The following is a 136,826-nucleotide window of genomic DNA, read 5'->3' on the forward strand; positions in this document are numbered from 1 at the left end:
CATCATGAGGGATCTGGACCCAGGACCACCCAGCTGGGCCACTCCCGGGTTCCGGACCCTTAGAATCTCTGAGATGATAAGTGTTTATTGATCTAAACTGCTGTGCTTCGGGGTAGTTTGTTACAGAGCAAACTACCCTAGGGCCTGGTGAAATCCACTCAGTGCACACGTGTTATAACTAACATAGGGCCTGGTGAAATCCACTCGGTGCACACGTGTTATAACTAACATAGGGCCTGGTGAAATCCTCTCAGTGCACACGTGTTATAAAATGCCAGGTGACAGTTAAAGAGCATGCGGTAGATCCCTGTGTCCAAAGATGGAAAGATATCCAAGATATGCTGCAAAGGAGGAAACGGCACAGAACAATATGCACCGTGTGATGACTTTTGTATAAAAATATGTTGTCATTGCAGAGCAAAAAAAATTTGAAAGAATCCATCCAAACTATAATCCCGGTTATCTCTCGTTGCAGAAGCTGGCAGGGAGCAGGGGGACCTTCACTCACTTCTGTGATGCTTGAACTTTTTACAGATGTCTCTGTCTTAGTTTGACAAACTGGTGGAAAAATACAAGAATTTCTCAAAGACTTGCCCAAGATGAGCCTGATAGAAAAAAACTTAATAAATTGGCTTCAAAACCTGATAACCCTTAAAACCTCAGTGCTTAACTGATTAGGTGTTAATTTCTTGGTCTTGTAAAGTTTGATGAGCAGCAGGGAGGACCGGTGGCGAGGGCTGTGCTCCATGGGGTGGTGGGCATCTGGCTGGCTGAGGCTCTGCTGCTGTCACATGTGGCATCCCAGTGGCCCTGGGCATAGACATGCAGCTGGCAGGTGGGGGAAGAGAGAGGGTTAGGATGAAGTGAGATTTTTCATGGGTCAGGTTGAAATGGTGCTGTCACTTCTGCCCATAGTCCATTTGGCCAGAACTCGGTGACCCTCTGGCCGTGACTCCTACTCGATGACCTCAGGGCTGTCTACCCCTCGGCCCCGAGGTTGGCTGTCCACTTTCATTGCGCTCTCCCATCCGAAAGTCTCAGCCACAGGAATATCAGGACAGGGCCCTCCTGCTGTCCCCAGATGCTGCCACCACCCAGAGGAAGGGAGTGATGATGCAGCACTTTCTAGAAGTGTTAAGTCTCCGCTGAAGAGGCCCAGCCTATCTGGTGTGGCGGTCAGTCAGGAACACAGCTTTCCCACCTGGTGGCCCCTCATGCCTTCCCCTCCCAGGGGCAGGGCCCGTCGCATTGGGTGGGCTGTTTGAGGATGAACCAGGGGTCACAGAGCCCCAGGAATTGTTTGCAAACTGTCATGTGCATCCGCATGTATCTGCAAGCCAGCAGCGCCAAGGTCAACAAGCGTGGGGCCTGCTGTTCCTGGTGCCCAGCACGTACACCAGGCACTGCGCTGAGGGCCTGCCCTGCGGGAGTGTGGGACCCTCCCAGCCACTCTCTGAGGAGGCTCCTAATAGGGAAACTGAGGCTCAGAGAGGTGACATCACTCACCTATGACTTTCATGGTATCTATTCGTTCAGCGTTGGTCCTGAGACCCAGCCCACCCTCACGGGGCAGGAATCACACCGAGGCATGAATGCCAGGAGGTGGGACCACGGGGGGCCAGATATCTCCACGGCCGCTTGCCACAGGGACTTAAACCAGATGGGCATTTGCGAAGGTGAGGACTGCAGCTCCCGTGCATGGGCAGGGGCAGGGGGTTGGCAGGGGCACGACAGCAATGAGGGAGCCCTGTCCTTACTGACACCCGGCGATCGCCAAGACCCTCTGGAGCGGAGCCACGGGTGCGGTGTCAGGCTTTCCTTTTTAGAATGAGAGAAAAACCAGAACATATATTTGTATTTGCATAAATGACCCCTGGAAAGACCCACAAGAAGCTCATAACACTGATTTCTCAGGGAGACGTTTGTGGAAACTGTATATCTATATCTATATTTACCTTCCTATTTATATATAATTTTAAAAATATTTGGAACAATGTGAACATATTATCTGTTCCAAACATTAAATTTAAAAAACTTTTTAAAGGTGCTGTTACGGCAAGCCAAGGACAAAATCTGACGTTTCCCTGTGGTTTGGCAAGAGCAATGTTGTAGGCGGCCAGGGCCTCTAGGGAGCACCAGGCAGAGCTCATGGCAAAGGGCAGCCTCATTCCCTCAAAACATCATCACCTGTCATATTCGGTTTGGGTGGTGTTTAATTTGTAGCTGTGTGGCATAGTGGTCACGAATGCAGGACTCAGGAGCCCGACCCCGTGTGTCTAAAACCTGGCTCTGTCCCTTCCCAGCTGGGTGACCATGGGCAAATGACTCACCTCTCTGAGCCTCAGTTTCTCCTTCTTTAAAAGGGAGACAATCAGAGTCCCTACCTCATAGGTGGTGGCAAGGATTTGGTGAGTTAATACATGTCAGGTGCCCAGAGCAGGGGATCAAGGAGCAAAAGTTAGTACGGTTCAAGTTCATACATATTTAGGGGACAAAATAATTGAAATAATCTATGCCAGCTCAGGGGCCCTGTGAGATTTTCTCCTTTTAAATGGGTGATTGCGTTGTTCGAGCTGCAAGAATGTTAGGCTCCCATGTGCATCTGGCACATGCCCAGCCCTGCGCTACTCGCCGTGGCCTGGCACTGTCTGCCCATTCCCCTTCCTCATCATCTTCCCCACCCCAGACTGGGATGTGAGCTCTGCAGGCAGGGAGGGTCCGTTCACATGGCATCCCTGCTGCCCAGCCTGGTGCCTGGCACAAACAAACTTCCAGGTTTGTGGGTAAATGAATGCAAGCAGGCGTGAACAAACGGAAAATCCGGCAGTGTGTACACGTGACCATGTTGCTGATCCTTCCCTCAGGTGACCATGGAAGGCTTCCAGGAGGAAGTGGGGTGGTGGTTGTGTCAGGGGGGTGTTTTAGGAGGAGGGGACAGCGTGTATTCCAGGCAGTATTCTATTCCTTCGGGGAACTGAAAGCAGGTTAATCTGGGTGGAAGTCAGAGGGTGCAGGCCAAGGTGGTGGGCAGGGGCCCAGACCACTCACCGTCAGGAGGAGGTTGGGCTTTGGCCTGAGCAGGAGGGGAAACAGGGCCTGGGATGGGGCATCCAAGGCTAGATGGGGGCGGAGGAACCCTGGCTGAGCTGGTGCCCCTGGGCTGCATACTACTGTGTTGGCTTTGGGCAAGTTGCTTCTTCTTTCTGGGTCTCAGCTCTTTCATCTGTGAAATGGGCACCAGGTTCTTCTGAGGGGGGACCCCAGGCTGGACCACAGTGAGCACTCCTCTAGTCTGCTGGTTGGCAGGATAGCTTAGCATAACGTATTACGTTCTTAAAATGTTCCCAACCTTCAACTCAACAGTTCCTTTTCCTAGAACTTACCCTGAGATAATAATTTAAGAGTTGTGAAAGGGTTTGGCTGGGAGGATATTCATCGGGCGTGTCCTGCAATGGCAGAGCAGGGGGACAGTCCAAGTGTCCAGCACTAGGGGAGTGAAGCTGCGCAGGTGAGGATTGAAAAATGATAATAAACAAATAAAAAAATAAAAGTTGTGCTGACAAATTTTATCTAATGACATGTGAAGGTTTTCATAGTACATTAAGAAAACGTTTACTGTAAAAATAATACATCTCACTTTAAAAATATTTAGACGCTAGAGAAAAGTGTAAAGTAAAACTGAAAGTTCCCCTTCTACCTATCAATTTTCTTCCTGAAAGTTAACCAGTTAGCAGTTCAGTAAGTCATCTTTCAGACTTACATCAATGCATATAGAAACACAGAAACATGTACACATATGTATGTATATTATGCAACGTGTATGTAACACGATACTTTATTATTAACATGCATCATTTCTTTTTTTTGTTTGTTTTGTTTTTAAGTGCCAAATGTTTTTTTCTTTTCTTCCTTTTTAAAAAAATTTCTACTTATTGATTAGAGAGAGAGGAAGGGGAGGGGGAGAGAGAAACACCGATTTGCTGTCCCACTCACTCATGCGTTCATTGGTTGCTTCTCGTATGTGTTCCGACCAGGATCAAACCGCAACCTTGGCCTGTCGGGATGACGCTCTAACCAACTGGGCTACTGGGCCAAGGTCAAGTGTTTTTCATTTAATGACTTATTTAATGCTCACAACACTTGTGAGGTAGAAGACGTGCATAGTTTCCTAATGCAATATTATCTATGCCCGGCCAGCGTGGCTCAGCGGTTGAGCATCGACCTAGGATCCAGGAGATCACGGTTCAATTCCCGGTCAGGCACATGCCCGGGTTGCAGGCCGGATCCCCTGTCCAGGGCGTGCAGGAGGCAGCCGATCAATGACTCTCTCATCATTGATGTTTCTACATCTCTCTCTTCCTCTCCCTTCCTCTCTCTGAAATCAATAGACATATTTTTTAAAAATATATTATCTAATTACATATATTGTGCTAGATTGTTACTATAAATAGGCACCCAGTGCATCTTGCCTCTCAGTTTGGGGGTGGTTTGTTACTCAGCATTAGGTAATAGAAACATAGATTGTTCTGCAACTTTTAAAAAAGATCCTCCCATGTCAGTTAATATTGATCAATCATTCATTTTAATGACTGCATAGTTTTCCATGAGCCCAATGAAGCATAATTTACTTACCCATCTCCTACTGACGGACATTAGGTAGCCCCCGATGCTTTGCCATGACAAACAGTGCTACCTCCTTGTGTGAATATCATTGCCAATTGACATTGGAGTGTCTTTAGGATAAATTTCCAGAAGGAAAATTGCTGAATCAAAGGGTACACACTCCAAAAGTTCTCACAGATATTGCCAAATCACCCTCTAAAATGGTCTTAACCAATTTGCTCTCCCACCAGTGTCTACGGGGGACAGGCTCCCAACGCTCGTCCACACCTTGTGTGACCCAGTTGGAAAACCACTTAAACAGCAGCATCAGCCAGAGTGAGCATGTGAAAATGTTACGAGTGGACGGGTGGGGTGAGAGCCCGGCTGCAGGGAAGCTTTGCTGCCGCCGCAGGAGCAGGGTCTGGGGCCCCAGGCCAACACCGCCCTCGGTTCCTTCCTCTTCTGCCTGGGCAGCTGTGCTCAGCACACCCTCTTTCAGTGCTGCCCTTGAGGGCGCTTCCCAAGCAGGCCTGCCTCACAGACAGGCCCAAGTTCCTCCAACACTGGCCGCTACTCACAGTGACCCTCTGGCTCAGAGGGGCCCCAGCCCCAGGTCCTGCCTCCAGCGAAGAGAGGAACCTTCCAGGTTCACCTTGCAGCTTTGCACAGACCTCTGATCTTCTCTGAGCCCAAAGCTGCTTTTGAAAGAATGCACATGATGGCAATGTCAACCTTTGGGCTCTGCTGTTAAATCCTTCAGCACACTGTCTATTTATCTATCATCTATCTATCTATCTATCTATCTATCTATCTATCTATCTATCTATCTATCTATCATCTATCTATCTATCTATCTATCATCTATCTATCACCTATCGTCTATCATCCATCTCTTCAGCAAATATCCTGAAGAGGTATTCTGGCTTCTTGGCCCCCATGGTCTAGTGGGAAGCAAGAGATCAATCAGGTAACCACAGAGGTATGTATTTTTATGTTTTTATTTGTGAGGATATGTCATTTGAAATCCAATGTAAGTATACAGGAACCTGATTTAGGTGAAGGGTGGGGCAACTAGATGGTCACCGACTGACACCCAAGTGTGCAGGAGTTATGAGGGCGGAGAGTAGCTGCCTTGCAGGCGAATAGAATGGCTTGTGCAAAGGCCCCGAGGTGGGAGCAGCATGTCACATTCCTTTCTGGGACAGAAAGAAACTGAGTGCAGAGACTGAAAGGGAGAGAGGTCTGAAATGAGGCCTGAGGGATCAGCAGGACCACACCACGCCATTCAGGGCCTTGTGGGCTACAGTGTTGATCTTTAAACTAAGAGCACCGGGGAGCCATTGACAGGATGATGAGATTAAATGAGATAACTTCGCCCTGGCCGGTTTGGCTCAGTGCTTAGAGAGTCGGGCTGCGGACTGAAGGGTCCTGGGTTTAATTCTGGCCAAGGGCACAGACCTCAATTGCAGGCTCGATCCCTGGCCCTCGTTGGGCCCGTGCAAGAGGCAACCAATCAATGTGCCTCTCTCATATCAATGTTTCTCTCTCTCTCTCTCTCTCTCTCTCCCCCATCCTCTTTCTGAAAAGCAATGGAAAACATATCCTCGGGTAAGGATTAAAAAATAATAATAATAATAAATAAATAAATGAGATAATATCATATAAAGTTTTCAACCCACGTTAGTGCCCTTGTGATTACTCAGGGCCACTCAGATAATCCAGGCTCATCCCCCTATTTTAAGGTCTGGTGGTTAGCAACCTTAATTCCATCTGCAGCCTTAATTCTCTCTGCCAGGTAACCGACCGCATTCACACTTCTTCCAGCATTAGAATGTGGGCACCGTGGGCGCGGGGGGGGGGGGGGGGGCATTATCCTGCCAACCACGCCCCTCTCCGGCCCCGGGGCCTGCTCTTCCTTCCCATCCTCACCAGGCAGGATGGGCCATGAGGAAGTGTGTGCCACCCCCTTTCTAGAGAGGAAACAAAGACTCTTCACAACACACCTTTGTGGAATGTGGGCGAGTTGGAAAGGGCTTTCGCATTCTTGGGGGTTAGTGTTATTTGTTCTATCCACGTCTGAGAAACTGTGGCGAGAAAGGTCAAGTGGCCAGCCCAAGGTCACGGGGCAGGAGTGAATGCTGCTGGGCTCACCCCCAGCCCGACCCCCGCTCCTCTCCCTTTCCCCAGCCCTCCCTGACATCTTAATGATTTTCCAAGGTCATTCTGAGGGAGTCTGTGGCCAGCTTGTCCTTACTTCTGGCTTCTGGCCAAAAGTCATGGGGTCAGACTTGAAAGACTTCCTCAAACCCTGCGAGTCAACACTGTTGCTCTCCGCCTGAATTAGAAGCACAGACTGTTCGCAGCACTACCAATGGGGCTTTAATGGGGCAGGTTCTCAGGGGAGTTTCTTGGCAATGTGTTTCAAAAGTCTTAAAAATGTGCATTGTGCCTGGCCGGGCGTGGCTCAGCGGTTGAGCATCGACCTAGGATCCAGGAGATCGAGGTTTGATTCCCGGTCAGGGCACATGCCCGGGTTGCGGGCTCGATCCCCAGTCAGGGGCCTGCAGGAGGCAGCCAAATAATGACAACTCTCTCATCACTGATGTTTCTCTCTCTCTCTCTCCCTCTCCCTGAAGTCAATAAAGATATATTTAAAAAAGAAAAAATGTGCATCGCTTTTTCTCATTGATGCTACATGAAGAAAATAGACAGATATGCAGAAATGCACATACGAGATTGTGTATCACAGCATTATGTAGAAAAGCAAATATCGAAGCCAACCAAGATGTCCATCAATAGGGCCTTGATGAAATGAAAGGATGGGTCTGATGTCTTAGTACTGTACAGTCCTTAAAAATGATGCAGATTGCCTGGCCAGTGTGGCTCAGTGGTTGAGCACCGACTTATGATCCAGGAGATCGCAGTTCGATTCCCAGTCAGGGCACATGCCTGGGTTTCCGGCTCAATCCCCAGCAGGGGTCATGCAGGAGACAGCCGATCAATGACTCTCATCATTGACATTTCTATCTCCTCTCCCTCTCCCTTCCTCTCTCTCTTAAATCAATAAAAACATATTTTAAAAAGAGAGACCGATCATATATCGGCAAAGATGAAGAATCACTGGAAATTGCATATACTGCTTGCTAGTGGGGGGTGTTAAATGGTATAACCATCTAGGAAAGCAGTATGGTAGTTTCTTGAAAAATTAAACATGCACTTGCCATATAATTCAGCCATTCTACTCTGAGGTATTTTCCCAAGAGAAACAATAGTAATTGTACATAAATGTTTATAGCAGTTTTATTTGTAGTAGCCCCAAACTAGAAATGACTCAAATGTCCATCAACAGGTGAGTGGATAAGTGAACTGTGGTATATCCACCCAATGGAATCTACTCAGTAATAGGTTGTGGGTTCAGTCCCTGGTCGGGCACACAGGGGAGGCATCTGATCGATGTTTCTCTCTCACATCGATGTTTCTCTTTGTCTCTGCCTCTCTCCCCCCCTTCCTCTGTCTTTAAAATCAGTAAAGCCCAGCCAGGCATCGCTCAGCTGTTGAGTGTCAGCCTAAGATCCAGGAGATTGGGGTTTGATTCCCATAAGGGCACATACCTGGGTTCCGGGCTGCAGCTGATCAATGACTCATCACTGATGTTTCTATCTCTCTCTCTCCCTCTCCCTTCCTCTCTCAGAAATCAATAAAGATATATTTTAAAAATAAATAAATAAAATAAAATCAATAAAAAAGATATCTTCGGGTGAGGATTTTAAAAAAAAAGCAGGTTCCAAAAATATATACAATCGGATTTTCTTTCTGCGAAAAAAGGTATTTGCATGTGTGTATTTTCTGGGCGGTGGGGTCAAAGGTGAAGTAGACTTTTTTCTTTAAAATTTCCTGCATTTGTGTAGTTTTTTTTTAACAACCACATGTCTGCATTTACATTTATAATAAATAAAGCAATTTCCATTTTGCAAGCGGAAAACCAAACAAGCACCATAAGAGGGCCTAAGCTTCCCTCCTCCCTGCGCATCCCCTGCAGCCGGAGGCGGGAGGTGACCCAGACTCCAGGGCTTCCTGTGAACTGAGCCCCAAGCTCAGCGGCCCCCAGGGCAGTGACGAGAACAGCCCTGCAGATGCTTCCCGGAAGGCCCAGGGAGGGAGGGGGGCGGTCAGCCTGGGCTAGACAAGCAAATCACCCTCGGAAGGGGCCCGAGCATTTCCTCCGAGGAAACGGGCCAGGGGGTAGGGGAAATGTGTGCATGGTTTGGATGAGTCAGGGGCACCCAGTCACGGGGTGGGAAATTTAGAATGCACTCAGCTCCCAAGGGACCAAGTTAGTGCCAATGAAGACTAATTCTGAGCCAGATTCCCTAGCCAGAATCTGACTGGCCCACCTTGGGTCCTGTGGTGCCCAGCCAGCCAGTGGGGTGGGGCCAAATATATTAGGCTGCCTTGTAAGAAGTTCTCAAGGGGTCCTGGTGTGAGCTGACCCTCTCCCTGAAGGCTGGCCACCACACTGCAGAGCAAATCTGACTGCGGGCTTTAGACTGCAGACAGCTTGGTGCCTCCCTATGTGCAGTGGTCCCAAGGGGCCCAAGAATTAGCGAGCCAGCCTGGTCCAAGCCCCCTCCCGTGGAGTGGTGCCACAGCCCATCCCTGGTGACCGCAGCTCAGACACCTGCTCCAGGGCAGCAAAGCCCTGCCCCAGCAAGGATGGCAAGAGCCCTCTGAGGAATCTGAACCAGATTATATGGGGAAGGTCAGCCTTTGTCAATAGGTGCAGGGTGGGAAGATACCCACAGAGCGAGCAGGGGAGTTGGAATAATGGTGATTCCAAGGAGCTTTTCATCACCCTCACCAGAGCTCCAGGCCATGGCTGAAACACTGCACAGTCACCACAAGTCACAATAAAAAGTATGCTTTTTATAATAAAAAGACAGGATAAGCAATTTCCACACGGGAGGCTGCTGAGTAGGCAGACGCCAGTTCCTGCTCCAGATGGAACCTGAAGAACCTTGTCTGACTAGTAGCTTTTAACACTACGTTAGTGCTGATCCAGCACCTTCCACAGGCCAGGCATCCATCCAAGCAGCTCCCTCGTGTAAGTCTCCTAAGAACTCCAACAAGTAGGTACTATCATCTCCATTTTACAGATGGGAAAACGAAGGTCCAGATTGGCTCAGGAACTTGCCCTAATTCACAGAGGCAGGATTCAAATCTGGGCAGCCTGGCTCTGATGTCATGCTGGTAACCGCTGCCTGATAGACACTGGTGTTTGTTTCAGGCACTGGGATGCAGACCAAGACACACGTCCCATAGGCCTCACTGCCCTGAGGGGGTAGACAGCCATAAATAGCAGTAACCGGCGTCATGAACTGTCACTGTGAAGTGCTGCAATCTTGGTGCTCTAAGAAGATTTAGAAAGGGCTCATCCTTGCCTGGAGGGGTCAGGGAAGGCTTCTCTGCAGAAGTGATTCTGGTGCTGAGGCCTAGAGAACGACAAGGAGTGGGCCAGGCAAAGCAGTGAGGACAGAGCTGGAGGGAAGAGGCCCAGGTGAGAGGGAACAGCATGTACAGTGAGCCCCAGATAAGGTAGGTACTTTGCTGAAGGTCACCCCAGGCAAAGGTGACAAGGCATGATAAGGACTCCGTCCTGGCCTCCAGGTGACCGGCGGCTCTGTGCGACTCTGCCCTGACTTCCCACCTGTAATCACAGTTGAATGCCCGCAGCTCTCTGAGGTAGCAGCAGGACAAGCCTGTGGATGCGGGAGACGTTTGCGACCAAGTGACCCAGAAGGACACTAATCACTTTAGTGCCAGCTTTGCAGGAGTCATGATGATTCAGGGAAAAAGCCACTCGCTGGATTCGGGACGGGAATTCAGCTGGCCCAGCTACCCATGTGTGGAGATGCTAATCAGAGGCCGGCCTGGGCACTGCTCACCTTGAAAACAGGGCCTGGTGGTTTACGCGGACCAGCCCTGGCCTGCCTCCAAGGCCATATTTGGACACTGAGTTAAAAAGCAAACGCTGGGGTTTTGAGAAGTGCTTTGGCCTCAGCTGTCTGATGGATATTCTCAACAAGAATGGTCAGTTTCTGGAGCCCAATGGCAGCAGCAGGACTGTCACAAGAGGCTGGGTTACTCTCGAGGGTCAGGCACGACTGAGCAGGGCAAGACAACTGTGGGGGCTCATACCGGCCAGCTGGGCCCAAACTGCAACAAGGGCCATGAGGATGGGGGAACTGATCCTCTCCCACTCTCCAGGCAAAGCTGGTTTTGCCTTTCTAGAGGGAACCTTAAAAATGTTTTTGACCTGTAGCCCAGAGGTTCTATTTCTGGGCTACAGACACCCCCACAGACTCTCCACAAGTACGCGGGGTGCACTTACAAGGGTGCTCATTGCAAAGTGGCTTGAAATAGTTAAGACCTGCAAACACTCCAGACATAGCCTGATGGAACTGACTAAACCCAGCATGGATGTCTTCACCACAGCCAGCCAACTGTGCAGCCCTGGGAGAGAATAGCCCGGCAAGGAGCAGTCTCCAAGGGTCACTGTGAGCCAAAACAATACAAAACAAAACAAAAGAACGTAAAGTGACCAAATAATGTGCATTTCCACCCCCCACCCCCCCCCTTTTAAAGATACTATTACTGCAAGCTTTGAAAAAACTGTCTGAAGCATCTAAACCCCACTGTTCTATCTGAAGCATCTAAACCCCACTGTTGACAGGTTCTGTCTGGGGAGGGGCATCCCAGGGGGACTTTAATTTTTTAACTTTCACTTTTTATAGTGTAAAATTGTGCAATGTTTGAATTTTTAGATGGTGAGTATGTGTTACTCTTGCTTGGAGATCTGTCTTTTGTGTTTTGTTTTGTTTTCAGAGAGAGGAAGGGAGAAAGAGAAAGAAATATCCATGATGAGAGTCATTGATCGGCTGCCCCCTGCATGCCCCCCGCTGGGGATCACGCCTGCACCCCGGGCGTGTGCCCTGACCGGAACTGAACCTCGATCTCCTAGATCACAGGTTGATGCTCAACCGCTGAGCCGGTCCGGCCAGGCCTGTCTCCTTTTTTAATGTCAGCGTTAACCACTATAAACTTCCTTCTTTGTCCTGCTTCGTTGCATCCCATACATTTTGTGTCTTTGTTTTCATTTGTCCTCCAGATATTTGTTTAGCCCTGGTCGGGTAGCTCAGTTGGTTGGAGCGTTGTCTCTCAAATCAATTTTTAAAAAGTGTGTTGTTTAGTTTCCATATATTTGTGAATTTTCCAGCTTTCCTTCCGCTACTGACTGCAAGTTTCATTCCACTGCGGCGCGTGCTGCGTCTGAAGTCAGAGAACCAGTGATTAAAACAGGAGACTGGCGTGGTGGTTAAGAGCTCTGGCTCGGGACCCAGGCTCGAGATTTGAAGTCAGCTCCATCATCGATCACCCATGTGACTCCCATTCTGTGCCTCAATCTCCTCGCCTGTGAGGAGCAAATTGTGAGGATTGAAAGAGCTCACTCGCAGCCCTAGCCCATTTGCTCAGGGGTTAGAGTGTCGGCCCATGGATTGAAGGGTCCCCGGTTTGATTCCGGTCAAGGGCACATACCTCGGTTGCAGGCTTGATCCCCAGTACGTGCAGGAGGCAACTTATTGGTGTTTCTCTCTCACATCGATGTTTCTCTCTCTCTTTCTCAAAGTCAATTTAAAAAAATATCCTCAGGTGAGGGTTAAAAAAAAATATGGCCATTAAACCCACTTTACAGCTGTCAAAGCTGAGGCTCAGAGACTCTAAGCAGCTGGTTCCAGGTCTCAGAGCTAACAGGTAAGTGGAGGAGGCTGACTCACACCTGGGTCTGATTGCCCTGTCCCCGCTGTTCCCCCTGTCCCGCACTGTGCCCCCGATGCCTCACCATTAAATGGAACCACTGATGATTTTCACGTTTGAAAATAATAGCTGTTGCTGACAGTGACATGACGGACTGTGACTAAGAATTCAGGAAATAAGCAGAGCTCAGCAAGGGCTAAAGGGCTGTGTGTGCCAGTACCTGAGAGGACAGGGAGGCGACCTGGGAACACCTCAGTAAACACGGCCCTGATCACTGGGTGAAAGGTGTCGGACTCCCACCTGGTTATGTAAGCTCCGTGTCCACCTGCTGACCCCTGGCCCACTGGGTGTGTGTGGGCAGGGGAGGGTCTGGGGAGGTCCAGAGGACTGAGTCTAGCTCGGAAGGTCTCCTAGCTCCTAGCTCATGGTCAGGCTGCCTGAGAAAAGCCTCAGCCAACCCTCCCCTCCACCCCAGTCAGGGCTAGTGGGCCACAGGGACACCTCCCAGAAATGGGACGCCCCCTCAGGAAGGTGTCCTTCAGGAAGCCCCCTCCACGGCTTTGATTTGACTTCGCACAGAAGGAACTCAGCTGGGCTCTGTTCCCTGAGTGGCTCTGTGCCACATTCTTTTCTCTCATAATTTTAACTGTGCAAGGTTGTCATTGTCTCCCGTTTATGAGGACACTGAGGGTGAAAGAATAACTAGCTTGAAGCGATAGGGCCAGGGAGTAGCAGGGCTGGGATTTGAACCCAGGTCACTTTAGGCAGAAGGAAGATGCTGAGAACTGTGTGCTGAAAAGGGAAAGTGGAAGTGGGTGAATTCCTGAATCTTACCAAGAGGCAAAGGTCAGGTAGGGAGCTGGCCTGGGATAATCACACCATCTTCTCTTGTACTTTCCATGGCTCCCCATTACCTTTAGGATAAAGCACGAGATCATAACATGGCCTGCAAGGCTCTCCTGTGCGATGGGGCCTGCCTGCCTCTAGCCTTGCCCTTGCCTCTTGCGGACCCCAGGCTCCTACATTCTCTCAGCTGACTTTCTCCACCAACGCCCCTCTCTCCTGGCTGACTTCTACTCATTCATCAGGCTCGGGCTTACATGCCTGTTCCTCAGGCAAGCCCGCCCTGACCATACACACCGGGTCAGGCCCCTCTGTGTTCCCCTGCTCCTCAGATCCCCCCAACCTCCACGTGTGTCACAGCATGTTCACCACCACAGCTCCAGTCCCAGAGCAGATGGCATGGAAAGCATCTGTAAGTGAAAAAGGAATGAATGATGTGAACGAATGAAGTGCTTGGCAGGCCTTGGAAGGCTGGGGTAGGAGGCGGAGACAGGGCAAGGACGGCAAGGCTGCTGGCCTGAGCTGTGGGTCATACTAATGACAGTTCTGCAGGGGTAAGGCCAGCTCGCAGAGCTGGAACAAAGGCTGAAGTTTGGACTTTGTCCTGTCAGCAACTTGGAGTCCTGGGCTGAAGGCATGTGGGAGCCGAAGCCCTGGCTTAAGAGGGTAAAGCCAGCCTCGAAGCCGTAGCGGGAGACAGGCTGCTCTGGAGAAAGCCACCCCTGGGTTTCTGGACACGATGGAAGTGCAGTAAACACACTCTCACTTTTCAACCTGGAATGGTCTGATTTTGCAGAGCATCAGGTCAGGCACTGGGCCTTGGCTTTCACACACTAATGAATCAAATCTGCTCAGCAGCCCCAGGAGGCAGGGATCGCTGTGAGCCCTACTGGACAGATGGGGAAACTGAGGTCACAGAGGCAGACTGATCTGCCCCAAGTCACACAGGGACTCGCCACTTAAATGGAATTCAGAACTCAGTTCCTCAGTCACACTAGCCACATTTTAAGTGCTCAATAGCCACCTGTGGCCAGCGGTGACCACACTGGGCAGTGCAGATGTGGAAAATGTCCATTGCTACAGAAAGTTCTATGAACAGTGCTGGTCTAGACCATGGAGGTGGACAGGTCCTCAGAGACCATTTAATTCAATGCTCTTCTTGAACAGGTAGAGAAAGAGGTCAGGACCTGGTTCAAAGTCACACAGAACAAGAGACAGGGGTGGAGCTCAAAACCTGGGCTCCTGACTCCCAATCCAGTGCTCACTTCACTTCCTATCTCTTAGCTTGGGCTTGGTAAAGGGCTTCTGCGAGGCAAAAAGACACCATAAACAAAGTCCAAAAACAATTAAGTGGAAGAACTACTTTAATATAGGTAACAGAGGTTAATATTCACATGTATGTAATAAGCTACTACAAATAAATAACAAAAAGATGAATACTCCAATTTAAAATATGGACAAAGGCCTGGCCAGTGTGGCTTGGTTGGAGCATGGTCCCATATACTGAAAGGTGATGAATTCAATTCCCAGTTAGGGCACATACCCAGAGAAACATCGATATTTCTCTTTCTCTCTCTCTCCCTTCCTCTCTAAAATCAGTAAAAGCATATCCTTGGGTAAGGATTTAAAAATTTTTTACTTATTTATAAATTTATCTTTATTGTTGAAAGTATTACAGATGTTCCCTTTTTTCCCCATTGATTCCCCTCCACCCCGCATCTGTCCCACCCTCAGGCCTGCCCCATAAAAAAATTTTTTTAAAATAAAATATGGACAAAGGATAGGGCCAGGCAATTTACAGAATAAATTCAAACTGCCAAAAAATATGGAAGGTGCTAGTGAAAAATGCAAGCATAGCAGTATAGCTTTTTTTTTTTTGTCAAACAGATCAGAAAAGATGGAGAAAGTGGGGGAACAGGCACTGTCTTTATACTGTTGGTGGGAGTATAAATGGGTCCAAGCTCTTTGAAAGGCAGTTTGGCAGCGTCTCTTAACAGGAAATATGCAAATACCCTTTGACTCAGTAATCCCTGGGCGGAACCCAGGGCTGCCTGACTGCAGATCCCGTGTTCTGAACCATGACTACCCTCCGTGAGTGATGGTCAGGCTTGGGTTGGAAAGGGCAGAGTTGGCTGGTCAACGAGGAGACTTGTGCACTTGGCCGTGGGAGGTTTAAGCAGGACAGATCACCATGGGCGAGTTCTTTGGGGCCTTTATCTTCTTGCGTGACTGGCTCAGAGATTAGTGAGAAGCCCAGCACAAACCAATACATCCTCGGTCAGCTGCTGGGGTGGCTCGGCTGCCATTCCAGTTCTGCAAATAACTGGAGCCCAGTCACTGGTGAATCAGCACCTACCGCCCTTGGCAAGCAGGGCTGGGAAGGCAGTGTGGCGTGGCACTTTGTGCTGGGTGTCAGGTGACAGAGAAAGCGGGTCAGCTGGGTAGCTGTCCTCAGGATGATTTGGGCAAGTGACATTCTCAACCCCTACCTCAGTTTCCCATTTTTTCTCTGTTTCTTTCCCTTTTCCTTCCTTTCTTTCCTTTTTTCTCCTTCCCTTCTCCTGCCCTCCCTCCTTCTCTTCCAATGAGTGCCAATTATGCACCAGGTATTGTGACAGAAAACAGGCCAGTTGCCCTCGTTTTCTCTGCACACAGATCAATCGTAACTTGGGGCACAGAGGAGGGAGTAAGCATTGTGCCTGATGTAGGGGGAATGGGGTGGAGTAGGTGCTTGAGCTGAAGCAGGACAGTTAGTAGGTGTCACCAGGTAGGCAGGGGGACAAAGCCAGGACATTTTGGCAGGGCTGCAGGGGCCCGGGGGTAGGCAGGCAGGGGAGGCTTTGCTGCTGCTTCCAGAGCTGCCTGAATGCTGAACTAAGAAACTTGGATTTTACCTAGAGGGTGACAGAGAAGCATGGGCTTTTTTATCTTATCACATCTATCTATCTATCTATCTATCTATCTATCATGATACATTATATTATAAAAATAATTCATCATACTACAAAGTCAAACAACACCCAAGAATATTTTTAAAATAGAGTAAAAATTGGCTTCCAACCCTGGTTGGTTTGGCTCAGTGGTTAGAGTGTCAGCCTGTGCACCAAAGGGTCACGGGTTTGATTCCCAGTCAAGGGCACGTACCTGGGTTGCAGGTTCGATCCCTGGTAGGGGAGCATACGAGAAGGCAACTGATCAATGTTACTCTCTCACATCAATGTTTCTCTCCTCTCCCATCCCCTCTCTCTATAATCAATAAGCACGTCCTTGGGTCAGGATTTAAAAAACCCAAGAAGCCCTGGGAATATTCAGAAGTTCTAATTGAACTATTATCTATCATCATCGCACAGCACGTGCTGAGCCTCTCCTCTGAAACATGTCCCCCTTCTCTTCCCATCGCGCTAGCCCCACTCTGGTCTGAGCCACCAGTCTGCCCTTGGGATGCCTGTGATAGCTTCCTCACCTGGCCACCTGCTTTTGTTCGTGTCCCTGACAGTCAATCCATTCTCCACACAACATAAACCTCCTTCTCCACCATAAACCTCCCCTCCCCTCCCCTCCCCTCCCCGAACTTCTATAAAGGAATTTTGGATCTAGTCACTAGCTTGCTTACATCCTCCAATGGTGTCCCTTTGGGCTTAGAATAAATCTAAACTCCTGGGCCCACAGGGCCCATGTGAGCAGGCTCCTGTCAGACCCCATGCCTCTTTCCTCTCTCTACTCCCCTCCAGTCACACTGAATCCCACAAACATGCCAGCTCCTGCCTCTGTCCCCAAAGCTTCCTGTGCTTGGGTCCCCTTTTTTAGTTAGGTCTGTGTTGAGGTAACATTTCACAGAGACCTTCCTTGACCACCCTATCTAAGTCAGGACCCCCAATCCAATTGCCCTAACATTTCCCTGGGGTCCTTTCTCTAGACCACTTGTCTGAATTATCTTGTGAGGCACTGGTCTCCTTGTATATCTGATCAGGCTCTCAGGGAGGTAGGACAGGCTCTTCTTGGGAATTTGGGGGGCCTGGAAAAGTTTGGAAGAGCTGGCCTGTAGTCCCTGCTGACCACTCTTTCAGGTCTAAGCCATTTGCAGGCACAGTCTCTTGAAGCCCTTACAACATTCTGGAAACGCTGGTATTCAGTTCAATAGAGCCAGGATTCTAACCCAGGCTTGTCTCGCCCCAAATGGAGCATCCTAACCTGACATCACATTCTCTCTCTTCCCCAGGCACCATCTGGGAAAAGAAAGAAGGGAAACTTCCTGGGTTCCCAGTTCTGACGTTGCAGAGATGAATACCCACCGAGCTAGAGCTAAGTCTGGCAACCAGGCCTCCACCCTGCTTCCTGTTAGAAAGCCTGGGGTTACTCATGGTCACAGCTGAGGAGTCAGCCAGGTCTTGGGACTTTGTTGGCTGGCTCCCTCCTCTGAAATCCCCTCCTGGGGTCAGGTAGCCACAGGTTCTTGCCCTGTGGAGTAGGCCCAGCCAGGATTAATGAGAACACACCCTACAGTGTGGGAAGCAAGGCAACACACTAGAGCCTATGCTCCAGGGGCAAAACCCTAGTCAAGTGACATAAATTCTCCAGGCCTCAACTTCCTTGGCTGTAAATGGGGATACATAAATGGGAGCTGCTAATATCACATTCTTCTATCTGTCTGTGTTTTCTCACTTATGGGATAAACTGGAGAGATATACAGGGTGGGGCAAAAGTAGGTTTACAGTTGTGAGTATGCAAAACAGAGTTTATTCTTGTATTATTATTTATCAACTACTGTATTGTTTTCTGTACAAACAACTGTAAAGCTACTTTGCCCCACCCTGTACAGGTTGCCATGCATTTTTTGGCTGGGAAGAAGGAAGAAATAAAAAATCTGAGTTCTCATGTTACATGTCTGGACCTAACTCATCCCTAAATCTAGTCCATTCTGTCTCTCAAATGCCGCTCAGACCCATCCTCTCATTTTCTCCCCGTGCTGCGATTCCATTGTCATCATTTCTTGCCTGGACCACAAAAGGCCCTTCACCTGTTTCCCATCTTCTCCCTTCCATTCCTTGCAGCCAGAGCAAGCTTCTTACAACAAAAAGCAAATCTGTCTGGGTCACTCTCCTGCTCAAAATGTATGAGTGGCTCCTTTCCTTACTCTGGTCTACAAGGCTGCAAGACCCAGCTACTACAGCCCTTCCAGCCCTGTCTCTTGCCAAATTGCCCACCCCCAATCCAAAACGCAGCCAGATGGAGGTACTCATAGCTTTCTGTGGGCACTGTTCTCTCTGGCTGCTAGGCCTCTGGAGGGACCCTGTCTAAACCAGGGCATGCATCCTGTGGGTGGCTTGGATTATTTTGTGCCAGAAGCCTTCTGAGTCCCTGTCCCCACCACCCTGCCTCCACTGAGCCCCCCTCCCCCCCCATTACAGTTCTTATCCACCAGATTGGTTGCTGTCTGCTTCACCTGCTCTGGAGCTTGGAGAGCGCAGGCCCACCAGGCTCGCTGCTAGGTCGGAACCTGGCACAGAGCAGGTTGCCCCTAAACATTTGGGAACCGAATGAATGAACTACAATATGTGCAAGGCCTGGTGCAAGGCTCCGGAAGCGGTCTCTGCACCCAGGGCAGTCCATCTAGTCAGGGAGGCCAGAAGCTAAGCGACAACAAAAGGCTCAGATAGCAGCTGGGGATGGAAGCGGCTGGGTCTATCACAGGTTGGTGATGAACTGCTCCAAATCGACCCCGCGCGAAGCATCTGCAGACGCTTCTCAGACCTGAGAACTGGAGACACAGAGGCTTAGGACCTGCTCGGTCTAGGCCTCGCCACCTCTCTGGGCGTGTTTTCTGAAAAAAGAAAGAAAGAAGAAAAAAAAGGCGGGGGGGACTTGCTACCTTCTGGGCCTAAATGGTCAGCTAGCTCAGGCTGCGGGGGACACTGGAGGGCCATTCTAGCCATAGTGTTCATATCGTTCCTTCTCTTCATTGTTCCTTCTTTCCTTCGCTCGCGCCCTCCTCGCTCCTGCAGCCCCGGCTTTCCGCCCCGCGACCTCCCACCGCCTCGCCGCGGCCCCTCGGTCTTTCCCTCCACTCCGCCCCCACGGAGGCGAGGCCGGCCACGCGGCGCACCAATCCATGCGCCCCGATCCGGCTCTGCCTCCACCATCCGCCAATCACGCTCCAGCGGGCCGCCCAATCACCACCAGCGCCCCGCCCCTCCTGCGCTCAGCCGCGGCTCCGCGGGCGGCGGTGTTGGGCCTCGGAGTTCTCGCGGCTGCGCCGTGCAGCCTTAGGCTGGGGTCGCAGCGTCGGGGGCGCAGGCGGCGGCGCTGCTGCTCAGGGAGTGCTGGGCAGAGGCGGCGGGCGAGGCGGCGCCACCGGCCGGCCGGAAGGGCGCCTGAGCTCCGCCGGGGCCCGCGGTGCGGGACCCCGGACGGCGGAGGAGGCGGCGACCTCGCTGCCAGGGGCCGGACCCAGTGCCGGCCCTGAGGGGTCGCGGCCGGACGTTTCCAGCCCGGAGCGTCCTCAGCGCGCCTCCCGGAGAGGCCCCCGCAGAGCTCCCGGCCGCCGCCTGGGGGTGCCCTCAGCCTCCGCCGACTCACCTGCACGAGCCGCCTGGCACCCAGGTGCGGGGGCGTGTGCATCGAGGGCGCCTCCCCCGGCCGCTAGCGGGGCGGGGGCGGGGCCGCCCCTCGCCCTCGGAGTCACCGGTGCGCCCGCCGCCCTCAGTCTCACCGGTCAGCCTGCCACGCTCGGCCGCGCGGCCTGAGCTACTCGGGGACCGCTCGGGTCGGGATGCTGCCGGCCAGCGCGGCCAGTCGCGCGCCGCGCGGCACTCTTGTCCTTGTTCCTTGGGCCATGTCCCGTTGTTTACATGCCGGTGAAGCCCCTGGCCACTCGGAGCCCGCCCGAGCCCCAACCCCCCGAGGGTGAAGCCAGCCGACCCGCGAACCGGACTGGTCGCTCAGACCGGGGCCCTCGGACTCAGATCCCTGCCCGCTCTGCCGCCTCCGCCACCATCTGGGCGGGATCCGGCTCTGGTGTTTTGAGGAGGGGGTGTGGTGTAGGGAAAGGAATCCTGGGGATTTCTGGCTCTCCCCCTTTTTTGGCCTTCGGGGCTTCAGACTCAGGGAACTCACTCATGGCTTTCTTGATGAAGAAGAAGAAATTCAAATTCCAAACCACTTTCACCCTGGAGGAGTTGACGGCGGTCCCCTTCGTGAACGGGGTCCTCTTCTGCAAGGTCCGACTGCTGGATGGCGGGGATTTTGTCAGCTTGTCGTCAAGGTAGGAGCTGGGGCAGTCTCGCCTGCGGGGGAGGGGGTGGTAATCGAGATCTAGCCACTTGGCGAACGTGAAGGCCCCCCGTGGGGCCCAGAAAGTCCTAAGCGTTGTGTGTGTCTGGGACAAGTTTGCACAAGGCAGGGCTGAGCGATCTGGGAGGTCTGGGCCTGAGGAATCTCACTGGGGGCCTGCACCCGCCTGCAGGTAACCTGCCAGATCCCTGGGGGTCTGTTCTTTCAGCCCCCTCTTGGGGCCCTACATGCAGCCTGCTGTAGCTCCATTCTGCAGACTTGCACAGAGCCCAGTGAGTTTGTACCGTGAGGGGCTGAGATGGGCCCTTGCACCCAGGCCACCTTGCACCCAGATGGCCACTCAGGCGGGCATATGATTTAGAGCCCACCGCCAGCCACAGGTTCCCTGGGCACTGCCAGCTCTGGGAAGGCCAGACCCCAGGCACTCCTGGTCTGCCTGGAGGGAGGTGGCTGGGTTTTGGCCTGCCCAACCCCCTCTGAGTGACAGCCCTCTTCTAGCTGGGATTGGGCTGCTTTGCATTGCAAATGCCCTTGTCAAGGAGGTTGCAGCCCGGTCTCAGAGGCTTGATCGACTTTGGTTTTGTGTTCCCCATGCTGCAGGTCCAGCTGCCCAGTTCATTGATGAGGGCGACTGAGTTCCCAAGCTGCACCCACTGACTGGGCCCACCTTGGGTCCCATAGTCCTGGCCCGCCAGGGAGAGTGCCTTGGAGTTTGACAGATGAGGTTGTGAGGCCTAGCTCTGTCATTTTCTGGGTCCAGTAAAGGTCTCTGTGAGAGTTGTGGAGATGTGTCAGATAGAAGGCAGTGCAGGACCTGGCTCAGTGCCTAGGTCCTGCTGGTTCTCTTCCCTGGTCTGTCCCTCTGCTCCTTAGGCCTTCTTGTGGGCTCAGCTGGAGCTGTATCACGGTTCTGAGGTGGGGTGCCTGTTAACAGGGAGAAACTGAGGCCCAGAAAGAGAAAGTAAGTGGTTTGCCAGGGAGGTCCAGGAGGCAGTTGTTAACTGAACTTGGCTTGTTTGGAGACCTGTTGGATGTATCTGGTGGACGAATGTTCTGTTGGGAGGAGGGGAGGAGAGCCATAGAGCCTAACCCAGATTTAGGAATCTCTGGTGTGGACAGGGTGGGGTGCCTTTTTGGTACATTTGGGCCCACTTAGGCCTGGAGATTCTCCAATCTACTGGGAGCTGCTTATCTGAGGAATTTAGACAAGGGCTGCCCTCCGTTGAGGGGTGGGTAGTGGGGATGGCGTGGCATACATACGGTTGCTTAGGAAGCCTGTGATCCTGGGGCCACTCACACAGCAGCCCAAGGTTTCAGGGAAAGGGCTGTGCTCATAGCTAGGGCCTGGGTTGACCACTCACTGGCTGGGTGACTTTGGGCAAGTTACCTAAATTCTGTGATTCCAACAACCAGCAATTATTGGTATTGTGCTCTCCATTTTACTAGCACCGTTCACTTAGCTCTTTGACTATGCCATGGAGGAGGGTGGAGGTTGGGTTGGGGGGGCCTGTAGTATTGTTATCCCCATTTTATTTTATTATTGATTTTAGAGAGAGGAAGGGAGAGAGAAGGGGGAGGACATCGATTGGTTGCTTCCCACACTCCCCCTGACCAGGAATTGAACCCACTACCTTTTGGTGTACAGAATGAGACTCCAACCAACTGAGCCACACTGGCCAGGGTTATTATCCCCATATTATAGAGGTGGAAACCGAGGCTCAGAAAGGGAGTGATTTGCCTGAGTTAATACAGCAGAGCCCAGATTCAAACTCAGGATGTGTTTCTAACCACTATTCTGTTCTGCCTTTGAACCTTAGTTTCCTATTCTGTGAAATGGGAGAGGTCATCCTCACTCCTAGAGTTGGGAGGGGGAATGGATAATGTATATACCATGTATGGCTCAGCAAGTTGTTGCAATAGTTGTGGTTTCTATGGCAGAGGAGCCCCAGCCCTTCGTCCCTCCCAGGTCTTAGGGGGACTAGCTAGAGTCAGTAGGGGACCTACACGTGAGTTGGGGGTGGAGCAAGGGTCTTGGATCCTTGGTGGAGCCCCAGGTCTCTCCTGGCCTCCCAGGCCCTGGGACCACTGTCACCCTACCTGTCAGCCTTTCCATTGCTTTAAACCTGCCCCCTCGTCTGGGAAAGTCTGGAAAGTTCTAGCTCTCAGCCCACAGCTGCTGGATTTCACCTCTGCCTCCCCTTCTTCCCTCCTGGCAAGGGGCCATGGATTCCCTGAACCCGGCCCAGCCCAAACAGCCTTTCCCAGCCTTCATTGTGGATGAAACCTGAGTGGGGCTGAGGAGGGAGGAGCTCACATTGAGCCCCCCCAAAGCAGGCACTTAGTGGATTCCTGGGTTCCTGTTTGCTGCTGTGCAGGTGTGGCTGGAGAGAACAGACATCAATGTTGTGATCTGAGGCTGCTTTAGAGCTTTGGATATTGCTCAGGAGATGGGGTTTCTGAGGTTTTTTGGGGTTTTTTTTTTTTACCCCCTCCACTCCGATCCCACCCACACTGGTCTGCAGCCTGAGAACCCCACCTCACAGCCTACCCCTCCAACAAACAGGCCCCAATGTTTTAGAGTTGGTGTAGGGTTAGAGGTGATGAGACTTGCTTAGGTCCTGGACCTAGACCCAGTAGCATGCTTGCCTCAAATCCAGTGACCCCTGAGATAGCCCAGAGACTGGTGGCAGCAGTGGCATGGGTGGTGTCTGAGAGAAGCAGGCTCCAGGCCCCACCCATGCAGCACCGCCTTCCTAGTTGGAATGTTTTCCTATATGCTGGGTGCCATAGCAACAGCTGGGTACACAGCTCCAGCCTGACCCACTTTGAGCAGGTAGAACAGGTGGTTTGTCACACTGTTCCCAGCGTCATCTTTCTGCCGCCTCTTTATGAACCATAATCCTCACAGCTTCCATGTTCTGTGTGCCCGTGCTATGTGCCCAGTGCTGTGCAGAGAGTTTGCAGATGGTATGTCTGTTAATCCTCTTGGCCATCCAGAGAGGCACCAAGGCCAGAGATGTGAAGCCACATGCCACAGGTCACCTAGCTGGTAATTTAATTGGGAAAATAACCCTTCTATCTTAGGGCTTAAACTGCCTTTGATTGTTCCGTTACCATACTCCAGGCACCTGCTGAGCACCTTGAATGCATGATCCTCGAACCACCCCTTGAGCTAATGAGGAAACTGGGGTCAGGAGACCTAAAGTGATGGGCCCATGTCACTCAGCTAGGGAGTAGCAGAACTGTGATTTCAATTTGGGCCGGTCCAGCTCCAAAGTCCTGCCTTGCTTTGGTGGCAGAGGGCTGGAAGCAGCTCTAGCCCCATGTGATGTTGCCAGACCTTTAAAGAAGGTGCTTTTCAGTGGGTTGGGGGGTACAGGAAACTCCACATATGGATAATTTCAAGGCACTGAGCTAGATACTGTGAGATCTGAGGCTAAGGGGCCCTGGGGACATAGATGTAGGTGGGGCTGAAGTCACTGCCATGGATTTGGGGCCAGGCACGGACTAGCACTGTAGTATAGTGGGCATGTGCCAAGGCTTGTCTGGAGGGAAGCCTTCTAAGCGGGTGCATCCAAATGGCACCTGGAGGCTTTCCCAGGGGTCCCCAGGGGGTGCAAGTGGTCCCAGTCAAGTCTGGTGAGTCAGGAAACAGTGGGCTGGGCTGTGGTCTCCCCACGGTGGGCTGGGAGCAGGTTTCCAGCCTCGAGCCAGTCCTTCAGGCAGGTAGAATCCCAATCTTGAGAGGTCTCTGTGTCCAGCTGGCACTGGTCCTACAGCCTGCCCCATGCACGTGGCTGGCGGTGTCAGGGAAGGGAGTGAGACGGAGGTGTTGATTTACCTTACAGGTCCTCTCTGGAGGAGACAGGGGGAGAGTGCCTCCTCAGCCAATAGATGAGAAAACTGAGGTCTGGGGCAGAGAAGTCACTTGTTCAGGTCACTTCATGGGAGGAGCTAAGGACACAGCTGGGCAGATTCTGGTCTGGCCCTGACCTCTGTCCCCTGTGCCTCAGTACCCCTTTCTGCATAAAGGGGTCAGGCAGGGCCAGAAAGAGAAGGGGGCTTCTTCTGCTCTGGACTTGGGTGCCAGGCTCTCCAAGAAGTAGACTGTGTGACTTGGGAAGACACCTCCTCCTCCACTTCTTCTTTGGCATCTTTGAATCTTCAGTTGTCTCATCAGTGGGATATTTATTTGGGCAACCTGTTGAAAGAGGGCATGCCTGCTCCCAGTACAGGCACTGCTTTCCCTCCATGGACCAGGCCTTGAACCAGCTGGGATGGGAGGCCTCGGAGGGATGTTTGAGATTTTTGGGGCATGAAGAAGGCCTTGGACAGGCCAACTCTGCAGCTGGAGGCCCAGTGCCCAGGCCTGGCCAAGCCAGGTCTTTGCACACACACCGCAGGCTTGGCCGGGTCTCCGCTTCTCAAGGCCCTCCCCCTCCCTCCTTGGAAAAGGCTGCTGAATGCTACTGGGATCTGCTACCCTGAGATGCCTGCTCTCACACACATCTTGGTGTGGAGGGAGGGTGGTGTGAAGATGACACATGGTTTGTCTCTTGGGCCCGAGGGGCCAGAGATGTGGAGGTGCTGTGGGACCCCGAGGTGGGCAGTGCATCCATTTTCTGTCACAGAGCAGGAACACTGGAGACTGAGTGGGGGGAGGGAGGAGGCCACATTTATTGAGCACTCCTTGGTCCTGGGCTCTGAGATGAATGGGACCAGGCAGCCCTGCTTCCATGGAACTCCCCATGGGGTGGGGGCAGTGCACCTGGTGGGCATCACGGAGATGTCAGAGCCGGGCAGATCTGGGACAGATCCTCCCTAGAATTCCATTAGATCCTGGTGGACCAATTGGGGAAGGCATTTCTGTTCAGTCATCTGTCCATTTGTTTGACAGGTGTTGATTAGGCACCCACCCCAGGCTGGACACAGTTCTTGACTTCATGAAGCTCATGATCTCATGATGGGGCACATCATTGCAATGGGGAGGAGGGCTTCCCTGAGGAAGTGGCCTTCAGAGGAGCCCAGAAGGCCAAGGAGAACTAGATTGGAGAGAGGTTGGGAAGAGCCTTTAGGATAGAGACCCTTGGCTGCAAGGCACTTGGTCAGTGGTCTCGGCAAAGGGCTGGCATGGTTGGGGTGCAAAGAGGGTCAGGGTGGGGCTGGAGTGAATGAAGATATGCGGGGGGCTGGGCTGGATGGTTCCTGACCTTGGGGATCTAGCCAAGGGGCAGGGGAGCAGTATGGTTTGCCAATTAGACTGATGGCTCTTGGCTGCTGGTGGAGAAGATGAAAGGGAGGGAGCCTGATGCACCCAGTAAGGGACAGTTAAGTTGGCTGGGCAGTGGCAGACAGAGTGGGCAGGTGGGTTTCTTCATCCTGAAGTGCTTGGCACCACATCTAGTGCTTGGTAGGTGCCGGGAGATGGAAGTTCAGAGGCTGCACAGTAACCAAATGTAGCTGGGGTTTTTTGCCTCATACAGTGCTCTAATAGTTCTTGACAACATAAAAATCCAGACTTTTGGTGTTTTTTAAATGAGAATATCTGGCAACAGTGCCTCATGGCAGCTTTTGGCCCAAGGGGCTTTGCAGCTGCCTCCTCCGTGGACTGCCTGCTCTAGGCTTCTCCTGACCCCACTGACCGCCCTCAGATCCCTGACCATGATCTGCCTCCCTCCGTTTGCTTGGACCAGCCTGGTCCCTGGGGCCCCTGTGGAAGGCCTTCCACATGCAGTCAGGGGGCATGAGGAGGTGGACACCTGAGGAGAGAAGTCTTGCTGGAAAGCCATAGAGGTCACCCCTGGCAGCCAGGTGGTGGCATAGGTCAGCTGATTTCCCTTGGGGTCAGACTGTGCTGCTGGTGCCCTTGGTGAAGCCTGAAGCTACCCAGCCTGTGTCTGTCCTTGGTGTCTGCTTGGACCTGGCCTTTGCAGGTGCCAACGTGGCAGCCCCTGTAATCTGCCCTCCAGCCTGGCACTGGCAAGCCCTGACCTGAGGTGATCTGACTCTGTAGAGGCAAGGATGTTCCCTGAGGCCTCTCCTGGAAGTGACCCTGGCCAGGGCTTCTTGGCAGCAACCACACTGTGTGTCTGTGCGCCCTGCTTGCTTCTGGGTGGCGAGGGGCCCTGAGTGCCTTTAAACTCCACATGTTCAATACCTCGAAGTTCTGACTTGCAATCAGGAAGCTCTGCTTGGGCCTTGTGATTGCTGCTAGTGTGTCTGTTCTTGGGCCTTAGGAGTCTGGGGACTCAGTGTGTGGTGTCTGGTGACTGCCACGTGGTAAAACCTGCAGTCATTTGCCTGTTGCTGGGGACAGGCAGTATAACGCCCATGGTAACCAGTATAGATTTATCCTTATGTCATCCGGACAGCCATAGAAAGGCTTGAGCTGGGAAGAGACATTGGGTTGGCTTAGAAAGAGACCCGGAAGAGGAGTGTCTCTCTTCATTGTCCACCTTGCCTGGCAAGTGCTTTGGGTTGTGGGGACACCAGACCTGTCCCCAGGGTCCTAGATGGGCTCTGTGACTTGAGGTCTGTCACCTCTGGGCCTTCTGGCTCTCCATGAGGTCACACTGTGCTATTGGTGGCCTTGGCGAGTGAGGCCTGAAGCTGCCCAGCCTGCACCTGGCCTGGGTGTCTGCTTGGGCCGTGGTTGCAAACCCTTGGTCTCTGCTCTGAGCTTCTTTTGGCATCCTGGGCTTGGAACAGCTCTCACCTGCAGTCCTAGAGCCACCTCCCCCTCATATCAACTGGTAGTAGCCAGCCGCAGCCTCTCCAGCCAGATTGTTCCAGCACTAGGAGGAAGGAGCTGTGCTGGAGGACTTTTTGCCTATCCGGACAAGCAAAAGTTCCCATCCAGTGTCTGCCTTTTGCTGCCTGTGTGACCTTGGCAAGGGACTCAGTCCCTCAGGGGCCCTCCCTACCCAGCAGGGCTGCTGGTGCCTGCCTTGCAGTGTTCTTGGGAGGACACAGTGAGATAATGCCTGTCAGATGTCCAGCTCCTGGCATGTGGGAGAAGCATGGTACTTGCTGCAGTCGTTCTTGTCCCTGGGCTTAGTCATGGCAGTGGGCTAGGTGGTGCGCCTCGGTTGCCCCTCTGTGATAGCTGGCACTTCCTGTGGGCCACGACTGACTGGGGTGCTGCAGGCAGAGGTACTTCCCAAATGGGGCTCTCTCTCTGCCCTCTGGAGGGGTGGGGGCGGGTGAGGAGCACACCTAATGTCTAGGGACAGGGCCTTACACTGGAGTTCAGGGTCCCCCGTGGGGTCTGTTGGCGTGAACCTGCCCTGCCTTGGAGGGCATGGCTCTGAGCCAGTGAGAGCTGGAGTGCTCCCACTGGGTGGGGCTGGTATGGTCTTGGGGAGGCTTATACTCTTTTTGTTTTGGCTTCTGCAGTTGCCTTGACCTCAAGTTTTCTACCTCTGCTTCTTCATCTAGCTGAGCTGCTCGGCCCAAGGGTTACCTCCTCCAAGACGCCTTCCCTGGCTTCTTTTGGCCTTGCATACCCACTGTGGGCCCTCATCACTAGAGGACATTACAATCCCCTTCCATAACTCTCAGCTCCTTCCCCAGCCTGTGGGCAGGAGTAGCCTCTGTTGCATCTTAGTCCTGGTGCTTCCTGCCACGGGTTGGCACTGGCGTAGGGCTCGGACATTTTTTCCTTGGCACTGAGCCAGTATGGGTGCTAATGGTGCTGGACTGTGTGCTGGCTGCTGCCAGCTGCTGGGCTCCAGCCGCTCCCTACTGGTGCCAGAGGTATCAGTCCGTGTCAGGAGCAGCCCTCGCCTGAGTCCCAGGCAGCTGGGGGCACCACTGGGTTGTATTAGGTGGGCCCTTTGTGGGGTATGGGGAAGAGGAGGGGGCTGGAGCTGCCCCAGGCTCTGCAGTTGGATCTTGGCAGCTGTCGTCAGACTCTGTGACCATGGCCAACTGTCTTGTCCTCTCAGCCTTGACTTCCTCCACCAAATGGGATGTGGGTGCTCATACAGACATGGGAAAGCTACTTGAGATCAGGGCACCCGCTCAGCACAGGACCAGGCACCTGGCAGCTGAAAACAGACTAAACCTGCTGAGAGGTTTAGCTGGGTGCTGGGGAAGGTGCTGGGAGGGTGCTGGGGAGGGTGCAGGGGAGGGCGGAAGTCTGGGTCCTGTTCTCACGCAAGGTGCCCTTATCTCCCGCCACTTCCTGTCTGACAGTGCTGGACTTCTCTGCAGACGGAGGCAGCACACCTGTGGCTCCCCCAGCCCCTAGTCCCTCAGGGGCAATTTCCTGAGCACCTTCTGTGTGGGGGGTCCTATTCTGGTTCCTGAGGACACAGCGCTGCCCCTGCAGGTTCCCTCACCGGGAAGTGATGCTGGGCTTGGTCCCAGGGATGAGTAGGTTAGCAGGTGGTGGGAGAAGAGCAGCCCAGGGCAGACTGAGGCAAAGGCAAGAGTGCTGAGCAGGGAAGAGCCAGCGACCTGGGGGCTTGGAGTCTGGGAATGGACAGGGAAGGGCTGGGACTTTATCTGAGGGCAACCACTGAAGAGTGTGAATCAGTCAGATTTGTATTTTAGAATCAAGGGCAGCCAGGGGGGTGACCACTTGGGGCTCCAGGTGGCAGAAGGGGAGATGACTGTCATCTGAGGGGAGTGACTTCCCACCTCTGTCATCATGAGATGAATAAAAACAAGACTAGAGCCTGCTGTGCACAGTGGGAATGAGCTTCTGCTACTCACAACTGGGCCCCGTGTTGAGGGAAGGAAGCTGGAGATGAGAACGTGCTTTGTGGTGCCGTTTACATAAAGTTCAGAAGCATTCCGATAAAAACCACCCATCCTGATACAAGTCAGGATGATGTCACCTTTGTCAGGGTGGCGGTCATGTCTGGAAGGGGCCCCTAGGGCCTGTAAAGTCCTGCTTTTGGGGGACTGTCGTGAGGATCTGCAAGCTGTGCACTGATGCTGTTTGCACATGTCTGTGTCAGAAACAGCCTTGAGGTGCCCCACACCTGTGCTGGGGCTGGGTGCCAAAGTCCTCTAGACAAAAGTGAGGATCCTTCTTGGGTGCCTGGAGGCCTAGAGGAAGTCCTTGGGTCTTTCCAGGGCCTTTCTGGCAGGGCAGCCTGAGCCATCTCGACCTGTTTATGAGACCATAAGACATCTTGGCAGTTGCCAGTAGTCTTCTTTGGCTGGGGCTTTTCCTTCTGTCTCTTGCAAACTCTGCTGGGGCTGTTGGGCTGTGGGGCTTATCAGTTCAGAGGCAGGGCAGGCTCCTGAGGCTGCCAGACCATGGAATCTCTCTGAGCCTTGCTTTCCTTATCTGTGAAATGGGGTAATAAGCTCCTTCTTGGTCCTTGGGTTAAATGAGTTAACACCCATTATTACTCATAGCCCCTGGCGCAGAGTAAGTACTCAGTAAAGGCTGGCAGTGGTTGGTATTAATCTAGGGCAATTATTGGAGGGGATCCAGGGGTGGGAGCAGAAAGGAAAGTTCCATGTTCCTCCCTCTCTGCCTTTAATTGTTTCTCTTCTCTCTTCCTGTGGTTCACCCATTCAGCAAATATTTGTGATTAGAGCCAGGCAGCTGCCCTGGTCCTGCGCTGGGCACTGGGCCCAGCAATGGCCAGTTCAGCCATGGTCTCTGACTTGGGGCCCATGAGCTGGGGAAACCATCAGACACATCAGCTCTCAGAGAAGTGCTGAGCACAGTGGAGAGGGGAGGCATCAACCTCTTCTGCCTGCTCTGGCCGTGACCCCTCACTTTGGAGATGGACCTTTGACTGGATACTCTCCTTGCATGCCAAGAGAAGGCCTGACCCTGGGTTCCAACACCTCTCAAGGCTTTGCATGTCAGCTAAATAGGAATCAACATGGACCTGGATGAAAATGGCCACACCCATTTTGGATGCAGGCTAGACCAAGGCCCAGGCTTATTCTGGATGTAACCCCAGTGTCCCGCTTAGGTCTGGTTTGTAGTAAGTGCTCTGTGGAGTGAGTGACAGAAGCAGCGATCAGCCCTGGTCGGTCCGTAAGTCTGCAGGAGAGTCAGGTGTCCAGGGAGGCAGTGGAGATTAGTAAGCCAGGACCCCAAGCCCTTGATCCTGTGGCTGGAATCTCAGAAGATGGCTGGAAAAACAGGCCTGAGTCTATGCTGGCACTGTGATGTGTGACTCTGGCTGAGTAGTCCCTGATTATTATTACCTGGTCATCTCAGAAGTCTAGGGAGCCATGGTGAATGCTGTGTAGAACAGTGGGAACACCTGGGGATAGATCCTGCAATAGCAGTGATCCCAGACCCCTCAGACTGCATAGAGCTGGAGGACATGGCCTTATCTCATCTGGGAAGCTTCTTTCCTAGGGGTGGACATATCAGTGCAAGGAGGTTTAAGGCAGCCCTCGTGGAGAGCAGGGCTGTGAAGGTCACTGAGTCATGAGATACTTACTGAGCACCTACTATGTGTTAGGCACCACCCTGAAGTAAGTGAAACAAAGGCCTCTTGGACTTTCGTGCTCTGGGACACAGGAGCCTTGTTCCATTTTCCCCATATCTAAGACCCAGGCCCAGAAGAGGAAACAACTTGTCCAGCCGCAGTAGTTGAAGGGAGGATGCTTTCAGAAAAGGCTATGGGTTTGGGAAGGGGCTCAAGAGGACAGGGACATCCCTGTGACTTGCTTGAGTCTAGCCATTTGAGGAACCAGGCTCTGGGAATATGGATCCCTCCCTTTGGTCTCTTCCGTTCCTGGGGTGATTCAAACAGCACCCAGGTGTGAGTCAGCCAGGAGCAGACCAGGCACGTCTAGGCCACCTGTCAGTCCACTTCCCTGGACGTCCCAGCCAGGTTCAAGGCCTGGGGAGATCCTGGTCCAGGGTCCTGGAGTAGGGAATGGGGGCTCTGTCAGGGCCTTGCATGCCTGGCTTCCTGCTGGACCGTCTGTCTCAGAGTCACTTCTGATGGTGGTGGTCATGTTCCCATTCAGCATGAGTCCCCCCTGGGTATGTGCCTGGCCCTGTTCTTTCATTGGGCCTCTCAGCAACCCCATGAGATAGGGCAGAATAGTGGCTGAGGCCCAGAGAAGTCAAGGGTCCAGTGGGTGGCAGAGACTGGCCTTGAAGCCCGGCCTCTCTGTCTCCCGCACACATGATTTGTGAGGCCTGCTGGGAGTCTCAGGGGCTCAGGAAGGGGAATTCCCTGAGCATAGCCAACTCCAGAGCTCTGTGTTTTCTACAGTTGTGTGTCCTGGGGGAGGGGAAATTGCTGCTACAGCTCAGCTGTGTCTTTTACTTTGCATTTCTAGGACCTGCAACCTGGGCCAACTTTGGCATGGGAGCCCAGTCTGCGATTCTAGGGTCAGACAGGAATGGGTTCAGATTACAGCCCTCTCCCAGCCAGACCTGCAGCAGGTGGCTTTGGTGTTCCTGGCCTTAGTTCCCCATCTTGTGACATGGGGATGATGGTTCCTACCTCCTAGGGTTGGAGTCTGGATTCTGGAAGGTCAGGCAGGGAGAGCTCTCAGGTGCCTCCTAAGTAGAAAGTGCTCAGGAGGCGGGAAGCTGATGTTATGAACTACAGCAGTTTCCCATTTCTCCCTCCTGTCCTGGGTTGACCTGGCTTATCCCTGACACCAGCAGGGACAGATTTGGCCCAGTGCCACAGCCGTGACCATGCACTCGGACCCATGCACCGCCTCTCCTTTAGCGTAAGTCTGGTCTCAAGGCTGCCTCTTCCCTGGTATTGAGACTCATGGCAAAGGGTCAGCCCATAGAGCACAAAAACACTAACACCACATCCCCTGAGAATGGCTCCGATGTGTTGGTGCATTTTCCCAGCTATCCTGCAGGATGGGGTGTAGCTGCACATCACCCCTCGCCTCCTGTGGGACCTGTGGACTCCCTGAGTGTCAGTTTGCTCGTCTATGGAGTGGGCGGTGGTTGTGCAAGCAGTTAATGCTTCAGCAGCACCTGGCTCATGGGAGGGTGCCCGGGAAACAGGAGCCAGGCTGGGCCTCATCAGGTGGTGGGGGCCTTTGCCCGGGTGCTTGGAGGTGGGCCAGCCCTTTGTCAAAGCCAGAGGTTACTTTGGATCCCTTTAAAGGTCTGCTCTGCTCTTGGGCAGTGAGAAAGAGGGGTTACCCGTTGGCATCAAGCGAGAAGAGCATCCATTCATTCTCCTGGGTGGTGGGAAGCAGCCTCACAGCCTGGCTCTCGGTGCGGAAGGCAGAGCAGGAAGGCCCTGTGCCTGTGTCTGTGAAGCAGGAAGCCAGCACCTGCCCACTTTGGGTTTTTTGATCTGTTTCAAGGTTTCTGGGCTGGCGAGTGGCAGGATTCAAACCCATGTCCACATAATTCCAGAATCCTTCCTGCTTCCCCACCAAGCCTGAGAGAACGGCTGACCCCGACCCCTTTTCTGATTGGAGTTTCTGAATCCCCCAGTGTGCTGCCCATTCTGTATTTCCGCGGGTCACTTGCTGCCCCTAGTCTTTACTCCCAGCCTCCCTTCCAATCCCCCGGCCACCCTCAGGGCTCACATTTTTAGCGGGAGAGCAGAGAAGGGTCTTGGGGTACCAGGTGGCTCCTCTGAGTGCTCCAGTCTCAAGCACAGAGTGGTTTGGCTTCTAGGAACTTCTTGCTGCCTCATGGTGTTGCAGGAGGGGGTGCTCGTGTCAGAACTGCAACAAACTGCTTCCCCTGCACACGGCTTTGAATTCCTGGCAGGAGCCAGACACTGCTGGGCTGCCACGCTGGCCACGTCGCCGGGATGAGGCTCCTCTGCCCCGCAGCCCCTGGATGGACTCCTAGGCTGGTCCCCGGGGTGGGCCCCTCCCCAGGCGGCTGTGCTCTCTTCTCTTAGGGGAAGCACAGGCAGATGTTGTCAATTTAAATTGTTTCCTTATTAGACTCTTGCCTTTCCCTGGCTGAGTTTCATTAGCTGAGAACTTTGATTGCATTACCAGGACCCCTCCCTCCTCCAGAAACCTAGCCAAAGACTGGGAGATCACAGAATGGGTGTGGCTGGGGGGGATATTGCGGGCTGGACGCTGTGGCAGCCCCCCAGGGTCCACCAGCCAGGGGGAGGGACTCGTGATGGAGCCTTGCTCAGGTTACCTCTCATTATAGGGGCCAAATGGGAGGAATCTGGGATCAGCTTTCTCAGGAACCCAGGAGCACAGCTGGGGCTGGGAGGTCCCTGGGGTCCCACTCAGTTCTGGTGGATATGCCCTTTCTTAGCTGGGTGCCCAGCTCCTGCCTCAGTCACCTGGAAGCTTGTTTAAAAAGTTTAATCCAAGGCCTGCATCACTGGTTCTCAGCTGGGGGTGATTTGCCCCCCCCCCTTCCCAGGGGAACATTTGCAATATGTGGAGACATTTTTGGTTGTCACAGCTGGAGTTGTACTGCTGGCAGGATGCTGCTGAACATCCTGCAATGCACAGGATACCCCTGAAAAAAACAGAATTATCCGGTTCAAAATGTCACTAGTACACAGGTTGAGAACCCTGCCCTACAGAGGCTGCAGTTCTGGCAAACCAAGGATTTTTCATCTTGGCTTTAGACTGATTAGCCCTGTCCTGCTCTGGCCACAACAGAGCTGCTCCCTACCAGGCCAAGGCTTTGTGCTGGACAAGCATTGGTGACACGGCAGACATGCAGATGAGTAGTTGGAGCTGGGCAGCCTGGTAGGTAGAGTGCTGAGGGTGGCTGTGGGGTCTCCCTGGAGCCCATTCCCTGGGCTGCCCCACTAACGCCCTGGGTTCCCTTCTTCTGATTCTACTCCTGTGACCACTGCTTGCCACCCTGAGCCTTTGCTCCCATGTCAGTTCTGGGGAGGGGCTCTGAGTGATACCTGTCTGTAAGGACCCTGTGGGGGTGTGGTAGCCTGTGGCCAGGAGGTAGCTCCCACTGTGCTGACCCCTCATCACCTGCATGATGGAACTGGCGCCCACAGTGTTTGTGGATGTGGAATAGAGGCCCTGGTCTGGGGCCATGGGAGCTCCAAGGGAGTTCTTGCCTGAGGACACTGGCCTGGTGGGATGCCCTGCTCTATTTCGGGGCAACCCAGAAATAGCTGAATTCTGCCACTGTGATGGCCACAGTGGGCTGTGGTCGCTGGGTGGAGGGCTCTCCCTGCCTCTCTGGGATTTGGCTGTCTAATTGTATATCTTAAAGCTAAAAACAAGACTCCCCTGAAGCTGCCCCAAAAACCCAGGCTCTGTAATTACCTGTCCCTGGCAGGCAGCTTGGAGCTGGAGGCTCAGGCCTGAAGCTCCAGCTAGGGAGGGTCAGGGCTTCTTCATCTCTTCCCAAGAGGGCTCGGCCCTGCCAGCAGGGCGAGGGTGGGCCCAGCCTTGAATCAGGTAGATGGGGATTCAGATTCCTTTTGTTTTTGACCAGCCCTTCTAACCTCACTACCTTTTTCATTTTTAATTTAAATTTCACTTACAGGAAACAATTCTTGGACAGAAATGAAGACAGTGGCCCTGCAGAACGACCCTAACCTAGTCTTGCTCTGCCTCAGTGGGCCTCTGCTCTTCTGGGAGTCGGTGCCCACACTGGCGTTTGTCCTCTGACCTCATTGCAATCAGAGGACTCCCAGAGGAGTTGATTTTCCCCCAGGCATGCTTTAAAAAAAAGGTCTCAGCTGATACTTCCAGTTCAGAAAGAAAGAGAAGGGTCCTGTGCCCCTCCCCCACTGCATCTTTCTCTCTTTTTCCCCACCTACCTGTGCCGGGGCGGGTGCCTGGGATTGTGGCCCCTCCATAGGCCCTTTGTAAGTCGGAGCCAGGGTACCCTCTCCAATCGCACTTCCCACCACTCTCCCCAGTCACTTACTCTGCTCCAGCCACACTGGCCTCCTTGTACTTTTTTAAGCACGGTGGGCACATTCTCACCTCAGGGCCTTTGTACTTTCTGTTCCTCATGCCTGGACTGCTCTTCGCTCAATTATTTGCATAGATTACTCTCACCTCCTTTAGCTCTGTGCTCAGATGCCACCTTCCCGTTAAGGCCTTCCCTTGCCATCTCTTCCTCACTCAGCCCGCACCTGGGCACTGCCAGCCTCCTTCCCGGTTCCTTTCCCTCTGTAGCACTTAACACCATCTGATATATGGTTGCCTCATTTTGTCTGTCTCTTACCCACTGCCAGACGCTAAGCCCTTTGAAGGCAGGAATGCCTGTGTGTTTTGTTCACTGTTTATGTCCCTAGGGCCTTCAGCAGTACCTGGCACTTAGTGTTTAATAAAAGGTTTTTGAATGAATCGAGTCTCTGAGATTTCCTCAAACCTGGCCTGGCCAGCTCGCATCCTGGGCTCATGGCCAACTGCTGGACGTCCTCATGCCTGCCTTTTTTTAAATGAACATCTATCTACCCCGCCTCCCCACCCCTGTCCTGTGTCTGGGACCCTGTGCCACCACACTGGGGGTGCTCAGCTCCCTCTCTCCAGAGGGGCCCTAGAGGCGGTTACAGGGCTAAGTCCTGGCTCTGCCATCTCTGGCTCTGTGACATGGGCTGTGGACACAGATGGTTCTGGGCTCAAGACTGGGCTCTGCACCTCACAGCTCTGTGACTAGGGGCCAGTTACTCAGCTGTTCCAAGCCTCACTTTCCCCATCTGTAAAGTGAGCCACGATAATACCCAACTTTCAGTGAAGAGTTCCAGGTGGCACACAGTAGGTCCTCGGGAAATGGCCACTGTTGGGGGGTGTATTTTACCCTTGCTGTGACCTCTTGGAGTAGGCCAGGGCAAGGCTGTGAGCTTCTTCCCTTGGGAGTGGTGGCATTTAATATTGTGTGTTTAGATCCCTGTGAAAATAAAAGGGAGGCCCAGCACCTGATCCCGTGGAGCCCTGCCAGGGAAGACGGAAGACGCCTGTTACCTGAGCCTGGGAGGGCTCCACGTGCCTTTCTCTGGCCTGGCCTGCCAGGAATCACCAGGGGGCCTCAGGCTTCCTGGCTGGGTGTTCCCATGGCAGACTCACAAAGGGGAAGGGAGAGAGCCACAATTTGGTTTTGGCTTTTGTTCCCAGACACTAATCCTAATTCCTCTGGGTGTTTAAACATGCCCAGCATTGTAGGCCTCCTCCTCAGGTCTCCAGGAACTGCTTCCAATGCCTGGGCTGGGTCCAGCAGAGAGGGAGGGGGAAGATCTGAGGGTCCGCATGGGAGCTGTAGCCCCCAGCTTTCCCCCATTTTAAGCATGGGCCTTTGACTGCTTGGGAAGTGTTTCCACTCTTCGCCCTTCTACCCACCTTGACCAGGGCTGCTCAGTCTTAAGGCCAGACTACACAGTGGCAAGACAGAACCGCTGTCAGAGTAAGATTCAAAGCCCTCACCACGGCCTTGGAGGTCCAGCATGACCTGACCCCTGCTCCCTTGCCAACCACATCCCTCTGTTTTCCTCCCTGGTCCATTCAGCTACTGGCCTCTGTGCTGCTTTTGCATTTGCCAAGCATGCCTCTATCTCAGGGCCTTTGCACTTGAAGTTCACGCTTCTGGACAGCTCTTCCCCAGTCTTTGCTTAGCCCTCAACCTCATTTCACTCTGGGCCTTGGTTGGATGTCACCGCCAAGGGCTTTGCCTGATTCCCTGCCTGAAGCATCAGCCTTCACCTTGCCTCTGCTCAGCACTCCCTGCCCAGCTTCCCTTCCTTGATCTGTTTTCTCTCTTTTCCTCCCTTCATCTGACTTACCATGTGTCTGTTGTGTTTTTTTGTATTAGTTTTTGTTTTTTTAGATGTAATTCATATGCCACACAGTCCACCCATTTAAAGTATACAATTTAGTGGGTTTTAGTATATTCCAAGTTGTGTGACCATCACCACAATCAATATTAGGACATTTCATCGCCCCCAAAAGAAAGTCCGGACCCATTAGCAATCATTCCCATTTCCCCCCATTGCCCCTTCCCCTGGCAATCACCAGTCTACTTTCTGTCTCATGGATTTGCCTATTCTGGACATTTCATAGAAATGGAATCATACAATAGGTAGTTCTTTGGGATTGGCTTTCACTTAGCATGACGTTTTCAAGGTTAATCCACATCATAGTGTGTCTGAGTGCTTTTGGTTACGGAATCAGACTCCATTGTGTGGATATCTGCGTTTTATAGACATACCCATTCATCAGCTGATGAACTTTCGGTTCGCTTTCGCTTTTAGCTGTTATGAGTAATGCTGCTGTGAACCCTCAAGTACCAGTTTTTATGTGGATGTAGATTTTCATTTCTCTTGGATAGATCCCTAGGAGTGGAATTGCTGGATCATATGGTAACTATATTTAACTTTTTGAGGAACTGCCAGACTATTTTCCAAAGTGGCTACACCACTTTACATTCCTACCAACAGTATATGAGGGTTACATTCTTGCTAACAGTTCACTTGCTATTATCTGCCTTGATTATAGTCATCTAGTGGGTGTGAAGTAACTCATTATAGTTGTGACCTGTGTTTCCCTGATGACTAATGATGTTGCGCATCTTCTCATGCTTATTGGCCATTTGTATGTCTTCTTGGAAAAATGTCTATTCCAATCATTTGCCCATTTTTAAATTGGGTTTTTGTCTTTTTATTATTGAGTTGTAAGTGCTCTTTATGTATTCTAGTTACAAGTCCTTTATTACATATGTGATTTACAAAAATTTTCCTTTATACTGTAGGTTGTTTTTTCACTTTCTTGATGGTGGTCTTTGAGTCACAAACATTTTCAAAAATTTATTTTTAAATGTTTTTATTGAGTTTAGAGAGGAAGGGAAAAGGAGAGAGAGATAGAAACATCAATAAAAGAGAAACATCGATCGGCTGCCTTCTGAACATCCGCTGCTGGGGATTGAGCCTGCAACCCGGTCCTGTGCCCTGACTGGGAATCGAACTGCGATCGCCTGAGTCATGGGCCGATGCTCAGCCGCTGAGCCACGCCGGCCAGGCATCACTTGTACTTTTGATGTCCCATATCATGAAGAGTTACTCCTGTGTTTTCTTCTAAGAATTTTATAGTTTCAGCTCTTAAACGCAGGCCTTTGATTCATTTTGAGTTAATTATTTTATAGGGTATGAGAAATGGGGCCTACTTTGTTCTTTTGCATATGTGAAAATCCAGTTGTCCCAGCAACTTCTGTAAAATGACTGCTCTTTCCCCCACTGGCACCCTTGTTGAAAATCCATTGACCATTAGTGTGAAGGGTTATTTTTGGACTTTCTACTCTTTTCCTTTGATCTGTGTGTCTGTCCTTAGGCTACAACCCCACTTTATTGTTGCTTTATAAAAGTTTTGCAGTCACGAAGTGAATTCTTCAATTATGTTCTACTTTTTCTAGATTGTTTTAACTATCCTGGTCCTTTGATGTTCCAAAGTTTAGAATCAACTTGTCAAAATTCTGCAAAGAAACCACCTGAGATTTTGATAATGATTGTATTGAATTTTTAAATCAATTTGGGAGTATTGTCCTCGTAACAATATTAAACCTTTTGATCTATGATTGCAGAATGTCTTTCCATTTATTTAGATCTTCCTTTTTAGTCCCTTTTACCCTTTACTACCCTCCACCCCCTTCCCTCTGGTAACCATTACACTGTTGTCTGTCTGTCTATGAGTTTCAGTTTTATATCCCACATATGAGTGAAATCATATGATTCCTAGCTTTTTCTGACTCACTTATTTCCCTTAGCATAATATTCTCAAGGTCCATCCATGGTGTTGCAAACAGCAGTATTTCATCTTTTCTCCTGGCTGAGGAGTAGTCCATAGTGTGTGTGTGTGTGTGTGTGTGTGTACACCACCTCTCCACCTCTTTTTTATCCAGTCCTCTATCACAGGACACTTTGTTGTCTCTATGTCTTGGCCACCATGAATAACGCTTCAGTGAACATAAGGGTGCATAAATCTTTGCAAATAAATGTTTTTTAGTTTTTCGGGTAGATACCCAGGAGAGGGATTGCTGGTAACTTTATTTTTAGTTTTCTGAGGAACTGCCATACTGTTTTCCATAGTGGTTGTACCAGTTCACATCCCACCAGCAATGAATGAGGGTTCCTTTGTCTCCACAACCTCTCCAACACTTATCTTGTTGATAGCAGCCACTGTAGCAGGTGTGAGATGGTATCTCATTGTAGTTTTGATTTGCATTTCCCTAATGGCTAGTGAAGTTGGACATCTTTTCACATATCTCTGATGGTTGTTTGTATGTCTTCTTGGGAGAGGTGTCTGTTCAGATCCTCTGTCTTTTAATTGGATTGTTTGATTGGTTGTATGAGTTCTTTATATATTTTGGATATGAACCCCTTGTCGGGAGCTGTTGTTTGCAAATATCATCTCCCGTTCGGTTGGTTGCCTTTTTGTTTTGTCAGGTTGTTGTTTTTTGCGTTGCAGAAGTTTTTTAGTTTGGTATAGTTCCATTTATTTATTTTTGTCTTTACTTCCCTTACCTTTGGGGTCATGGTGTCAAATTCATAAAATGCTCTCTACGACCAAGGTCCATAAGTTCAGTACCTATGTTTTCTTCTACGTACTTTATTGCTTCAGATCTTCTATTTAGGTCTTTGATCCATTTTGAATTAATTTTTGTACATGGGGATAAACTGTAATCTAGTTTCATTCTTTTGCATGTGGCTTTGCAGTTCTCCCAGCACCATGTATTAAAGAGACTTTCTTTTCTCCATTGTGTGTTTTTGGCTTCTTTGTCAAAAAATATTTGCCCGTATACCTGTGGTTTTATTTCTGGGCTCTCAGTTCTGTTTTATTGGTCTGTGTGTCTGTTCCGCCAATACCATGCTGTTCTGATTATTGTGACTCTGTAATATAATTTGAAGTCAGGGTGACCCCTCCAGCTTCGTTCTTTTTTTATCAGGGTTGCTTTGGCTGTTTGGGATCTTTTGTGGTTCCATACAAATCTGACAATTTTTGTTCTATTTCTTTAAAAAATGATATTGGGATTTTGATGGGGATGCATTAAAGCTGTATATTGCTTTGGGTAGTATGGCCATTTTCACTATGTTGAGTCTTCAGTCCATGCACATAGAATGTCTTTCCATTTTATTATGTCTTCTTCAGTCTCTCTTGATGCTTTGTAGTGTTCAGTATGTGGGTCCTTCACACCCTTTGTTAGGTTTATTCCTGGGTATCTTATTCTTTTGGTTGCAATTGCAAAAGGAATTTTTTTTTTCATTCTTTTTCTGAAATTTCATTGTTAGTATGTAGGAATGGGTTTTTGGACATTGATTTTTGCATCTTGCTGTGCCTAGTGCCTGATGTGCACTTGCCTCTCAGGGACATGGGTGGGTGCCTCGGGTGCATAATAGCAGGGTGCTGCTGGTCCAGCAACCCCGGTGGGCCCACCTGCCAGGCTTTCCGGGCTCCGTGGCCTGTGAACCAGGCTCATGGCTCTGACTCTGCAGTCAGACAGTACGGGGTTTGAATCCTGCTTTGTCAGCCACTGGGATATGATCCGGGGTGGTCTCCTGTTGCCTCAGCTCCCTCAGCTGCAGAAGGGGGTGGACAGAGCCTGCCTTCCAAGGTTGCAGTGAGAAGCGAACAGGCTGTGTTCAGATGTCCATCCTGTGCTGACCTCCACCCTCCAGTCCCAGTCTGGCAATTAACCCACACTCCTCAGGTCCTGGGGCGTGGAGTGGTCACTTCCTCAGCTGTCCGCTCGGCTGTTCCTGTTCAGTGGGATGAGGCTGGAGATAACGGCTCTCATGTGGGCCCCTCCCTTCCGTGGCCGCCCCTTCCTGAGCACTGGTTCTGCCAGACGGGCTGTGGGGGACGGGGAGCTCACAGGGGTGCAGAGCTCATCTCTTGACATGTGCTGCTGCCACCCCCATCTCCTGCCAGGGCCCCCGCAGCAGCTGGGAGAGACTCAGATGAGCTGCTCTCACCAGCTCCCACTCACTCCCAGGGCACAAAGCACTTCCCTCTTAAAGGGGTTCTGAATCTGGAGTTTGGTCATGCTCCCCAGGCCCAGGAGGAACTTGGGGGGCTGGAAGGACAGCCCCAAGTTAGTGTCAGAGCTGAGGGCCCTGGAGTGGTGAGGGTTAAACGTGTGGCACCTGAAGCCAGGCTGCTTGGGTTCAAGACCCTGGTCTGCTCTGCCATTTGTGGGCCTCAGGCCCAGAGTTCTGGTTTCTTTGAATGTGGGATTGGTTAGTGGTAGTGACTGCCCCATTGGCAAGGTTGTCGTGCCTGTGGACTGCTGACACTTGCAGCAGGCTCCAGGGGCGGCTAGGTTTGTAAAGTGCTTGAGTGGTGCCGGGCACCTGGGCAGCGCAGTGTGAGCATCAGCTGATTCTGTTGGTACTTGTGAAGAAAGGGACTGTGCTGGCTGTCCTGCTGGGTGGTGCCAGGCAGTTTACCCAGCCTTGGTCTTCCCACCTGTAAAATGGACGGGTAGCCCAGCCTGGGAAGGCTGCTGTGAGGGTCACTTGACATGGCCATTGGGAGTCTGGCTGGTGGGAGGTAATGGCAGCGGAAGAAGCCACCCAAGGCCACAGAACAAGGGGGCGGGGGGACAGTGCTGGGAGCGGAGGGAGGGGGCAGCTGCCCTAGCCTGACCTCATCCGCCTTGTGTTTTTCTTTTTTTATTACATATTTTTGTTTTTACAACACTTACACAAGCATATTCTTGTTATGAAAATATAGTCACTTTGTGACACAAAGTGAAAAGTGAGAGCTCCCCTTCCTTCCTCTCCTCCTTCCTGTCATTGCCTTCCTAGAGGTGAGTCTGTCCCTTGTGGCCCCCTGGGCGTTGACCTTCCTGCTTGTGCTCACCTGTCCCGTCTGGCTGCAGGGAAGAGGTGCAGGAGAACTGCGTGCGGTGGCGGAAGCGGTTCACCTTCGTGTGCAAGATGAGCGCCAACCCGGCCACTGGCCTGCTGGACCCCTGCGTCTTCCGGGTGTCAGTGCGCAAGGTGAGGCTGGGCTTCGGGCGGGCTGGGGGCTGTAAGCCCAAGTGGCCGTGGGGCTGCTGCTCTGGTGGCTCTTGGCCCATCTCCGGGCTTGTCCCCCTCAGGGAAAGTGGGGTGAGTCACTTTGCCCCTTTTCTTGTCCCCCTCCACTGGCGGTCATATTTGGGGGGACTGGGGACACATATGAGGGCCTTTGGATTCCCTAGTCACCCTGCTGCTTGTGTTTGTCTCCCTGTGCAGGAGCTGAAAGGTGGGAAGACTTATTCCAAGGTGAGTGGAACTGTTTGGAGGGGTGGATCGGTGGGGTGGGATGGGACAGGCATGGGAGAAACTCCCGGAAGAACTCCCAGCCCCCTCTCTGCCCCAAACAGGAGACACCAGCCCTATAGGAGATACATTATTTTTTTGAAATATCTCTATTGATTGTCTTTGCGCGTCACATAAAGACAGTGTATGTTTGTTGCATCACAAGTGGTGCAGATGTTCATAGAGTAGAAAGGTAGTTTCCTCTCCAGGCCTCCTCCCCAGATCCAAGCATTGGGATTTGTTAGGCTCTTTCCAGACCTTTTAAGAAAATAATATTATGAAATATATCATACACGCAGAGCAGTGAATAAAATATTCACCTGTGGCTTAGAGAAATGTAAAGTGAGCACCTTGTATGAGTCCTCGTGTACGTGCAGACAATGTGATTTTTAAATACACAAAAGGGACTTATCCTAAGTGGATTCTGCAGCTTGCTGCTGTTCTTGCCAATACGTCATAGGCATGTTTTCATGTCATCACAAATTTCCCTTTGCTTTAACAGCAGCAATGTCCCTTTGTATGGCTGGGGGACGGGTGCCTCAGCCAGTCCCCACTGTTGCATGTCTGTGTTGTTGCCGGGCTCTCTCTATACCCACAGCCAGTTCAGCCCTCATATTACAGCCTTTTCTGCTGGGAAAACAGAAGACAATGATTACCTCTGGAAGGGTTACCTCTAGCTTTGAATAAGCCTGCTCTGCCCTTAAACCCCCTTCCCTGTGGGGATTCGAAGCCCACCCTCTGAGGCTCCCCAGGGAGGTTGCACAGTGGCAGGGTGGGGGTAGGGAGCTTAGTTAGCCAGGAGGGGAAATGCCTTTGCCTCACCTCACCCTGTGCGCAGGGCGTTCCATCCTACCAACCAGAGTTCAGGAAGCCCAGGGCTCTGTGCTGTGCGCTGCTCGCTCATGCGCCTCTCCAGGAGCAGAGGGCAGGGTGGCCAGAACTGGCCTGTGGAAGGTGCCATCAGAGTGGAAATTTCTCCTCCCATTGATTCACTTGGTTGAGGACAGCTGCCCAGCCAGGAAACTACTAGCAAACAGCTGGAGCATCCTACCTCCGTCAGGCAAATGTTTGTCATGTGCCTAGCACGTGTCAAACCTGCCAGGCCCTTCCCTTCCCTTCTCCAATCAAATGTCCACACTGGCTCAGCAACCTTGACACAGGAGGAAACTGAGGCCCAAAGCAGTGGCAAGACTTGACTCTGATCAGGCCTACTTCAGGCCTGGTCCTGCTGGCTAAGCTCTCTGAGGCCCCGCACATGTCACTTCCTCTCTTGGAACCTTAGTTTCCATGTCTGTAAAATGGGGGTCACTGAGTTGATGGCAGGGCTGGGATTTGACCTGAGTCCCTGATTCTGGCACCATTGCCCCAAAGTCTGCAGTAGAGACTTGCATGCATTAGGTGCTCAGTAAATGTCCCTGGTTGGTTTGGTTGTCCCCTAAGCCTCTAATCCCAACATCCCCTCACCTTAACCTCTGTTGTCCCTCCAAGTCTGCCAGAATTGGCTTCCATTTCAAAGGCCTTAGCTCAGAGGCCCTGTTCTCGCACTTTCTCCACTTCCTTCCTCATCCTTGCTCCTCTCTCTGTTTCTGAGGAACATCACCACCGACTGCTCAACAGCCCCTCACTCCAGCCTCCATGAGGGGCTCCTGTGCACCCTGCAGAGTGCCCCCCACCCACCATCCAACACCAAGTTCCCACGGGCTTTTCCTCCCCCCCTGCCCGCTGTCCTGGCGGCTCCCACAGCGCAGCCTTGTTTCCCAGGGAACAATGTGTCTGTGTCACAGACAACAATGTCCTTTCATCTCAGGCGCTGCCCCGGTGCACTCTGGGACACAGCACAAAGGGCGCTTTGTGTGGCTCAGGGATGTGAGCTCCTGGCTCTGCCACATTGGAGCCGCCAACCGAAGCCACCAGCCCAGGCCTCCATCCTTGGGTGCAGGTTATGCAACAGTCAGTCTGCACTGGTGTGGCCCAGGGGCTTTGCCTGCCCCTCCCCCTCCACCAGATTAACCCTTGTGCTGCCAGCCTTGCACCCACACTCCCTGCAGCCTCCCACAGTCTCCTCTCTCCCTCCCAGCTGGGCTTTGCCGATTTGAACCTGGCTGAGTTTGCAGGCTCGGGCTCCACCGTGCGCTGCTGCCTGCTGGAGGGATACGACACGAAGAACACCCGCCAGGATAACTCTATCCTTAAGGTACTGGGGACCTGCTGCCTCTTCTGCCCCTTCTCACCATGGGGCGGGGGCACACCTGCTCCTCATCAAATTCCCAGAAGGGTTGTTAAAAATATAGGTCTGCCCCTGGACAAGCAGTGAGGGATACTGGGAGGATGTGGGCCCTAGGTCAGGACACCACCATCAAAGGCCTGCCTCGGCCACTGGCCTCAGTTTCCCCATCTGTAATTGGTGGTTGGACCCCAAGAGTCTCTTTAAGGGTTTGATGAGATCAGCATCACTGAGCACTGCACCTCTTGTCTTATGATACCTGACAGCCCTGTGGGGTGTGGTGTCTATTATTAGTCCCAGTTTTGCACAGGAAGGAGTTGAGGCTTAGGTTAGATCATTTGCCTGGGGTCACAGCAGAGCTGGCACTTGAGACTGCAGTCCAGATCCTTCCCATTGCCCCACATGACATGAGGCAGCCTGAGGTCCCGGTGAAGCACAGTGACCGGAAGAACCTACTGCGCCTCCACCCAGGCAGACGGAGGGCGGCTGCTCGGAGGACCCAGTCATGTGCAGGTTTCCGGTGGCTGGGGCAGCTCCTTCTCCCCCTGAGGCAGCTGCCTCCTTGGCCTCTTAGAACAGAGATATCTGGGCATCTGCCACCTGCACACCTCTCTTCCTTGTCTCCACACCCTTCCAGCTGACTTAGTGGGAGTGTTTTGTGCCCAGGCAGAGCTGGGCTGGAGGTGGTGGGCAGAGGCTCGGGGGTCTCCCAGACCCTTTTCCAAGGGAATCAGAGGCACTGAAAAGGTACAGGCTAATTATGGTGGGAGCTGGGACCTTTCAGCCTCGCCCCAGTGGTCCCATACACCTCAGGCCAGATCAAGGGCACCTGAGGGCAGGTGGCCTGGGCTTCAAGGCCATATCTGTCTACAGGGCTCTGGGTAATCAGTTCTTCTGAGTCTGGGTCTCAGTTCCCTTGTCTACAACCTGGGGCCATCAACTCCTTTGTAGGCTGCTATCATGGCCCCCCAAAAAAAATCCATTAAAAGAAAAAAGCCTGAACCCAGTGGTCTCCTTTTTGTTGGTAGTGGCTGGGATCTGAGCATCTCTTTCACCTGTCATTCAATCTCTGCCCAGATTTGGGGACCCAAACATTGCCTTGTTTGAGCCATTGCCAAAATCTTTGCCCAAATGGATGTTAAATTGTTAAGTTTCTAATGGGCTTTTGCTTTACTCAAGAAACTTTCACTAAGGCCCTGCCCTCTGTGTTGGACTGTGTGAGTGCTCCCCTCCTCCCGTGTTAGGCCTGGTGAACCCCCTCCTCACTGGGCAGGCTTCTCCAGCCTCCTTCCCTCTGCCACATGGGGCTCATGCTCGCACGCCCACTCGGAGCCCTGGGCACTGAGGATGGAGTGCTGCGTGGCCCTCCTGTGAGGGCTCCCAGTCTAGCTGCAGTTTTGAAATAATAGTAGCTTTTGCTGTCAGTCACTCCGAGCCAGGTGCTAAGCCAGGTGAAGCCGCATCTCTCTGTATCTGCTCCACTGTCCCGTGACGCAGGTGTCAGGATCAGTCCTGCCTTCTGCATGAGGAAGCTGGGGCCCAGTGAGGTTTGGTGGCTTCACCAGGGCCAGCAGGGGACAGAGACGGGATCATACTCCAAGCCCTGTCTGAAGCCCAAGCAGGGAGGCCGAGGGAGAGGCTAGGCGCCTGGGCTGAGTGAACGGACATGGTATGGCTGACTTCTCATCTCACAGGTCACCATCGGCATGTCCCTGCTCTCTGGAGACCCCTGCTTCAAGACGTGAGTGTGGGTGCAGGCTGCCTGTGGGATGGGGGCTCCTTTGTGTTTGGCTCACTCCAAGGCTGGAGCACCACAGTCACACCCCTCTATCCTCCTAAGGCCGCCGTCCACTGCCAAGTCCATCTCCATCCCGGGCCAGGATTCCTCCCTGCAGCTGACGTGTAAGGGTGGCGGGACCAGCAGCAGTCGCAGCAGCAGCACCAACTCCCTGACGGGGTCCCGGCCCCCCAAGGCCCGGCCCACCATTCTCAGTTCAGGTACCGCTCCCCATCTGCCCACCCTGCTCTGTTTGCCCTTTACCTCTGAGGTGTCCCAAGGGAGACAGTTGCTGAGAAGAGAGAGGTGGTGGGGGATGGTGTTTGCACCGTCCATGCTTCCATTAAGCAGACATTACCCAACCCCCTGCCACCCCATGTGCCAGGTACTGGACAGAGACTGACCTGGTGTCCCTGTCCTCATGGCCCTCCCCATTTAGCAAGAGAGACAGGCACCCATCAGACAATAAGTAAGTCATATGCATGTCCCCCTGCGGAGTGACAGGAGCTGTGAGAGAGACAAAAGGCGTATCTCAGGGGCTAGGGAAGTCTCCCTGAAGTGGTGACATTTGAGCTGAATCTGGGGGGTGAGGCAGAGGGACATGTGCTCTGAGCTCCTGCTCTCCCACTTGCTACGTGACCTTTACTGGCCATTTTGGCTCTTTGGGCCTCAGTGTAAAATAGGATCAGCAGTAACCACATCCTGGGTTGCTTTGGGGATGAACTTAGCAAACATGTGTGGGCCTTGCTTGTACAGAGTAGGTACTCTATATATATTTCTATTAAATTATCATTATTACCAATGTTTTAAAAATTCAGACAAGCCTGCATTCCCGGAGGAGATGGCATGGCAAGTCGGAGGATGGGGTGCCACCAGGAGAGGAGGCTCTGGCCTGCCCCCCAGCTGATTAGAGAGCAAGGCAGCGTGTGGTGGCCCTATTTGTGTCACAAGAGCAATTAGGGCACAAGGCCAAGTGGCTCAGCAGATGTTTGCTGAGTTTCTGCCCCTAGGGCTGGGAGCAGCGAGAGACCCTCTGATCTCGAGGGCCAGCTTTCTTCCACTCTGTTTTCTCCTGGAGACCCAGCCAGGCGAGTCCCGGAGCGGAGAGCTAGGGTTCTTGCCTGTCTCAGCCTGGGGGCTGCACCTGGGAATGGGAGCTTCCCAGCACTAATACTTTCTCCAGGGTGGGGGTCCCCAGGGGAGAGATCTGGGAACAAGGCCACCCAGCACAGATAATGTTTTTGTGCAAAGTAGCAGAGGCGCCTCTCCCGGGCAGCATGGGGTATGAGCCCCAAATGTCTCTGTAGCTGGTTTTCCGGACCCCTACCCCCCCTCTGCAGAGAAGCTGTTGGGAGCTTAAAAAGCCTTCTGACTTTGGGTGGGGACACAGGCAGGCCTGGGGTCCAACTCGTGGCCTGGCTGTGCTCATCTCCAAAGAGGGGATGGGCAAGCCCTTGCTCCTGTGTTTACCACAGGAGGGCTGGTGGGAGGGCACCCACAGAGGCCTGGGTGGATCCGCCTGGTTCCCCTGCACCTTCTGTTGGGGAGTGCTAGGATGTGAGTTTCGAAGTTGGGCTTATGACTGACGGGCGGGCCGTCAGCCGGTTCCCCTACCCTTATTTGCTGTATTCCAGCTGCACTGACCAAAGCTCACTCAAGCCTTGGGGCCTTTACCCTAGTTCCCTCTGGAGGCCCTTTCTCTTGATGCCTTATCTAGCTCCCTCCCTCCCATGTCCTGATGGTCTCACATTAAGGCCACTGCCTCAGGGAAGCCTTCCCTGATCTCAGACTGGGCTAGACCCCTACACGCTGTTCTGCACCACTCACTGCAGTTGTGGGTCATGTTTTGTTCAACATTCTTCCTCCCAATGGCCTGTGACACCCTGACTCCTGTTTGTAGCACCCAGTAGAGCACCCTGCATGGAGGAGGTCCCTGACAGATATTTGTAGAATGAATGAACCTGGGTTCAGATGGTGAACTTTGACTTGGAGCAGATTTCTGTTCCTATGAACCTTGGTTTTTCAGCCTGTTAAATGGAAATACGTAGTGTCCCCCCACTTCACCCCCCACCAGACTCAGTGCACCACTGGTAACCGGTAACCCCTGCCCTCTCCCTGCCTTCCAGGGGTGCCAGAGGAGACAGACCAGAACCTGTCCAGCCCCGAGGAGGTATTCCACTCTGGCCACTCCCGCAACTCCAGCTATGCCAGCCAGCAGTCCAAGATCTCTGGTGAGTGCCCGCCTGGCCCCTTGCCCTTGGCCTTGCATATTCCCAAGCTCCCTTGTAATGAACTGCCACCGTCCCCCAACCAGGCTACAGCACAGAGCACTCGCGCTCCTCCAGCCTCTCAGACTTGACGCACCGTCGCAACACATCCACCAGCAGCAGTGCCTCTGGTGGCCTCAGCATGACTTTGGAGGGCCCTGAGGGTGGCGAGCGTGAGCACCGGCCCCCCGAGAAACCACCCCGGCCACCCCGGCCCTCGCATCTGTCAGACCGCTCGTTTCGGTGAGTCTCACTGCTCAGCGCTTTGGAGAAGAGAGCCCTCCTGGTGGCTCCTTGAACCTCTGCTTCTTTACCTGTAACATGGTACAGTAGGGTCCCTGCCTCAGGGTTGGATGGTGATGATTCAACCAGTTGATGTTCATGAGTGAGCCCTGACCTAAGTGGCGTGCACATGCTCCTCTAGTGGCTGCTGTGTATGATCTAGTGGACCTTAGGCCCCCTGTCCAGGTGCTGTGTGGCCTCGGTAAGACCGGGTAATAGTGGCACGTGTACATAGGGCTGCATGAGGGTTAAGTGAGCACAACCGAATAAGCACTCTTGCACTTAGAGCATCCTGAGCAGTGTAGGTGTCGCTGTTGTCATCACTGTGCCCATTACTGCCCTGACTGTTGTGACTCTGCCTGTCCTGCTCCAGGCGGAAGAAGGACTCGGTGGAGAGCCACCCGACCTGGGTGGATGACACGCGGATTGATGCCGATGACATTGTGGAGAAGATCATGCAGAGCCAGGACTTCACAGACGGCAGTAACACTGAGGGTGAGCTGCCCACGCCGGGCGGGCTGGGGGAACTGCCACCTGCTCCGGGTCCCCGCTCAGCCCCCTTTCTCCTGTGTTCCCACAGATAGCAACCTCCGGCTGTTTGTGAGCCGTGATGGCTCCGCCACGCTGAGCGGCATCCAGCTGGCCAACAGGTAGGGGTAAGGGGTCAGGGGTGGGTGCTTAGGGAGGCATGGGAGTGAGTCATGGTGCCGAGAGCAAGGTCTCTGAAGCCTATGACCTGGCTTTGAATGCCAGCTCTTGTCACCACAGGGTGACTTGGGGCCAGTCACTTCTCTCTGAGCCTCATCTCAAATGGTGTAGACCACATCTCACCTGGAAACCTGGGGCATGCTCCAGGGTTGGCTTTGAGGGTTCCAGAGGTAACTTTGAAAGTGCCTAGCACAGGGCTTGGCACAGAGCAGGAGCTTAGTAATCTTTCTTTGGGACCCTACTTTCCCTTCCTCCTGGATCTGGGAGCCCCTTAGAAATGATGATGACCCATTGGACAGGTATTTATTGAGCACCAGCTGCGCACCAGGCACTGATTGAGGTTCTGGGTATGTGACAGTAAGCAACAGTTTTCTGCCCTCGTGATGTTTACAGATGAGGGGGTGGTAGGATCAAACTTTGGCCTGAACTCTATAGTTTATAGAATGTGCCCTCTTAATCATTTATTTACAGTATTTTGCCATGTGCCTGGCTCACTGAATGAATGAATGAGTGGAAGAGCTTCCCACATGCAGGGTTGTGCTAAAGGCTTTTCCCCATGTTCCTGTGGGCAGGGTGGGAAAGTACCCATTTCGCATCTAGGGCTAGAGCTGGAGAAGACTTGGCCTGGCTGCCAGGGCCCCCCACCTGCCCTCTGGTGCTGCTCTGCTGACCCCTGCTGGCAAGGCTCAAAATTGCATCTGCCATGTCCCCATGACCTTCCCAGCTGCCTGGATAAGGTGGGCCAAAAAATGAAGGGGGCAGCTCTTTGAAGGTTTGTGAATACACCTCTCTGGCCTTCCTCTGAAACTGGGATTCAGGGAGGGAAGCACCAAGCTATTTGACACCAAGGTCATAGCAGAGCAGCTTACTGAGCCCAGAATGTCCACTACCTCATGGGTGGGCCTGGCCTCAGTGGGAAGAGCTCCCAACCTTCTGCCCATTGGCAAGCCGCATAATCCCCATGAGCCTCCATTTCTTCATCTGTCAAGCGTGGTGGGGTGCAGTCCCTCCCTGCCAGGGTTGCTGTCCAGTGAACACCCCAGTGTGTGAGCTGCTGCTGCCCAGGAAGAGCTCGGGCACAGCCTGTGCCAGCTCAGCGATCCCACAGACTCTGATACTTATCATCTTTGTCATTCTGGGCAAGACTCAACCTTTCTGAGCCTCAGTTTCTTCCTTTGCAAAATGGGGCCAGTTAACAGTGCCTGTTTGTGAAATATTTCTAAGGGGCTGGCCCAGAGGAGCATTGAGGAGGATGAGCTGACCTATCTCTTCCCACAGGGTCTCCTCTGGGGTCTACGAGCCAGTCGTGATTGAAAGCCATTGAGGAGCGGGTGTCCAGGCTGGAGAAGGGCCCTGCCTTTGCGGGTGTTCAGACCCGTGTCATTCCACGAGGGACCTTCCCCTTTGGATCACCGTCTACTCCGCATCTCATCTGTGCCTCCTCCATGCACTCCAGCCCCACTCCTGCCCCAAAACATCATTCCATTGACTTCCCATCCATGTTGGGACCCTCCTGGCCTGCTAGGGCCTGGGCACCACTGTGAATATTCTTCTCTGAACCACTAGAGGGCAGGACGCGTGGGCCCATGAAGTAGGTGGGCAAGACAAAGATGGCCAGGATGCCCCGCTGGAGACTGACCTGGCCCCTCAATGAGGAGATGCAGCAGCTCCTACACACGCGGAGCTCTTGTGGCCGAGGGGCCTCTTGCCCTGTGTCCCCACTCACTCTATGAGCACCAACTCAACCATACCCTGGCAGGGCTCTGTTCCATTGCCCCCTAGCCCTTCGGGGCCAGTTCACCCCCAGAATCCTGCCACCGTGGCCCTCTGACTGCTTAATGCTTCAGCTGTCCCTTCCCTGTGCCCTGGGGGACCCGCTGGCGGCCTCCTCCTAGGAGCCAAGACCTCAGACCCCACCCACACTCCAGATTGAGACTCCCTCCCCCACCGAATGTTCTCCTGCTGCCCTGGCAGCCTGCACTTTGCACATGCTTGTGTCCAGCACAGCCCCACTGGCCCTTGCCTGCCCTTCCTCTGATTCCTTCCCAAGGATTCCTGGGCGCTGCCTGCTGTGCAGCTAGCGGCCCAGCTCTAGCAACCCTGCTGGAGCATGGCACCACCTCTCCTCCCTCCAGTTAGCTGCAGCTCAGACCTAAGACCCATGCTGAGAAAGGTCTGAGCTTTGGTGGTGGTTCCCCTCTGCCAAGGGCTGGTCCTGAGCAGCTGGTTTCTTATAGAAAGCCAGAAGGATGCCTCCCAAGCCCTTGAAGGTCAGGGGCCTGACTGAGCTGGGCAAGCACCGCGCACCCCCTTTGCCTCCCCTCAGGGACAGCTGGCCCAGGCTGGGGCCACTGCTGGAGGGGCAGGTGGGCTGTGAGTTGACCAGCTGGATCTGGCTTCCTGGCCAGAAAAGCCTCAGCCCTCCTCTGAAAGCATCCCCCGCTCTGGGTCAGGGCTGGGCAGGGTCCTTTAGGGGGGTTTCTAGCAGGGAGCAGTCTGGCCCTGCCCCTGCCCCACACGAAGCCTCTGCTCTGAGCACTTTCCTCCCCATCCTTACTTGCTTGAAGGTGGGTGCTGGCTGCCAGCCAGCCCCTGGACAGACTCCCCACCCCTTAATTTGACTCATTTTTGTATAAACCCAGCAGGCTGGTGTTTACTTGACCCTATACCTCTTCTTTTCTCCTTTCCTTTCTCCCTTTTTCTTTTTTTCCTTTAGGGTTCACAGTTAGATATTTTTCCCTCCTCCAGGTGAGGGGAGGTGGTTCTGTTCTCCGCCCTACCCACTGACTGGTCCCAGCAGGGCTGGAGATCTGGATGGGGGGCCGGGTACTGGTTCTCCCTCTGGTAGGGGTGGGGATGGGGGTGAGGAGGTGCTCCCCAGGCTGGGAGGGGTCCTTGCCCTTCTGCCCCAGCTGGCAAGAGTTGGAATCTTGGTCTTAGAACCTTCCAGCTTTGGGACCAGAGCATTTCTAGGATTTTGTTGTTTTTAATCACCTCTTTCAGAAAATGAATGTTAGAAGGTGCCTGCCGAGGCAGGGTGGAGCATTTCTGGCTGGAGAAGGCTCTGATCAGTTCTGTGGGTCCCTTCCTGTCCCGTAGACACCTGACACTTTAAAAGGGGATTGGCTGCACTGTCTCCAAATGAAGTTATCCCCAAAAGCTGGGATACTGCCCTTCCCGCCTGTGTCTGCAGGACCTCAACCCAGTGGGAAGGTGCATTCAAGGTGTATTTAGTGTCTGATTCAAAGTTCTGGGGCTTTAATGCATAAAATAGCTGGCTTTGGTGCTGTTGGGGAGACTCCCCAAACTAGGAACCCCAGCCCCACTCTAGATGAGGTCTGAACTTGACAGTCACCCCAGGAGACAGAGCCTGCCACATCCTCCCATGCCAGGCCCTGGGCCAGGGTAATTGGACTGAGAATTCGGCCATAACCAAATTAATGCTGGCTGCAGCTGGAGGCCCAGAGCCCTGGCCTCAGCCCCACATGGGAGCCCTCTGGCCCCCTCAAGCTCAGTGAATTCCCACTAGGCGCCCGAAGCTCCTAGACTTAAAAATTCTATAGAGAGAGAGAGATAGAGAGGAATATATTAGAGATATTTTTGGAAAGGAAATGGTCTATGCAATGTCAGTTTGGAATCTTGGAAGACAGTTTAACGTTTTTACTAGATAGAAAGAAAATAAAAATTACAATATTTTTAGGTTACTATTTTTCTGGTCACCCCATAAACTGACCACATGGCATGATCTGCCAGGATGGAGAATGTCCACATTCTCTCTGGGAGGTGAGCAGGGAAATGGGGGGGGGAGGGGAGGTCTTTATTTTTATTTTTAATTCCCCTCTTTTCTAACAGAATGTTTTCACCACCACACCCTGATTCAGTGGGCTGTGTTTGTATTTCTGTCCCAGCTTCTACTGTAGAAAATAACATTGTAAAGGGAAATCAGCCTAGTGTCAGTGTCTTGGTTTGGGGAAAAAAATTAAATGTTGCAGTTTTTGTTTGTTATGGCATATTAGTTCCTGTTTGCTTGTTTTACTTACTTGACTCTGGGTCAATGACAACATCAGATGGAAGCCCGATGTGTAAGGTGATGCTTTGGGTGTGGGGAGGAAGTAGGTGGCCAGGGTTCTCCACGTCCTGGCTGAAGTCACAGTGATTACCACCTTTATTACACCAGGGTCCTGGGGAGGAAACTGAGGCCCAGAAGTGTGGTTTCTTGCCAGTCTCAGATCTAGTATGTGGCAGCTCTGACCTCAGAGCCCAAGTTCTAACCACTGCTCTACAGACCTCGCCAGCAGTCAGGTGGCCTCTAACAAAGTGTGCCTGAAGACAAAAAGCTACCTATGCCTCAGGTGTCTTAGCTGAAAATGAGGTTATGGATCAAATGAGAAAGTGGGTGTACAGCTTGACCTCTATGGGAGGTGCTGAGCATGTCCCCAACCTCTCCAAATCTCCAGGCCTGGCCCCCTCTCTCCCTGCCCCTGCTTAAACTTACAGAGGAGTCTGCACCAAGCCCTGAGAAAGGCAAGTCACCCTGAACCTTTAATGAGCTCAGAAGTGGCTGGAAACCTCAGTGGCTCTGGACAGGCCAGAAGGAACCAGACTACCAGGCCTTGTCCCTGCCACAGCACTGCTTTGTTCCCACCAGGGCTGATGCCCAGTCATAGACCCTGAAAACCCTGGGAGTGATTACTCAGCCCCCTTCCTCTGTTCACTGCACATCTGGGGAGGGACAAATTGGCTCTCAGCTGAGCCCAAAGTCTGTCCTGAGACCGAGAGGGAAGGAATCGGGCTATAGGCCAGAAAGGGTTGCTCCTTCGGAACACAGAAATGCCAAGTGAAAAATCAGTATACAAAATGGTAGGAAAGAAAAAAGGTTGCTCCTCTCAGCTTTGGGAGGACGGTCCCCATAGTCAGACGGGCTTGGACAACCCCAGGAGACACATGCTGCTAGAAGGAGCATGCCAGGTTCAGGCCATATCTCCGTGGGACCCCCGCCCTATGCTGTATTCTGTAGCATTCCAAGATCCAAAAGCCCCGGAACCTTAAAGCCAGTTGATTGATTCAAAGCTCCTACTTTGTGGGAAGCTCCATTCTAGGCACTGGGGGTACAGCAGTGACCACAGACCCTAGCCTCAGGGAGCTCCCAGGTGGGCCAGGTCGAGTAAGCTAATTAAAGGGGCTGACCAGCGTCATCTGGAGCAGACTGGAGGGAACGAACCCCCGCCTAGCTGCCAAGGGGACTTCCCTGGGATGACTGGCATCCCACTGAGACCTGATGAGTGAAGAGCAGCCGGCCCCAGCTGTGGGGAGACTGTTGCAGACTCCGGAACTGGAGGACACGTCGGAGATGAACGACGGGGCCCAGCCGCCCCTGGCTCAGACCAAAGGGCCTCCAAGCCCGGCGGGGCGTGGCTCAGCGGTTGAGCATCGACCTAGGATCCAGGCGATCGGGGTTCGATTCCCGGTCAGGGCACATGCCTGGGTTGCAGGCTGCAGCTGATCAATGACTCTCATCACTGATGTTTCTATCTTTCTAACCCTCTCTTTTCCTCTCTCTGAAATCAATAAAGATATATTTAAAAAAAAAAAAAAGGAAGGGCCTCCAAGCCTGGGGAGGAGCCTGCAGACGGTCGGAAGGCCTGCCTGGGCGGTCGCGACACCCAGGGCCTGAGAGGGAGACGGGGAGGAGAGGGAGGGTCACCCTGGCCTCCCCCGTCCCTGCAGTGCGGAGAGGACGGGGAAGACAGGCCCTGGTAAGGGCCCCCCCCCCCAGCCAATCGAAACCCTCCCACCCCTGCGGGCTTGGGCCACCCCTGCTCCGTCCCCCTCCAGGACACGTTCTCAGCATCCTCCCCTAGAAAGACGAGTTAGGGCCCCGGGACCAGGACGTAGGGCCCCAGGTTCTGGTGTTGGCCTCGCCACGGACTCGAACTGTGGCCCCCCTTCAGGCCCCGCCCCTCTCTGAGCCTCACCGTTCCCGTCTGAAAAATGAGGATTCCGGCCCCCACCCCGTCCCGCTCTGGCCTTGGGACTTTGGGATATTTAGAAAGGGGCTTTTCTTCTGGGGCGAGTTGGACAGGGCTGAGGCCAGAGAATACCAGCCAGTCTGGATCCTCAACGGGCCCCATTACCTAAGCAGACTTGGGAACAACTTGTCCCACAATCCTCTCGAGAAACTACATTTCCCGACATGCAAAGGGAGAGGCGGTGCCCGCCTGTCGGAACCTGTGGGCGCGGGCCGGCGTAAGGACTACGACTCCCGGCGTGCCATGCGGCCGAAGGCCAGAAGGGCCCGGCTGCGGAACCGGATGTGGCGTGGCGCTCCGGAGCGGGGCGCGGGGAAATGGTGAGCGTCTGGCTGAATGCTGGGTATGGGGGTCCCTGGTCTGTTCGGGAACCGGGGCTTGGGCACTCGAAACCGGGATTGCGCTCCCGCCGGCCCATTGAAAACCCGAGGCCCCGCACTCTCCTTGCCGGCATAATCAGGCTGCGACGCCCCCCTCCATTAGTACACCTAAGTGGAGTCGCTTCGTCAATTGAGCCCTCCCTTTTCTCCAGGCCACGGGGACAGACCAGGTGGTGGGACTCGGCCTCGTCGCCGTTAGCCTCATCATCTTCACCTACTACACCGCCTGGGTGATTCTCTTGGTATGTGTACTTTCCCCGCCCTCTCTCGCCTCCATTCATGGATCTTGCAGCCGACCCGTAACATCATTTAAGTAGCTACTATGTGACAGGAACTGTGCTAGGTGCTTTGTTTGAATCTCTCATGAAATCTCCAGAACAGCACCACGAGGGAGATGCTGGTGCTGTCCCCATTTTATAGATGAGGAAGCTGAGGCTCAGGGAGAAGGGTTGGGCCCAAGGTCATATCCTTAACTGCTACACTGTAAAGCCCTGATCCTGATTTGCTCTGCCTTTGATGGCAGATCTAATCCTTCTGATTATCCTGCTGACTCCTTGGGCATGATGGGTGCCAGTGGATTTTGTGAGGGCCTTTAGGATTTGGGGTGAGGATGGGGGTTTGTTTCTGCTTAAGAAGTGCAGTGTGTTTCGAAGGTAGTCTTGCAGAACTTGGTATCCTTTGGAGGAAAATGTTAGTAAAGGAGAGCTTGGAGCCCAGGTTGGGAATCACTCCAGGCTTCCTCAGGTACCCTTTTCCCGTTAGGCTGTGAGGGACTTAGAGCAAGTCCTTTATCTTTGTTCCCTGCCAGGTCCCCAGCATTAACTTAGGGCAAATACGGAGTAAACAACTCTTAAATAAATGAAGAAAAACAACAAGGCACACAAATGCCATCATCTTAAAGAAATGCAAGTGCTGTCCCAGTGGTTTGAGTGGGATCAGCCCCTGAGATGGAGGAGGTGGATGTCTGGGCTTGGGGGAGTTGGGCGGGGTGGGGAATGCTCACCAGAGCTCTGCCCTCGATGCCAGCCATTCATCGACAGCCAGCATGTCATCCACAAGTATTTCCTGCCCCGAGCTTATGCCGTTGCCATCCCACTAGCTGCTGGCCTCCTGCTGCTCCTGTTTGTGGGTAAGTCATCATTCCCCTGGGCAGGCTGTCTGGGGGGCCCCATGACCCTTTCCCACCCCTGAATGTGTGGCCACATTTTGGCACTTGCTGGACATCTGCTTGAGGCTCCTTGCCCTCAACTCACCCTGGGGATTTTCTTGTTTATCCCTCAGGGCTACAATCAGCCTTCCAGATGCCTGGGGCTCACTGGACTCTATTGGGATGCCTCCCTTTTTCCTGCTCCCTCCACTACCACCATCACTGCTGTGCTCACACCTTAATCACCTCTCACCCCCTTGTCACCCTGGCTCGTGACTCCTGTACCTCTCTTGCCTCCCATGGTCTAATGTGTGGGCATCCTAGGACTGTCTTCATTATTACTGTGTCCTCAGCGCCTACATAGGCCATGGCACTAAGTTGGTGCTCAAGAAAGTGGTTTGGATGAATCAACAATCAGATGACTGGACAATGGGGTAGGTGGGTGGGTGGGTGGATGCTGGATGTTGCATGGGCAGGTGGGTGGGCAGGTAGGTAGGTGGACAGGTGGTTGCTGGTGAGATGGATAGTTGGGTGGATCTTATATCCTGTAGACTGTGAAACACTAAATGTAGCAAATTGCCTGTGGTAGGCAGTCAGTGGTGTTTGTTGAGTGAATGTGGGTGAATGTGTGGCTTGATGATGACTAGGGAGATGATCAGGTGGCCTGGAGGGTGGTTGGGGAGGTCCTTGGCCCCATGTATGGGTCACTCTGCCATGCTGTGCCCTGCTCTGGCCTTCTAGCAGCCCCGAGACTGGGTCTTACCTGGCCTTTCTGATCTGTATATTCCAGGAGTGTTCATCACGTATGTGATGCTGAAGAACCAGAAGGTGACCAAAAAGGCTCAGTGAGGGCCCAGCAGGGATGCAGCTGCCTCCCCTACAGTGCATATCAAGGGCAGGGGCCCACAGGACCTGTGCTGGCACTGCAGCCCCCTCAAGCATGGCTGCCCTACAGACACCCTGGGGATGGAGCTGTTCAGGACTCACTCCTGACTGACCAGAACCCCCACTTCTCTCCTGCTCGCTCTTCCAGAGCCAGGAGGAAGTACCTGGAAGTTCCCCTCTCTCCCTGTTCTGGCTCAGGGCCTGAAAGATGCTGGTCCTCCCTACCTCACCTTCAGACCCTCTGTCACTTTTTCCTCTGTGCTCTACCCCCTTGCCTCAGTTCCCCTCCTGTCACATGATGATGTTGAAATTGGCAGGTTTTGAGATATCACGTGGCCTCTCCCCACATGTCCTTTTCCTCCATGAAGGCAGCTTTCCCCGAGTCTGACATAGCCAGGAACCCCACAGGACTTCTGGACCTGGAAAGCCCAGGGGGAGGACTGACAGGCCTTGGGACCATCACCAGGCCTCAGGCACACTGGGCCCCCAGCCCCTTAGCCCTACCACTGGCCTGTTGGGGAGAGCTGAACAATAAATGTTGATGGTGTGTTTGTCTCTGTGCCATCCCTGACCGGGAGAGCTGGGCTGGGGACTGGAGAGGGGCTGGGAGCTGGCCACTGCGTTGGTCTCAGGTCAGGAGACCCTGGTTTGTGCAATGAAGTGCCTAGGTGCCTCCTGGATCATCCCTGTGCTGGACACAAAGCTGTAACTGGGAGAGATGTGGTTCCAACCCACTGCAGCTCACAGCTGGGGAGTGGAGGCATGGCAATCTGCCAGACTCCACATCACCCTCAGCATGCCTTCACTGTGTCAGCCCAGCCGGCATGAACTAGTATTTTAGGAACCCTCAGCCCAGTCCCCTAAAAGCCCAAACCTGTTGTCCATCTCTTGTACCAGCTGCCCAACTTAATGTAGCTCTGAGCCAGAGTAGGGTTGCTTCCACTGTGTTCAGGTTGATTGATCTGGCACAGGCCCAGCCCTAGCCCCTCAGCAACCCCTTCTGGGCAGCCAGCTCTCCCATTCACAGTGCCTAACATAAGCCTCCACTTTGGACGTTCACTCCTCCAGTTAGCGGAGATGTCATTCTCAGGACAAAGGCCAATTGCAGGCACCCCTGTCCTGCCCTCTCCTGGCCCTCCAGTCCAGGCAGAGCTGCTCACCTGGGCGTTGGGTCCTTGTCCTTTCCCACTGCAACAGCAGGAACCTCCTGTCTCTAATGATCCCCCTCTCCTGGGAAGAGCCTCCATCTCTCAACAAGGTCTTCCCAGACCTTTCATGAACATGTTCCAGGCTCTCACTTAAGGGACCCTCCATCAAGCCAGTAATTTCCTCCAGGTCTCTCCCCTTCACAGCCAGACATCCCAAAGGGTGTTGACACCTGCTGCCTGCATTTCCTCACCTCCACTGTGCTGGGCATCACTCCAGGAGGTCTGCACCCATTCTGATGACCAGTGATGTCTGGTCTGAAATCCAAAGCACATCTCCTTTACCCGTCTGCCACATGTAGCCTGAGCCATCCCCCCTGGGTGCACCTCAGATGTCCTTGGTGTCTGTGATGACTCCTCATGTTTTATGTCTCATGCTCCTCTGTTCGTCCAGGAGAGGGTGGGTTCCTCAGAATTCTGTCACAGGCTTTCTCATCCCACAGTCTTCCTGGGTGACCTGGTCTTTACCAGGCTTATCTCCAGCCCAGCTATTGCCTGAGCCCTGATGTATTGCACATGCACCAGCCGCCCACCTAATGTTCCCACTGAGTGTCATGGCACCTCAAATTCATCCAGTCATGATCTGAATTCTCAGACCCCGCCCCCCAAATCTGACTCTCCCCGCTCATGACTGGCATTCTGTGTCCCTGACCCCAGCCAGAAGCTTGGCAGACATCACTGACCTTAGCTTTTCTCTCCTGCAGCCCCCATCCACGAGACCCCAAATCCTGTCAATTTGAATTCTCCCCTCCCCGGCCACCTGGATGCAAAGCCATCATTTTCTGCCCTAAATCACCAAAGGTTTCCTCGTACTTGCCCTCTGCCCACTCTAGCCCCCTCCAGATTGGCTGGATGACAACCAGTGACCTTTGGAAAACATCTGAGCATCTTTCTCACGCACTTACAATGCTTGTCCTGCTCCCCACCCCTCACCCCTCATGGCCAGCAGGAGCCTGCGTGCTTGCTGCTCCCTTGCTCTTTCCTACTCACTCCACCCCCTACCACACCCGCCTTTCACTTCCTGGGACTCCCCGAGGCCCTTTGCACATGCTACTCATGTTGGTTCAATCTCTACTTACCAAACACCAGTTCGTGCCAGGTGCTGAGCCAGGAAACCAGCCTATCACGGTTTCTGCCCTCCTGATACCCCATCCTAGGAGGCGGCTTAATAAACAAGTGAACGAGACAATACCTGGCAGTGTCGCCTGTGATGAAGGAGGTGAAACAAGGCAATGTGGCCGAGAATGAGGAGCGGGAGCCCTGGAAAGTCCACCCAGGCGGTGAGCAGGAGGAAGGAAGTGGACGGCAGGCAGAGGGAACAGCACTTGCAGCAGCCCCAAGGCTGCTTGAGCCCCAAGAGTGTTTGGTGGCTAAGAGCTAGCGGGGATCCCTGTGGCTGTGCAGTGGGGGTATGGAGAGTGGTTTGGGGTGCGGCCGGAGAGTGGGCAGAAGGGCCTGGACCATGGCGAGAAGTGAAGGCTTTAAGCGAGTGACATCATCCCATGTATGCTTTTAAAAGATCTCCTAGCGGCCGCGTTCCTCCCTCTCATTCACCGCTAAGTCCCCGGGCCTAGCACTGCTCCCGGCCGGGCCCGTAGGACGTGTTAAATACTAGTGTTGAGTAACTGCGCGCCCCAGGCTCCCTGGGGGACCTGGAGATGGTCACTTCCCTCTCTGGACCTTCGTTTCCTCACCCGCAAGGCCGTCAATGGGGCTTTCACGCCAGAGCGGGTGGTCGGGACTGTATTTAGCTTACTCAGGTCCCCGAGCGATCCCGAGACCCGAGTCCTCCCACCCACGGGAGGAATTGGGGGCGCCCCAGGGTCCTTGACCAACGCGCGGCGGCCCGCCCCGCCCCGGCCGCTGGCAGAAAGATGCTGCAGCTCCGGAGGCGGGCCCCGCGGGAGGCTGCGGGCGACTCACGCGCGGATTGGGTGCAGCAGCGACCGGCACCGCGCGATTGGTCAGTCCAGAAGCAGGGGCGGGGCCTGGCTCCCGCAGCCGGGTGGCCAGGCGGCGGGGGATGCTGCCAGAGCCCGGGAAGCTGCTGCGGGGACCATGGCCGCACCGAGCCCGGGGCCCCGAGAGGTAGGTGCTGACCCGAGAAAGGACAAAAGAGGGAATGGTTAGGGAGCAGGAGCCGGGCCTCCCCTGCTCGTGCGGGGCGGACACACCCCCATCCAAGCTCCTGAGGGGTCCTGCACAGGGCGGGGACCAGGACACACCCCGCGTGGGAACCGCAGGTAGGAAGGGGCAAGTCTGGCAGGTATCCCCTGAGAACATCTTAAGTTTTTTTCACGGGGAAAATGGAAATAATAAAAGCTTCTCCTTCATAGGGCTGTTAGGAGGTCACACTCAGCCGGTGCTGGTCACATGGTGGGTGCCCACTGCTAATGGGTCAGCGGCTGACCTCAGCTTCCTGCTGACCTTCTGAGCTGGCCTGGAGGAACTCAGCAGAGATGAGTGGCATACTTGAGAGAGTCCCTCCGTCTCACAGCTCCTATCAAGGGTTCCTGGGCACAGAGCTCAAACTCAACAGTAACAACAGTTAATATCAGCCACAATGTTGTTATAGTTCTCATTTTACAGATGAGAAAATGAGGCCCAGAAGGTTAGGTGACTTACCTAAGGCCACACAGCTGGTGAGAGATAGTCTTGGGCCAGGATTGGCTGCAGAACTGCATGCTCTGCCACTGCTATTAATAACCATCACTCTATTTTGGGTGCTGACTGTATGCCGGGGACTGTGTGGCCCCCATACCACCCAGTGAGGTGGGTACCAGCATTATCCATATTTTACAACTGAGGAAACTGAGGCAGAGAGAAAGAGGAGGGGCTCAAGGTAGTGGAGATGGGACTCCTACCCATGTCTTGCCTCTCTGCGTTGCTGCCACATGCTCATTGCTTCTTGTGCCTTCTGTCACCAGGTACTGGCCCCCTCCCCAGTGGCTGGACGCAAAGCAACCACCTCAAGTTCCGGACGCCGTGGCCTTCTCTGGCGTCTGCGAGACAAGCAGCTGCGCCTAGGCCTGTTTGAGATAAGCCCTGGACATGAGCTGCACCGGCTGGCATGTATGATGCAGGCAGGGCTGTGGGCTGCCACCCAGGTCTCTATGGACCACCCGCCCAGGGTGAGTGGCCAGTCTGCCCTATGCACCAATGGCAATACCAGGCTGATGCCCTGTCTTGCTAATACTGCAGAGTTGGAGATCAGAAACGGCTATAAGGGGAGGAAATTAGGGGCTTGGTGCAGGGAGGGAGGGATATTCTGGGGTTGGGGCTGAGGCCAGGAAGCCAGAAAGTCCAGGGTGTGTTGAGGATGTGAGGAACCCCCTGACCCAGGTGGTTGCTGTGTAACTTTAGATGGGCCTCTGCTTCTCTTTGGGCCTCAGTGTTCCCATCTGTGTAATGTATAACGACTTTGGGGAAAGGGATTGTATTCCTTGGTCTCTGAGGCCTTCCCAGCTCTGCCGGGGTGTATGGTTGAGAAGGGACCCTACCCCCAACCCAGCCAGCATGGCCTATCCTCCCCAGAGCTCAGCTGGGGCCAGGCTAGCTCAGCAGAAAGGGTTGTACAACTGCAAGCTCAGCAGCTGGATGGGCCCGGGTGAGCATGTGTGTTGTTTGAGTGTGTGCACAGTGTGACCACCTCCCACAAGCACAGACACCTAGAGGTCCAGGGAGAGTACAGAGCCAGAGGGAGTCCTCTAAATCTCATCACCTGCTGAAAATCACAACCTGACCTCATTACCTGGTGAAAATCTTCCTTGGCTCCCCAGTACTCATCACGGCCTCAGGATCCTGCTGGTTCAAGCCCAAGGGCCAACCGTCCAGCCTCATTCATACTCCATCCCTCCCTTACTCACTTAAGCCACTTGGGCCCTCATTCCCTTCCTGGTGGCCACCAACACAGTTCCCACTGCTATGAGTACCCTCCTCCTCCTCTCCACTACCTTTCAGATTTCAGCTTACAGGTCACCTCCCCCAGGAAGCCTTTTCTGATCCTGCCCCTCCCAGGTTGTCAGGCAGGTCTCTTGGCTTCCAGGCCATCACCTTTTACTGGGATGACATCCAGCTGCACTTAGCCAGTGTGTGTGTCTGGGTGAATGTGCCAGGTGCTGGGGACCCAGCTGTGGAGGAGACATACCCAGGACCTGCCTCAGGTCACTCTCTCATCTCCCTGGGAGGGGCTGCAGCCTCCATCTGCCCGACTCAGGCACGCCCAGGGCAGTCCCTGTTTGCTGGAGGAATCAAATTGGGGGAAGGGGTGAGGCCCGGTGCCAGACGCTGGGAGATCCTGGGGCTGGCAGTGGGGGGCTGAGACTTGCTCTGAGCCCCTCTGCCCCTCCCTGCAGGGGCTGCCTACTGAGGAGGATTTCTCTGAGGTCCTGACCCAGGTTCACGAGGTAGGAAGCCTCAGACTGCTGCATGGAGGGGGCGGATACCATCTTACTTCTCTCCTCAGTTTCCCCACGGGTACAGTGCCTCAAAAGGGTGTGGTTCACTGGGGCCAACTGCACACGCCTGGACCCCAGGGACGCTCTTAGGGCTGCTCTCCCTCCCCTGCAGGGCTTCGAGCTGGGCACCCTGGCCGGCCCCGCCTTCGCCTGGCTGCGCCACTCTCTGGGCCTGGCCGAGGAGGACTACCAGGCCGCCCTGGGGCCCGATGGCCCCTACCTGCAGTTCCTCAGCACCTCCAAGAGCAAGGCCAGCTTCTTCCTGTCGTGAGCTGGCAGCAGGGGTGGGGAAGGGGCCGGCGTGGTGTCCCTGGGCGGAGGGTGGCATTTGGGGAGAGGATAAAGGCCAGGTCAGGGAGGGTCTCAGCTCGATAGAAGTCAGAGGAGAGGCTGAGGGCGAGGGCCCGGCCCTGGGGAGACAGAGCCATGCAAGGACAGGAGGGGTCGGGGAGCCCGTGGGAGCCGCTCCAACCCGGCTAAGTCAGTGACCTCTCCCTCCTCCCGTCCCCCCCCCCCCAGCCACGACCAGCGCTTCTTCCTGAAGACCCAGAGGCGCAGGGAGGTGCGGGCGCTGCTCGCCCACCTGCCCCGCTACGTGCAGCACCTGCAGCGGCACCCGCACTCGCTGCTGGCGCGGCTGCTGGGTATGACGCACCGGGGTCCCGGGACTGGGGGTGGGGGTGGGGGGAGGGGTGAGAAGAGAGAGAGGAGGGGAAGGGGGCGTTGCAGGGCACGGGGTCCCTGGACTGGAGGCGGATCCGACTTCCCGCAGAGATCGGGGCAGGGCGCGTCCTCAGTGGTAGCGCCGGGGGGGGGGGGGGGGGGGCTGGGGGCGGGGCCAAAGGGGCGGGGTTGGGACTGCAAGGTCCTGGAGCAGGGTTTGCGCGCAAGGCCTTGCCAGAGGACCCTGCACCCCCGGGGCTGAGTCTAGAGGCGGGTGGCCTTGGCTGAGGAAGGGGCCTGGGGGCGCAGCTGGAGGGGCGGGCTCGGGATGCGGCGGGACTTGGGGAGGCTTGGCCTGGAGCTGTGACTAGGGCGCCATGGAGCCCGGATTGCAGAGTCTGGGGCCCCTCACCCCGCGCCCTCCCCCCTTCCAGGAGTGCACAGTCTGCGGGTGGCCCGGGGCAAGAAGGTGGGTGAGGCCGAGGCGAGGGGGCCGGGCCGGAGGGGCGGCGGCAGGTGCGACCCTGGCCTCCCTCACTCCCTCCCCGTTCCCAGAAGTTCTTCATCGTCATGCAGAGCGTCTTCTATCCCGCCGGCCGCATCTCCCAGAGGTGAGCCGGCCTCCAGGGCCCCGGCCCCGCTCGGGATGTGCCCCCCGAAGCACCCACGCCCACTAGATAGACCGCGAATCTGAAGACCCGGGGAGAAGGGGCGTTCCCAGGGTCTCCTGGTGCGTCGGAGACGCGGCTGTCATCTCTTGAGCACTCAGGATGCCTGGGGCACTGTGCTGAGCCACCTGCATTCATATTGTTTCCATAACAACCCTGAGGGGTAGGAGTTTTCACTCCCATTTTATAGATGAGACACTGAGGCAAGCAGCCACACAGCTGCTCTGTGAGGAGCAGGGATTCAAGCCCAACCTTTGACTGAACGGTGCCCTCAGCGCCTCCCAGGCCTGATTCTGCCCTCCTGAGGCTCCCGGTTAGAGTTCCCGCAGGGCCTCTGGGTCCCTCCAGGCCTTCCTGGTGCTCCTGCCTAGGGTTGGACCCCTGTGCCCGGGACACCCCCGGGGATGACAAGGTGCCGAGAGTCAGGCACAGGCTGCACTGGACTTCCAAAGGCCTGAGTTCAAGTCCCTGCTCTGCCCTTTACTTACTGGGTGGCCTTGGGCAAGTCAAAGAGCCTCTCTGAGCCTTACACTTCATCGCTAACATGGGGATAATAATAGGATGGAGTTGTGCTGAGGATCTGAACAGTCACCCCGTGGAAGCTCTTGTTTCTTCTTATTACCTTGTGAAAGTCCCTTTGTGTCTCAAGTCTGTGTAAAGCTGGATTTTGTTGTGTTCCCCAACTCCCCGCACCTCCAGATATGACATCAAGGGCTGTGAGGTGAGCCGATGGGTGGAGCCGGCCCCTGAGGGCAGCCCCCTTGTCTTGGTGCTGAAGGACCTCAACTTCCAGGGCAAGACCATCGACCTGGGTGAGCCACAGAGCCATCACTGCCTGCTCTTCCTCCATTTAGGGTGAAGTCAGGCGGGTGTCCTTGGCACTGTCCTCTGCCCAAGGCATTAGAACCCAGATTCTGGAGTCAGGCAGAGCAGGGTTCAAATCCTGCCTCCACAATTTACTAGCTAGGTGACCAAGGCAAATTACAGATGAGTTTCCTCATCTGTGAAATGGGACAGTAACGACACCTACCCTTTCGGGGCAGATGTGTGTGGAGCCCTCAGCACCCTGCCTGGCACACGAGTACTCAGGCAGAGGCGCTGATGCTCCAGCAGGGCCCCAGCGGAGCTGGCTCCTCAGGCAGATGGAACTGGACACCGCCTTCCTCCGGGAACTCAACGTGCTGGACTACAGCCTCCTGATGGCCTTCCAGCATCTCCAGGGGGATGAGAGGGGCCCAGGCAGCAGCCTCGTCTTCCGCACAGCCAGGTGGGCGCCCCCAGGGGCAACGGCGAGAATGAGGTGATGAGAGCGTGGGAAAAACAGACAGACGGACAGGTGGGGAACCGAATCGGCAAAGGCTTGAAGACTGGAAAGTGCAGTGTGAGAGAGAGTGTGTGCGCATGTGAGAGGCCTGGCTGCCAGGGGTAGTGGGCACAGGTGGACCACAGCAGGAGCAAGGACAGGCGAGATTCAGTTGGACAAGGGCTTTAGTCTGGATTCAGAGAGTCTGCCCATTTTTCAGAAGGGGATTTGGAGCCATTGCAGGTTTCAGACCTATTTAATTGTTGTCTTAGAAAGCTCTTATCTCTTAACCCAGTCATTCCACTTCTAGGACCCTGAGGTCATCACCATTGGCACCAACAGCACGCTGTCCTCCCCTTGTAATAGTAACTGTCACTCCTTGCATGCTGGCCATGAGCCTCATTAAAGTGGCTCATTGCCATTTTAAAGATGTGAAAACTGAGGCTCAGAGAAGGAAAGGGAAGTTGTAGAATGACTTCTGAAGATTCATGTTAGTACTTGGCTAGTTCATTGGATTTCAGTTCAAGACCCACTTCTGTGGTTAAACAGAATTATGTAGGATTAAGACAGGCACTTCAAGGGAATAAGTCCCTTGAGCTGGTGGGTGGAAAAGACGAGTGAAAAATGAATGACACCCACTCACCCAGCTCCTCATCCCCACCCCTTACTTGGGCAGGATCTAGGGTGATGGCTCCCCATGCCCTTTGGCTGGGCTGAGCACATCTTGACCAGAAGGTGCAGTTCCTGCCATGGGGCACAGAACCTCCTCAAGTCTGCCCATCCAAGCTAGATCAGCTTCTCCCTTGGCCTCTACCCCCCGCTGGCACTTAGGTCACAGCTATCATTCAACCAGTAAGCCAGGGTTTGCATATAACAGTTGTCATATTGAAGTATTTTTATGCTGGCTGGTAAATAACCACTGTCCCAGCTCCACCCCCACCCAGTTCCCAGCCTCTCATTCAAAACACCCCTACACACACACACACACACACACACACACACGACTCTCCAGCACCCATGTCACCTTGGCACCGCAGAGAATACCAGTACCCTGACTGGCCTTCCAGACCACTGCCATTGGCCTACTTCCCTGGGCAGGGCAGGAATAAAGCCCCTCAGTGACACCTCACCTCCACCTCCTCCCCACCTCCAGGAGAACAAAGTCAGGAAACTGAACCTGCTTCTGGCTGGGGCTGCGGCCCAATGAAAGGCATCTTCTGACTTGGATACATTTTGAGGAAAACAGACATACAAACAAACAAAACACACACCGTCTGCAAACGAGTTGGGCTTTGTTCTCAAGGTCTCAGCTTTACTACCTTGAAACTTCCAGGGCTGGACGACCCCAAACAGAAGTTTAGGAAATACCCAAAGACAAGACTTGCCCAAAGTGGCGTGGCCTGTGAGTGCAGAGCCAGGGTCTGCGTGGCCGCAATGCTCTAGAACTGCACTACCCAATAGAAATGTAATGAAGGCCACACATGTAGTTTTACATTTTCTAGTCGCTTCTTTAAAGTAAAAAGAAACTGGTAAAAATAATATTAATCTATTTTATTTACTCAATACATTCAAAATTTTATCATTTCATCATCGAATCAGTGTAAATATTCATGAGATATTTTACATTCTTTTGCTCACCCTGTCTTGGAAATTCGGAATATATTTTACACATACAGTATATCTCAACTGGGCTGGCCACATATGATTGCTCAAAGGCCTCATGCGGCTAGTGACTACCTATGGGCCAGTGCAGGTCTAGACCATCAGCTACACTTTACTCAGCCTCCCAGTTTATCTGACGTCACAGCCTGGCCCTCAGAAGGTGTGGAAATGAACAAGGGAAGCACAGGGTTAGAGGGCAGAGTGCCACCCAAAGGCAGCCTGGCCACGTTTAAGGGTCAACCGGGGTCCCCCGGAGGAGGTGGTAGCCTCACCTCCCTGTGGGCCCCCAGGTCTGTGCAAGGGGCACAGAAGTCGGAGGAGCCGGGAGCGCAGAACCTCCGCCTGCTGCCCGACGGCCCCAACGCCCTTCACATCTTGGACGGGCCGGAGCAACGCTATTTCCTGGGCCTCGTGGACCTCGCCACCGTCTACGGGCTCCGCAAGCGACTGGAGCACCTGTGGAAGACGCTGCGCTACCCGAACCGGACCTTCTCCACCGTCAGCCCAGCTCTCTACGCCCGTCGCCTCTGCCAGTGGGTGGAGGCGCACACCGAGTGACCCGCGCCGGGCCGCGCTCTCCCCATCTGGACAATGGGCTCAAGCCCGGAGCGCGCGCGGTCCAGCCTGGTTTGGTCCGCGGGTCGGGCTCCCCTCGCCTGCTGTTCCTCCAGGCGGCCTCCAGAGGGCAGCATTCCCTAACTAATAGGACACACCCCTGTTTGATGGCGATGCTGTGCCAGGCTGGCATTGTGCCAGGGACTACCCACATTAGCTCATTATATCCTCAAAAATGCTATTATTTTCTTTTTGCAGACCATGAAATGGAGGCTGATGGGTTGAAGGGACTGAGCAAGATCACTCAGCAATAAATGCTGGAACCAGGACTCGACTATGCCTTTCGGACTCACAAGCCCTATATTCTTACTCACCAGCTCCTGTAGCCCTGTCCTCATGTTTTGGGAAAGGGGGGAGGCTGAAGGCTCTATCCCAGGCCCTTTGTCATCCAGATGGGGAAACGGAGGCCCAGAGACTTTAAGGGGCTTACGCACCGGTAAGTGGCAAGGTCAGTCCGAGAACATAGGCCCCTGCCCCTGGCTCAAAAAAGGCCCTCTAAGGATGTAGGTAGGCAAAGTTGGGGTATTGAGGGACCTGCAGCTCTGGGAATCACTATGTTGGGTCCACTGTTGATCTTGAGTAAGCTCTGCTCTCCTGTGATAGTTACTTTTCTCATCTGAGAAATGGGGGCAGAATTGGTTGGTGGGCAGACCAAGGGCCCTCGCCAAACAAACATCACCAGGAGCAGAGAAGCAAAGTGCCCACATAGCCCCTGATCGTTCCTTCTCCCTCCTCCAGGAGACTCCAGCCCGGCCACTGACATCAGTCCAATCTGACCGTGCCCAAGCTGGCCTTTCTTCTAGTGCTGCTCTGGGGCCTGGCTGTGCGACCAGGGCAAAGTGCTAACCCTCTCTGTGCCTCGCTGGCCTAATCTGTAAGATGGAAGGGTGGAAATGGACCTCATTAACTCATTAAATATTTATTGAGCACCTGCTATGTATGTGACACGCCCTCTGCTGGGCTTTGGACACCTGGAGGTGGAGCAAGATGCACAGGTTCCACCTTCAGAGAGCTCACAGTCGGGGGTGGGGCGGGTTGAGGGGGTGGTGACAAAAGCAACCTGGTATAACAAAGCCTTGTGAAGGCGCATGGGGCCATGAAGCTCAGGGAAGGGATGCCACCTAAGTATTTGATAGGTGGGGTTGTTTCTAACCTCTAAACTGATATCAGAAGAGTTAGATGCAACCCTAGGAGGGTCCCAGGTTACGGGCACAGCAAAGGGTTGGGGTGAGAGAGAACCTGGCACTTGAAATAAAGGAACATTTCCCTGTGGTTGGAGTTGAGAGTGGGTAGGGACAGTGTGGTGGTGGGGGGGCTGTGCGGGCCAAGAGCGACCTCCGGACCTGGATGACTCTGGACCTAGGGAAAGCTGCTCAGCTACACCACACTGCCATCCCACTGGCCTTCAGAGAAAAGGAGGGAAATGGCTGACGGGGAAGAAGAGGAAAGGGAGCGCTTATGTTGCGGGACTGGAGTGCGGGTTCCTGGAAGCACACATATAGATACAGATACAGATGTAGATATAGATGATATAGGACATCACCCCTAGATACCTGGGTGGCCTTGGGTGACAACCTCTCTGAGCTAACACAAGCCATGGAGAATTTCTTGTTTTGACTCAGCAGGAAGTTGAGACATCCGGTGTGTTCAGCTCTTCACCCGCCCTGGAGGTTGGGTGGATGGGTTGTGGAAACTCAGTGGTGTTAGGGCAGCACACCAGGAAGCTGGGGTTTGGCCCCACACTTCCCTTGGGTCTGGATGCACAGGGCTGAGTGAGAACCCCAGAATCCTGCGCTCCTAGATACGCTGGCTCAGCCCCTCACTCCCTTTGGGTCTCTGGGAATGGGCTGAGTCAGGGCCTGCGGCTGGACTGGAAGTGACATCCAAGATCTCACGGGGCCCAGACTCCCGGCCCTCCTAAGCCGCTCCGGGCCCAGACTCCCGGCTCTCCTAAGCCGCTCCGGGCCCAGACTCCCGGCCCTCCTAAGTCGCTCCGGGCCCAGACTCCCGGCCCTCCTAAGCCGCTCTTTCAACAGACATGGTGTGTGTGGGCATGTGCAGGCGCTGGCAATGCCCTGAGGACATGATAGGCCTAACTGCCCACACAGATAGTCCAAGCAGGGTTGCCACAGAAAACGTAGGACGCCCAGTTCCATTGGAATTTCAGATTTTTAATTATTCATTATCTGAAATTCCAAAGAAACTGGGTGTCCCGTTATTTCACTGACAACCCTACCAACTTGAGACTCAGGGCTGCCTGACCCCAAACCCCTGTTTCATTTTCCTACCGACGCCCTCCCCAGTTTCGGAAATGGAGAAACTCAAGTCCGGGCGGCCAGGCGTCCGCGGCGGAGCGGCTCTGACACCCGCTCGGTCTCCGCTCTAAGGGCCGCGCGCCCTGAGCCTGGGCGGGAGCGGAGACCCGCGGGCCAGCACCCAAAAGAGCTCCGGCCGCTGAGCTCAGGCCCCGCCCCCGGCCCGCAGGCCCCGCCCCCTCCCCGGGCCCGGCCGCCGGCGGCGCTCGGAGGCCCCGCCCCGCGCAGGCCCCGCCCCGCCCCCGGCTCCGCCCCGCAGTCGCGGCCCCGCCTCGCACGGCACCTTCGCTTTCCAGCCTCCAGAAGCCGCGGTAACGGCGCCCCTGTGCCCCGGGGCTCCGGCTTCCCACCCGGTTTACCCGGCCCGCGGGCCATGGAGCTCCGAGCGGTGGATCGAGCGCAGCCCGCGCGCCCCAGCCCGCCCGCCCGGTTAGCTCTCGGCGGGGGGGGCGGTGGAACCGGGCAGAGGGGCGGAAATCCTCCTCCCGCCGCGCCCCAGGCCTCGCGCCCCGCGGGTAGCGAGGCGGGAGGGTGGGCGGGCGTCGCAGCTCCTGGCTCCTGGTTCGATCTGACCAGGTTCGAGGGGCGACCTTGAGCCCAGGGTTCCCCCGCTGTGCCCCTCTTGCCTCATCTGCACAATGGGATTTGGGTGGGTGGAAAGGTTCCCAAAGGTCACCCGTTCCAGCCCCTTAAGGACGGGACAGTGCTGCCTGGTGTTTGGGGACTTCGATTTTCAGAAGCCCTTTGCCCTGACCCAGGCCTGTACCTCCCCTGCCTCAGTTTCCCCGGGCAGTTTCCTCTGAGGCCTGGTTCCCAGCTCTGAGTTTCTGGGTCTTGACAGGTGCCTGGCTCCCATCCCTTCCCAGCCCTGGAGACAGCACCCCCCCTGTTGCTGAGCGGCACTGACAGCATGAAGGCTCAGGTAAGCAGGGGGGAAGGACAGCTCACAGGGGACTTGGAGGTGGCTTCCAGCATAGCAGCCTCAGTCGCCTCGCGCACCCCAGGACTGGCACTTCTGACCCCACTGTTCCTGAGCTGGGGCGACGGGCAGACTCGCCTTAAGGCCGGCTCTGATCTGGCAGGCTGTGTGGCCCCAGACAGGTGGTGGTCCCTCTCTGGTTTCAGTGTCTTGCCCCTCTCCCTGGTAAAATGGAGATAATCGCACTCCCTCGTGTGAGCATCCCGGAGGTCACCCAGGTGAGGCACCTGCCTAGGAGTGGGCTGTGGTGTGAACATTCAGTTTAGCTGCTCTTGACTTGATTCAGGAGCCCCTGGTTGTGGAAGAGCTCCCTCGATGTTGGGAGAGTCAGCCATCAATGCCTGAATTGAGATCGCTGGGTCCCTTGTGCACAGGGCACCAGATGCCAGGCAGAGCCTGAGTCCTCAGGGGCTGAACACTCCCCACCCTACTCCCCAGCTGGCGACACAGAGATATTTTTAGAAACTGATACAGTTTGTGGGCAGAAAAGGTTGTGTTTCATTGAGATATTCCTGGGGGGGACGATGGGGCTGCTTTTCCACCTCTGGTTTTCAAAGAGCACTAGCCTGTGCTCTGACAGGTGGCTGAGGGACCTGAGGAAATTAGAGCCCAGAGAGACACAGGTGGTGACGAGGGTAGCCCAGCACACAATGGCAGCCCTGGATCCTGACCTCCCACCAAACCAGGTGGCCCCTCCTAAAAGGCTTGGTTGGGGGCACTCACAAAGTCTGACAGCAGGGCTAGCCCTCCAGTGGGGCTTCGTGGTTCAAATGGCCTTTGGCATATGGTTTCTGGAGGCAGAGCCCCTGGACAGCAGCTTTCAATTATTGAGACCTTTCTTTCTTTCTCTATTTTCAGAGAGTGCAAGGAAGGGAGAAAGAGAGAGAATGAGAGAGAAACATCTATTTGTTGTTCCACTTATTTATATATTCATCAATTAATTCTTGTATGTGCCCTGACCAGGGATCGAACCTGCAACCTCGGTGTATTGGGACGAAAGCTCCAACCGAGCTACCCAGCCCAGGCAGCCATTTCTTGAATGACACTTCCCTCATATCCCCTTCTTGACCCCCTTACTCACCTAGACTGCTGACCCAGGTCATGATCATCAGCTTGGCAGACTGCTCCTGAGTCATCTGGGGGAGGGGATGGGAGATGGTCATACTAATAGCCTCCGTCCCGGGTCTGACTCCTGTCCTCATTTACATAGCGCTTTACATATACAGAGCACTCTCACCACTGTGAGTTCACACTGCGGGTGTCATCGACCCCTATTTTGTAGAGGAGGAAAGAGGCCCAGAGAGGTGGAGAGTCATACCCAAGGCTGCACAGTGCACCTAGGCTTCTGCTTAAGAGCATGGGCTCTGCAGCCTGGATTTGGGGTCTGACTCTGCTGTTTCATTGCTGTATGGCTTTGAGTTACACACTTCACCCCAGGTAGGTTTTGTCTACAATATAGGGCTTATCTCCAGAGCCTCCTGTACCCTGAGCCTGGCAGCCCAGAGGAAGGCTGGATTCATGGAGACTTTAGATTCTGCTGATTTTCTAGGAGCTACTAAGCTGGAGTTTGGACCCATGATACTGGGATACAGCCCCCTTGTAGAAGCTTCTAGGAGCCCCAGGGACCCTCATCTCCACCTCATGCCCACTGTCTCCCCAGGGTCGGCTCCTGCTGGTCATCCTGTGCTCCCTGGGCTTCTCTGCTGCCTACATCCTGCTGTGCTGCTGGGCCTGCCTGCCCTTCTGCCTGGCCTCCTGCCGGGGCCCCCACCTCTCCACCAACTCCAGGCCCACCCTGCCAAGGCCCCTGCACTTCAGTGGATATAGCAGAGTGCCAGATGGGAAGGTGAGTCAGCCAGGTAGCATGTTGAGGGCAGGCCAAGGATGCTGGGGTGTCCCCTGCAACTCTCTGGGTGATAGTAAGAACTGGGCTCATGCCAGGTCAGCTTAGTGATCATGCTCACCAGCTGTGTGATGTTAGCAGTCCTTTCACCTCTCTGAGCCCCAAGTTCTAAGGGGAAATGAGTTTTTTAATTCAACAAATGTTACCTGGCTGCTGTCAGCTGAGTGCTGGGGATGGGTGGGCCACGTAGAGCTCCCATGCCAGGGGGGAGACAGACATCGTGACATCCTGGTGATAGGAGCATCGTGTGCATCTTTAGATTGAACTGTGGACACATGATCCATTTGTTCAACAAGTGTGTATTTGGTTCCTTCGATGTGTTTTGCCTTGTGCTGGTTGCTCTTGGGGATAGAAGAGACACAGATAAAAGTCATGACAACCCAGAGCTGTCCCTCTCATGGAGAGACAGGGAAACTGGAGCCCAGGGTGACGAGGTATCTGAGCCCCTGCCCTGACAGCACCCACTGCCCCATGCCAGCTCTGCTGGGCGAGAGTTGAGCACTTCACACCCCTCACCCTGATTTCAGTGGCCCCACGTGGTAGGTTTCTCAAAGGCATCCTGCACAGACGCCCAGCGCAGGAAGCTCCCAGTTCTGAGTTGATGACTCTCTGAGTGTGGGTCAGAGGGAGGTGAGCTCAGGGACCCTGGATTGGAGGAGACCTATTTCGGGTCTTCATTCCTCTGAGCCTCAGTTGTAAAGGATGGTCGTGTAGTTCCTCTCTGTAGGGTTGCTGTGAAGGTTCAACTCGGTGATTCTTGGACAGTGTTCAGGACAGGTGCTGTAGGAATAGTTCATCAAGATGCAAAAGCAACCAGGGGGGGCACACAAACTCGAGTGCCCCACAGGTCTGGCCAGGGAGGGACAGATGCTGCGGTGGGCTGGTGGACCCTGTCCTATCTTCTATGTGGTGACCAGTGTTCATTTCAGACACTCTGAGCTCACAGGGGTGTGGACTCAGGGTAGCTAGATCGTCTGGGTTGTTAAGAGAAGCAGGAAATCCAAGTCTTGAATGTCAAGAGGGTTGGTTTTTATAAACTAGGGATTAATTAAATATTTTAAAGACTGTGCAGGACAAGCAGAACATCTCCTGGGGCTGGTGGTGAGCTTGGATCTGAACAAACCCCAGTTGTCAGGATAGGCTCACATTGAGGGCAGAAGGAAGCCTTGTTCTTTATTCCTGCAGTTTGGAAATGGTTCTACAAGTTCTTAAATCAACATGATATGAAATGTCCCTGAGTGGGATATGACAGTGTGTCTTTTATTAACTGGAATTAATGTTCCATATCCTTTGCAGGCCTTTGTAAACTCGCCTTCCCCCAGGAGGGCATGGAGGCCTGGGGCAGGGAACAAATCCTCTTCTGGGAGACCTGAGTCCTGACCCCAAGTGAATATTTGCAGGCTGGTTGGCTCTGCTTCTGCCTCTTGGGGGATCTTGAGATGGGGATTGGGCCCTCACTGTGCCCTAGCTCTGTGTCGTAACTCTCCACGCATTTTAAATGGAATCCTCAAAATCTAGTCAAGTGGATGCTATTTTTATCCCCATTTTACAGATAAGGGAATTGAAACTCAGCAAGGCAAAGTGACGTGCCTGAGGTCATACAGCTAGAAAGGGGCAGAGCCAGGATTCAGGCTCAGAACCAGAGGCTCCCAACATTGTCCTGGGCACTAAAGGCTCTGCTGTTACTTAGTAAACTGGACACATGGGTGAAGCTCAGGCAGAGGAAGGAGTGACTAAGAGTGATTTTGAAGAGTTGAAATTTATGTTTACTTAACAATCACATATAGGGCACCCAGCCTGTGGCAGACACAGCGCTAAGTGCTTTATAAATATTTGCTTCTGTAACCCTAATGAAGAATTCATGATGAAGGGCTGGTTAGGGCCTCAGCAGTAGGGACATGGGCTGTGTCTGGCTAATGAGGAAGCACAAGGCTCTGAACTGGAACCTCAGCTCTGCCACTTGCTGTTGGTATGACCCTGGGGAAGTCACTCCACCTACCCAGCCTGTTTCCTCATCTGTAAAATGGGTGGATGAAGTACTTTGAGTTGATCCAGGGGTCAAGTGAGGTCAGTGGGTGTTTCTGGGGAGGAGGAAGCAGGGACCGTAAGTTAGGTGCCCACACCCTTCTTTCTCTCTCCCCTCCCCTGCAGCCGCTGGTCCGAGGGCCCTGCCACAGCTGTGCCGTGGTGTCCAGCTCGGGCCAGATGCTGGGCTCGGGCCTGGGAGCCCAGATCGACGGCGCCGACTGCGTGCTGCGCATGAACCAGGCACCCACCTCGGGCTTCGAGGCAGATGTGGGCCGGCGCAGCACCCTGCGGGTGATCTCGCACACGACGGTGCCGCTGCTGCTGCGCAACTACTCCCACTATTTCCAGCAGGCCCGCGACACGCTCTACGTGGTGTGGGGCCAGGGGAGGAACATGGACCGCGCGCTGGGCGGCCGCACCTACCGCACGCTGCTGCAGCTCACCAGGATGTACCCGGGCCTGCAGGTGTACACCTTCACCGAGCGCATGATGGCCTACTGCGACCAGGTCTTCCAGAACGAGACGGGCAAGAACCGGTGAGCGCCCCGCGGGTCGCCCTGGCCGCTCGCAGTCGGCCTGCCCTCATGGGGCGCGGGGAGCAGAGAGACTGTCGTCCTCACATTCGGACATAGATCGAGGATCCCACGTGGTGGCGGGTGGCATCCGGCCTTGCAAGCACCGGCCAGCGTGGGGCAGGGGCAGCGAGCTCTCCCCCTGGAAGGGGTGCTCTGAGACCTGAATTGGTCTGGGAAGTCCCCTCCAGAAAATAAAGGAGCAGTTACAGCCCTAGCAGCCATCTTCGTGTCCCGGGCACTGGGCTAAGTACCACATCCAAGATCTCATTTTATCCCGGCCTCTTCCTCCCCTGCCCCCAGCTCAGGAAATAGAGCTGCCAGCCTCCAGTTTTCCACCCAACTCCCCTCACTCCATCACCTGCCACGTACGATGGGGTCTTGAATCTCCCGTAGGTGCCACCATCCTCCCTGTCCTTGCAGCACCCCCATCTCTTGTTCCTGCTGACACCCGTAGTCTGAGCTCCATCCGCCCCAGTGAATTCACCCCATAATTTACCCACCCTCAACCTTACAGCAGCTTCGGTTCACATGGAAAATAAAATCCAAACTGCCCCCCCCCCTTCTTTGGCCTACCAGGCTTGCATGATCTGGCCCCTGCCTGCCCTGCTCCAGCCCTTCTGGGCCGCCTGGGCTTCCTCACACACGCACACTGGTTCTCACCTGCATGCCTTCGCATACATCGTTCCCTCTGCCTAGAGGGGTCTTCCCCCAAATCTCCCCATGAGTGACCCTTTCTTGCCGTTCAGGCCTGGGTGGAATGTCACCTCCTCAGAGCAGCCCTGCCTGACCACCCCACCTGATGATCACCTCCCACCCGATACGCTTTATTCCTTTGTTTCCTTGTCTTCTCAGTTGTTCCCTCCCAGCTGCCCCATTCTTTGAGAATGTTAGTGTTGGGTATGGCAGGTTCCTGGGCAGCACAAGGCCTGGGAGGTGCTTGCTTTGAGGGACTGAACCACCTCATAATGCCTCTGTAGAGGTGGAGGTGAGTGGCCCTCAGCTGGGACAGTAACCAGTGCTGGTGTCTTGAGAGAGTGGAGGCCCGGGGTGGCCACACAGCCCCTTGTTCAGAGTTAGGAGTGAAGGCATGGGGGGTGCTGCTGGGGCTGATAGGGTTCCTCCCCATAACCACCTATAATTGTTCCCATTTCATAGATGGGCCCACTGAGGCTCAGAGAGGTTCATGAGAAAATCTGATACCCCAGAGCAGGTACAGGCTTCGAATCAAAGACCATTTACTCCAGACAACCCCCTTTCCCACTTTCAACCACTGCTCTGCTGCCTCCCACTCTCTCCCCAAGTTTGGTCCCTTAGATACAGAGAGGATGTGACCAGGGCCCCCACACCATCGTCCAAAGGTTTGCACAAGCCCTGTGTGGGTGGTGAGGAGTTGAACAGACCTGGGTTTGTGTCCAGCTCCACCTCTGTCCCCTCTCCAGCCTTCCCCAAGACCCCCTCTGTAAGGGTCAAGGTGAGCGGCCTTCAGCTGGGAGGGTAACCAGTGCTGTGCCTTGAGAGAGCAGAGGCTAGGGCCTCCACAAACCCCTTGCTCTGAGTGAGAGTGGGGAAGTGACTGTGTCTTTCCCCTGCCAGGAGGCAGTCAGGTTCATTTCTCAGCACCGGCTGGTTCACCATGATCCTTGCCCTGGAGCTATGCGAGGAGATCGTTGTCTATGGAATGGTCAGCGACAGCTACTGCAGGTCAGTCCAGCCAGGCCCTGGGCAGGAGGGGAGCTGGGGTGGCTGGGAGGACCTTGGGCCTCACACCCGAGGATCTAGGAGCTGTGGGGTGGAGGGTGTGTGGGCTTCCTAGTGGGTGGTGGAGACACAGACATCCCTTGAGCTGGTGCCCAGGGAGAATGGGCTCAGCCTCTGGGATAGGCTTGATACCAATCTCCACTCTGCCGGTGTGGCCTCAGGCCAGTCACGCCACCGCCAGGGCCTCCATTTCCTTATTGTGAAAGAGAGAAGGTTGTAGAAACATTCACGCAGCGAACAGTCTACAGAAGCACTTACTGCAGCATCGGGGCCGAGCATATGTCAGTGATGTAGTGCACCTAAGTTTTTACTTTTAATGTTATATTTGAGTGTTATTGTAACTAACAAGTTCAGAAAGGATCCCATGTTTTCACCCTCTCTTTGGAACTTATTTGTTGAGTATGTGGGTGAAATGGTAGGAGCCTGTGTGCCCTCTGCCAAGGCACCTGGCCAGACCACCTGCGTGCATGGTGCCAACAAGTAGGTGGGTATGTGTCGCAGGGCTTGAGGGGTTCCTCACCAGGAGCCCAGCACCAGCAGGCACTTCATAGTCTTCATCTTTTTGACCTATGGACTCAGCATGGAAGGTGGATTCCCATTTTACAGATGGGTTATTGAGGTTTACCAGGTATGTCTCTGGCCTGTAGTCAGCCAGCTTGCAAGAGGTGGAGCTGGGGCTCAAACACTGGCCTTTGGGATGTACAAGCTGTCCTTCCCCTCCCCTGTGTGTCCTGGCCTCCCCTGAGACCAGGCATGGGACTCCGTGGGCCTGTAGTACTTGGTGAGGGTGGCCGAGGTAGGTGCAGAGTCTAGCGGGAGGCGGGAGAGCTCTGGTGCCCCACGCCTGTCCCTGCTCCCCACCCCGCAGGGAGAAGAGCCACCCCTCAGTGCCTTACCACTACTTCGAGAAGGGCCGGCTGGACGAGTGTCAGATGTACCTGGCACATGAGCGGGCGCCCCGCAGCGCCCACCGCTTCATCACTGAGAAGGCTGTGTTCTCCCGCTGGGCCAAGAAGAAACCCATCGTGTTTGCCCACCCGTCCTGGAGGACCCAGTAGCCCCACTGCCTGGCTGGCCGCATTGCTTTCACCAGGCCTCCGTTCCATTCACACTCCACCAGAAACATTTAATTTATGGATCCTGCCTCTGCCAATGCCGGATGGACCTAGGGATCCTTCCTGCCCTAGCCTGGGGACACTTGGAGCCATCTCGGGTCTCCAGACTTGAAGGGGAGAAGAGGGGGCCATAGTGGCCTTTGTATACTCCTCCCCACCCCCACTCCCTGAGTAATCTGAATCTTAATTTTGGGGTTTATCCCACCTCGGGGTCTGTCCAGTGGCCTTTGCCAACAGGGCTGATGGTCCCCCACTCACCAGCTTCGTGACCTTCAACCTTGTACCAGCCCTGGTCCTTCCTCTCTACACTCCCCCTCCACCCACCTTTGGTGCCACACTTCCAAGGCTGGTTGCCCTGGTCAGGGCAGCCCAGAGCTTGGGGTTCCATAGGCAAAGGGGCCTTTGAACTGTGACTTGCCAGGGTCACCTCGAGTGTACGGGTAAATGTGTTTTCTGGAACCCTGTCTGAAGTGTGTTTGTGTCTGAGGCTAAGAGTGGGGGCTCCTCACCCTGCCACAATCCCATAACCTGTTGACTTGAGGGCAGGCCAAGACCTGGGGCCCTTCCCCAAACCCGGCTGCCTGGGCTTCTGGCCATTTAATCTGCCTGCGTGTTTCTTCCCTGAGAGCCTGCCACCTTCCCCACCAGGTCAGAGTCTGGCCCTGTGCCTGTGCTTGGCATGTCCCAACTCAGAGGCTTCCATGGGACTCCCGCCCTGCACCCAGGGGGTAGTAGGAGGAGAGTAAGACCTGGACGGAAATGATTCAGGGTGGGAAGGAAATTGCTCTACCCCACATATGCCCTGGTCCAGGGTCAAATTCCAAGGACTTCCGGTTAAATTCCCTATTAACTCTGGAGTGGGTTACACTGCAAGAAAGGAAGTCTGGGAGGAGGGGCAGCCCGAGGCTTGCCTTCTCTGAGCTTTGCTCTCCTCACCCGTAAAGTGGAGAAAGCTGGCCCACCAGCAAACAGTTAGCAAGGGCATGCAGCCAACCTGGGAGAGGGCCTCGTGGCCCACTTTACAGATGAGGCGAAGCCACTAGGCTGAGCTAGGATGGAGTCCCAGGTCTGAGAGCTGAGCCCGACTGTCTGGGCCCTGAACCAAGATGCTAAAAAGAGTCCACAGGCTTCACTTGCCCTCCCTTCCTCTTCCCTCCTTCATCTGGAGACCAGGACACTGACTAATGGAGGACCAGATTCCCAGACTTCAGGCTCAGCTGGGACGGAGCCCTGGGGTCCAGCTTCCAGCTCCAGGAGTCGGCCACTTCGTGGGTGTGACCTGTGCAGTTGCCCTGGGAGATCTAGCCTTGTTTAGCTTAATGCTCTGCTGATGCTGACTTGAAAGTCTAATGAGTTTTTTTGTTTTTTTTAACAAGGAGCTGCACATTTTTACTGGACCACACAAATTATGTAGCTGGTTGTCCTTAAGGAGTCTGGTGACCTTCTCAAGAGAGGCTGGAGTCCTGGCATCTGGCCCACAGCACTGCCTTCTGTGCCCTGCCTCCCCCGACTGTGCCAGGCAGGCCCAGAAGGCTCTGCAGGAGCCGGAGGCGGGAGGAGAGCCCCGAGCTGGGGAAGCAGGGAGCGCAGCCGTGGGAGGGAGCAGGCTGGCAGCTGCACCACAGCTGCTGGCCTGGCAGCGGTGGTGTCGGGGCAGGTGTCGGGCAGAAGGAAGGGTGGGTGGAGGAACTGGGCTCCGAGGGAGGCCTCGGCGTCAGACCTGCCTCACCTCGTTCTGGCTCTACTTCCTGCCATGGGTCTCTGGCAGATTAGTGCCTCTTTCTGGGCCTCAGTTTCCTCGTCTGTAAAACAAGTTGTCCCTGCCTCGCAGGATTGTACGAATTCAGAGAGACGGCACCTGTAAAGTGCTTGTCCCCAGGGCTGACACTTGATATGTGGGGTTGCCTTTCCTCCTTGGTGGTGACAAATGGGCATGAAAACCTCCCACGCCCATCAGCTCTCCCAGCCTAGAGCCTCATCCTTGGGCTCCACGGCTCAGGGGCCGCTGCTTCTGATGGGACTCAAACCAAACCCCCTCCCAGACCGTTGCCTCCTCCCACTCCATCCCCTGGAATATACTGGCTTCACCCTCGGGCCCAGTGACAGAGGTGCCCCTGTCCTGGCCCTGCCCCTCAGGCAGCGTGTTTACTGTTGGGTTGGTTCAAATAATCTGTATTTTTGGCAGGAGCCATCCACCAGTTACTTCCTCCTGGAAGACATCCTCCAGTTGGCTCCTGGCTGGTCTGGTGACTGGCTCCAGCCTGCTGAAGACTCACTGAGGACCCCCTTCTCTGCCACTGCAGTTCCGGCAGCTTGGGGCGGGGAGCGGGGGGAAGTTGTGGCAGGAGCCTCCTCCCAGCTCTGAGGAGTGTGATGGGGGGCATCTTGGTGTGCAGCCCCTCTTTGGGCCTAATGGTGCAAAGATTGCTAAGGGGCAAGAAGGGAGGTGACACCCAGGATCCCCGCCCTGGGGCAGGAAGGCTGAAGCAGAGGCCATCTTCCCAGATCATGAGCAGCTCAGGGTGGGGGAGAATCAGGACTGGCCACAGCCGCCCATCCATGAAGGTCCTGGCCTGGGTGTGGCAGGCCTGGGGCTTCCGAGTGAGATGACTGCTGGCTATTCAGCTTCCACCCCATGTACACTCTGAGCTCCACTTGTCCCTCTAGAGAGTGGTGGCAACAGCAGTACCCATCTCCTAGGTTATTTTAAGGATTCAGTGAGGTTTGCTTGCAAAGTGCTTATCACAGGAGAAAGTGCCCGACACTCAGGGGCTGCTGTTTCTCTTAGGCTTGTCATTGAAGTGGTTGTTTGTGTTCTTGGGCAGTAGGGCAAACTCAGAAAGAATTTGGAGGGTTTGGCTAGAAATAAATGATAAAAATTTGTTCAAGAGTCTTAGGGCTTGCAAACTGGAAAGACAGGCAATGCCCGGAATGTTTCAGAGAAGAAAGCAAGCTGAGGGCTCTCAGTAAAAGTACATTCCTGAGAAACATCACACTTACATTCTTAGCGTTGGGATTGGCGCCAGATGGCCACCCTCTGTGACTGCTGCTCAGGAGGCTGGACGTCAGGTGGTCTGGATACGTGAGCATCCTTTCCTTGTCCTTCAGGGTGTAATCAGAGGGTTATCTGGAGGTTTGATGTATATACAGGCATTCATGTGGGACTTAAAAGTTTAAATTCCCAGTAAAACAAGAATAGAATTATTTCCTCATACCTCAACCTACTCGATTTTAGTAATTTAGCAGCTTGACTAGAGTGGCTCCATTTTATTTCTTCACTCTGTCCCTCAGGGCCCAGGAAAGGTAACCCCCACCGCAGACCCTCTTGGAGATGCCTGGCCCGGGGAGACAAGGCAGGCCTGAGGGGGGAGCTCCAGGCCCGGATTTGGTCTAGGAGCTGGGCTGCTGCACCCTCATTTCCAGAGGTCATTGGCCTGGGTCAGGGAGAAGGGCTGGGGACAGGATGCCCCACCCTAGGGCAGCCTCCAGCCTGCCGGCTGACCTCTGGCAAGGGGCTCCCCTCTTCCGAGCGCCAGCAGTGGGGCTCCTCAGGCTTCCTGCCTGACTGCCCTGGCCCCTGCCCTGTGGTTTTCCATGCAGGCAGGCAGCCAAGGGGGGCAGGGGACGGGCTGAGGGTCAGCAAGCAGATGGAGGTGGACACCCGAGGGGCAGGAAGCCTTGAATGCACCCTTGGCCCTCCCCCGGTGGGCTGTCTCCACAGCCTGGAAGCTGGACCTAGCCCTGTCCCCTTTTGTTTTAAAAACAAAGTAGTATTAACTGATCAAATTAGTCCCATGCAAACAACCTGGAAGTTCATAAAACAAAAAGTGAAGGTAGCACCCACCCATTCCACCCCACATCCACTCCCCAGGGGAAACTACTGCCAGTAGCCCCTCGTAGACTCTTCCAGATACCTTCTGTGTGCATTTACAAACATGCCCGCATCAACAGATGTATTTCTTAAAAAAGGAATCATGCTATATGTGCAGTTTATTTTTTATAAATTAAAACTACGTTTTTAAATATAAACATTGTAGAACCAATATCTTAAAATTTTTGGAAAATAGAGTTAAGCCAAAAGAGAGAGAAAAAGCAGCCTATAATCTCATCATTCCAGAAATATCCACCATTAACACTATAATCACTATGAAAGGCAAAAAGTATGTTCTTACTTTCATTTCTCTTTCCTTTTTTCCATATCTTTCTTTTAAAATACTGTGACAGCCCCGGCCAGTGTCTCAGTGGTTAGAACATCGGCCTACGTGCCGAAGGGTCTCCAGTGTGATTCCTGATTCCCAGTCAAGGGCACATACCTGGGTTTCAGGTTCAATCCCGGCTCCAGTCCCAGCTCCGGTCAGGGTAAGTGCAGGAGGCAACCAATCGATGTGTCTCTCTCACATTGATGTTTCTCTCTCACTCCCTTCCCTCTCTCTCTTCCGCTTGCTCTAAAAATCAATGGAAAAAGTATCCTCGGGTGAGGATTACAAAAAATATATATATATAATATATGTTGATGGGAGAAGATATGACTTTGGGGGGTGGGCACACACAGCAATAAACAGATCTTGTAATATAGAAACCCACACCTGAAACCTATATGTTCACATTAACCACTGTCACCCCAATAAATTTAATTTAAAAAAATACTGTGGTACACACAAATGGCAGCATTTATCAATACCTGTAAGTTATAAAACATAATATAATGAACCTGTTGAGCCCATATCCCACTTAAAGACCAGACCTTTACTAGAAATTCACACCCCAGTGTTTCCTCCCCTCTCCCACATCCCTGCCTCCCCAACAGAGACAACTGGTTTCTTGACTTTTGCTTTGAAAACTTGGATCACTCTGATAGGCAAAAGCTATCTTCTGTCCCTTCAAGAGGTGGCCTACTGCCTGCTATATATGCGCAAACAATACATTGTGTAGTTCATTTGTCTTCTGAGACTTGTCTTTTTCACTCCTTATGTCTCCAAGATTCATCCTTACAATTGTAGCGATTCATTCCCTCACCCCACCCCACCCCCGCTATTTAATATTCCACACTGTGAAGGTACCACATGTAAAAAAATTCCATTCTCCCGTTGATAGATACATGGGCTGTTTCCACTTTAGCATTATTTCAAGCAAGGCTGCTGTGAGCTTTGACGTGGACACGTGCAAGAATTTCTCCAGAGTATAAACCCAGGAGGGGAAAGCACAATTTTATATCTTTGTTTTCCAAAGGGATTATAGAGATGCCACTCTAGAACCTGCTTTCTGCACTTAAACAGCCTGTAAACATTGTGGCCAACTCTGTCAGGCCTGTAAACATTGTGGCCAACCCACCGTTCACCCAGCAGGCCCCTATCTCGGCCACCGGTTATTTTCACTATCACATAAAATGATGTAATGAATACCCCGAAATGTCAACAACATTTTTAAACCTTACAACACCCTCCGAGGTGGTGGTTCGCCCTATTTTCCAGGCAGGCAGGGGGAGGGGAAGTCATGCGCCCAGCCCACACAGCTAGAGAGGACCGACTGGACTTGAATCCAAGGTGGACCCTGAGTTCACTCGGGGCGACTGCTGGGTGCGCGGCTCTGGAGGTCCTGGGTAAGGGAGCCCAGAGAGAAACTCAACTGATTCCAAGTGCAGTGCGCTCTGGGACTCAGTTTCCCCATTTCGGTCGTGGTGACAATAAAGCGAGATAGAAGTGGGCATGACCCACACTAAAGGGGTCCGGAAGGCTATTTTTATTGCCACTGCGGCGGCCCAGAGGAGTAAGCAAGGCGCTCGCGTGGCCCGACCCAGGGTCGCCCGCCCCTCGCCCTTCGCCCCGGCGCTGCCCGGGGCGGAGCCAGCCGCAGCCCCTCGAGGCTCCGCCCGCTCCCAGGCCTGGGCCGGAGAGGCGGCGGCGGCGCTAGGACCCGGCGGGCCGGGGCTGCGGCGGGGCCTGGGCCGCAGGAGGCGCGCGGACCCCGGCTCTCGGCCCCCGGCGCCATGTGAGGGGGCTCGGGGGCGCGGGGGGCCGGGCGCTCCCCCGGGGAGGTGAGCGGGCGCCGCGCGGGGGCGGGCAGCGGGAGGGGGCGCCGCGCGCGCCGGGGGGGGTCGGGAGCCTCTGGGGATGGGGAGTGATGATGCGGGGGCGTCGGGGGCTGTCCTACACCCACTCTCCAGGCGACGGCTCCCGGAGATCCCCGTCCTCGTGCCCAAGGGCTGTCGCAGGGTTCGCTGGGCCTCCTGCCTCTGTCCGTCCCGCTGGAGCTCGGGGCCCGGCCACCGTCCTGACTCCCTTCTCTTCCCAGCTGGGCTAGGGCTCTGGACACCCCCCCCCGAGTGCGGGAGTTGGTGGGGTCAGCGCAAAGGGGGTGCAGAGGGTGAGTCGCCCCCCTCCAAGGTGGACCCACGGGCTCGGCGCCCTCCAATCTGGGAACTAGGTGCCCCCTCCCCCCTCTCCCCAAAGCTCTCCTCCTGCGCAGCTTGTGGGGGTGTCCCGACCCTGCGGGAGGACTCCCCCGGCTGGGGAGGCAAAGGCCCCAGACCAGAGGGCAGGGTGTAGCCCCCACCTTTGTCCCGCGGACGCAGCCCTCCAGCAGGGCCCGCTTTGGGTACCGGCCCACGCTCCCGGCCCAGTGCTCGGGGCTGCTGCCTTCCCAGCCTGAGCAAGTCGCTCACCAGTGGGCCTGCCTCCGGTGCCAGGCCAGAGGCTGGGCACACTCTCGGGGGTCTCTGGTTCATTCCAGCCCCGGGGTACCCTTGAGGGAGATCCCCTCAACCTCAGCCCTGGGCTGCTCCCTGGAAACAAGGCTCCCCAGCAGGCTCTGGACAACCCTACAAGGCACTTTGCATCTCTGAACGCGTCTCATCTGTGAATTGGGGAGTAAGAGCCCCTCCCATGCAGTGTTGCCAGGAAGATTAAGTGGGTGATGCTTAGCTGGCTCCTGTACACATTCCTGACAAGAGAATGAAGTCGCTGGGCTAGGGGTCAGAGGAGGAGGGCGTTTTGCTGGAAAACTCGGTGAGGCTGGCCTTGAACCATGAGCGGCTAACAGCGGCTGGCCCTGACCCAGCACCTGCAAAACCCGTGCTTCCCCTGCCACAGGGCCTTGAATCCTTCCATTATCCCCTGAGTTACTGTTATTACTCCCATTTCACAGATGAGGAAACTGAGGCTCGGAGAGGTCCATGGCTTGCCCAAAGCCCCTCAGCCAGTAAGTGGTGGACCCGGGATTCGCACTTGAACCTGAGATGCTGTATTGACCATGGCCTTCTCGAGAGCAGGATTGTGACGGGGCTGACCAGGGGGACCGCGGTCCAGGCTGAGGGCACTGCTCAGGCAAAGGTGGGAAAGTGGGGGGTGCGCCTGGGAACCGGAGTGCTCTAGAATGTCTGAAGGAAAGGGTAGTGAGGGAGGAGGCTCGGCTCCGAGAGGGCCTGGGACGCCAGAGGCGTCAGGACTGATGTGGGGGCGACCCTGGGATTCTGGACTCCTGTCTTTTGCTCAGATGGTCTCTTGAGTCCAAAGACAGCCCCCCCTTCCCTTCCGTCGAGCCTCAGTTTCTAGATCTGTACCGGGTGAGAGCCCCGGGGCCTCCCTGATTGGCTGGGAGGGCCCGCCCGGGAGAAACGTGAAACCCTGCGGGGGAGGCCCCCCACTCCCCTACCCCCACCCCGGGGAGCGGACGGAACGGAAAGAGTCCCGGGCTGGGTGGGCGGGGCCAGCGCCCAGCCAATCAGGAGCGGCGTGTGGGGGGAGCCTTCTTTGGCCCGAGGTTCTCGGGCTATTCCTGGTGGCGGTGTAGGAGTAAACAGCCGCGAGGTCTGGGGGCGGAGATGGTGGCGCGAGCTGGGGGGCCCCTGGAAGGGAGGACGGAGCTGGGGAGCCCCGGGCCCCAGCTTCTCCCTCTGCGCTCTCCCAACCTTAGTGCCCTCTGGGCTTGAATTGGCTGGAGCCGGCTGGACACAAGTGCTTGTTTCCTTTTGACAGGTGGGGAAATTGAAATCTGGAGAGGAGCTGGGTTCTGCGAGGAGAGGATGGGTGTCGGTTGGGGTGCTATGAGCAGACCTGAGCTGGTCCCCTCACAGCGGAGGCCACTGGGGCTGGGGCAGGAAGGAAGGGCTGCCCGGGGGTGCCTCGTCCCCTGAGGACCCCACACACCCTCTGAGGGTGGGGCTGTGATTATAGCCATTTGACAGATGAGTCCGTCTCCTTAACCCCTAAGGTATTACTCGTTAATTAATGAAATCATTCGGCCATCTTCCTGCACCCATCTTCAGGGCTCTGGAGGCACAGCAGAGAAGGTGAGTGAAGACCTGTGAGAGCTCTCAGCCTACTGGGGAGGTGACACGTAGGGGAAGTTCCTGGCCCACTGCAGGCTTGGAGGATGAGTGGGTTGTGAGCAAGGTGCAGCAGGGTGTTGCAGACAGTTTATGCAAGATCTGGAAGGGTGCAGGTGCAGAGGAGTTTAGGGACCTCCAAGGAGTGCTGCTTTATTCCAAGGCCATAGGGACCTGAAGCAGGGTTCAGAGTAGGGGTGCAAATGGGGTTCCTGCCGGGTGGGGCCAGGCCTCCCAGCATGGGAGCCAACTGCCTAGGAGAGCCAGAGTATGGGGAGCAGAGTGGAAGAGAGCAAGGGGCATGGAGAGAGGCAGGGTTCTGCCACCATGTGGCCCTGTGACCTCAAGCAGTTTTCTGCCTTTTTTGGGCCTTAGTTAGTGTCTGTCTGCAAAATGGATACAGCCCTGAGCCTTAAAGTCATGGGTAGGTAGGAGAGCTGACAGGGGTGGGAAGGTGTAGCCTTTGACCAACTGGACCTGTGGGAGGGCACCCAGGCCATAACCCTTTCTGTGACTTGCAGGTGTGAGCACACATCCCTGCCCCCTGGGTCACATGCAGGACGCTGGCCACTGTCACTCAGCAGACGCCGGAGAGAGATGAGTAGCAACAAAGTAAGTGCTCCTCTATTTCTTGTCCCCATCTCAGCCTCTTACTTTCCTCAGCGAGATGGGCTTCTGCAGACCTGTCTCAGACCCAAGCTACCACAAGTCTCTTTCCTTTGCCAAGATGCGGCTGATGCCAGGGAGGCCCTGGTTTGAGCCCTGCTGTACCACTGATCTGTGTGGCTTTGGGCAAGCTCCTGCCTCTCTGGGCCCAGGTCCAAGAAGGTGATTTGGAATGCTGTGCAGGGGGTGGGGGTGGGGAGGTAGAGGTGAGTGGGCATCTGGAGGATGGAGCAGAAGTCAGCCAAAGATGACAGAATGTTGTGAGCATCATTCTGGGGTGTCAGGATTCCCCACCATCCATTCATTCATGCTTTCCTGAGCACCTACTATATGTCTGGTCCTGCGCACCCCCTTCCTAGAATCCACTGCAGCACAGCCTTGGCAGAGCTTGAGGGTTGGAAGCAGGGTGATGTGGGTGTATCAGTTTGGGTCCAATTGGCAGAGAGAAACCACATAATTTGAACAGGGAAAGTTTAATGTAAAGAGTTACTAACTATAATCGGGCATTGGAGTAATGAGAGATTGGAATTCTAAGGAATACAGGAATAGCAGGTTTAAAGAGCTGCTACCAGCCCCAGGGCTGAGATCCAGGCTTTTCTGGGGAGGACACAGCTATGGTCCACTGGATGGCAAAGGACACAGTGTGATGCGATACTGGTGTGAGTTGTCATAAATCCACCCTCTAGGCTACAGGGAAGGCTGTTCACAGGAGATAACTCCTGGGGGGCACCCAACCTCCATATAAAACTCCAGGCATGGAAGCTGATGTTCTCTGGATGTCATAGGTGGTTGAGTGTACTGCTTGAGCTCAACTCTGGAGGAGTTCTGATCCCAGCAGGATTCGGAGGCACTCTGTTCTGAAACTGCCTGGGGGTGGGTATGGAGGAATCTGCTGAGTGCAGCTGGCTGCTAGCCCTTGGGCGTTGGAGATGAGTAGGTGCTTAAGGAGCCTGTGCACCAGAGTCAGAAGTAAATGCCTTTCTTTCTGCTGTATCTCTCCAGTGCCCTCTACTGACAAAGCTTAATAGGCAGTTAGCTGCCAAGGAAAAACAAGCAAAGAGCCCAGATCCATTTTCACAGAGCTGGCAAAAAGGGTGAACTTGGAGCTGAGAAGCAATACATGGATAACCAGCACAGTGGGCTTAGCACAAGGAGCCAGGACTCTCAGGTCTCGGCTAGCCTTGCAGACCCTGGGAAGATATATTCCAGCGGGCAATTTGGATATCAGTTTCCTGCCCTTTCATCCACATGGTGGTGCCCTATCTACCCATGCAGTCCAATTCCTGAGCAGATCCATCCCCTCCAGGTTTAAATAAATGATGAACATTTACGGAGAGTTGTTGTTTGGGGAAGACCTGGATCATCTCATTTGATTCTCGTACCTGTTTCCAACCATCCTTCCGGCTGCAGCTGGAGGGATCCTTCTGACACCCACGTACAATCCAGTGTGGCAGACCTTCCTTCTGAGAACCTTCTGTGCTCCAGTCCCTACCCCGAGAGCTGGGGAACTGGGGAGCGAGGCTGACCCAGGCCCGGCCTCAGAACTCAGGGTACTGTGGCCTGTGCTCGGGGAGCTGGAGGAGGCCTTCCTGGAGGAGAGAGTGTCTGAACTGGCTTGGAAGGAGGAGCAGGGGTTCGCTGGGTGTGGGGTGGTGAGGAGGCGGCCGCTGGGCCCTGAGCAGCCCTCTCCCCTCTCAGGAGCAGCGGTCAGCAGTGTTCGTGGGCCTCTTTGCTCTGGTCACCATCCTCATCCTCTACAGCTCCAGCAGCGCCGAGGTCTTCCGTCATGGCCCCCTGCAGGGCCACAGTCGCCAGCCTGTCAACCTCAAGCAGTGGAGCATCACCGATGGCTATGTCCCCATTCTTGGCAACAAGGTAGGGCAGCCACTCTGGGGAACTGCCTGGTGGCTGCCCTCCCCCTGCCCACCACCATTGCTCCCTCCTCCTCTCTCCACTCTCCATCTCCGATAAAGGAAAGGGCAGGCCCTGGCAGCCACAGCCCTCACTCCCAGTGCTCTCAGCCTCTCTTTGCTGTGTGACTTTGGATAAGTGCCCTGCCCTCTCTGGGCCTCAGTTCTCTACAAGGTTCCACCTTTAGCACTAAATTCCTACTATCTCCTCAGAACCCCTGTGAACAGGTGTGTCTGGTGTTCACTGGTCTCTCTCTCTGCGAGTCCACACAGGGTTTGATAGGACACTGGGGTTCTTGACAAGACAAAAACAGCCCCTGCTCCTGTCACTCTTGATCCCCTGCCCCTATTTGATTTTCTTCCTAGAATATGTCACTTACGACCTGGCATTATTTTATCTTTCACTTGTTCACTGTCTGTCTCCCTGACCAAGAGTTCATGAAGGCAGGAGTGGGGTCCCTTTTGCTGGTTGCTCTGTCCTGAGTACTTGACCATTAGCCAACTTGCTATAAATTTAGGGTGTCCCAAAAAAATGTATACATACACTTTGAATAACTATAAAGGCTAATGTGTTTATTAATACATTTCATTTTCAAAATTGAGCTATCAGCTGTTAAAGTGTGTATACATTTTTTTGGGACACTCTATTTGTTGACCATTGAATGAAAGGGCTTCAGTTTCTCTGTCTTTAAAATGGGCATAATTATTTTAGCCTCCTGGAGGCCTGAATGTACAGAGTACAGGGAGGGCCTGGAATAGAATGGTTGTAACAGTGTTGACTTTCCTTGTTCCCCCCAGATGCTGCCCTCCAGGTGCCACCAGTGTGTGATTGTCACCAGCTCCAGCCACCTGCTGGGCACCAAGCTGGGTCCCCAGATTGAACGGGCCGAGTGCACAATCCGCATGAATGATGCACCCACTACGGGCTACTCAGCAGATGTGGGCAACAAGACCACCTTCCGCGTGGTGGCCCATTCCAGTGTATACCGTGTGCTGATGAGGCCCCAGGAGTTCCTCAACCGGACCCCCGAAACCGTGTTCATCTTCTGGGGGCCCCCAGACAAGATGCAGAAGCCCCGGGGCAGCCTTGTGGGCACCATCCAGAAGGCAGGCCTGGCGTTCCCCAACCTGGAGGCCTACGCCGTCTCTCCCGGCCGCATGCGCCAATTTGACGACCTCTTCCGGGGTGAGACAGGCAAGGACAGGTACCAGCCTCCTGCCTGCCCCCTCTGGCCACCCCTCTGCTCTTCTTCAGCATGCTTTGCGCAGAGGGCCCTTTGCTCCCAGCTAACACTACTCTTAGGGTGTGGTCACTTCTTGCCAGTCTCTGGTCAGGTTTCCTGGGGGAGTTCTCTTCATGTTTAGCTTTTAGCACAAGTCATTCCAACATGCTCTGCATGGTCCCATCTTCCCAGGAGGGCTTCCTTCCGGCATGCATTGCTCAGAGGGAAGGAGGACTCCCAGCATGCTCTGCTCTAAGGTTGCACAGTCATCTCTAGCATCTTTCTAGGGGAGCTCTCTGTAGTATGCCTCCTGGAAAGTGTTGACTATTCCTGGCACTTCTTGATTTAAGCACACCGTTGCTCCCAGCATGCTCTATTCTAAGTACACATCATTTCCAGCCCTGTTCTTGAAAAGCTAAGCCAGTGCCACCCAATAGAAATAATAATGCATGCCACATATGTAATTAAAATTTTTATAGTAGCCACATTAAAAAAGTAAAAGGAAACAGATGAAATTATTTTTAATATATTTTATTTGACTCAATACGTCCAACATATAGATCCTGTACATATTTTGTTTGATTTATAACTAAATATTTAAAGTTTTGAGCTAATGTAAATGGTATTTAAAATCTTTTTTGGTTCCCAATTATTCATTGCTAGTATTTAGAAATACAATTTTTGTGTGGTGACCTTATATCTTGTAATCCTGCTAAATTTATTGGTTCTAGGGGATTTTTGTAGATTATTTGGGGATTTTCTGTGTAGATGGTCATGTAATGACATGCAAATAAGGACAGTTTTATTTCTTCCTTTCTAATACGTATGCCTCATTTCTTTTTCTTGCCTTATTGCACTGGCTAGGAATTTTCAATACAGTGTTGCATTGTATTGGAAGTGGCAAGAGTAGACATCCTTGCCTTAGTCCAGTCTCAGGCAGAAAGCGTTCAGTCTTTTATCATTGAATCTAAGGTTAGTTATAGGTTTTTGTAGCTGCCCTGTATCAGGTTGAGGAAATTCTCTTCGATTATCCATTTCTTAAGAGTTTTTATCAGTACTGGATATAGAATTTTTTTTCTGCATCAAGTAAGGCTATTTTTAAAAAAGACTAGTTTTTAAAAAAAATACTATTAATATGGTGAATAATTCTGATTGATTTTTAAATGTTGAGTTAGCTTTGCATTTCTGGAATAAACACCAGTTGGTTGTGGTGTATTATTATTTTTGTATGTTACTGGATATGATTTGCTAATACTTCGTTGAGATTTTTGTATCTGTGTACATAAGAGATACTAGTCTGTAGTTTATTTTGTACTATCTTTGCCTAATTTTGATATCAGGGTAATGCTGGCCTCACAAAATGAATTGGGAAATGTTTCCTTTTCTATTTTCCAGAAGAGATTATGTAGAATTGGTGTTATTTCTTCTTTAAATGTTTGATAGAATTTGCCAGTGAAACTATCTGGGCTTGGAGTGGTCTTATTCTTTTTTTAAAATATGTTTTTATTGATTTTAGAGAGAGAGGAAGGGAGAGAGAGAGAGAGAAACATTGATGTGAGAGAGAAACATTGATTGGCTGCCTCCTGCATGCCCTGGGGATTGAGCCTGCAGCCAGGGCATGTGCTCTGACTGGGAATCCAAACCAGTGACCTTTTGGTTCAGGAGACGACTCTCCACCAACTGAGCCACTTTGGCTGGGCTGGAGTGTTCTTTTTCAGATTTTAAACTATGAGTTCAGTTTCCTTAATAGTTACAGGATATTCAGGTTATCTATTTCATCTTGGGTGAGTTTTGGTAGTTTGTGATTTTCAAGAGATTGGCCCATTTCTTCTAAGTTATCATGTATATAGTTTTTTTGTGGTTTTCTTACTCTTTTAAAGTTTACAGGGTCTATGATGATATTCTCTCTTTTATTTTTGATAGTGTTGTGTCTTTTTTCCTTTTTTGTCAGTATTGAGAGAAGTTTATTTTCTTCTAAACTTTTCAAAGAACCATCTTCAACCAAATATATCCAAAATATTTTCAGTTCATCATGTAATCAATATAAAAAATTATCAATGTCATGTTCCACATTCTTTTTTCACACTCTCTAAGAAATCCAGTGTGTATTTTACACTGACAGCAAATCTCAACCACAAATCAAGTATTCACACATGCCCACATGTGGTCACTCTAGTGGACAGCACAGCTCGAGGCTCTTAGCTACTTCTGTGCCTTGCTTTGAACTTGTCACTGCTAGCATGACTGTCTCTGATTAGTCTCCCTGTAGGAGTTTGCTCCTGGCATGGGCACCACTGCTTCTGGAATGCTCCATTGTCATGGCCACTCCTGGCCTGCCCAGGTGTGACCAGTCTCCTTGGGAGTTTATTCCCAGCATGTCCTGTTCCTACTTTTTCTCTCAAAGGAGCTCTCTCCACACCCTTCACCTCTATCCAGACAAGCCCTCTGCCAGCAAACTCATGCTCCCCCAGTGGGCTGGACGGTGTGTGTGTGTTGTGTGACTGAGTGGGGAGAGGGCCCAGTGAGTGGGTGGGAGGAGTTCTGTGAAATGGGGGGAGTTGACTGTTCCTCCTTGCCTGTCCCGCACTGCCTGCATGCCCCCTCATCACGCTCCCTCTCTGCCCCCAGGGAAAAGTCCCATTCGTGGTTGAGCACAGGCTGGTTCACCATGGTGATTGCGGTGGAGTTGTGTGACCAAGTGCACGTCTATGGCATGGTCCCCCCCGACTACTGCAGGTGAGCCCCTCCAGGACAATGCCCACTCACTGGCCATGGGGTGGAGCTGGGGGCCTGGAAATCTGGTCTGGGTGGCCTTTAAGGGTCTCTATTGATGGTGTTCAGACTGCTCTGCAGAGATATGCAGACTGTTCCTTGGAGCTGCCTCGGGGGCCTCTACCCCATGCTCAGCCAGAGTCCAGAGTTTGCGTATTAATAATAACTGTTATTACTACATGAAAAGCCCAAGAGGTGACAGCTGTTCTTCACTGAGTGCTGACCGTGTCCCAGGCATGACTATATTTATCTCATTTGCTCCTCACAGTGATTCTAAGGGGTTGGCATGTCATGCTCCCCATTTCCTAGATGAGAAAAACAGGGTGGGGCCAAGCTCCACAGCCCACAGTTGTTACCTGTCCCCTACTCTGCCACGCTCTTGGGGACAGGAAAAGATCCATTGCATTAAAAAAAAGTTTGGTGGTCACAAACCTAGTCCACCCTACATTTTACAGATGGGGAAACTGAGGCCCAGGGAAGGGCAGGGATTTCCTCCACTAAGGTCCTACAGCAGGTCAGGGGCTAGAAGGGGCAAGGGCCCCTCCGGTGCCCACTCTGCCCTCACAGCCCCCATCTGCTCTGCCCCAGGAGGCAGCGGTCCCGCCTGCAGAACATGCCCTACCACTACTATGAGCCCAGGGGGCCCGACGAGTGTGTCACCTACATCCAGAACGAGCACAGCCACAGGGGCAACCACCACCGCTTCATCACCGAGAAGAGGGTCTTCTCGTCCTGGGCCCACCTGTATGGGATCACCTTCTCCCACCCCTCCTGGACCTAGGCTGCCCTGCCTGTGAGGCCCTCTTGAGGGACACAGGAGAAGTGGCTCTGGGCCCAGCCACTCCACCAAGGGCCTTCTCTTGGCCAATCAAGGCTGGCCGGAGTGTCTTCTGACCAATAAGGGCCTTGAAGAAGGTGTATCCTCCAGCCAGTCAGGCCTGGGGACATCTCGTGGCCATTCAGGGATTTGGGCTTCTATGTGGTTAATCAGGGGTGTCGGGATTTCTTGTCTAGTCAGGGTCTGAGCATAGTCAATCAGGGTATTTCTGAAAAATGTGAGGCCAAGGATGTGTCCTTTCCCATGAGGCCTTGGTTCAGAGCCCCAGGATCGTCCCCAAATCATTTCCTATTGGCTGGGACAATGGGGTCCTCTTCCAAGGACCTGGAAGCTTTGTGTTGCCCCCCCTCACTTCCCAGAGCCAGAAAGAAAGGTTGCCTGGGGGGTGGGAACTGTCTGGAGGCCAGGCTGGGGCATTTATGGGATTGGAGGGTCCCCGAGGTAGGGGGCCAGTGCCTGGGTCTTGGCTCTGCCCTGAGAGGCCTTGGACAAACCCCTTGTCTGCCTCTCTGGCATCCTGCCCATGTCAGGTCTAATGTGACGTCTTCGACCCCTTCCCACCTCCCCCACTGACTGCCTTGGGTCCATCCTCCGTAACGCTGGACCCCTCCGGCCACTACCCGTCAGCTCCCTAGGGGCCTGGGGTTCCCTTCCCCACCTCCTGGAGATGAGGGTATTTTTGTGCAAACTCCCAGGTGAGGCTTTCCACTTGTTGGAGGAGACTTTGGGGCTGAGAAATGGGAGGGGGGGGGATCAGCCAAACTGAGGTTTCAAGCAGCTGCTTTGTTTGCAGCTGCTAGAGTCGTCCAAGAGTCTCCCTCCAGCTAGGCCTGGGAAAGCTCTAGGGGTCTGGGAACTGTGTTCCCTGGGTCCTGTCCCCCCTCACTCTTTATCAGGCACTTTATTGCTGGGCCCAGTGGGGTGGGTTGCCCCTGCTCTTCTGGAGCCTGGAAGGGAAGACTAGAGGGCTTCCTGGAGGTGGCTGTGGAATAGGAGGGGCCGGTAGAGGAGGAGGCCAGCAGCAAGCCATTGCACATTGGGGTGGGGGCTGGGGGCTGGTGACTCCCCCAGACTTGGTTTTGTAATGATTTGTACAGGAATAAATGTACCTAAGCAGCAGCTCCATCTCCTATGTCTCCTGATCCAGCCGGGCTCCCTGGGCCAGGGCTCTGGGCCTCCTCGGGAAGTGCCCACACCCTCCAGGTTGGGAGCTCACACATAAGCAGGACAGCCAGCTTTTTCAGCTGACCAGTGAGTCATGCATTTTGCAGCTTGGGTGGAGAGCTGGCGACTCTGGGGGTTGGGGAGGTGTGGGGTTCCCAAGTCAAGCCTGTCTGGCTTTTCCAGTCCTGCCTCCCCCTGCTTCTGTGACCTTGAGCCAGTCACTTCCTCTCTCAGAGCCCCAGTTCCAGGACCACACACTGCTCTCAAGGAGCTCAGGTTCTAGGGAGGGGTGGGGCCCCATGACAGGCTCTGTCCCAGTCAGGCCACCACCAGAAGTAAGGGCTACAAAGACAATAGTAACAGGTGCTATGACGGGCTTTTGAGTAGGTGACATTCTTCTGAGGCCTGGAAGATGGGGGAGAGTCCTGCAGAGGTTGAGGTGAGAGCGTCCAGTGGGGAAAGGGGGGTGGGTGGGAGAGAATAACATGCCTGTCATAGAAAACACCTGGGGGGCACAGGAGAGAGGAGGCCAGGACAGGAGTCAGAGGGAGTGGACAGGGCATGCCATGGGGTCAGAGGTTGGCTCTAGGGCCTGGGGGTGCCGAGAGCACAGAGCTGAAATTTCCTGCAGGGCTCAGCAGGCAGGAGTCAGCCGGGGCTGCAACCCTGGGAGGGTTTGGGGAGCAGGTTAGTGAAAGGCCTTGTTTACAACTCCAGGTTGGCAGGGGAAAGGGGGTCTGTGACTCTAGGAGATTACAACCTGTTTAGGCAGATAAGATGCCCTTGGGAGCAGAGGCCTAACAAAGGGTGACTGTGTGAGACAAGGGCAGGCAGCCTGCTGGGGACCGGGAAAGGGCTCTCCCTGGGCACTGGGCCAGCTGGGATGGGGGGCCAGGGAGCTGGGAGGAGAGAAGGGCGCACTGCATCTGACTCTCAACTCACGTACGCATTCTAGTAAGTAGCTGTGCCGTGCTCTCCATTGGGTGCGATTGAAGAGGGAGGGGATGGCAGGCGGGAAGCATGGTCCAAGCAATAGCCCAGTGGTGGGGCCCACAGCCCCTCTGAGTAGGCAGGAGGCGGGAGCAGTGGGAGATGAGGCTCTTGGGGCCAGATGGCAAGCCACGAGTGCCAGCTCGAGTGGGCAAGGCTTGATCCCTCTGACTTGGAGAGGTCATCCTTGCTTGGACAGCAGCGGGACAGGCAGGAGGCTGGGATGTCACTGGGCCCACGGCCTGAGCCCACCAGACACAATAATGGTAGTGGTGGTGGTAGGCGTGTCGGAGGGTCAGGGACTCCTTGCAAAGTCATTATGTGGGGAGCCTAAGGCCCTGCATGGGGATGGAGATATGGAATTCTGTACACGCTAGCCCTGCGCAAAGGCTTCTGGGAATCTGCCTGCCCACTGGCAGACACAAAGGGAGACCCAGGAGTGCGCCAAAAGGAGGCGGTTGCTAGCGGTTGGTTTAGCATCAGGAGGTAAGAACTTCGGTGGAGGATGCTGGGGGCAGGAGGCCTGGGGCCTAGCCCTCAACCCCGCAAACTCATCCCCGCAGAGGGGACCCTCGGAGGCTGGCGTGCTCACTGTCACTTATCTTCCTGAGCCCGCCTCCTCTCAGTCCTTTTTTGCTCTGAAAGCACCTGCTCACTGCTGTGGCCAAGATGAACCCACCTCCTCATTTAGGGTTCAGAACCCCCCTGCACTCCTTTGTATCCCTGTCACCTCTGTGAGCGCCCCCCTCCCTGGGGGTGGGGGCATCTCCCACCAGCTACAAACCCAGCATGTGCTTCCCGGAGCCACCACTCCAGCTGTTCCCTGCGATGCTCAGCAGTCCGGCCAGGCCCAGCTGGGGCAGCCCTGCCACCGCCACCATGTGCTGTGAACCTTGGAGTTCAGTCTCCAATGCTGGCTCATTTTCAAGCCTGGGAATTCTTTCTTTAACCAGATATATTTTTAAAATGTTTTTTAAAATTGGTTTTATTTTATATGGTTATGTTTTTAGGTATTTTTTATGTTATAATTTAAGCCATACAAATGATACAAGATAAAAAGTGAGGGCATCACCCAGTCCTACTCCCTGTTAACAGTTTAGGGTATAACCTTCCAGGTTTTATCTCCTTGCAGTTTTTTACCTTTCCCTCCCTCCCTTTCTTCCTTCCCTCCTTCATCTCTCTGCAGTTTTTCTTTCTTTAGGTTATAGCTGAGAAAAAAATTCCTGAAACTTTAATATTCCAGGATTGGTGGGAAATCCATAGGTCATATGCAAATGAAATAATTAAAACAGGTACTGAAAATATTTCCCCCCCCGTTTTTACAATTTTTGAATTTATTTTTTTTATTGTGGCAAAAAACACACAAGCTTGACCAGTCAACCATTTTTAAGAGTACAGTTCAGTAGTGTTAAGTATGTGCGCATTTTCATGAAACAGATCTCCAGAGCTTTTTTATCTTGCAGATCTGAAGCTCTGTGTCCATTAAACAGCAGCTCCCATTTCCCCTGCCCTCAGCCCTTGGGAACCTCATTCTACTTCCCTTTTCTATGAGTTAGTAAGTTTGACTACTTCAGATACCTCATGCGAGTGGAATCATACAGTGTTTGTCTTTTTGCGACTGGCTTATTTCATTTAGCATAATGTCCTCAAGGTACATCTGTGTTAAAAGTGTTTTATATATAAAATAATAGATGCTTGTTGTAAAAAAAAAAAAAAGCATGAGCACCTCCCCCCCTCAGTTCTGCATTGCATCACCTTTAAGATGCCTTCGATTTGATCATAAGACAACACAACCTCAGAAATGTTAAAATGCAAAGAGGAGACACTGAGGAATGGATTTCACACACACGCCCCTGCGTGTTTAGAATTGTTGAAGGTGGGTAAGATCGGAGCAGCTGGGCTGTTTGCCTGTTTCTCTTGCCCCGACCCCACCAGCCACACAGACCCCCGGCTTCCTTTCTCAAGCCCACTCTAGGGCAGTCTCCACTCCGCACCTGCCCGGCTACGCCTCCGTCCCCCCCATCAGTTGGTCCCCACTGGCACGAGAGAATCATCCTGCCCACAGTCGGTGTCCACATGGGATTCCCAGAGGTGAAGAGCACATCTGAAGTTTTAAGTGATTTCATCAATTTGCTTTTCCAAGAGGTCACACCAATGCCCACAGCCACCTACAGCTTTTGAGAGGGCCTTTCAAACAACTTCTAAGGCCGACCCTCTGACCCAGCACCTGCCCCTCCCACAGATGGGAAAACTAAGGTCACAAGGAGTAAGGACTTGTCTGATGTCGCAGGTGGCAGAGCTGGGTCTAGATGCAGGCCTCTTGGTGCCTAGGCTGCTGTTGTTGCTAAGAAACTACCCACCTAAAGTGGTCTCACTCTCTGGGTAGTCTCACTCTCTCGCTCAAACATCTTCCATGGCTCCCTAGTGCCTACAAGACAAATTCTAAATTTAACCCGCCCCGCCACCTAGGGCTGCTCCTTCAAGGTTGTGGTGTGGTCTGAAGCTGCATGGTCCTGGTCTCTGCTACATTATTGAGCATATTGCTGTATGTTGGTCTCCATGGACAAACACATCACTTTCTACCTGGGAATGCCAGGCAAGCTGTTTTACAGGTGTGACCCCACTTTCCTCCACGTTCAGGATTCACAGACATGGCCCCAGTCCGAGTTTTTTCTGCCCAGCTCCTGGCCCACGGGGAATGCTCGTTATTGGGAGCTGCTCTTATCAGGTCCATGGGCCCCCCCTCTGAGGACAGAGCTCTGAATGGCCCACGTCCTCCTAGGCTTAGCTGGGAGTTGCCTGGCAGCTCCATGGGGGCAGGGTTTTTTAAAATAATCTATCCAATCACCAGCTGGGGTCCTGGGGAGTTTCAGTCCCAGAGGAGTTCTTGGAACCCCTTCCCAAAAGGGAGGAGGAATTCCAGGGGGGTCTGCGCAGGATCTGGGGGACTGGTCCCGCCAGCGAAGCCCCCAGAACCCGTGCCTCAGTCCTCTCCCTCCCTGGTCTGGCCTCTCCCTGCTACCGATTTGCTGCGGGATGTTGTTCAAAGGGCCGCTCTTCTCTGGGCCTCAGTTTACCCAGCTGTCACATGGGAAGCCTAGTCCCGACCCCTGGAGTGATGAGGGCAAGTGGAGGTACCGCAGGAACGGAAAACCCTCGGGGACAGTAAAAATGCGTGAGCGTGAGCGTGAGCAGGCCTGGGGGCGTGCGGCGCAGGCTCCCGTGGGCTCTGCCCCGTCCAGCCCCATCCCTCCCTCCCTCCGCCCCCCCCCCCCCCCCCCCCCCCGCCTCCTCCCCGCTCCTGCCACTCGGAGCTGGCTCCCGGCATGCCGCGCGCCTGCTGACAGCCTTATAAATAGTCGCCTTTGCGGGCGGGTGGCTGGCGAGGACGGGCAGGGCACGCACTGGCCCCGGCGCCCACCCGCACCCCACCCCCAGGTCAGTGTGCGCCCGTGCCTGCCTGTGTGCGTGGGGGGGACGGGCCTCCGCGGGGAGTGGGCAGCCGCGGGCACCTGAGGAGTGCTGCTCGCGAGTGCCAGGGTATCCTTGGGATTTGTGTGGCTCAGTGTGTGTCCATGATTGTGATCTGTGTGTGTTTGCCTGTCTGTACTCCCCAGATGCTGTTCTGGCTATTTGTGCTACACTCTGTGCCTTTGTGTGAGTGTGTGTGTGAGTGTGTGTGTGAGTGTGTGTGTGTTGCAGTCCCTCCCAGCCTTAGACAGTCACCCCTTTGTCCCAGCCCATACTCCTGGGGCTCCAGGTTCCTGTCCTTGGCATGTCCCAGCTGGGGCCCTGGGAGGGGGGCTGTGGCCTGACTCCTGGCCCTGGAGGACCTGGGCAGGGCAGCCTATGGGATTGGAGGAGCTATCCTGTCACATCATTTTGAGTGCTGGGGGGGGGGACACAGGATGCCCCCTGGATGTTTGGCCCCTGCCTCAGCCTTCTGAAAGGGCAGGGCTCTGGGGGAGCCCTGGGGCCCTTCCTGAGTACTACTCAACTACCCACCAAGGACTCTTCAGCAGCAGCGGGACAGGGCCTGGGGGTGGAGGCCCAGAGAGGGGACACCAGCGGCCCAAGGTCACACAGCTGAGTGATGGAGTTGGGATTTGACCCCTAGTTGGTTGCCAACCACTGAAAAGGCTGCTCTTGGTCAGGAGATGGCAGACCTGGGTCTTGCCCTGGACTTGCCTTGTGATTGAGGTTAAGTCTGTATCCCCTTGGCCTCAGCTCCCCAGACCCCTTGGCAGACCACCCAGTTATATACTAAGAATCACTGTGGCCCGGATCCAGAGACCTTATGAGGCGTGTGTGCTGAGCCTGTAACCTAACTCCGTCCTGGACCCCTGACCCCTAAGAGGCCTCTTCATAACCCAGGTTATTTTGGACCAAGGCGGCGGCAGGTTCCAGCAGGACAGTGGGGCTTAGGTTACTGGGAGGGAGCAGGGCAGGGGGGTTCACTACAGGCTGTTCCTGGCCTGGGGGACCTCCCCCTCCCCCAGCAGCTGCTGAATTGTTGGCAGCTACTACCCTTCCTTAAGCATACTCAGCAAGAAAGAGGCTGAACTCATGCCCACAAGCAGCTGCTTAAGGACCTACTGGGTGCTGGGCCCAGAGCAGCAGAAAATGCAGCCCCAGGTTTGACCCCAGCCAGGCCCTGGAGCAAGTCTCTCCTCTCCAAGCCTCAGTTCCCTGCCAAGATGGCCACAGGGATGGAGTAAGGCCCCCAGCCCTACGATCAGCCCGGGCCAGGCCCAGCGTGGTGGGGAACACAGGCTTGTACTACAACAGAGCGGTCCCATACAGTGTGGTGTGTGTGTGACGCCAGGGGAAGTTCAGAGGAGGTACCTGCTAGTGTAGGAGTGGAGAGCAGAGTTCAGGAAGGCTTCCTGAAGGAGGTGACACTTAAAGTGAGTCCTAAACATTAACACCTTAGGGAAAGGCTTTCAGGCATTGGGTGCAACATGAGCTGGGGCCCAGAGGTGGGACCCATGGTGGGGTGAGGGAGCTCCCAGCAGTTTAAGCCCCAGTTGATAAAGCTGCAGAGTGTGTGTGTGGGGGGAGGGCTTTATCTTGGGAGCTGAGGTGGCCACAGATGGAAGGGTTTTAAGCAGATGAGCAGTGTGGTCTTATGCTTTTTGGGAAATCCTGAAGATGTCCTGGAGGGGTATGGAGGTGGGAAGGCCCCTGCTTGGAACAAGGTAGTGGCCGTGAGGACACAGTTCAGAGAGGTTCAGGAGCAAGAGGGTTGGAATGCACTTATGCAGGATGGAGGTGGGTGTGAGAGAAGGGACTCTAACTGGGGACAGAGGAGGGGCTGTTCAGAGTCTGCAGGGCCTCCGGCCTGTGTAGGGGCCGTAGATTTATGGAGTTGGGTAGAGAGGCCTGGGTTGGCTGGGCAGGGATGGAGGGGTCCTGGGAACCTGAAGCCAATAGTGAGAGGGTGGAGTAGGGGTCTGAGGTGAGGTCCCAGGCAGGAGGAATGGTGGCCAAGGGTCCAGTCAAGGCAAGAGTGGCTGTGATGGTTGCAGGTGGCCTTGGCGAGGGCAGGTGGGTGAAGGCCAGAAGTGTATATAGGCAGCAATTCTAAAGAGACTGATGGGAAGGGGAGGTTTGGGGAGGTCCCTGGGGGGCTGTGGAAGTGGAGTGGGGTCCCTGGAGGGGTTGGGGTTGACTTATGTGCTGGGGGGAAAGGAGGGCAGTGTGGCAACGTCCTCCATTGGGTGAGGGGGCAGGGGCCACATGAGGGGTAGAAGTTGGGCCTGGAGGGGGAAGCCCAGGAACCCCCTCATTTGAAAATTGCAGGGCTATGTCCACGTGAAGAGCTTTCTCACTTCAGACTCCTGTGTCCCTTCGAGCAACCCCTTCCAAACCCCATTGGAGATGAGCACACGCGCAGCTCCTGTCCCTCCTCCCGCTTCCTGGCAGCTTTCCTCTCCCTCCACCCTGGGGAGTGTTGCTAAGGTGCCGGGCAGAGGACCTCACCCTGTTTTCTGGGACTTGGGAGGATAGCACCTCCGCAGTGGCTGGTGTCTCTGCTTGAGGCCCTCAGTGGTGGGAGGGGACTTCTGCCCTTCTCGACAGGTGAGGCAGCAGAGGCACACGGAAAAAAGATGACTTTTCCAAGGTCACCTGGGACTCCTGGACCTTCCCCGCCTCCGGCGGCCCCCTCTGAGGGCAAGTCAGGGCCTGGCACACCCCAGTGGCTTGTGGCTTGGCTGGAGCAGAGGCAGGGTGGGGAGCTCTCGCTCACCCGCCCCACCTGTGCCTTATCTTGCAGAGTGCTGACTCCACTCCCTGGACCTCGGCAGGATGGAAGGTATGGAGGCTCCTCTCTCCTGCTCACTGCCTGTACCTCAGTGTGCCCAGCTGTTAAGGGGGTGTGCTTTCGGGAGACACTCTGGGAGGGGTTGGAGGAGGCTCTCGGGCTGCCAGATGGGGCTTGCCGGGGAGCTCCCGCACCCTCCTCAGGCCTCTCATGGGATGTGCCAGCTTCAAGATTAATTTTAGAAGTGATGGGCCCTCCTTGAGGCTCCAGAGTGCCCCATAGCTCACATCCTATGCTGGTATTTTTCGAGCTGAATCCCTGCCTCTTTCTAGAGAGGGTAGGCACTGGCAAGGGGAGGCCTGCCCTGTAGAGAGGCCCCAAGTGTGCAGATGCTCTTCTTGGGATGTAGTTTCCCCACTCTCCAGTGGGGGTGGCTCTTGGGTCCTCCAGGCTCCTATGGGCCTGACCTAGAAGGAGTCATGGGCAGAGAGCCCAGCTGGCCTGTCTCCTGGCAGCACCACCCATCCCATCCCTGGCATTGAGCCTCGGCCTGGGCAGTTCTTAAAGGAGCCCAGTGGGCCTGACTGCTGCTGCCTGAAATCAGTGGTCACCCTTCCACCTCTGGGGCTCTGAATGTCAGCTGCCACTGGGCTATAGCCTCCCCCACGCCCAGGCTTGTGCTGGTCACAGGGCAGGCAGGGGGTGGGGAAGGCATGGGAGACGTCGCTCTGACAGCTCCTCCAGGCTCTAACCTCATGACTGGGAGAGCCCCTGGGAGCTTCTGAGCTCACCTTGTCACTGGGACAGGGACAGAGAACCAGAAAGGGGCAGAGACTTCTTTTCTAAGGCCTCACAACCAGGTCCTGCTTCCCGGGGAAGGGAAGGCCAGCAGCCTGAGAAGAGGCCCCGGGTTCCAATTTGGGTTCTGGCAGCCCTAGACCAGGCCCCCACCCCTCTAGGCCTCAGTTTCCCTCTGTTGGCGGGGCTGTGGTCTCGCTGAGTTCTAAGGGTGAGTGAGACGGAGGTCGGAATGTCAACTGGCCTCTGTCTTTGGGCAAGGGTTCCATATGCTCACCACAGCCCTCTTCCCCAGCAACTGTCTCCAGGGCAACATATGTTGTGGTTGCCAGCTCCGCACTTGAACCGCCCAAGGAAGGCGGGGATGGGCAGGCCCAGGGTCTGGGAGGGGAAGGGTAGGGGACACAGCAGAACAGGACCATGGGTGCCTGCTGCTCATCCAGAAACCTCCGCAGTGAGGAAGACTCTAAGGCCCGAGGTGACCAGCAGCTGCTGTCCAGCCACCCACAGGGATTGGGGTGACTCGAGCCACTCAGAGTCCCTCTTACAGCCTGTGCTTGTGGCCTCCAGGCCTTTGCCTCTGCTGGTCCCTCTGCCTGGAACGCCCTCTCTCCCCTGACCTGTCCCAGTCCCTGAGCTTTCCTCGCCATCACCATTTGCTCCGGGCTGTGGCTTGTCTGCCTCCCTGACAGGAGTGTAAGCTGTGTCTGTCCCTCTGTCTCGGGCCCAGTACAGGCCTGGGATCCAGAGGTGCCTCTGGCTATTTGTCCTGCAAGTGACAGCTCTGCTCCCCCTTTTCTCTCCCACAGAGAAGCTGAAGAAAACCAAGATCATCTTCGTGGTGGGTGAGTCCGAGGCAGGCGGGTGGTGCACTTGTGGGGGGGGGGGGTCTTTGCAGGCACTGGTGGGAGCTGGGGCCTGGGACTGCACTCTGGGCTGTGCCCCTCCTTCCATGGGTGACCTGGGCAGACCCTGTCCCTGCAGAGGACTCCATTTCTCAGGGTTTCTGAATGGGTGGGCGCTTGCAGGAGGGCCTGGCTCAGGGAAGGGCACACAGTGTGAGAAGATTGTCCAGAAGTACGGCTACACCCACCTCTCCACCGGGGACCTCCTGCGGGCCGAGGTCAGCTCGGGCTCGGCCAGGGGCAAGATGCTGTCGGAAATCATGGAGAAGGGGCAGCTGGTGCCACTGGTGAGTAGGCCCCAGCTGGGTGGGCGGGGGTGATGGTGGCCCTGAGTGGACATCAGCCAGCAAAGCCCATGACACACTGGCAAGGCTGACCATGACCTTCCCTGGCTCTGAACCCTTTTGTGGGTCCCCATTGCCCTTGGCACAAAATTCCTTCCAGAAGCTCCCAAGAGCCTCCAGGACCCTGCCCTGCTGACCCCTCCATCCTGCCACCACCCTGGCCTTTCTGTCCCCTCAGACTCAATGGACTCCTTCCTGCCTGGAATGTTTTTTCCTCCTTGGCTTTTGGACTTTCCTGATTCCTCAGATTTGGGCTAAGACCCCCTAACTTTATACTCTAGTAGCCCCCCTTCTTTGCCCATACAACCTGTGTCATGCTTAGAAATTGATAAATCAACAGACCACGAGTTTCCCAAGGACTGGGAAGGTCTTTGTTCACAGCTGTGTCCTCTGGGCCCCAACAGGAGCTGGCAGGGAGGAGGGCCTCAATCTATAATATTGAATGAATGAATGAATGAATGAATGATTTGATCCATCCATCAAGTCTTCGTGGTTCAGAGAAGGCCTGGAGAGGGAGACTTGTGTGGAATGTCCGTGTTAGTACAGAGGGCTTTTCAGCTGCGGGAAAGCGCACACCAAGCCCAGAGGAGGGGTGAAGAGGGGCTCACGGCCCCTCCTTCTTTTGCTATGCCCACAGGAGACAGTGTTGGACATGCTCCGAGATGCCATGATGGCCAAGGTAGATACTTCCAAAGGCTTCCTGATCGACGGCTACCCTCGGGAAGTGCAGCAGGGGGAAGAGTTTGAGCAGAGGGTAAGGCACAACTTGGTGGATGGCCTTTGGGAGCTGTGCTGGGGGCAGCCAGGCAGAGGCTGCTGTCATGGACACAGAGGGAGAGATTTCGGGTGATGATGATGGGGGTGGGTAAGGAGGGAAATGAGGGAAGACTTTCTGGGAGTCTTTCTAGAAGCCCAGGAGAAAAGTCTAGAACAACGGGAAGCACCGGGCTGGGGAGTTCATAAGCCTGGCCAAGCTGAGGTTCCAGCCTAACTGCTCGAGGCCTCAGGCTGTCATTCTGAACCTCAGTGTTCCCATCTGCAAAATGGGGATAGATAGGGCACAGCTGCCTCGTGGGGCAGAATGGGGATTAGAGCAAATGTACTTTTCAGAAGTGGGGCTTGGCATCTGTAAACACGCGGTCAGAGGGGCAGGGAATAGCATGGACAGGGCTGGAAGGTCAGGCTCGTGTGGGGAGAACAGAAGCTATTGGGACAGGGCAACTGGGGATGGTGTGGGCGAGGGAGGTTCAGGCCTGGCTGGAGGCTTCGGATGCCCAGGAGGAGAGTCCAGCCTCCTTCCAGGGGCCACAAGGAATCCTGCTGGAGAGAGTGGGCCTTGAGGATGATCCCTCTGAGCTGCCTGGAATGGGTACCCACCAGGAAAACCCTCCACAGGGTGAGGGCATCTCACCCAAATACACACATGTATATAGACATGTGCATGCACAAGCAGGCAACAGCACATGTACATGTGCACACAGGCACTGAGGTTCACATATATGTGCACAAAGCCACAGGCATATGCATCCATGCACACAGGCCTGGGTACATGTGCACACACACCTGGCAATATACACACACGCACCTCAGACAGTGTGTGTACATGGACTCAGTGCACCTAGACACTGGGATGCATATAGGGGGAAAAATGAGCCGTAAGTGCCAAGGAGGGAGAGGTCAGTAAGGGTGTGCGGGGGGTTCAGGGAGGGCTTCTTGGCAGAAAGACTCTTTGCAGGCCTTGCCAGGAGGACTGGGCATCCCAGTGGGCTGGGGGCTGGACCAGACCCTCACCCCACTGCCCATCTCTGTGACAGGAATCATCTTTAGACTTCTATAGCTTTGAGCCACATCTAGAGGTAGGATACTGTATTTCTTGCCCTCTAAGTGGCTGCAAGACCTCAGGAAAGTGTCTACCCAGATCTGGGCCTCAGGTTCCCTATCTGTGAAATGGGGATTGGCTGGGTTTCCTTCAGACTAGGAGGCCATGGACCTAGGTAGGCACCAGCTGTGTGATGTTACCTCTGACCCTCAGAGCCACATCTAGAAAATGGGGTTGTTGAAAGTTCTCATTCCTCCTGGGGCTGCTGTGGGTGTTGGTCTGGGCGCCTGGCTCTGCACAGGGCCCAGCCCTGCTGTGGCCTTCAGGGGTCCAGTATCTGGTCTTTTTTACTCTGGACACCAGGGGGCGCCAGGTCCCCACCAAAGGAAGATAGGTCAACTCCTTCACGCCCTTCCAAGTCTTCTTGGTGATGAAACAATCATTCCAATGACAGTGACATTGTTGAGAACCTCCCAGAGCTCAGTTGCCGCTCACCCCTTCACTCATCCCTGGTTCCTTTCTCAAGTCCTTACCCAGCCCTGCTGCTGTAAGACAGACGCCCCTTGCCCTCAGGGGCTCCGGGCCCGCTGGGGAGAGGGATGGCTGGTAAATAACCAGAGGCCCTCCTGAGAGGTGCTGAGGACATAAGTAGAGGGAACTGGAAGACCATGTCCCAGGGGCTGGGGATGGCGGTGGGGGTGGCATCTAGGAAGACTGCCCTAGGGGAATGAGATTTTAGTTGGATCTGAAGGTGGGCACTTGGTATTGAGGGAAAGGGCTCCTGGCCTGGCAGATGAGGAAGCTGCTGAGAGCCAGCCCAGCCCAGAGCCAGTGTGGCTGAAGCAAGGAGAGCAAAGGAGTGAGGAGCACCAGATGCGGGGAGGGGCAGGGCCCACTGCGCAGGCCCTCATAGGTCAGGAAAGGAGTTTAGACTTTCTCCTGAGGGCACTGGGGAGCCATGGAAGAGGTTTGAGCAGGGGAGTGGCAAGGCAGATTGGTTTTAGGAAGGTCCGTCAGGTTGCCTTGAAGGTATGAGGGGATCTCAAGTGGGGCCCCTGGGAAAATGTGGGGGAGGTGGCCTGGGGTGGGCAGGACAGGGTCCCCTGTGACTAGTGCCCTGCCCACAGATTGGACAGCCCACACTGCTGCTGTATGTGGACGCAGGCCCTGAGACCATGACCAAGCGGCTCCTGAAGCGTGGAGAGACCAGCGGGCGTGTGGATGACAATGAGGAAACCATCAAGAAGCGGCTGGACACCTACTACAAGGCCACAGAACCTGTCATCACATTCTATGAGAAACGTGGCATCGTACGCAAGGTGCGCCCCCTGCAGGCCCGAGGGAGCCCTAGGAAACCTGGGTTTTTGCCTGGCTTGGCCTCAAATTGCTGTGACCTTGGGCCAGCTGTTCTTCCTGGGCCTTGGTTTCCCTGCTGGTTTGATGACAGGCTGCTGTCCACTGCGGCTGGACTCGGGAGCCAGGCCTGGCCTCTGGGGGGGCCTGCCACGGTGGGGTCCACCCAGCCTCCGGCGTCCCCGTCCTCACCACCAGTCTCCCTGCAGGTCAATGCCGAAGGCTGCGTGGACAGCGTCTTCTCCCAGGTCTGCACCCACCTGGATGCCCTCCAGTAGCAGCGCGGAGCCCCTTCCCCCTCAGCCCAGCCCCACCCCTGCCTGACTCAGGAGCCCTGGCCTGAGCTCAGCGCCTCCACCCTGCCCGGCTGGTCACAGACAGAGGAAGCCACTTTATCCTGTTTTCATGGACAGCTGAGCACTAAAGGAATTTCCGAGGACATTCGGTTTTACTCCTTTTTCTTCGCTTCCATTGGGGTTGGTTTATGTGGGATGGCCGCCCGGCCTTGAGTCCCAGCCCCCCCTTCCTCCCTGGGCCCCTCAGCCCACCTCAGCCAGCTGCTCCTCCCCGGGCTCTGGTGGAAGGCCCAGGACCCCTCCTCACGAGGCCACGCCAGGCCTGGGGATCCAGCTGGGGATCCAGCGGGCCTGAGGCAGGGTCCATGCTCTTGGCGCCTCGGGTCAGGCAGAGCTGGGCCTGGGCCTGGCTTCCTCTGCATCCTTGCTGTGTGGCCTTGGCCCTGAGCCCTCATCTCTCTGAGCCTGTTTTCTGTGCCTAACCCCCGCTGGGGACTGAGCTCTCATATGCAGTGAAGCTGTGGGGGGCTTCCTGATAGTGGGGGTGGCACACATTAGCCGGTCAAGTGGGCAGTGACTTGGCCTCCTCGGTGCGAGAAGCCCTGAGGGTCTGAAAAGGGCGTCAGGATTGAACTGGTGGGGGGGGGGGGGGCATGGTCAGTAGTGCCCCTCTGAGGAGGTGAGACCTGAAGGGCTTCCCACCAGGTGGCCCCGGACAGGTCACAACCTGTCCTTTCTAAGCCCACTTCAAAATTTCAATTAGGCTCAGTGATCCCCCCAGGTTAGCAAGAGTACACTAAGCAGAGGGTGTGAGCCAGAGACCATGGCAGCCTTGGGGATATGCCAGGCCCGGGTGATTTGGGGAGGCCCCAGGATCCCCTGGGGAGAACCATCTTCCCCTTTCTGTTCTCTGTCATCCTCTGACCTCATCATGGAGAAAGGCTCCATTTGGTGCTCATGTGTCCTTAACACCTTTCCCAGCCCCAGCAGGTCCCTTAAAGCCTAGAGAGCCGTCAGCGGGCCCGGGCCCCACCTGGCCACAACGAAACCCTTGTGTTCTGACTGTGCCCACTGTGTGTCCCTTCTATTTATGGCAAGTGTGGCTGGTTTTCCATTTACATTAGTTATTTAAGCTTTCCTTTAAAATAAACGTATTTAAGTTCTAAAAGGTGAGTCTATTGAAAGAAGAACATGAAATAAATAAATGATAATACAGGGGAGAGGGAAGAAGGCAGGATCATGCGGTGAGCTGTCCAGGCGGGGTGGGGTGTGGGTGAGGGCCTCTGGGCTGGTCTCTGTTCCCCACACCAACTGGGGTGTGTGGGGAAGCCTCAACTCGCTGGGACCTCCCACATGGGGGTGTCCATGTCACATCTGTCAAACTGGGCTAACACACATACAGACCACACGCTCACACACACACATGCTCACACTCACATGCACATGCCCCTTTATCGGGGTGGTCTGAGGATCCAGGTGAGGGTGAGTAGGAAAACATGCCACAGGAGCTAGGGAAATCCACCCAACAAAATCATCATTATCTTTAGTTTCTTATTACAGCTTTGGGAATCCAGGTGTGTCCCAATTTATGAAAATCTATGCTGACCCAAATTCTTCACCAAAGAATCACTTAAAAAAAAAAGAAGCTTGAAAACTTAAAAAAATTATACAAAAAAATTAAAAAGCTCCAGTAACTGCTACCCCATCCTTACCCCTACAAAACCTTCCTTTGGGGGATTCCTTCCTGCACATTTGTTCCTTCAGCAACACTCCAGGACACCTGCTATGCTGGCAGGACAGAGGCTTATAAGCCCTGGCCCACGGTGAAGTGGCTCTCGGCACAAGGAGGGGACCCGTTCTCACAAAATTCCATCAGGCCTACTCAACCAAGACCAATTCTGGGCAGCTCCATGCACAGAGCTCAGAGGGGCTGCTGGTGGCAGAGGTTCCTTGACTTTGGAGTTCTGGAGTGGGGCCCTAAAGATGCCTGGAAGTTCACTTCCCCACAAGACAGAGTGCATGGAAAGGCAGGGGGAACAGCTCTGTGGAGCTGCAGAGGTGAAGAGGACCAACTGAGTGCAGGGAGGGCTGAGGCATTAGTGAGGGCTGTAATGCAGGCTAGAGGGACTGACCTAGCTATAGACAAGCTTGAGAGGTGATGGAAACCAGGCTTGCAGGGCCTTGAATGCCAACCCAGGTATCTAGTCTTTCCCCAAAGGGCAATGGTAGGCTCAGAGAGTTTTGTTTTGTTTTTTTGTGCTCTACATTTTGTTTGTTTTTTAAAATTTATCTTTATTGTTGAGAGTATTACAGGTATCCCTTTTTTCCCCCCAATTGATCCCCTCCACTTCCCTCCCACCCCCTTGCCAGGCCTTCACCCCATTATTAACTGTGTCCATGGGTTATGCCTATAACTTCTTTGGTTAATCTCTTCCCACCCTCCACCCCCTTCCCTCTTTCCTCTGAAATATGATCGTCTGTTGCATGCGTCAATGTCTCTGGATCTATTTAGTTCATCAGATTCTTTTGTTCATTAGCTTCTTCTTAAAGAAGACCCTTCAACTTTTCCCGTAGTGCTGGTCTGGTGGTGATGAACTCCTTTAGCTTTTCCTTGTCTGAGAAGCTCTTTATCTGACCTTCAATTCTAAATGATAGAATTGAGCAATCTTGGTTGTAGTTTGCTGGGTAGAGCAATCTTGGTTGTAGTTCCATGTTTTTCATCACTTTGAATATTTCTTACCACTCCCTTCTGGCCTGCAAGGTTTCTGTTGAGAAATCAGCTGACAGTCGTATGGGTGCTCCCTTGTAGGTTACTAACTGCTTTTCTCTTGCTGCTTTTAAGATTCTCTCTTTGTCTTTAACCTTTGGCATTTTAATTATGATGTGTCTTGCTGTGGGCCTCTTTGGGTCCCTCTTCTTTGGGACTCTGCTTCCTGGACTTGGAAGTTGATTTCTTTCCCCAGGCAGGGGAAGTTTTCTGTAATTATTTTTTCAAATAGGCTTTCAATTCCTTGGTCTCTTTCTTCCCCTTCTGGCACCCCAATAATATGAATGTTGGGCCTCTTGCAGTTGTCCCAGAGGCTCCTTATACTATTTTCATATTTCTGGGTTCTTTTTTCTTTTTGCTCTTCTGGTTGGGTGTTTTTTGTTTCCTCATGTTCCAAATTACTGATTTGATTCTCAGCATCCTCTACTCTACTGTTGATTCCATGTAAATTATTCTTCATTTCAGTTCCTGTAGCCTTCATTTCAAATTGGTACTTTATTATGTTATCGATTTTCTCAGTTATTTCCCTAACAATCTGCTTAAACATCCTTATAACCATTATTCCGAACTCTCTATCTGTTAGCTTGCTTGGTTCTATTTCATTTAGTTCCTCTTCTAGAGATTTCTTCTGTTCTTTCCTTTGTGACATGTTTCTTTGCCTCCACATTTTGGCTGCTTCCAGGTGTTTGTTTCTATGTATTAGGTAGAGCTGCTATGTCTCCTGGAACTTGTAGAGTGGCTTTGTGTAGTAGGTGTCCTGTAGGGTGCAGTGGCTCAGCCTCCCCAGTCACCTGAGCTGGGCCTTCTAGGTGCTCCCCTGTGTGGGCTGTGTGCACTGTCCTGTTGTAGTTGAGCCTTGGTTGCTGTTGGCGTCACTGGGAGGAACTGACCCCCAGGCAAATCAGCTGTGAGGACCAGCTGCAACTACAGCCAAAGAGCTGCTGTGCTGGAGACACCCTTATGGATCAGGATTTACTTCAGTGGAGCTTTGGTGTTCACCAAGTGCGCCCCTTGAGTGTCACTCGTGGATGTGGTAGGGTTGTAATCCAGCATGGTAGAGTCTGAGCACCAGGTGCACTGTCTCTGGGGCCTCCCGGGAGGTGCAAAGTCAGCCTGTGCCAGTGCCTTGCCCAGGGCCACCCAGCATGAGCTACACAGCAAACTGTAGTTGGCTGCTCCTTGTGCTGGGCTTGGAGGAGCCCAGGATAGGCCAAGCTATGAGCCAATGCAGCTGCCGCTAGTGCCAGGCCTGGGGCCACTTATCAAGCCGTATGGGGCAGCTGCTGCTTGTTTGAGAGATTTTAGGAAAGTCCTAAGCATGAGGCTCGGGAGGCCGCTTGCATAGAAAAGCCCCTGGAAATGGCCTGGATGAGCTGCAGGTGGGGAGGGGCGGGGCCTCCAGGAATCACGGGGCGGGGCCAAAGGTGGGAGTCAGGTGCTGGCGATTCAAACATGGCGCCTGCCCGCCGGCTGTGTGCGGGGAGGACTTGCCAGAGGAGCCATGGCCTCCGCCAGCCCTTCTGCCTGGGAGGAAGCCGCCCCTCCGCCTCTCGCCCGGATCTCAGGCAGGTTAGTTCCTCCCCGAGTGTCCCGGGTCCTTTCCGGCTGCTGCCCGGCGCTGGGCACAGAGGGAGCGTCCGAGTGAGTCCGTGCCGGGCCCTTTAGAGGAGCTGCTGGGGCTCCCGCAGCCTCCGGGACCCTCAGCCACAGTCCCCGCTGGTTTCACAGCCGGGAGTTGTGGGGACGTCTCTTCCCGGCCCTGGAGCCCTGGGCTGGGACCCCTCCCTCCTCCGGGAAACCTCCGCCACGGAGATCCCCTCCGGGGTTTAACCTGCGGCACCAGGTGTGGGCCCGAGGCCGCGTCTCCGCCCCTCCTCCCGCTCTCGGTGCTGCTTCAGCTCCCTGGTTGCGGGGCTTCTGTGCAGCCGGATCTCAGGAGGCTCTGAGTGACGGTGGTTCTGCATTGTAGTTGTAATTCTGATGTGGTTGCGGGAGGCGGCGGGTGCAGCTGTTACCTACGCCGCCATCTTGTTTCTCCTCTGTGCTCTACATTTTCGAGAGTTTTGTTTTTAATGACAATTTCAAACCAACAAAATTGGAGGAAGTAATATAATGAACACCCATACACCATCGCCAACATTTAGTAATTGTTTGTTTTTTAATATATCTTTATTGATTTCAGAGAGAGGAAAGGAGAGGGAGAGAGAGAGAGAGAAACATCAATGGTGAGAGTCACTGACCGGCCGCCTCCTGCTCGCCCCCTACTGGGGATCCCGGCCGAAACCGGGCATGTGCCCTGGCCGGGAATCAAACTGTGACCTCCTGGTTCGTGGGTAAATGCTTGACCACTGAGCTGCACCGGCTGGCCTCAAACTATTTTAAAGTAAATTACAGATGTGAAAACAGTTCACCCCTAAAGTGTAACTTCAGTATGACTCTTTAATAAATAAGGACATTTTGCTATATAACCACAACTCGGAGTTGCAATGACTCTAAGTTAATACTAATATCATAATAATCTATCCACATGTAATTTTCCCCAAAACGTGTCTTTGTTCAGACTGGAAGGCAACCCAGGACCACACGTTGCATTTGCGCCGTCTGTCAAACATTAACCTCCAAGGACTCGCCCCCTCTTTTTATGACATTGACCTGTGAAGGGACCGGCTGTCCCGCAGAAAACTCCTCCTCCAGCTTTGTCTGTTGCTTCCTTGCGGTGTCGTTGAACTTGTTCCCCCGCTCCCTGACTCTCGTGCCCTGGAAGTTAGCCGTAAAGGCTTCAGAGCTTCAGGGTGAGCCTTTGGGACAAGAATACCTAATAGGCGGGGCTCATGAAGGGTTTTAAAACGAAGCAGGATGGTCAGATGGGCAACGTTCTGGTTTTAAGTGTGCACGAACCTCCCCAGGGTCTCGTTAGAAAGCTGGTTCTGATCCAGCGGATCTGGTTCGGGTGGCGAGGCCCCGGCTGCTGGTCTGAGGCCCACACTTGGTAGCTCAGAGAGAACCTCACTGTGGTGGCGGAAGCCTGGGGAAGGGTGGGAGGAGGGGGCACCTCTCAGGTCAGTGTGTGCTCATTGCCTACTGGTGGGCTAAGAGGTGGGCGTGGTGTTGGATCCCGGACCGTAGATGCTGTCATAGTCTCCATGTCTCTAGGGACACTCCAGGAAATGGCTTGTCCCAAGGTGCTGGAACATTCTAACCAGCCAGAGGGATGGCATAACGCTTCTGTAACCTCAGGGTCTCAGAGAGAGAGTGCTCCTAGGTAGGCCCTCTGGGGTGGTGGCCTCAGATGCCCCCACTGGACTGTGCCCCTAAGTCTTGGCCTCGGGGGCCCTGAGGGCCTGGCCGGAGGCGCTGAAGTGGGAGAGGAAGGAAGTGGGGAGCAGAAGAGGCCAAGGCTGTCGCCTCCCAGCCTCGAGAGGGGCCTCAAGTAAACAGGAAGACCTGGCGGCTCCACAGTGGGGGGGGCTTTGGAGGGGTGGGGCCAGAGCCCTACTGGACCTGCACAGCCTACAAGCACAGAGCTTCCTCGCTGGGGAAGCAGACTCAGAGAGGTTGTGTGGCATGCTTCAAGTCACACAGAGAGGCAGGGGAACAGGGCTAGAGCCTCGCCTGCCCCTCCTGCTTCTGCCTTCTTCCTGGGGTTCTGGTGCAGGGCCTCCTGCCTGTGTTGCCCACCATGGTTCAGAGGGTGCTTGGTGAGTCTCTCACCTTTTTTTGGGCCTCAGTTTTCCTTTCTATGAACTGAGCCCTTACAGTTCAAAGGTCCTAGACCCCTGGCCTAGTGGAATTCCTCTGCCTCTTAGGTGGTCTTCAAGGTCCCTCAGACCTTGGGGAGTGGGTTTTATCAGGAAGACCAACATCACCCGTGATGCAGCAGGCACCACACCATTCACTGGGAAAAGAGAGGGAGATTTTGAGGGGCTTTGCTCTTCTGGAAGAGTCTGTTGCGACCATTGACCCTTGTGACCTCCCTGTCCCCTTGGGGAGTCATTCCCCCTCTTCAGAGACCCATCCCTGATCTCAGAATGCCCCCAACACTCACACCCTGGGGACTCAGAATCATGGCCTGTGAAACCTCAAGCTGTGTAGCCCAGTGGTTGAGCCCGTTCATTTATTGTATAAACACATGGAATGCCTGCTGTGAGCCAAGTACTGTTCTAAGCAATGGGGTCCTTGGAACTTCTGTTCTAGAGAGAGAGAGAGACAAAATAAACAGTATATAGTACGTGAGAGGGTGATCTGTGCCACTTGTGGAGCTGGGAGAGGGCTATTTAAAATTCAATGCTCAGGGAAGTCCTCACTGACCATGTGACATTTGATCTGAGACTTAAAGTGGGAGGAGCAAGTCCTGTGGTTATCTAGGGGGAAAGTGTTTCAGGGAAAGGGAACAGCAAGTGCAAAGGCCCTGAGGTGACCATGTGCTTGGCGCATTCAAGGAACAGCAAGGAGGCCCTGTGACTGCAGTCATGTGAGCAAGGGAGTAAAAGCAGAAGTGAGACTGTTGAGGGGATGGGGGAGCCTTGCTGTCATTTGAGGGGCCCTCACTTTTATGCTGAATGAGATGGTTGCCCTTGCAGGGCACTGAGCAGAGAAGGGATAGGAATCTTGGGGAGCAGCTGATAGGATTTGCTTGTGAGTCAGATGAGGGGTGTGAGAGAAAGAGTCAAGGTCAACCTTGAGGCTTGAGCAACGAGAGGAAGGACCTGTCAGTGTCTGAGATGAGGGCTGAGGCAGGAGCAGTTGGCAGAGAAGGAACAGAGCTCAGAGCCCAGTTTTGGGTGGGTGAAGTCTGAGCTGCTTATTAGACACCCAGGAGCCTGGAGCCTGGGGAGTTCTGGCTGGAACTTTATATTTGGATTATGTAAAACTGGGAGCTGTCATGTACAAATGGTATTTAAAGCTGTTTGGATGAGCACACCTAGACAGCACTTCTCAAATGTTAACGTGCACACCAATGCCCTGGAGATCTTGATAAGATGCAGGTTCTGAGCCAGAGGTCTGGGGCAGGGCCTGAGAGAAGTTCCCAGGAGGTGCAAGACCACCAGGGTCTAGGGCACTGTGTTTTACAGCCAAGACCTGTGGGTAGTAACGAACCCAACAGAGTGGCTTGTGATCAGTATTGAGAGAAGACGGAACTGGACAAATTCACATCACAAGGGCATCTATCAGTTCATGAAACCTTGTTTCAGTTACTTGAGCCTGAGTCCCGGGGACGCGATGTCATCATGGTCACAAAGGTTTGAGAAAACCTGACTTGGGGGTGAAGGTAAATAGAGAAGGGAAGAGGCCCAGGGTGAGGAGGAGCTGGTGAGGAGGCAGATAAGGCAACCAGGACAGAATGTTCTAGAAGCCTAAGAGGAAAAAGGCCAGATTTGAATTACCCTCTGCTTCTCCCCAGCCCTGTTGCCATGCATATCTGAGCCTTCGTTTCCTCCACTGTGAAATGGGGACATAACAGTCTCAGCTTGTTGAGGTGGCTGTGAGGTGGCACTTGACACGGGGCCGGGAAAGCGTGTGAATGGCGGAGTGACTCCCACCTGGGCTTCGAGATCCTCCAGCCCAGCAGGTTGCCCTCCCATTGCCCAGATGAAGAAACTGAGGCCCAGACTACAGAAAGGTCTTGCCTTAGGCCACTCGGGGCAGAGCCGGGATACTCCGACTCTCAGCCCCGGTGCTCTTCCCTCCACCCCCACTTTCTGCCTTGCCCGTGTGGGTCCGACCCTGCTGTTCTCCACAGCCCCTGGCTCCAGGCCTGGGCTGGAGACAGACGGCCGCCTGGGGGGTCCCTGGGGGCCGGCTAAAATTCCTCCGGTGGCCAGCAGCCAGGGTGGACGTGCTCCATCCCTTCCTGCAGTCCTGGCCTTCCTGGCCAGCCGGGGGGGGGGGGGGGGGGAGGGAGCGAGCTCCTGCACCTGCCCACTGTGGGGTCCGGGTGTAGGGCCTGGCCACCGGCCACATGTCTCTTTGGCGTGTGGGGAGGCGGCACCTGGAAGCCCGGGAGCCAGCCAGAGCCCCAGCAGGAAGCAGATGGCACGCTGCACTGGGACCAGGGGAGTTAGTGAGGGGTCTGTTTGCACAGTGTGGGCAGGGGCAGGGAAACCACGGGGGACGGTGCTGAGCCCAGGGCTGGCAGCAGTGGGGCTGTGACCACGCTCAGCCTGCGGCGCCATGTGGAGCGGGCCGGGTCAGGGCTGTGGCCTTCAGTGGAGGGAGGCCACCCATTTGCAGTGACCCTGCAGGGAAGGAGCCAGAGGAATGACCCTTCCTCTTCCTCTCTCTGCTCTGTGCTGGGAGAGGCAGACGTGTCCACCTGGAGAGAGAGTGCACCTAGGGGTCAGCGGAAGGTAACTACCTCTGTCCCCAGCTGTGAGACCACTTGACCATCAAGCTTTCCAGGGCAGGCAATCCAGTCTGGGAACTGTCCTCTTCTGCTGGAAACAGGAGCGAGACCTACCTCTCTATGCCTCGGTTTCCCTATGCCTCCGTGGGCCCCGCCCCTGCCTCACCTTCCAGGGCACTTCATGTTTCAATAAATATATCTCAAGGGTCGTCCTGGGCTCTGTGCTGGGGACACAGCAGTGCAGAAGCATCCAAGTGTCTGCCCTCGAGGGGCTTCTAGTGGAGGGGAAAGACTCACATAGCACAACCCCTCCCAGGCCAGGGGTGGTGTGGGTGACCTCCTCTCCCACCCCTGGGCCCCCAATCCCTTCCTTCTTCCACAGGGACTGTGTAGGCAGGTCCAGGCTCTCCTGGAGCTCCTGTAGATTTTCTCTCCCCGGAAGCTTCCCCCAAGTTCTTCCGCATGTCCATCTGCAGCCTCTCCTGCTTGCTGGGGAATCCAGCGGGCCTTGTTTATGACATGGGTGGGGATGGATTATGCAGTGTGGCGGGAGGGAGATTGGAGGAGAGCTTCCTAAGGGATCCCTGTTACAGCCCAGGTGCCCCAACACCCACCCTGGACAACAATCCCCGTCATCCTATGACACTCACAGCCCTGGTGACATCTGTCCTCACAGTCAGCTCAGGGGTAGCAGCAGGGAAGGAGGTGAGCTTGGAATGAGGCAGCCCTAGGGTCTCTACTTTCTACCCCAGGGGTCTTTCACTTTTCAGGGAGCCTTGGGTTCTTCCTCTGTAAATGGTTTAATGGCACCAGCCCCCAGGGGTGGCTGTGAGGATCCAGTGCTGATAAGGTGAACGCCTAGGGTGGGGCCTGGTACTGGGAGAGTTCAACCCCTGGGGCTGGATTAACTGTCCCTGGTCCGGGCGGGGCCTGGGAAACCTCACAGCCACCCCTGTTGTTCCCCATTGAGGCCACCCTTTGCCTTGTGGTGCCCACTTCCCCATCTCTGCACCCATGGCAAAGGGCAGAAGACTTGCCACATTCAGGTGACTCCCACCCCTTCCCGGCCTTCCAGACTTGCTGAGCATGGTTGGGTCTTCGTGACCCGGAACTAGCCTGGCAGCTGCAGGGCTAGGCCACCAAGCCTTCCTCAACTTGCTACCCAAGGAGCCACACCCGCCCTTCCCGCCCCTGTCAGCTCCTGCAGAGGCAACACACTCCTGCTTTGCTCTCTCCAGAGGCACCAGGCCTCCTGCCTTCTCTTCCCTCCCTGGGCCTCGATTTCTCCATCTGGGACTCAGGAGAAGTATAAAGAGAAAGACCCCCGACTCCATCCCTTCTGTGGGTCCTGCCAGCACACATCAAGATTTGCCTTCTCAAAGCCCAGCTCTGCCAGCACCTTCTCCATTACCCTCCATGGCTCCCTGTGGCCTATCAGGATAAAATCCTGGCATTCAAGATCCCCCTCCTCCAAAGCAGGGCCAGAGTCTGCCTCCTACCACACCCCTGCTTGTCCTCTTCATCTCTTCCTTCCACCCTACCCCTAGTCACCCAGTCTTTCAAAAGCTGGACCTAAATGCCACCTCCTCCAGGCAGCCCAGGCTTCTTCCTCTGAGCTCCCTTGGGCCTGACCCTAGGTGCTACCCATATCTAGCACCATGATGGACACACAGTTGGCACATTCTGTTTGCAGAATGAACAAGGGACAGTTTGGGGATTGTCTCCCAGGCTCAGGGAGCACTCATGGGGGGGCACTTCCTGTGTCAGGCCCAGGGCTCAGCGATATAATGCTCGAACCTCTGGGAATCTCACAATAGCCTGGCGAAGGAGGCACCATCGTGCCCACTTTACAAACAGGGTGACTGAGGGTTGAGGGGACTTGTTCAAGCTCTCGCAGCTCAGCGTAAGCAGGGCAGGGTTTTGAACCCAGGGCCATCTGACTTCAGAAACATCATTAAAGCGTGTCCTTTCATGTGGGGCTGTCTTTTGTCTGAAGGATTTTCTGCCCATGGAGGGGAAGGACACAAAGTGTGTATTTCTGGGCAGGTCTCTGTTTTCTCTGAGCCCTAAGACCTCAGCCCAGCTGCCATGCTGTGCCATGTGCCATGCTGGGCCTCAGTTTCCCGGCCTGAAAAACAAGGAAATGACAGCCAGTGTCATTGAAATGACTGCTATGTAAGCCAGCTTTGGTGCCCAATGAGGGCTGTTCGAATCCCCACCCCACTATCTTTTTGGGCCAGTTATCTCACTTCATTAAGCCTCTGTTTCCTCATCTGCAAAATGGGAACACTGACTTCATGGGGCTGTGAGCTCCACATGGGCCACCTTGGCCAGGGCCTGACTCCTGAAATGTCCCCTTGGTGGGCTGTTAGGGTGATTGTTTTCATTTGCCCTCAGGGCCTGCCAGCCAGCCCTAGACAGGGTGGGATGGGAAGGTGGGGTGCATGGGGACACAAGCCTGGAGCCTAGGCCCTCCCACCCCACTGCCTCCCCCCTCCCCAGGGCCCCCCACCCAGCGACAAAGCTCAGTGGCACTTCCTCTGCCGCCTGGCAGGCCGCCTGGCCCAGCCCCTTCTCTAAGGAAGCGCATTTCCTGCCTCCCTGGCCTGGCTGGATGAGCCAGGAGCTCCCCTCCGCTGCCGGTCATACCCCAGCCTCCATCTGGAGCCCAGACTGCTGCCGTCCACGGGAGCCCAGCAGCCCCTTCCCGCTCATCCCTCGGCCAGCGACCCCCGGCCCAGCCCTGCGCCCTGTGCCCACTTCTCCTGACCAACTTGGCCGCCACCTTAGAAGGCTGGAGCAGGGACGCCGTCGTTCCGGCTGCCTGCTCCCTTTGGGTCCCCACTTGAGCCCACGCCGACCCCTGCTCCTGCCCGCAGCCCTGCCCTTGGACACCGGATAAAGCCCAGCGAACAGATCCCCGGGTGGACAGCATGGACCGCAGCACACTCTACCCGGTTGTGGCCCTGCTGGTGGCCCTCTGCAGCCTCAGCCCCACAAGTAGGTGTCCAGGGACCCAGGGTGGGAAGACCGGACTCTTGTGTCCCAAGCTCATGGGCAATGGAGCTGTCCTAGAGGGTCTGGAGAGCCCAAGGCAAATTACATAGGGTGACCAACCATCCTGGTTTGGCAGGACCAGTAGCTTTCAGCCCTAAGAGTTTCAGGCAAACGGAGGTGAGTTATTTACCTTAACCCTGGTCTCTGGCCTCTGGCCTCCCTGCTTCTCCCCAGGAAGCCCAGGTCCCAGAGTGCTGTGCAGCCCCAGAGTCTCCTGCCCTCTCTGAGCCTTGAGTTTCTCATCTGAGGGATGAGTGTGAAAGAGGGCGCGAGGCCTCACGTTTGGACCGGGCTCTAGGCTGTGGTTACTTCCTTGTGGTGTGATCTTGGGGAAGGATCTCCGGCCTCTGAGCAAAGCGGGTTGGAAATGGAAACACACTCACCTCGGGCTGCTGGGAAGGTCTGTGTGGAGGCAACGCTTGTAGCTGATATCTCTCGGGCAGGCTGGCTGCCTCCAGGTTGTTACTGTCATTGTTTTATGGTTAGCTAAAAACCCTCCACCCTTGCCTTCCCTGGGGCCTGTGAGCCACCCCCAGACCCCTTTTAAACGGAGGGCTCTCCCCGGCTGCTACCCCTGCTCTATGCCCCAAGAAGTCTGCAGAATGGGGGTACAGTCCCAGACGAGGGCTTCTGTAGGGGCTCCTCAACCTGTGGGCTTTTCCAGGGGGTCATGGCCTCTGCTGCCTTCTGAAGCTGACCAGATGAGGGGCCACAAGGAGCTGCGGACTCCCAGCCCACTTACTGTGGCCTCACTGTGCCCTGTGGACACATCCACCTGAAGCCACAGGATGGCCCTGTGGACGCCCCTTTAGCCACGGCGCACCCAGGAACTCCCTAAGGGATCTAGGGGGGCGGTGAGAAGTGGAGCAGCAACAGCCATTCCCTCCCTACCTTACCCCACCCCAAAGCATTTTAAAGTCCCTAATCCTTGGTCTGTAAAGTGTTTACCGCTACTCCAGCAGGGTTGCCTAGTTGGTTGGAGCGTCTTCCCATACACCAAAGGGTTGTGGGTTCGATTCCCGGTCAGAGCACTTACCCAGGTTGTGGGTTCGGTCCCCAGTTGCAGTGTGTACAGGAGGCAACCGATCGATGTTTCTCTCTCCTTTTCCCTTCCTCTCTGTCTAAAATCAGTAAAAACATGTCCTCAGGTGAGGATTAAAATGCTTACCGCTGCATCACTGATAGACAGAAACGGAGCCTCAGACACTAGTGACTTAGCAGGGATTTGACCCCAGGCCTGTGGCTCCCTGGAGCTCTTGCTTCTAACCAGGGTGACACAGCAACCCCTCTTGATACAACTCCCAGTCCCCTGCAAGATGACTGCCATTATTGCCCTAGTTTACAGGACAGGAAGTGGAGACTGTGGCCCACCAAGTTCCCACAGCTCGATAGGAACCCTACCCGAGCTCCCCGGTAGCTGCCCTGCCTTTCTCCCGCAGCCCCCACATTTCTAGCTTCATAACACTCTCTTGCTCTTGGTCGTCAGAGAAAGATCTGTGCAGATCTTTCTAGGATCAAAGGCAGTGGTGTGCCAGCAAATAATTAACAAGGGCGAGGAGTAGGGCGTAGTTGCGCTTACTAATTTCCGTGGTGTAAATGTTCCCAAATGGCTGATTTCAAGCTACCAACTCACCAAACTAGGAGTTGGTCAGAGGTGCCCAGCAGGACACCCTTATCTAGTATTTCCATCACTCACATACCACAGACGTAGATAACCTCAACAGCACAGATAATAATGAAATGAAGTAAAATAATTATGAAGTAAGAAATATGATCTTTATTATCTTTTTAAAAATATTTATTTCATTGTAAGGTTATAAAATTTAATTTTTAGTAACAACTGTGTTTAACAGCCGGTTGGCAAAATGCCTGATAATTTGTCAATCTGCTCCTGCGAGCAGGTACTGACACCCAGTGATCACAGGGTTCCAGGGCATTCCAGCCATCCAGTGCACTCACAGTCTGGGGAACTGAGGCCCATAAAGGGCGATGGGGGCCTGGCCAAGGCATGGAACCCAGATCTCCATGCTGGGGGATGGGGTGAGTTGAGGATGACCCAAGCATTCTCATTCAGACTGGAGGGGGTGCAAATGGGTACAAACCAGGCCCAGCCTTCTGGGAACACAGCTGGGCATAATCTCTCAAAAACTATAACTTGAGATAACAGTCTGACCCTCAGAAGTCAGGCCTAGAGAGTTACCTGCCCAGCTCTGTCCAGATGTATAGTGCCCAGGTAACTGTAACAAAAACCCAGCAACTGGAGACCACCCAAGTATCCATCAGCCCAGGCCCCAGTAAAGTAATTATTATGCAGTGAAATGTCATGCAGCTGTTATTAAAAAAAAAAAAAAAAAAAGCTAGATGTATGTCTTCACTGCTGTGGACAGTTATCTGGGACATACTGTTAGGTGCACAAACAGCAATGGTTCATTTCTTAAGAACAAAGCAGTAATAACGCACAATATTCACGGAGAGTCCTGAGGTCACTGTTTTGCTCTCTAGCATCAGGCTTTTCACCTAAGACACGTTTTTGTCATGTTGGAATTATTTTAAAGAACAAATGGCGAGATTTTTAAAGAGCAATTTAACTATATATTCACTTCAGTTTGCTCCTCAAAGAAAGTAAATAAGAGGGGGGGGGGATTGTTAGCATGCCGGTGGATTGCTTACTAGTTTCTCTCTAGCTTTTAAAGGTAATTTTAATGTAGATGGGTTAATATTCCAGTGTCTTGTGTAAACTTCTTATGTCCCAGAGGTTTCTATGTTGTCATGTGGACTCCATAACCATCCTGTTGTGGATCTGGAATATTCTCTGCCTTAAATGTGCCCTCTGTCATTTGCCTAATAAATTCTCTATTGTTGAATATTTAGGTGGTTTCCCTTTTGGGGTTAATTATAAAACCACCTTGGTCCACATTTTTGGTACATGCACATTTTCCTGTATTTTGTAGTATTTTACTTGGATAGAGTCCCAGAAGTGGGGGTGTTGGGATTTGTGGCCCATGTTGTGTGGCTGGGATCAAAGAGTGTTTCCAAAGTGAGGATCAGTGTTTACTGGAGAATGGGCCAGAGGCGGGACTTGGAGTCCTTGTGCTACTGGCCACCTGTGTGGGGGTCTGGGACTCTCCAGAGAGAGGGCTAGTGACACAAGACAGAGACCACAAATATCCATGTCTTACAGGCTATATTCTGGGGCAGCTTCCCTTTTATTTATTTATGTATGTATGTGTGTATGTATGTATTATTTTTAATCCTCAACTGAAGATATGCTTTTTAAAAATTGATTTTAGAGAGAGAAGAAGGAAGAGAGAGAGAGAGAGAGAAACACCAATCAGTTGCCTCTCCTATGTGCCCTGACCGGGAATCGAACCTGCGACCCTTCAGTGCACAGGGCAATACTGCAACTGAGCCACCCCAGGCAGGGCAGGCAGCTTCCCTTTTGCCAGGAGAAAAAGGCAGTTGGAGCAGGAGCTGTGTGAGCCAGGAAAGCTTGGGTCTCTGGAACCAGTGGTGAGATGGCCATTAAGATTCTCTCTCACCCTGGCCAATGTGGCTCAGCGGTTAGAGTGTCGGCTTGCACACCGAAGGACCATGGGTTTGATTCCAGGTCACAGGCACATACCTGGGTTGCAGGTTTGATCCCCAACCCCAGTCGGGGCTTGTGTGGGAGGCAACCAATCGATATGTCTCTCCCACATTGATGTTTCTGTCTCTGCCTCTGTCTCTATTCCCTTCTCCCTCTCTCCCTGTCCCTCCCTCCCTTCCGCTCTCTCTAAAAATCAATGGGAAAAATATCCTCGAGTGAGCATTAACAACAAGAACAACAGAGATAGATTCTCTCTCACCTCAGTCAGAGGGCAACGCTAAGACCCAGAGGGAGAGAGAGGCCCATCTCTCAAGGGCACAGATGGGTCAATGCTGGACCCTCTGAGGACAGGCCTGGTCTGTTTGCTCCAGGGCCTGAGAGGTAATCTGGGCAAGAGGGAGGGAACCACTTGTGTGTCCACAGTGCATCAGGCAGCTCTTTGTCTCTAGACCCAGTTTATAGATGAGGAAATCAAGGCTTGGGACAAGTGACAGGTCCAGATTTCAACCCCAGGCTGTCTGCTCTCAAACCCAGCTTCTTTTCTCTGCACCTTTGGAGGCCTGATGTTGGGGCTTGGAGAGCTGATTGCCCTGGCTCTGGGCCTTCTCCTCCTAGCTCCAGCCCCAGCTTTGGGGCATCAGCCCTGGAGGCTGAAAAGGACACTTATCCAAGGCTGAGCTGACTTCAGGGCCTGGAATGGGGTGGGGAGAGACAAATATAACAGCCAACATTGATTCAGCATGTACTGTATGCCAGACGCTGCTCTAGACCTGTTACATGTAGTATCAGACTCAAGTTCACAAAAGCCCGATGAAGCAGACACTACTGTCAACCAATATTTTACAGACGAGGAGACTGGGGCACAGGCCAGTGAAGGTATTTGCTTAAGTATTGCAGTCCAGATATGAGCAGCTGGTGCTTAAACCCTGGGCCTAACCACTGCACCATACTGCCTCAGGGACGGTGGCAAGGATCTCTGTTGCCAGATCTTCTCACCCTGGGCATTCAGTCCCTTTCCTGTACCTACAGTGGCCCTCCCACCTAGAGCGCATCTGGATCAGTTCTGATGAGATTTTCACAATAGGGTTTTGAAGGATGAATAGAAGTTGACTAAGTGGTCAAATGAAGGAAGACCATTGATTTGGGAAAGGGATGGCAGAGGCAATGAACAAGGTCTGTTTGAAGGCACAACTCACATCTCCCCACTGACTGGGCATAAATAATCATGACCGCAGTTGCCAATTCCTAAGCAACCTTCGTGCATTGGAAGCCAATTTAGCACCGTGTACGTGTCATCTTACCAACATTCTCACCAGCTCCACGAGAAAGGTATTATGATGATCACCATCCCTTTTTGTTTTAATCTTCAGCCGAGGATATTTTTTCCATTGCTTTTTGGAGAAACTGGGAGAGAGAAAGAGAGAGAAACATCGATGTGAGAGAGACACGTTGATTGGTTGCCTCCCACACGCTCCCTGACCAGAACCAGGGACTGAGCCTGCAACCGCGGCACATGCCCTTGACCAGAATCAAACTCCAGACCCTTCAGTCTGGGGCCTGACGCTCTAACCACTGAGCCAAACCGGCCAGGGTGATCATCATATCCATTTTACAGATAATAACACTGAGCCACGGAAAGGAAGGTGGAAGGTGACAGAATCAGGATTTGAACCTTTGTCATCTGTCAGATCCCTATACTTTTTGACTCCACTCTAGGTTGTGGAGTGTGGGCTTGAAGGCTTTGGTGGGGTTATGAGGAAGACTGGAGGAAGGAGTTGAGGCCTCACTGGTGGCCAGGCCCAGGGGGAGTGGCTGGGCTAGGAGCTGGGAAGTGTATGAGGACACTATTGGACTCTGAAAGGAGCAAAGGGTGGCTGGATGGCTGGGTGACTGAAGAAGAGAAAAGCAGAAAAGACCCTGTGATAAAGGATCTGCCCTGGTTATTATAAAATAATTGCAGAACACTTGCTGGGTACCAGGCTCTGTGCAGGGGTGACCTCACCAAGCTGACACGCAGCCTGTGAAATGGGTGCTGGGCACTGGAGCTGCTCTGCCTGGGTTCAAATACAGGCCCTGCCACTTAGTAGCTGGGTAACCTCAGCTCATTCTTGTCCCTCCCTGAACTTCGGTTTCCTCATGCGTCAAACGGTTATAATGACAGTACTCACTTCGTAGGCTGCTGTGAGGAGCAAATGAATGAGCTCATGTGAAGCCTCGCAGGACCTGGGCCCGGCGAGCATGACAGAAGCTGTTTCACAAATGGGGAAACTGAGACTCGGAGAAGTTGGGCTTTTGCTCAAGGTGACCAGCTTTTTAAGAGGCGGAACTGGGATTGGACCCAGGACATCTGACTCCAGAGATGTTTTTCTCAACATTATCATTATCATCTGTGGCCCCCCAAGGTTCTAGGGGTGGCCATTTGGAAAGCCCATGGGTCAGGAAACACAGATGCTCGTTGGTGGGGGCGGGGGGGGAGGAGAAGGCAGGGGACAGAGGTGGGAAGGTGGCTCCGGAGCCTCTCACTAGGCGGGCGGCCACCCAGGCCCCCAGTGGCGCCTCCTCCAGCTCAGGTCCCGGGGGAGCCCCCGGAGTTTCCCTTGGTGCCAGGGGATTGTTTTCAGCTCTGTCTGGGCCCGCCTCCGGCTCCAGGAGACAGGCCGGGCGTCGCACTCCCTCCTGTCTCCCCATTCTCTGCGGGGTGGGGGCGGCCAGGATTCGAAAAGGCCCCAAAATAAATGGGCGTCTTATCTGATCTCCCAGCCTGGCCCGTTATCTGATCATTACATAATAGCCGAGGGCTGACGGCATGGAGGGGGCGGCCCAGGCGGCCCGCAGCCCGGCAATCTGGGAGGAACTGGGGTTCCTGGAAGTCTGGGGAGGGGGCAGGGAAAGTCCGAAGGGAAGGAGGAAGGCGCTGCGCTAATCTGCAGGCCAGACCCTGGGTCAGATGCGGAGAGAGGGTCCGCGGCCCAGCCTGGGGGGGAGCCATGTGCACTTTTAACCTCTCCAGGCCTCAGTCTCCCCATCTGTACAGGAGGTGCTGGGACGCGGTAACAGCCAAGTGTGAGTTCACTGGTAGGAAAAGGGAGGGGGCAGCTTTGAGGGGCTTGGTGGGTCATAAAGGGGTGAGACAGGAGGTGGCGCCCGCCGCCGGGTCTACTGGGGTGAGGGAGTTGGCTGGCCTGAGACATCAGGCCGTCTCAGGGGTCCCTCACCCGCAGGCGGCCCCCCACCACAGGCAGTTCTCCAGTGACTGAAGTCGATCAAATAGGTGGGATAGAAAGAACTACCCGATGCCCTTCCTCACGGAGTCCTCCCTGCAGCCCCTGTGGACTTTGTGTGCTCTGCTCTTACTGTCCTTGCACAGACAAGGACACTGAAGCCCAAAGCTGGGAAATTGCTCACCAAAGCCACATAGCTAAGTGCTGGGTCTGAGATTCAAACCCAGGTCAGCTGGCTTCAGGGACCCTGCTTTTAACCAACATGCCATCTTACCAGGCACTCTGGAGCCCCTGGCACCCAGGACAGGTCCAGGGCAAGGACTCATAAGGCCTAGGTCTCCGTGGTGGCCAGGAGTCCTTGTCCTGAGCTTAATCTCCCCAAGATGTTGCTGGTAGATGTTGTCATGCGTCCCGGGTGGCCATGGGCCCTCCTTCTCTGACCTCTGGTGGTCCCGAGCCCCACAAGGCGGCGGAGAGGTGGGGAGAAGGCCGGGTGAGCCAGAGCCTGCCCGGTAGCGGGGTTCGGGAGGACCCCCTCCCTCCCCCACTGCTCTGAGCTGGCGTCGGCTGGACGTGTGACCAGTCCCTCCTCGCCAGCTTTGATCTCCAAGAAAACAGGAAGCGAGCGCGACAAGATGGAGACATAAACTTCCAAACAGCCTCCCCTCCTCTGTCTTCTTCCCTCCTCCAGAGTCCCCCCCACATTCCTCAGGACGAGGTGCAGGGGCCTCATTTCCTCTTCCTCCTGCGCCGGGTCCGGGTGAAATTCCATTCCCGTCCCTGAGGACCCGCGTTTCCGGGCAGCCGGGGCAGGCTCTGCGGCTCCGATGCACGCGGCCCACGGTCCCAGCCACCTCCGGCCCGGGGCACCCTCTTGGCTCACCTGGCCCCTTGGGACCAGGAGAGTCTCGGCTCTCCTGGACCCATTCCCCTGGGGCTCCCTGAGGAGCCAGAGGGGAAGTTTTGCCTTCTGATCTCAGCCCTCGCCCTCCTCTGGAGGGACCCAGCCTGAAGGCTCGGGTGCGGGACCCTGTAGGCCCTGCCACACAATCAGGGGCGCCAGTCATAGCAAGTAAAATACACGAGACCCAGTTAAATTTGAATTTCAGGTAAACAATGAAAAAAAATTAGGATAAGTATGTCTCATGCAATATTCGGGATATATTTATACTTTTAAAATGATTCATTTTTTTACTTATTCAAATTTAACTGAATGTGCTGCATTTTATCTATCAACCTTATACCTAGTAGTGCTGTGACTTTGGGCAAGAGACTTTTCCTTTCTGAGTCTCAGTTTCTTCATCTGTAGAATGGATATAAAGATATCCACCTTGCCCTGGTTGGTGTGGTTCAGTGGTTAGTGTCGGCCCTCACATCAAAGGGTCCCAGGTCTGATTCCCGGTCAAGGGCACGTACCTTGGTTGCAGGTTTGATCCCTGGTCCTGGTCGAGGCACGTTCGGGAGGCAACCAATCGATATGTCTCTCTCACATCGATGTTTCTCTCTCTCTCTCTCTCCTTTCCCCTCCATCCTTGCCTTCTATTCTCTCTCTAGAAAAAAAAAAGCAATGGAAAAAATATCCTCTGGTGAGGATTAAAAAAAAAAAAAAGAAAAGATATCCACCTTGTAGGGTAGCTGCAAAGATGCAATAAAGCCTTAGCCAGCGCCAAGCACCCAGCAGGCATTCAGAAAGTGGGAGTAATGGTCACACCTCATTCTTACCTGGCCCTCTCTCTGGCTGTGCTTCCCTAACAGGTCCTGCTGAAACAGCCCATTGTAAGCTACAGCCTGTGGACATCAAGGTGACATACAGCACAAGCCAGGTTTCTAAGGGCTGCGTGGCTCAGGTCCCCAGCGCTACCACCGAAGTTCACATCCTCTTCATGGAGTTCCCAAGGGTGAGTGCCGATGGCAGGCTCAGGTCGGGACTTAGAGGTAGGCCCGGGGCCGGTGGGATGACGGGAGTCTCCCTGTGGCTGTCCCTGGAGCAGTGGGTGGAGACCTTATCAGAGACCCTGCCAGGAGCATCTCACGGGGCCTATAGAGGATGGCATTCCTGGGGCCAGCATTGGGGCAATCCTCTGGATGTCACCACCAGACTCAGGTAGGAAGGCCTGGGTTTGGCCGGCAACCAAGTGGAGAAGAGCCAGGTGGGATGTGGAGTGGACCAAGTGAGCTGTTGTTCGTGTATCTCCAATGCTAGGGAGACTCTCAGCAGACACAGCCCCGTTCTAGGCAGCTTCGACCTTGAGAAAGTGCTTCCCTCAGTGAAGCCCAAGTCTTCCTCCCTGGAATGTCCTTCACTGAATATCTGTGACCTGGCGAGCAGCCGCCTGGAGATCAAAAGCCAGCAATGCCGGTGTCAGAGACTATCCCCCACCCCAACCCGAGAACCCTCATGAGGTCCACCACTTGGTTTTTCTAAGTCCCTCTTAATAACACATGTACTAAGTGTTTACTATGAGTTAGGGACTGTGCTAGGCCTACTATGTACAGGAAGTGAGTTAAAAATCTTAACATAGCCCTGGCAGGTTTGCTCAGTGGTTAGAGCATCAGTGCGCAGACCAAAGAGTCATGGGTTAGATTCCCGGTCAAGGGCACGTGCCTGGGTTGCAGGTTCAATCTGGCCCCCAGGAGGGGCGTGTGTGGGAGGCAACCGATCCATGTGTCTCTCTCACATCGATGTTTCTCTCTCTCCCCCTCCCTCCCTCTCTTCCACTCTCTTTAAAAATCATGGAAAAAATATCCTCAGGTGAGGGTTAACAACAACAAAATCTTAACATATATTAGGCCTCCCAAGAGCCCATCTGGCAGGGTCTGTTATTAACCCTACTTTTCAGAGGAAACTGAGGCAGGCCTCGAGTGAAACAACATGTCCAAGGCCAGAGTTCACACTAGATCCCCAGGGACACCAAGACAGGCTGTCACCTGGCTCCCCAGAGGGTCTCAGTGTTCAGGCATCGTCTGACCTGCCTGGGCCGGTGGCCACACCTGGCCAGTGTGGCCTCAGGTCCTGATAGCAATTTAATGGTGTCAACTCAGGGTAAACTTGTGGCCAACTTGCCCCCAAAACTGTTAAGTTGCCCTGCGTTTGTGCGGCGATAAGACAGTGCCCAGACCACCAATATCGGGGGGCCTGCCCCCCACCGCCCTGCCTGCCGTGAGGACTGTGGGCCTCGATAATCCCCAAACTGCAGATAGTGCCAGACACACGTTATGTGGTTTTCATAGCCATTGTAGTTTTTTTCAAGTTTGGTGATGATGTGGAAAGTGAGATTGCCCCCTGCAAGTTCGTTTTGTTAGTTCTGATGTTCAGGTCTCTGTGCCTCTACTGGGTGACTGGGATCCTCCCACCCTAATCACTCCACAGTGAGCCAGTGTCAGAGAAAGGCCCCCTGCCAAGCACCCAGGTCTATGGGAAGCAGATGTATGGATAGACAGCCAGGGTCCAGGTGATTGATGCCTCCTTGGTCAGCGCAGGGCAGGGGTACCCTGGCTGCCGTGGGGTTAGGCAGGGCTTCCTGGAGGAAGCAACAACAGTAACATGGCCAGGAGCTCACTGAGTGAAGACGTTGGAGGGCAAGAGCAGAGGACACAGTGAATGCAGAGGAGGGAGGGGCCTTGGCTGTCTGTGCTCAGCACAGGGCTTGCTGAGGCAGAAGCTTATAGCTCACCTGGGGCAGGGCTGGGGAGATGGGAAAGGGCCTGTTGTCATATTAAGGAGTTAAGTCTTTGTTCTGTGGGCAGTGACAGTCTTTGGAGGGTTTTCAGGGAAATAGCAGGGCACCACTGTAACTCAGGTCACCCTAGCGTTCACAACAGCAGAATATCCCTGTCACTCTTGCCTCTTCCAGAGAACTCCATCTGTGGAGCATCTCGCTTTTGATTCAAGAAGCCAGGCTGCAGCTCCAGCACTGCCAGGCACGTTTGTTTGAGGGGGTGGAGGAGAGAGCTGGGATTCGAGAGACCGGGGCTCCAGTCTTGGATCTGACCCTGGCCAGTACCTCGTATAGCGCCTGGCATGTTGAGGGCTCCTTCTCCCTGCTCTCCAACAAACACACATTTCTTGTGCTCGGGGACTCATCAAAGAATTACGGGCTATCAGAATCTGGGGCGGGGCCGGGCATGTGCCGAATAACTGTTGAATGTCTGAGTGAATGAATGAATGCTTGAAGGAATGAATGCTTGAAGGAATGAAGGAATAAGTGCACTGCTATGTGACCTTAATATAGGGGTTAAGAACATGGGCTCTGGAGCCAGATAGCCTTAGAATTGAACTTTGACTCCCCACTTACAGCAGCACGACCTTGGGCAGCCTCTCCAAGCCTTGGTTTTCCCACAGGAAATCTGGAGATGATAGTCCCCCCCCTCAGGGGGCTGTGAGAATCCAATGGGTCAGTGCCGGCAAAATACTGCGTTCAGGTCTGCCCAGAGCCACTACTCCACATCCAGTAGCCATGCTTGTTGTTACTATAATGGCTCCTTTGGGCTCCATGTCTCACCTTCATTTTGCCGGGCACGCTACAGTTTACAAAATATCTTCACATCAGTGAATTAATTTGATCTCCAAAGGTTATTGCTATCAGGTAGTTGAGGCTGGGGTTGTGAATCCATTTTCAGAGGGAGCAACTGAGGTCCAGCCTGATGGAGCCCCCTCCGACACCCTGGTGCTCCTGGCCTGCCTGTCCCGAAGGTCAAGCCCATGATTTCACCAGATCCCACTGCTGTGACATGGCAGGACCTGTGGTTTCCCCGGGCAGCACCTTCCTCCCCAGACAGCACCCAAGAAAGGTGTCCGTGGCTCCACGGTCCCCCTGGAACCAGTCCTGGCCAGGTGCCTGCTCTGTGCCCAGCCTGAATTGGGCACTGATGTTGCCGAGAGAAGGCAGACCCAGCCCCTGCCCTTGGACCACTCCCAGGCCAGGGGAAGCCGAGGTGGGCGGCAGCAGCCCCGGCACCGAGCGATGGAACTGGCGATGGGGTCCGAGGGTGGAGGAGGCTGTGGACCCCGGGAGGACAAGCACTGAGTGTGGCGGGCAGGGGGCTTTAAGGAAACCGTTCTCAGTGTCTAGCCAGGCAGAGAGGAAAGTCAAGGGCATTCCAGGCAGAGGGCGCCCCGTGAGCAAAGACCTAAAGGCAAGAAACACGAACTGGCCACTGTACTGTGGGTGGCGGCCATCTCAGCAGCCAGTCCAGTCCCTCCAGACCTACGTCTTGTTCTTCAAACCTTGGCACAGAGACACGCTTTCCCGTCCATCCCTGCGTGGCTCTGAATCCTCAGATTTCCTGTGCGTGGGCGGCAGATGCACTGTGGCAGCCAAGAGCCTCAGGGAAGAGCCGTTGGGGGGTGTGGGGTGTGTGGGGTGTGTGTGTGTGTGTGTGTTGGGGAGGTTTACAGACAGACAAGGGGGCCACTGGGCTGGGGATCTATCTCACTGGGTCCCCGAAGGGCAGGCCGGAGCCTGGATTCCGGGAGGGGGCCCAGGGTCACATCCTGACCCGCGGAGACAGGAAACCAGCTTCGTGTCTCAGTGATTCCCGTCAGGCTGACTGTACTGATCTGCTGTCCTCCTAACAAACCCCAGGCAGCCAGACCAGAGCTTGGACAGCCACTGATTCACCCCACTTCTGGGCAAACTCGGGGAGCAGACCACACCCCCCACAAGCCCATGAAACCTGCTGGGCTCTTGTGTGACCTACTCCTGCCAGAGGGGCAGGCAAGGCTGCTCAGACATGGGGAGAGCAGGAGGGGCCCTGGATTCCCCCAGAATGTCCTGGGAAGCTGTGTAGGGCTGTGGAAGGCAGTGGTGCCTTCAGACCTGGGCAAAGGGGGATCTGCCCTGGTCCCACAATTAGTGGCCCTCTGCCAGCTGTGGGTACCCAAGACTCCAGAGATCCCTACTCAAATGCACTGAGCCTATTCCCAAAGTGGCTTGGGGCTCTTTCTTGTCCCAGCCTCTAGAGGGGACACTGCAGGGCTAGTGTAAGCTCCCCTCAACCTGAAGGGTGTCAAGGTGACTATTTACAGGGAGTGGGGATGGCAGAGCTGGGGCATCCGAGCTGGGTTGTCCACATGCATATGTGTGAAGAGGAGGAGGTGGCCTGGGGCCCACAGACTGCCATTTCTACTCTTATCCCAGGCCTTGCAGATATCCAGGACTTGGTGGAAGGACATGGTTTGGGGGTCAGACAGGCTAGGCAGGAATTGCATCTGCGCTCACTGCTGTATCCCCAGTGTCTAGCTCAGGGTCAGTCTGGGAATAAATATTGGATGGATGGGTGGGTGGGTGGATGGATGAGTGGAAGGAAGGAAGGAAGGGGAAATATACATACATAGAAACGTTTGCTGGTTAGCCATTCCCAAGGGGTTAGTGGTGTCACTCATTGTCATTATTAGTTGTTTGGGGGTGTTAGTCTTGTTCTCTGCCAAGGTCTTGAAGGACAGAGTTGTGCCTTTTTCTGCTCCCCTTTGAGAGCACAGAAGCCTTAGCGGGGCCCAGTTGTGGCCCCTTGGAGGCAAATGAAGTGGAGGGATGGGGGGCATGGGCTGGCCAGGGTCCCTTAGCTGTGGGAAGTAGCAGAACCCAGGGGTCCTGGAAGCCCACTCTTTTGGCCACTTGGCTGGCAATCACAACTCCCAGATGTCAAACACTGGAACCTCAGGAGGCAGGATGGAATCCAGGGGCTACACTACACTGATCCCAACTCCTCCCTTCACAGATGGGGAGACTGTGGCTCAGAGAGGGGATGCCAGAGTGAGGTGTGACAGCCATGTCCCAGTTCCAGCTACCTGCTGCCCACCTCTAACACTGACCTCCGCAGGTGGCAAACCATGGCATCTCTGGATGAGTGGGCAAGGAGGGAATCGGAGCTGGTGAAAGCTATCTACTACTCAGTATTTAGCTGGGCACTGGACAGCCCCTTTTGCAGGCAGAATCTCACTGAATCCTCAAAAAACCTATGAAATGGGCATATTGTTCAGCCCATTTTCCAGATCAGGAACCTGAGGCTCAGAGATACATGACTGCCCAGGGTCACAGGCTAATGACTAAGGCCACATGTGAATTCAGGTCAGCCTGGCTTTGACCCCTTCTCCTGCCACCCTGCCTGTACGTACCATCTGAGTCTGCTGGGGTGGACAGAGTGACGTCTGGCTCCAATCTGGCCGGCTCCAGTCTGGCCCTAGGAGGGTGGGAGCTGCAGGCAGCCCCGAGGCTCCACTCCTAGAAGAATTGCTGGAAACAACTTTCTATAAGTGGCTACTAGTACTCAGGGCCTCCTCACCAAAATCCCCCCTTCCCGCCATGGACCGCTGGGCCAACAATGGCATCTGTGGGACACTGGCACAAAAATAGAAACACGGTCTCCCGCCCACCCATTCAGGGAGGAGGCTGGGGCAGACCAGGCTAGCCCAGGTTGCGGGGGCAAGGGTGGCTGGCCTGCCTGCCTCGTGCAGACTCTCAGAATTCCCAGGATGCCTTAGGAAGACTGGAGATTGGGGGTGGAGGGCAAGGCAGGCCCCTTTCTTTGCCTTTGGGCTTCAGGATGGGAGGGAAGAGGGAAGTCAGTGTGCGTGTGAGTGACCATGGCAATGAGTCAGGGCCACGGGCTGGAAATGTTTGCTCTGGAAACCGGGGCTGGGTTTTTCTCGTAACCAACAGGACTCAGCTAGGCCCAGGAGCTCAGAGACCCCAGAGAGTCCCACTTTCCGGACTCCCTGAGTGTCCACACACCCCTAGCCCCCAAATCTACAGGGAGGAACTTGGTGACAACTGAGTGGAGGGTTTGGTATGTGAGCTCAGGGAGAGGAGCTGAGTGTGATGACAAAGGTTCCACTCTCCTGGTCCCCTCATGCTCAGCATGACTCGACCCTGACCTCCACTTCTCTTTTTTTGACTTCCTTTATCCAGAGCCCCACCTGGTATTGGTTCCTAACCCTGCCCTACCCCTCTTTCACAGATGGGGAGACTGAGGCACAGAGGAACAGGGACATTTGCAGAACAGCAGCAAAAATGGGTGTTCACGAGGTTTTTTCCTCCCAACTCAGGGGCTGCGCTCCCAGCTGCTCCCTCTGTCACCTGCTGCGCTCTCGGCCTATGGGTGTCCACCTAGGGGCAAGGGATGGATCTCCAAACCACAAACCACGGGGCCCATCTGTTTGCCAAGCGGGGTCTCAATGTTCACTCCTCTGGGCAAAGGCACACAGATGGGGCAGATTTGAGAGAGAGGACACTAGGCGAGCTGCCCAGAGGTCTCAGGGTTGTGGGTGCCACTCTGGCACCAGGCTGACTTGTACTGGGTGCCTGACTTTGCCACTCACCGGCAGTTCTCTGAGCCTCAGTTGCTGCATCTGTAAAATGAATGAATACCTGACCCCGCTTCGGTGGGAGCACGTGCACCTGCTCAGCACAGGGCCAGGCACGGGCTAGGTTAAACCACGTGCAATTACCGCTGTTGTTGCGTATTCAGCAGCTGTACTGGGATAAAATTTGCCCATTTAAAATGTATAGTTAAGTGGATTT

The 136,826-nt window shown here is 54.3% G+C and overlaps 7 protein-coding genes across 25 annotated transcripts in view; all 7 read left to right on the forward strand.

The window, feature by feature from the left end:
* Positions 1 to 19,958: 19,958 nt before the first annotated feature.
* EEIG1 (estrogen-induced osteoclastogenesis regulator 1) lies at positions 19,959 to 53,987 on the forward strand. Its single transcript, XM_081150740.1, has 11 exons — positions 19,959 to 20,518; positions 42,296 to 42,416; positions 42,654 to 42,683; positions 44,797 to 44,913; positions 46,638 to 46,684; positions 46,784 to 46,941; positions 48,847 to 48,951; positions 49,035 to 49,230; positions 49,643 to 49,764; positions 49,850 to 49,919; positions 51,256 to 53,987. Exons 1-11 carry the CDS (start codon positions 20,106 to 20,108, stop codon positions 51,299 to 51,301), a joined length of 1,425 nt encoding a protein of 474 aa, XP_081006866.1. The 5' UTR covers positions 19,959 to 20,105; the 3' UTR covers positions 51,302 to 53,987.
* A 2,270-nt stretch (positions 53,988 to 56,257) lies between these two features.
* On the forward strand, positions 56,258 to 58,969 carry DPM2 (dolichyl-phosphate mannosyltransferase subunit 2, regulatory). Its single transcript, XM_081152159.1, has 4 exons — positions 56,258 to 56,326; positions 56,539 to 56,628; positions 57,413 to 57,515; positions 58,324 to 58,969. Exons 1-4 carry the CDS (start codon positions 56,324 to 56,326, stop codon positions 58,380 to 58,382), a joined length of 255 nt encoding a protein of 84 aa, XP_081008285.1. The 5' UTR covers positions 56,258 to 56,323; the 3' UTR covers positions 58,383 to 58,969.
* Positions 58,970 to 61,620: 2,651 nt separating this feature from the next.
* PIP5KL1 (phosphatidylinositol-4-phosphate 5-kinase like 1) lies at positions 61,621 to 69,927 on the forward strand. Of its 5 annotated transcripts, none has more exons than XM_081150410.1 (11): positions 61,624 to 61,711; positions 62,551 to 62,754; positions 63,979 to 64,029; positions 64,193 to 64,347; positions 64,600 to 64,724; positions 65,178 to 65,212; positions 65,299 to 65,354; positions 66,111 to 66,223; positions 66,525 to 66,678; positions 68,667 to 69,427; positions 69,730 to 69,927. In XM_081150410.1, exons 1-10 carry the CDS (start codon positions 61,682 to 61,684, stop codon positions 68,932 to 68,934), a joined length of 1,191 nt encoding a protein of 396 aa, XP_081006536.1. In that variant the 5' UTR covers positions 61,624 to 61,681; the 3' UTR covers positions 68,935 to 69,427; positions 69,730 to 69,927. The 5 variants fall into 5 exon arrangements, with proteins under 5 accessions (XP_081006539.1, XP_081006536.1, XP_081006538.1 ...); XM_081150411.1 differs by having other exon boundaries at positions 61,634 to 61,711; positions 65,320 to 65,354; XM_081150414.1 differs by having other exon boundaries at positions 61,652 to 61,711; positions 63,979 to 64,099; positions 66,522 to 66,678; positions 69,730 to 69,925.
* Positions 69,928 to 71,580: 1,653 nt separating this feature from the next.
* ST6GALNAC4 (ST6 N-acetylgalactosaminide alpha-2,6-sialyltransferase 4) lies at positions 71,581 to 80,123 on the forward strand. Of its 2 annotated transcripts, none has more exons than XM_081151378.1 (6): positions 71,581 to 71,735; positions 72,148 to 72,228; positions 73,946 to 74,131; positions 76,340 to 76,752; positions 78,385 to 78,492; positions 79,418 to 80,123. In XM_081151378.1, the coding sequence occupies exons 2-6, from the start codon at positions 72,217 to 72,219 to the stop codon at positions 79,605 to 79,607; spliced, it is 909 nt and encodes a 302-aa protein (XP_081007504.1). In that variant the 5' UTR covers positions 71,581 to 71,735; positions 72,148 to 72,216; the 3' UTR covers positions 79,608 to 80,123. The 2 variants fall into 2 exon arrangements, with proteins under 2 accessions (XP_081007504.1, XP_081007505.1); XM_081151379.1 differs by lacking the exon at positions 71,581 to 71,735 and adding an exon at positions 71,750 to 71,882.
* Positions 80,124 to 85,547: 5,424 nt separating this feature from the next.
* Positions 85,548 to 96,520, forward strand: ST6GALNAC6 (ST6 N-acetylgalactosaminide alpha-2,6-sialyltransferase 6). 12 transcript variants are annotated; one of them, XM_081152275.1, is made up of 8 exons: positions 85,548 to 85,698; positions 86,808 to 86,861; positions 87,928 to 87,951; positions 88,509 to 88,599; positions 90,352 to 90,528; positions 91,362 to 91,768; positions 94,415 to 94,522; positions 95,147 to 96,520. In XM_081152275.1, the coding sequence occupies exons 2-8, from the start codon at positions 86,836 to 86,838 to the stop codon at positions 95,337 to 95,339; spliced, it is 1,026 nt and encodes a 341-aa protein (XP_081008401.1). In that variant the 5' UTR covers positions 85,548 to 85,698; positions 86,808 to 86,835; the 3' UTR covers positions 95,340 to 96,520. The 12 variants fall into 12 exon arrangements, with proteins under 12 accessions (XP_081008401.1, XP_081008395.1, XP_081008390.1 ...); XM_081152269.1 differs by having other exon boundaries at positions 85,588 to 85,698; positions 87,873 to 87,951; XM_081152264.1 differs by having other exon boundaries at positions 85,590 to 85,698; positions 86,808 to 86,992; positions 87,873 to 87,951.
* AK1 (adenylate kinase 1) lies at positions 94,434 to 109,475 on the forward strand. Of its 3 annotated transcripts, none has more exons than XM_081152276.1 (7): positions 94,434 to 94,522; positions 103,828 to 103,866; positions 105,423 to 105,458; positions 105,642 to 105,805; positions 106,500 to 106,616; positions 108,809 to 109,000; positions 109,244 to 109,475. In XM_081152276.1, exons 2-7 carry the CDS (start codon positions 103,860 to 103,862, stop codon positions 109,310 to 109,312), a joined length of 585 nt encoding a protein of 194 aa, XP_081008402.1. In that variant the 5' UTR covers positions 94,434 to 94,522; positions 103,828 to 103,859; the 3' UTR covers positions 109,313 to 109,475. The 3 variants fall into 3 exon arrangements, with proteins under 3 accessions (XP_081008402.1, XP_081008403.1, XP_081008404.1); XM_081152277.1 differs by lacking the exon at positions 94,434 to 94,522 and adding an exon at positions 100,861 to 100,988; XM_081152278.1 differs by lacking the exon at positions 94,434 to 94,522 and adding an exon at positions 103,498 to 103,631.
* Positions 109,476 to 121,043: 11,568 nt separating this feature from the next.
* The window catches only part of ENG (endoglin), a 30,425-nt gene continuing 14,642 nt past the window's right edge, over positions 121,044 to 136,826 (forward strand). Inside the window, exons 1-2 of the mRNA XM_081152279.1 lie at positions 121,044 to 121,440; positions 130,060 to 130,202. Of these exons, the coding sequence (XP_081008405.1) occupies positions 121,374 to 121,440; positions 130,060 to 130,202 (210 nt within the window). The 5' untranslated portion in view covers positions 121,044 to 121,373. The remainder of the gene's footprint in view (positions 121,441 to 130,059; positions 130,203 to 136,826) is intronic.

This window comes from Miniopterus schreibersii (genome assembly GCF_964146895.1).
Source record: "Miniopterus schreibersii genome assembly, chromosome: 11".
Taxonomy (NCBI): domain Eukaryota; kingdom Metazoa; phylum Chordata; class Mammalia; order Chiroptera; family Miniopteridae; genus Miniopterus; species Miniopterus schreibersii.

What these genes read in the sequence shown, in the direction of transcription:
- EEIG1 (XM_081150740.1), top strand. Translation starts at nt 20,106, where the DNA reads ATGCCGGTGAAGCCCCTGGCCACTCGGAGCCCGCCCGAGCCCCAACCC. An exon ending in TTTGTCAGCTTGTCGTCAAG is followed by an intron (nt 20,519 to 42,295) that starts GTAGGAGCTGGG and finishes GTCTGGCTGCAG; the next exon opens with GGAAGAGGTGCAGGAGAACT. An exon ending in CTGTCAGACCGCTCGTTTCG is followed by an intron (nt 49,231 to 49,642) that starts GTGAGTCTCACT and finishes GTCCTGCTCCAG; the next exon opens with GCGGAAGAAGGACTCGGTGG.
- ST6GALNAC4 (XM_081151378.1), top strand. An exon ending in AACGAGACGGGCAAGAACCG is followed by an intron (nt 76,753 to 78,384) that starts GTGAGCGCCCCG and finishes TTCCCCTGCCAG; the next exon opens with GAGGCAGTCAGGTTCATTTC. An exon ending in GTCAGCGACAGCTACTGCAG is followed by an intron (nt 78,493 to 79,417) that starts GTCAGTCCAGCC and finishes CCCACCCCGCAG; the next exon opens with GGAGAAGAGCCACCCCTCAG.
- DPM2 (XM_081152159.1), top strand. An exon ending in CCGCCTGGGTGATTCTCTTG is followed by an intron (nt 56,629 to 57,412) that starts GTATGTGTACTT and finishes CCTCGATGCCAG; the next exon opens with CCATTCATCGACAGCCAGCA. An exon ending in CCTGCTGCTCCTGTTTGTGG is followed by an intron (nt 57,516 to 58,323) that starts GTAAGTCATCAT and finishes TGTATATTCCAG; the next exon opens with GAGTGTTCATCACGTATGTG.
- ST6GALNAC6 (XM_081152269.1), top strand. Translation starts at nt 87,890, where the DNA reads ATGAAATCATTCGGCCATCTTCCTGCACCCATCTTCAGGGCTCTGGAG. An exon ending in GAGAGATGAGTAGCAACAAA is followed by an intron (nt 88,600 to 90,351) that starts GTAAGTGCTCCT and finishes CTCCCCTCTCAG; the next exon opens with GAGCAGCGGTCAGCAGTGTT. An exon ending in TCCCCATTCTTGGCAACAAG is followed by an intron (nt 90,529 to 91,361) that starts GTAGGGCAGCCA and finishes TGTTCCCCCCAG; the next exon opens with ATGCTGCCCTCCAGGTGCCA.
- AK1 (XM_081152276.1), top strand. An exon ending in AGGGGCAGCTGGTGCCACTG is followed by an intron (nt 105,806 to 106,499) that starts GTGAGTAGGCCC and finishes CTATGCCCACAG; the next exon opens with GAGACAGTGTTGGACATGCT. An exon ending in AACGTGGCATCGTACGCAAG is followed by an intron (nt 109,001 to 109,243) that starts GTGCGCCCCCTG and finishes GTCTCCCTGCAG; the next exon opens with GTCAATGCCGAAGGCTGCGT.
- PIP5KL1 (XM_081150410.1), top strand. Translation starts at nt 61,682, where the DNA reads ATGGCCGCACCGAGCCCGGGGCCCCGAGAG. An exon ending in CGAGCCCGGGGCCCCGAGAG is followed by an intron (nt 61,712 to 62,550) that starts GTAGGTGCTGAC and finishes TTCTGTCACCAG; the next exon opens with GTACTGGCCCCCTCCCCAGT. An exon ending in CTATGGACCACCCGCCCAGG is followed by an intron (nt 62,755 to 63,978) that starts GTGAGTGGCCAG and finishes CCCTCCCTGCAG; the next exon opens with GGGCTGCCTACTGAGGAGGA.